Raw genomic sequence first — 144179 nt, forward strand, 5'->3', positions numbered from 1 at the left:
TCAGAATGCTCTGTAAATTGGGGGAGAACCTGTCGCGGGTGTTGTTCCCATGTGCCTGCTGCCCTGATTCTTCTAGGTGGTCGAGGTTGTGGGTTTGGAAGGACCAGTTTGACCGCTCTTGGACCAAGTTCCAATCCCCTCCCACTATCAGCCTGTGCGAATCCAAGACAGGAATGGCCCCAAGCATCTTCCGCAGAAACCCTGCATCATCCCAGTTAGGGCGATACACTCTTGCCAATGCCACCGCCTTGCCCTCCAATGCCCCTGTTACCATCTGACCCCCTGGTCCACCACCTCCTTCTGGAACCTCACCCTCTTACCAAGCAACACTGCTCCCCCCCCCCCCCTCCCCCACACACACACACAGTTTGCTGTTGAACGCTGAGTGCAAAACATGCCTTATCCAGCCCTTCCTGAGCCTCACCTGGTCTTGAGGAGTTTTATTAAAATTTGTATAGGTCGGAGCCACTGGGCGAGGATCCGGGAATGAGGGAGTTCCTGGACGGATTGGAGTATCTGAGGCTGGAGGAGGAAGATAGGGCCACACTGGAGAGGTCGGTAGGGGAACAGGAGGTAAAGGAGGCAATTGGGAGGATGCAATCGGGGAAGGTGGCAGGGCCAGAAGGGTTCCCAGTGGAATATTACAAGAAATTTAAAGACAAATTGGCATCACTGATGGTGGGGACGTTCGAGGAGGTGATAGGTAAGGGGGTGCGACCACAAACATTGGGGCAGGCTTTGATTTCCCTGCTGTTAAAGAAAGATAAGGAACCAACAAGAGTGAGGGGGCCTATATCACTACTAAATGTAGATGTCGAACAGTGTTCTTCGCATCTACCAGGACCTAAGCCAGGAGGTGGCTCGGCAGCGAGCAGCCTTTAAACAAGTCAAGGAGGTATTGTTCAAGAAGCATGTGAAGTTTGGTCTGCTGTTCCTGGTCCGTCTTTGGGTTACGCATCAGGGCCAACACCACTACTTCTCCGAGCCCGAAGAAGCGATGGACTTTGCGAGGGATCACGGGCTGGTCCCGAAAAAAGGACCCACGGACGCAAGCTAGGGTCCGAGAATTACCATTTGAAGGGATGCCTACTGTGCCTGGACTGCTGCTGACTGTTTACTGCTTTAAAGGTGCCATGCGGTGTATTTTTTGTGGGCATTTTTTGCCTGGGGGGGATTCCCCCTCGTTTTTGTTGTTTTTTTCTCTCTTTTTTTGTTCTTTCTGCTGTGGTGGGTACCTTTTGTTGGGCTCTCTGAGTGTGCTGGAGCCGGCATTGTAACAATAGGGTGGCCGGTCAGCAATGGGGATTAAAGATGTTGGTTGGGGGCTTTTGTTTCTTTTATTTTTATTTATTTTTTTAATGTTTTAATTCTCCATTTTCACATTTTCCTCCAAAATTCCCACCCCACCCACAAACAGTAAACGGTAACAAATACAAAGTCAATCCCCTTAACAATAACAACGATCCCATCCTCCCACCACCCCAAACAACGGCACACCTGTCAATATATACATCCAATAAAACAAACCCTCCCACGGCGGAAACAAAAAAAAGAAAGGAGAAAAAGAAAGGGGTCCGGGACCGCCCATGGTCACCCTAGAGTCCACTCCCCCTCCCCCCATCCCCGCCCCTGGTCACCCTAGAATCCACCCCCCCCCCCACCCTCCCCCCGCCCACTGCCTCTTGTAAAACTCCTTCCCCCAACCTCGGTTCCTTCCCCCCAACTTTCCACTCTGGCTAGACCACTCGGTCCCTGTTCTGCCAGGCTACGATGGCCGCAGCCCCTCCCTCCACCTCACTCCCGTTCACTGGCCTGTTTAAACCGGCCAGCGCGGAGGCTCCCGCCCGGGTCCCTTTCCTTCTTGCCCGGCCCAAAGAAAGCCCAGAAATCCCTTATTAGCACGCACACCCCGCATACCCACCTACACCCCAAAGAGCCCTCGCTTCGAGTGCAAATCCCATCACTTCCCTTGTCCAAATATATACACCATTGGCTCCTTTAGCCCATACACCCGGACGCAGTGAAACAAAAAAAGAAGAGACAAAAAAGAAGAAAATACAGTCCTGAGGTTACATCGGCACATGGCCATTTCTCAATTTCTCAGTTCTGCCACAGTCCTTCTGCCTTCGCAAACTCCTCCGCTGCTTCCGCCGTTCCAAAATAAAGTCCTTGATCTCATAAGTCGGCATCCCCGACCGATGAGCCCGAACCAGTTCATATCGGGAGGGATCCTCCCCCTACCCCAATAGTTTCACCAGCATAGTGGCAAAATACTCCGTCGGCCTCGGCCCTTCAACTCCTTCGGGTAGCCCCACAATCCTCAAATTCTGTCGCCTGGACCTGTTTTCCAGACCTTCCAATTTTCCTTGCAGATCCTTGTTCACCTCCATCGCCTTCCGCATCTCCTTCCCCATCGAGGTAAGTTGATCACCGTGCTGCGCCACCGTCTCCTCCACTACCTTCAGCACTTCCCCTTGCGCCCACACCTCCGCCACTGCACTCACCACCGCCGTCGTCGCCGGGGAAATCGCCTCTTCCACCAGCACATTCAAAACCTCCCTCATCTCCTTCCTCATCGCCTCCAGGTGTTGTAAACTGCCTTTCGAATTCTGCAGCCATTACCTTAGTTATTTCTTCTGTCTTCAGCAATGCGGCCTGCCCTGGTGCTCCAGCCTCCTTTATCCCTGGTGACCCCGTGGTGACCTCTCCACTCCCCTCAGCTGTTCTTTTACCGGCCGTTTTCTTGCTGATCCTGGACATCTTCTTCTACTGTGCCTCCTCCGTGCCTCCTCCCTGCCTTTGACGCCTCTGTGGACCCTGGGATCGGGCTTAAAGCCCCGAAAATGCCATTCCCGATCGGGAGCCCTCCGTTGCGCGGCCGCCTCCCGCCCGCTGTTTCTTTTATGTCTATGGTTTTTATGTTTGTTTTGGTTGGTGACGTACGGGTACTGGGTTATTGCGGTGTTATTTTATTAATGCTCAGAAAGGGACGTGGGTAACACTTTTCTGTGTACACGGCTGGAACTGTATTGTACCTGGAGCAGCCTCGCGGTGCTGTTTGATGTTTACATCTTGTTTGATCTTCCCATTTTAGTGAGATTGCTCCAGTGGGTCGGAGTGGGGGATGGTGTGCTGGGGAGTGGGGAGATGAGGTCAGGGAAACAATGGGAGTGGGACAAGTGGCCCCCAGAGCAATGAGTCACCGGGCTAGTAGATTGGCTAGTCAAGGGAGTCAGTTGGGGGGGGGGAGAGAGAATACAGCCAATGGATGGCAGGGGTGGGGTGACCGGGGGATGTTGCTCAGTGGGGGAGGGGGGGGGTGCTATTCTGCTGACGTGGGGGGGGGATCTGAAATAGGTAATGGAAAGGAGGTCGGGGGTGGAGGCGGCCAAGAGGCGAGCCAAAATTGGTGCGGCGCACGGGCCGGGGGCGGGCCCAAGAAAGGTTATGGCTGACCGGCGTGGGGGGGGGGGGGGTTGTGACCCCCAACCAGGCTGATCACCTGGAATGTCAGGGGACTGAATGGGCCGGTTAAAAAGGCACGTGTGTTCGCGCACTGCGGGCTCTGAAGGCGGACGTAATTATGTTCCAGGAGACACATTTGAAAGTGTCTGACCAGACTAGGCTAAGGAACGGCTGGATTAGCCAGGTCTTCCACTCGGACTTGGATTCTAAGTCCAGGGGGGTAGCAATTATGATCAATAAGCGGGTTCAATTTGAGGCGGAAGGCGTAGTCGCAGACAGCGGGGGCAGATTCCTTATGGTAAGGGGCAAACTGGAGGGAGAAGAATGGTGCTGGTGAACATATATGCTCCGAACTGGGACGACGTTGACTTTATCAAAAGAAGATCCCGGACCTAGACTCACGTAGGTTGATAATGGGGGGGACGGGGGGGGGGGGGGGGGGACTTTAATACGGTCCTTGACCCGGGGCTGGACCAGTTGTGTCCCAGAACGGGTAGACTCCCAGCAATGGCAAGGGAGCTGAAAGGGTTCATGGAGCAAATGGGGGCAGTGGACCCCTGGAGAGCCAGACAGCCGACGGGAAGGGGCTACTCGTTTTACCCACATGTTCATAAAGTATATTCTAGGATTGATTTTTTCATCTTGAGCAGGGACTGCATAGGGGAGGTAAAGAAAACGGAATATTCGGCAATCACTATCCCGGACCATGCCCCGCACTGCGTGGACCTGCAGGTCGGGGGGGGGGGGGGGGGGGGGGGGGGGGGGATTACAAACGCCCGCAATGGAGGTTAGACGTAGGATTGTTGTCGGAGGAGGGGATATGTGAGAGACTTCGGAAGCGTATGCAAAACTACTTGCAGGTGAATGATACGGGGAAGGTTTCAGCAGCGACCCTGTGGGAGGCGCTGAAGGCAGTAGTGAGGGGGGAGCTGATCTCAATTCAGGCTCACAGGGTCAGGGCAGACAGAGCAGAAATGGACAGATTGGTTAGGGAAATGTATCGGATAGACGAGAAGCATGCAGGGTCCCCGGGGGAGGACCTACTCAGGGAGAGGCGGAGATTACAGGCGGAACTGGGGGTGCTATCCACAAGTAGGGCCGTGGAACAGCTTAGGACAGCGAGGGGAGTGGTGTATGAGCACGGGGAGAAGGCCAGCAGATTGCTAGCGCAGCAACTCAGGAAGAGGGAGGCGGCCAGTGAAATAAGTAGAGTGATTGATGGGGAGGGGAGCAGAGTGGAGGACCCGGCAGGATTGAATAAGGTATTCTGGGACTTCTATCGTAAGCTGTATACTTCGGAGCCCCCGGAAGAGCCGGAGGAGATGAAAAGGTTCCTGGACGGGCTAACATTCCCAAAAGTAGGCGGGGGACTAGTGGACGGGCTGGGGGCCCCGATTAGAGTGGAGGAGGTATTGGGGGGCCTAAAGGCCATGCAGTTGGGGAAAGCCCCGGGGTCGGATGGATACTCAGTAGAGTTTTACAAGAAGTTCTCGGAGTTAGTGGGACCGGTCTTGTCGAGGGTTTTTAATAAGGCAAGGGACAGAGGGACCCTGCCGCCGACGATGTCGCAAGCCACCACCTCGCTGATATTGAAGCGGGACAAGGACCCGGAATCCTGCGGGTCATACAGGCCAATCTCCCTGATCAATGTGGATGCCAAGCTCCTGGCAAAGGTCCTGGCGATTAGAATTGAGGACTGCGTACCGGAGGTGATTGGGGACGACCAGACAGGGTTTGTGAAAGGCAGGCAGCTGACAGCTAACTTGAGAAGATTGCTTAATGTGATCATGATGCCCCCGATGGGCAAGGAGGTGGCAATGGACGCTGAGAAGGTCTTCGACCGGATGGAGTGGGTCTATTTGTGGGAGGTGCTGGGACGGTTTGGGTTCGGGGAGGGACTGGTTAATTGGGTCAGTTTATTGTACCAGGCCCCAAAAGCTAGCGTTAGGATGAACAGGGTAATGTCAGATTATTTCAGACTACATCGCGGGACCAGACAGGGATGCCCACTCGCCCCGTTGCTGTTCGCGCTGGCCATAGAGCCGTTGGTGATTGCGTTGAGAGCTGCAAAGGGGTGGAAGGGAATGATTAGGGGGATGTGGGACATAGGGTCTCTCTCTATGCGGACGACCTGCTCCTGTACGTGTCGGACCTACTGGCCGGGATGGAAAATATACTGGAAACACTGAGGAAGTTCGGCCGATTTTCAGGGTACAAATTAAATATGGCCAAGAATGAAATGTTTGTGGTGCAGGCAAGTGGCCAGGAGAATAGATTGAAGGAGCTGTCATTTAGGCTGGTTGAGGAATGTTTCCGATACTTGGGGATACAGGTGGCATGAGACTGGGGCAGGTTGCACAAGTTAAATTTGACCAGGGTGGTGGAACAAATGAAGAGGGAGTTTCGGAGATGGGATGCACTCCCGCTGTCACTGGCGGGGATGGTACAGACTGTAAAGATGACAATCCTCCCTAGATTCCTGTTCATCTTCCAGTGCCTCCTGATCTTTATCCCAGTCCTTCTTCAAAAGGACTGGCAAAATCATCATGAGCTTTGACTGGGCGGTAAAATCCCCGTGGGTGAAGAAGGCGATGCTTGAAAGGAGCCGCAGCGAGGGAGGGCTGGCACTGCCGAGCCTGATCAACTACTACTGGGCGGCTAACATAGCCATGAAAAGGAAGTGGATGGTGGGTACGGGGTCTATCTGGGAGCGGGTGGAGGCGGCTTCATGCAGGGGCACCAGTTTGGCAGCCCTGTTCACGGCTCCTCTACTGCTGTCGCCGGCCAGGTATTCCACCAGCCCGGTAGTGGGGGCGGCCCTGCGGATATGGGGCCAGTGGAGGAGACATGTAGGGGAGGTGGGTGCATCTGTCTGGGCTCCAATATGTGATAACCATCGATTTGCCCCCCGGAACATGGATGGAGGGTTTCGAGCATGGCGGCGGGCGGGGATGAGGAGGGTGGGCGATATGTTCCAGGAGGGGATCTTTGTGAGTTTGAGGGGCTTGGAGGAGAAATTTTGGCTGGTAAGGGGAAATGACTTTAGGTACTTACAGATGCAGGACTTTGTCCACAGACAAATGGGACATCCTTCCCACGCCTCCCGCTAATAGGGATCTGTTGCACGTTTTACTTGAGTGTTACGCATTTTATTGGAGTGTATTAACACACCTCCGTTTAAAGGCCGTGTGCTTAACACTACTACGGCTCTGTGTATGTAATTCTGCTCAGGAGTCGCCAGGTGCCGTAGTTAGACACCTCACAAGTATATTAAGGTCAGGTTCAAAGTAATAAATCTGTACACCGATTAGTAAGTTCAAACGATTGATATTTATTATAACAAATATAATAAATACACATGCATACGCTAAAGAGACGAAGTTACTTCTAAACTAAACGACTAAAATACTTATCTAGACAGGAACAGGCAAGGTCAGGGAGCGAGGCCTTCGTCCCGTTCTTGGTCTGCAACTCTCAGGTACTTAAAGTTGTCAGGGTCTAGCAAAGTCTGGATCCCGTAGCGATCGTCATAGTGGCACTTACAGTTCGATGGCTGATGGCTCAACGGCTGGTGATGGAACTGGAGTCAGGATGCGATGTATCAGCAAAGCGATGAAAACAGCAGAGAGCCGGAGCCAAAAACAGACCGAACCATGTGCGGGGTCTACTTTTATAGGTCCCCCAAAGTCCGTGCCCCTTCAGGGCGGTCCTGTGACCTGCCATGTATCGATTGGGCCTTTTCCCAATCGATATCTTCCAAACCCCCCAATCTGAGGGTCGCTTCTCGATGGGTGGGGCGGTACCAATGGTTCTTTGTGTTGGATACAGTGGTGCCGTTCTGTCTGGGCATCTACTCAAAAGTATCCATTCATACTTAAATGTTTCTATTGTGTGGGGTCTGGATCTGGATCACCTCATTACTATGTAGATCTTGTTGCCATTTACACCTTTGGCTGGGACTCTGCACCTGGCCACAAACTGGTTTCTGTGCGTGCAGAATGCTAATTAGTCTTCTGCAAACTGCTTGTCCTTGCTAAGACTGGTTTTTCCCTGCAGCATTAGCAGTTCTCCATTTTGTAGCCCAGTGTCCATCTTAGGTGGCTACAGATCCAAGACAGAATAGTCTCTAGAGGAGAAGGAGGAGAGGGTAGAGTCTCGGATATTTACAAGGTGCTCATGAAGGGGGAAGAGTCCCAGACGGAGGAACTGAAACTCAAATGGGAGGAGGAGCTTGGTGGGGAGATGGAGGACGGGCTGTGATAGGAAGCCCTGAGTAGGGTAAACTCAACCACAACATGTGCCAGGCTCGGCCTGATTCAATTTAAGGTCGTTCACTGGGCCCACGTGACAGTAGCTCGGATGAGCAAATTCTTTGGGGTAGGGGACAAGTGCGCTAGATGTGTGGGAGGACCAGCGAACCACGTTCACATGTTTTGGGCATGTCCTAAGCTTAGGGGGTACTGGGAGTGATTTGCGGGGATCATGTCCCGGGTGCTAAAAACAAGGGTGGTGATGAGTCCAGGGGTGGCGATTTTCGGGGTTTCAGAAGAGCCGGGAGTCCAGAGATAGAAAGAGTCCGACATTCTGGCCTTTGCTTCCCTAATAGCCTGGCGGCGAATACTGCTGGCACGGAGGGACTCAAAACCCCCAAAGACCGAACTATGGCTTTCGGACATGTCAAGTTTTCTGGGTATGGAAAAAATTAAGTTCGCCTTGAGGGGATCTGTACTGGGGTTCGCTCGGAGGTGGCAACCATTCATCAACTTCTTCACGGGAGAGTGAACGCCCGGGGGGGGGGGGGGGGGGGGGGGGGAGGGGGGGGAGCAGGAAGAGGGGAGCGGGGGGTGATTAGAGTAGAGTAGGAGGGATAAATAGGCGTGTAGTGCCTATGGGAGAGGAGCGGGCATGTGCAGTATTATTGATTGAAGTGTTGGTTTTACGTTGATGTTTGCACATTTTTGGTTTTTTTATTATCTGTAACTGTTTAAATACCTCAAAAAATTGTTTATTGAAAAAAAAGAATAGGGTACTAGATGGTGTTTCTTGAGAGGTTTAGGATTGGGCAGTGATTTACGGAATGAGTACGGCTGCTTTCTAAGCAACCTACGCTGAGTATCCGCATAATAACATGAGTTTGGGGTTTGCTCTGCACCAGGAGACCAGGCAGGGATGCCCTATGTCCCCTCTGCTATTTGCACTAGCAATAGAGCCTTTGGCCGTGGCTTTAAGGAGCTCGGGACTGTGGAAGGGAATAGTGGGGGTGTGATGTAAGGGTATCTTTGTACGCGGACGATATATATATCTGAGCTGCGTATGTCGGTGGGGAATATAATGGGACTTCTCCAAAGATTTGCGTCTTTCTCAGGATATAAATTGAACTTGGAGAAGAGTGAATATTTTGTGGTGTCCTGGTCAGGGATGGGAGGGCTGCCATTTTGTAGGGCAGCAACCTACTTCAGGTACTTGAAGGAGCAGGTTGTGCGGGATTGGCGGAGGGGGGGAGATGCTCCGTAGGAACAATTTTACTAGTTTGGTGGACAGGGTGAAAGCAGACTTGGCAGGCAGTGGGGTTGGGTTTCCCAAATTTATTATGTTATTATTGGGTGGCGAACGCGGAAAAGGTGAGGATTTGGGTCGGAAGGGGGGGCGGGGCAGTCCCGGTAGGTTAGGATGGAGGAGGGCCTGTGTAGGTGGTCGGGATTGAGGGCTCTGGCAACAGAGCCGCTCCCGATGGCCCCGTGTATATATTCAGAGATCCCCAGGGTGGTGGCAACACTGAAGCTTTGGAGGCTGTTGAGGCAGCACTTTAAGCTGGGGGCTGGGTCAGGGAAGATGACGATTGTGGGATTCACATGTTTGAGCTGGGGAGGCTGGATGGTAGGTTTTGGAGATGGGAGGAGAGGGTGATCAGGGTATTAAAAGGCCTTTCCTGGGTGGATATTTTGCGCGGTTGGAAGAGTTGGGAGAGAAATATGGACTGGGGCAAGAGGAAGGGTTTAGGTACCTGCAGGTCTGAGATTTTGCTGGGAAGGAGGTTCCAAGCTTCCCAATAGTGGTGACCCCGTCATTGTTGGAAGAGGTATTCACGGCAGAGGGAATGGAGAAGGGGATGCTGTCGGAGATTTATGGGATGATTTTGGAGGAGGACACAGTATCCTTGGCGGGGATTAAATCCAAATGGGAAGAAGAGCTGGGTGAGGTTATGGAAGATGGTTTGTGGTGTGAAGTTCTCCGGAGAGTGAACGCTTCAACCTAATGCGCAAGATTGGGGCTGATGCAGCTGAAGGTTGTGTATAAGGCGCACCTCGTGGGGGTGAGGATGAGCCGATTCTTTGAGGGAGTGGAGAATGTATGTGAACGTTGTGAGTGGAGCCCCGCAGACCATGTACATATGGTTTGGTCCTGTCCGCAGCTGGAGAGGTATTGGAGGTTTTCAGTATCATCTCAGAGGTACTACATCTGAATTGGAACCAGGTCCCCCAGAAGCCATTTCCGGGGTGTCGGACCGGCCCGAGCTATAGGTGGTTGCGGAGGCAGATGTTTTAGCCTTCGCCTCGCTGATTGCCTGGAGGAGGGTCCTGTTGGGGTGGAGGTCAGTTTCTCCACCCTGTGCCTCGGCTTGGCGGGGGGGGACCTACTGGAATTTCTGACTCTCGAGAAGGTGAAATTTGAGCTGAGGGGGATGAAGGAAGGGTTCTACAATTCATGGGGACTGTTTATTGTGCACTTTTGAGAACTGGTTGCCATTGAACATTAGGGGGAGGGAAAGGTGGGGTGGTTGGGGTTATTGTTGGATTGTTGCACTGCTTACTGATTGACTTAACTTTTACCTGCATTCCACGAGTGGATGCATTGGTATGTATTTTGAGGGAGGGTTATTTCTGGGGATTGTTATTGTTTTTGGGTTTCTTTTCTTGTTTATTTGATGAAAATGTGGAGAATACAAGGATTTTAAAAAGAAAATTTCTTCATGTGCTGCAAATGGTGGAACCTTAAAAAGGGAGAATGTACGTGGAGGTAATGGAGCAATATGCCAACACTAAAAGCAGTTAATGTGAAAATAGCAAATTCCATTGATATGGAATAGAAAGAACATTGAAGGTGCTGTATAAATATCACAACTACATTCATTTATTTTTCTTCCAAGCCCAGGGCACTGTTGCCTAAGGTAGGATTTCAATTGGTCGACATCAGTTCACTCAGCAAAGATCAGAGATTGAGTAAGTGGCCTTTTGATCTGCATTAGGTCTCAACTAATTTCCACTTCTGTGCTCGCACTGCAAACATGTCAGCAGTTTCTGCTGTGAAATTGGTATTTGTTTTTGTCAATCGAAGGTTTGCTGAGCACAAATGTAAGATGGAACTACAGCAGAGCTTTGTATATAAGGTTGGAAGTTACATCAGCAGCTGTTCACTTCGTGTTGCACTGTGAAGTGAATGTGCATATTCCAGACTTTGACAATGTCACAGTCTGACCATTGGGACTCCATGACCAGTACACAAGCCAACTTCACTTTGCTCAGAGGTGAAGTACAGGGAACTGTCATAAAACAATCGAGTTCCAGGGCAGCATGGCGGCACAGTGGTTAGCACTACTGCCTCACGGCGCCAAGGGCCTGGGTTACTGTCCATGTGGAGTTTGCACATTCTCCCCGTGTCTGCGTGGGTCCCCCACAACCCAAAGATGTACAGGGTAGGTGGATTGGCCATGCTAAATTGCCCCCTAACTGGCAAGAAAAAATTGGGGCAGGATTCTCTGTCCCACCACACCCATTTTCGGGTGTGGCGTGCCCTGCCCACGGCGGGATTCTTTGTCACGGCAGCCGCCCTATGGGGTTTCCCATTATGGGCTCCCCAGGCCATTGGGAAATTCATCGGCATGAGTGCACTGCCGGCAAAAAGGAGGATCCCGCCGAGGAGAATCCAGTCCATGGGCAGTTTACAATTATATTAAAAAACAATTGAGCTCTGATAAAAGGTCATCGACTTGAAACTTTAACTTTGTTTCCCTCTTTACAAATGCTGCCTGATATTTTCCAGCATTTCCAACAACAGGAGTATTTTGCTTTCGATTTCATTTTTTAGCGTTTTGGTTTTCACTTGCGTTTCTGGGCAAGAAATGTTGTGATGCTGAGATTCCAGTGCAATAGAGTGACACTAGGACTATTAACACAGAGTTTAGAGAAAGGGGCAAGGAGGACAGCGGCAGATGAAGACTATAAGGGGAAAAGAAGATGAGGGGATTTTGAGGCTATGGATAAAAATGTACTTAAGTGTAAGGTATTGTGAAGAAATTAATCCAACCAAGAAACAATGGATGAAAAGAAACCTAGGGAGAGTCAACTAGCAGGGTTGCTTTGGAGTTAGTGAAGGTGTTACCAAAACAACTGCTTCTAGTTGGAATAATACGAGCGGCACACCCATGTGACCTCATGTATTCAATCACCCTTTGGACATATCTTCTGTATTGCCGTCATTATTACGACTGGTTTGAGAAGATGGTTTAAAGTGTCATCTATCTAAGTAGCTATTAATGAGTTCCAGTTGAGTTTGGACAGTGAGGGAAGCATGAGATCATGCTGGATGAACACAGAGCAGCAGTGGCAGCAAAGTCCAGGTTTTAGTGCTCTTTGTTCTGACTTATTTCCGTGCTGTGTCTGGTCACAGTTTCACTGCACCGTCACATTGTTCTGTATCGAAAGTGAATCTGCAGCTGATCCCCGACACTCAGATTGAGATTTGAAGGCTTTGATGATGCGGGTGTATTTCCTGACATCTTTGAATCACAGGATGGGCGATTCCAGTCAGATATTTATTATTGTACCTATTCACTGTTTTATAGCTGTGATAACTGTGGTTTCCTGCACAACCTGATTTTCAGAAGGTATGATCTAAGGAGGTACAATCAATGGCAGCTCCATCCTCCCACGCTTTCTAAAAACCCTATGAGACATTCCTTCCTTGAACAGTTAATGTTGAGGAAATCAAAGTTAAAGACATGTTTTTAATAAAATATGAACAACAATTAGAGGACAATAAGCTATAAGCAATTAGAATTAAGCTCTGTTTTTGTCTGGCTGTATCTCTGTCTGTCTCTATATATTTTTCTCTGTTGCTGACATCCTCTGAAAGACCTCAGGAGGTCTCCACCATCATCGATGGCAGTTTTCAGACACTACTATTCACTGCATGTGATATCAAAAAAGAGCTAAAGGTATTGGATGTGGCAAAGGCTATGGGCTGACAACATGCTGACTGTAGTATTGTAGATTTGCTACAATTAGCCGTGCTCTTAACTGAGCTGTTCAAATGCAGCTCTAACACAAGCATTGTATTTAAATTGTATTCTTTTGTAACCATTTCACATGGGCAGCACAATTGCTTCATACGTCCAGGGTCCCAGGTTTGATTCCTGGCTTGGCTCACTGTGTGGAGTCTGCACTTCTCCCTGTGTGTGTGTGGGTTTTGGATTGGATTGCATTGGATTTGTTTATTGTCACGTGTACCAAGGTACAGTGAAAAGTATTTTTCTGCGAGCAGCTCAACAGATCATTAAGTACATGAAATTAAAAGGAAATTAAAAAAAACACATAATAGGGCAACAGAAGGTACACAATGTAACTACATAACACCGGCATCGGATAAGCATACAGGGGTGTAGTGTTATTAAGTCAGTCCATAAGAGGGTAATTTAGGAGTCTGGTAACAGCGGGAAAGAAGCAGTTTTTGAGTCTGTTCGTGCGTGTTCTCAGACTTCTGTTATCTCCTGCCCGATGGAAGAAGTTGGAAGAGTGAGTAGGCCGGGTGGGAGGGGTCTTTGATTATGCTGCCCGCTTTCCCCAGGCAGCGGGAGGTGTAGATGGAGTCAATGGATGGGAGACAGGTTTGTGTGATGGACTGTGCGGTGTTCACGACTCTCTGAAGTTTCTTGCGGTCCTGGGCCAAGCAGTTGCCATACCAGGCTGTGATGCAGCCAGATAAGATGCTTTCTATGGTGCATCTGTAAAAGTTGGTAAGAGTTAATGCGGACATGCCGAATTTCCTTAGTTTCCTGAGAAAGTATAAGTGCCATTGTGCTTTCTTGGTGGTAGCGTCGATTGGTGGTAGGGTGGACCAGGACAGATTTTTGAGATGTGCACCCCTAGGAATTTGAAACTGCTAACCATCTCCACCTCGGCCCTGTTGATGCTGACAGGGGTGTGTACAGTACTTTGCTTCCTGAAGTCAATGACCAGCTCTTTAGTTTTGCTGGAACTGAGGGAGAGATTGTTGTCACTGCACCACTACACTAGGTTCTCTATCTCCCTCCTGTATTCTGACTCGTTGTTATTCGACCTACCCTGCACATCTTTTTGGGTTGTGGGAGTGAGACCCACTCAGACATGGGGAGAATATGCAAACTCCACATGGACAGTGATCCGGAGCAGAGATCGAACCCGGGTCCTCGGCGCTGTGAGGCAGCAGTGTTATACACTGTGCCACCATGCTTTTCTCTCTGATTTTGGCCTCTTATCTTATATCCAGGTTAATATGTTACCCCCTACACTGTGAACTTTTATTTCCCGCAGTAACCTTTTTTGTGGCACCTTATCAAATATTTTCTGGAATCCAAGTACAGTACATCCACAGGCTCCCCTCTACCCACAGTACATGTTACTCCTTCAAAGAACTCTAATAAATTGGTTAAACATGATTTCTCTTTAACAAGACCATGCTGACTCTTCCTGATTACCTTAAGATTTTCTATTCATCTGCGGCCCTTGTCCTTCTACAGGTAGAGGTTACAGGGTTGGAAGATGCACTTGAAGGAGCCCTAGCAGGGAATTTTGTCAATGGTACATACGGCTGCCACTGTGGACCAGTGGTGGAGGGAGTGAATGGCTAAGATGGTGATTAAGCAGACTGCTTTTTCTTTGTTGGTATCAAGAGTGTTGTTGAAACTGCATTCATCCAGGCAATTGAAGAGTATTCCATCACACTCCTGACTTGTGCCTTGTCGCTAGCAGATGGGCTGTGAGGAGCCAGAAGGTGAGTTATTTGCTGCAGAATTCCTGCTCCTGTTACCACAATATTTATGTGCTGGGTCCAATTAAGTTTCTGATCCCTACAATGTTGATGTTGGAGGATACAGTGACGGTAATGCCATTGAATGTCAGGAATAGGTGGTTAGATTCTCTCGTTGGCGCATATGTGGTGTGAATAATACTTGTCACTTCTCAACCCAAGCTTGAACCTTGTCCAAATCTTCCTGCATTGGGCTCAGACTGCTTCGGTGCGTGAAGAGTTTTGAATGGCAATGAACACTGTCCAATCATCAGTGATGAGGTCAGCGGCTGAGTGGTTTTGGTGGAACTCAAACTGAGCATCAATTATTTAAACATAGACAAAAGAGCTCAATGCCAGAGGGGGGGGGGGGGGGGGGGGGGTGAGAGTGATTGCCCTTGACATCAAGGCAGCATTTTCAACGAGTATGGTATCAAGGAGCCCTAGATAAACTAGAGTCAATGGGAATCAGGAGGAAAACTCTCCGCTGGTTGGAGTCATATTTGGCACAAAGGAAGATGATTGTGGTGGTTGGTGGTCAATCATTTCAGCTCCAGGACATCACTACAGGTGTTCCTTAGGGTAATGTCCTCGGCCCAACCATCTTCATAAACCTCACAATGCAGAAAGAGGTACTTTGGCCTGTCGGATCTGCATCGACCCTTGGAAAGAGCACCCCACTTAAAACCACACATCCACCCTATCCTCGTAACCCAGTAACCCCACCTAACCTTATAGACACCAAAGGGCAACCTAACATGGACAATCCACCTAACCTGCAAATCTTTAGACTTTGGAGGAAACCCGCACAGACCGGGCAGGAAGTGCAAACTTCACACAGTCACCCCAGGCCCTATTTGAACCCGGCTCCCTGGAGCTGTAAGGCAGCAATGCTAACCACTCCGCCACCATGCCGTTTCATCAATGATTCAACAGCTTCATCAATTACCTCCTTTCCATCATAAGACCAGAATTGAGGGGCTGAATACTCCGCCTTTGGGATTCTCCGTTTTGCCGTCAGCCCGGGGGTTTCCCGACGGCTTGGGGCTGCCCCACAATGGGAACCCCCATTGACCAGCCAGAGAATCCCGACAGCGTGTCGCACCAGAAATCTGGTGCGGCGGGAAGGAGAATCCCATCGGGAATGTTTGCGGATGACTGCACAATGTTCAGCACCATTCGCGACTCAGATAATAAAGCAGTCCATGTCTGTCGGGATGGGCAATAAATGCTGGCCTAACCAGCGACGCCCGCATCCAGAATGAGCGGTAAATGTGATGCCCTCTGCCTTTATAACGTACGTATTCTAACTGGTGATTGGCTGCAGTGTTTGTTCATGTTGATTGGTCCTAGTGTATGTCCATCAGTATGTGTCTGCACCATGATATACTGGTGTGTATTATGACATCCCCCCCTTTTAAAAAAATGTTGATGTGAATGTGTGACAGTAAATAGTGTGGGTGTGTGAAGAATGTGCCTAACTAAGTGTGAGGTGCGAAGACATATGTACAAAACTATATACAGGAAAACGAAGCTATATAGAGGGAAGGTGCCTGGTGCTGATCATTAATATGCAGTAACTTGAACAAGAACTATGCTATTTACAAACCACCGGAAAACAATTTTAACAGGGAAGAAAACATTTCAGAGAGTCCACATATTTGCAAAGTTCATAAATTCAGTCTCTGAGGTGGGCGACGAACTCTGGTTGACCGCCTCAAGGGTAGGCCAATGACCGCCAGATCAGGAGCTGGGTGGGCTGCAGCACAGTCAGGGGGAGGCAGAGTGACCGGAAGCTCTGCACAGTCTATGGCAGGGTCAGCAGGGGAGCGACCCGGAGGATCCCGTGACGACTGTGGAACAAGGCGAAGGGAACGCCGATTGCGGCGCCGAATGGATCCGTCCAGTAACCGGACCAGCAGGCGCAGACCAGCCACCATCCGGAAGATGAATGCGAACCTTGTCGTTTGGCCAGATGTCGGGGAGATCAGCAGCACATGAGTCGTGTGTTGCTTTTTGCTGCATCCGAGACGTCTGCATCCTGTGAAGCACGGGAACATGATCAAGATTCGGGGTGTGAATCGACGGCACCGTCGTCCTCAGGGTGTGGTTCATCTGCAACTGTGCAGGTGACAGCCCAGTGGAGAGCGGGGCGGAGCGATAGGCTAACAAAGCAAGATGGAATTCAGAGCCGGCATCAGCAGCCTTGCAGAGCACCCTCTTGACTATATGAACCCCCTTTTCCACCTTGCCGTTTGACTGAGGGTACAGGGGACTGGACGTGATGTGTGCAAAGTTGTATTGCCGGGCGAAGCTGGCCCATTCCTGGCTCGTGAAACAGGGGCCATTGTCCGACATCACTGTGAGTGGAATGCCATGCCAGGCGAACGTCTCCTTGCATGCCCGAATGACAGCAGAAGAGGTGAGGTCGTGCAACCTGATGATCTCCAGGTAGTTGGAGAAATAGTCAATGATGAGGACGTAGTCCCTGCCCAATGCGTGGAACAGGTCGATGCCCACCTTGGTCCAGGGTGATGTGACCAACTCATGGGGCATCAGGGTCGCCCGTGGTTGGGCAGGTTGAAAACGCTGGCAGGTGGGGCAGTTGAGTACCGCATTGGCGATGTCATCGTTAATGCCCGGCCAATAGACAGCTTCCCTGGCCCTGCGGCGACATTTTTCAACACCTAGATGGCCTTCGTGCAGCTGCTCTAGGACCAGCTGGCGCATGCTGTGCGGGATCACGATGCGGTCTAATTTTAGGAGAACCCCGTCAACAACCGCCAGATCATCACGAACATTGTAAAATTGTGGGCATTACCCTTGAGCACCCGTCTGTCATTAAGCGCATTACACGCTGCAGAAGGGGGTCAGCCGCTGTCTCGCGGCGAATTTGTACCAGGTGTGCATCCGATGCTGGCAAGTGGGAGGCTGCGAACTGAACTTGAGCGTCGGCTTGGCAAACGAAGCCTTCGTGATCGCATGGAGTGGTGACCGACCTAGAGAGGGCATCGGCAACGACAAGGTCTTTGCCAGGGGTGTAAACGAGTTGGAAGTCATACCTCCGTAGTTTGAGTAGGATGCATTGGAGGCGAGGCGTCATATCGTTCAAGTCCTTTTGTATTATGTTGACGAGTGGACGATGGTCGGTTTCAACAGTGAACTGCGGAAGTCCATATCCGTAGTCGTGGAACTTCACGATGCCGGTCAGACTGACTGCCATCAGTAGAGATTTTAGTCTCTTTGTTCGGGTCAAAAAAAGCCAGCACTGGGGCCATGTTAAGCTTGGCCTTCAGTTCCCTCCACTCGAGTTCGTGGGCAGGGAGCCACTGGAAGTCCGTTGTTTTGCGAACGAGGTTTCTGAGGGCCGTGGTGTGCGAGGCGAGATTCGGAATGAACGTCCCGAGGAAATTCACCATGCCCCGGAACCAGAGGACCGCTTTCTTGTCCTCGGGCGTTTTCATGGATGTGATCGCCACAATCTTGTCCCGATCCGGATGCACCCCTAAGTGGGAGATGTGATCACCCAGGAACTTAATGTCCGACTGGCCGAAGGAGCATTTGGCCCTATTGAGGCGGAGGCCATGTTCGTGAATGCGCTTGAAGACGTGCTTGAGGCTGCTGATGTGTTCCTGCGGGGTGGTGGACCAGATAATAATGTCGTCGACGTATACCCAGACGCCGTCGATTCCCTCCATCATCTGTTCCATTATTCGATGGAAAACTTCGGACGCTGAGATGATGCCGAATGGCATTCGGTTGTAGCAGTATCTGCCAAAGGGTGTGTTGAATGTGCACAGCTTTCTGCTCGATTCATCCAGCTGGATTTGCCAGAAGCCCTTTGAGGCGTCGAGTTTTGTGAAGAGTTTGGCGTGGGCCATCTCGCACGTGAGTTCCTCACGTTTTGGAATTGGGTAGTGCTCCCGCATGATGTTCCGATTAAGATCCTTATGATCTATGCAGATCCTTAGCTCGTCGGACGGTTTCTTCACGCAGACCATGGAGCTTACCCAGTCGGTCAGTTCCGTGACTCTGGATATAACCCCTTGGTCCTGGAGCTGTTGCTTGAGGCGGTCCTTAAGGGGCGCTGGGACTCTGCGAGGTGCGTGCACCACGGGCGTGGAGTTGGGCTTGAGTAGAATCTTTTTTTTTTTTAAATAATTTTTATTGAAGAGATTTTTTACATGAAAATACTTACCCCCCCTAACCATAGACTATTACACAATATTCCCTCTTAACAGATATCCCCCCCCGCCCCGACCCCCCGCGCGCGCTGTCCCTCCCCCCCCTCCCCCCCCCCAAAAAAACAAACAAAGCAACAATTAACATCAAACATGAACTGCGAACAAATTTGTCCGCATTACAACCTTAAATAACCCACCACCCCCGTTGTTGCCACCCCCCCCCTCCCCCCCCCCCCCCCCCCCCCCGGGTTGCTGCTGCTGCGACCTCTGCACCCTATCTTTGAGCCAAAAAGTCGAGGAAAGGCTGCCACCGCCTGAAGAACCCTTGTACCGACCCTCTCAGGGCGAATTTGACCCTTTCCAACTGGATAAAGCTTGCCATGTCATTAATCCAAGTTTCCACGCTTGGAGGCCTCGCGTCCTTCCACTGTATCAGTATCCTTCTTCGTGCAACTAGGGACGCAAAGGCCAGTATTCCGGCCTCTCTCGCCTCCTGTACCCCCGGCTCCACCCCAACCCCAAAGATCGCTAGTCCCCATCCTGGTTTGACCCTGGATCCCACCACCCTCGACACCGTCCTTGCCACCCCCTTCCAGAACTCCTCCAGTGCCGGACATGCCCAAAACATATGGACATGGTGGCTTGAGTAGAATCTTGTATGTATATGGGAGCGTTCCCATGCCCTCGAAGGCGCCGTGGTATTGCTGGATGATGGAGTCGAGTTGCGCCCTGAAGTCTGTGTCAGAAGATGCAGACACGTCGCTGGGAGAGAGAGAGTGAACCCTCTGCACTAAGTTGAGCAGCTTGCATGCCTGCGCACCAAGCAAGGAGGCTTTTGAGGCAGCAACGATTTCAAAAGAGAGAACAGCTGTGTGAGCACGATGTGTCGCCTCGAGTTGGCAGGATCCACTGGCAATGATGGCATTCCCATTGTAGTCAAGCAGTTGGCATGCAGATGGCAGGATGGTAGGCTGGACACAGAGTTTGCCAAGATCAGACGACGCAATGAGATTGGCGGAGGCACCAGTGTCCAGGCGGAACCTCACAGGGGACCGGTTGATCGTAAGGGCAGACCACTCATCATCCGGATCGATGCTGTGAATTTGAATGGGTTTAGTGCGGCGCTTAGGAGACATCCTGTTCGTGGTTATGATGCCAACTTGGAAGGGGGCTTGCAGGTCATCGCTGGCAAAGTTGGAAGAGAGGTCTGGAACAGGTTCGTTGATAGCAGGCTGAATGGCCCGGACATCTCTGCGGGGCTGGCTGGATCTCCTAAAAGTAACACGCAGGGCGGACCTGCATCGAGCAGCATAGTGGCCACGTTTGCCACACTGCAGACAGCATCGGGTCTTCGCGGGACATTGCCGCTTTGAGTGGGCAGAGCCACAGTGGCCGCACGCCGTTGCTTCGGCACGTTCGTTGCGCCACCTCCAGCGAGGTGCGCGCCTCCGCAGAACGGTCCTCGACATCACCACATTCGTTGCGTGCCAGCGCGGGAGCCCGCGAAAAGCGTGCAAAATGGCCTCCATCGTCCAGACCCAGGCCCTGGAGAGACTTTATAATTTGGACCCATTCTGCCTCGTGGGGAGCTTGGCCCGCCGTTTCAGCGGCCTGGATGCGGGAGTATCACGTGGAGGCATGTTCATGGAACATGCAGGTCTCTATGGCAGTGGACAAGGTGAGCTGTTTGACTTTAAGTAGCTGTTGGCGCAGGGGCTCAGATTGAACACCAAAAACTATCTGGTCACGGGTCATGGAGTCAGAGGTGGACCCGTAGTTGCAGGACTGCGCAAGGACACGGAGGTGGGTGATAAAGGACTGGAAAGGTTCGCCCTTACCCTGTAGGCGCTGCTGAAATACATATCGTTCGAAGCTCTCATTTACCTCGACCTCGCAGTGGCTGTCGAACGTTAGGAGGACCGTTTTGAACTTTGATTTATCCTCCCCGACAGCGAAGGTGAGCGAGTTAAAGACGTGGAGGGCATGGTCCCCGGCTGTGGAGAGGAAGAGAGCAATCTTCCGTGCGTCCAAGGCAGCTTCCAGGTCCATGGCCTCGAGGTACAGCTGGAAGCGCTGTTTAAAAATCTTCCAATTGGAGCCCAAGTTCCCGGTAATGCGGAGGGGCGGCGGCAGGCGAACACTGTCCATGTTGCAGGATGGCTAAAGACTGGCAGAAGGCTGATCACTGGTAGGTAGGTCTCAGAAGTACTAACATCCCTCAACTACTGGTACCATGAAGTGTTGGACAATGTAGACTTGCGAAGCTAACATATGCCACCAACACTGGATAAGGTTCAACTCTATTTTATTAACGACTTATTAAATAATAGACATACAAGAACTGTGGGTTTAAACGATGCTCGTTTAACTAGAGACCTGTGCCTGTCCTAACCAGTTGAATCTCTCAACACGTGGTGTGAGTCTGTACTAAACTTCATGAGCTCTTGTGCTTCTGAGAGGCAGCATCCAGAATGAGCGGGAAACGTGATGCCCTCTGTCTTTATCGTGCGTGTGTTCTAACTGGTGATTGGCTGCAGTGTTTGTGCATATTGATTGGTCCTAGTGTATGTCCATCAGTATGTGTCTGCACCATGATATAGTGTATATTATGACACTAAGGTACAGTGAAAAGTATTTTTCTGCAAGCAGCTCAACAGATCATTAAGTACATGAAAAAGGAAATAAAAGAAAATATTATTATTCTTAATAAATATTATTATTATTTTCTTCTGTTGGCAAGACATATCTGACCAATTTGCCACATTGTTGCGTAGATCATAAAATCATAGAATTTACAGTGCAGAAGGAGGCCATTCGGCCGATCGAGTCTGCACCGGCTCTTGGAAAGAGCACCCTACCCAAGCCCACACCTCCACCGTATCCCCATAACCCAGTAACCCCACCCAACACTAAGGGCAATTTTGGACACTAAGGGAAATTTAGCATGGCCAATCCACCTGATTTGCACATATTTGGACTGTGGGAGGAAACCGGAGCACTCGGAGGAAACCCAGCCAAGCTCATATCAAAGCTCCAAAACCTAGGACTTGGCTCCTCACTCTGCAACTGGTGCCTACAGGTGCAGGCGGAGGAGTTGGTATATTTGCAGGAGCAGGAAATGGTACCGACCATGCGTGCCACCCAGGCCATCATCGCACGGGTGGCATTCGCAGTGGAGACCTTGGGCGTGAAGGTTTGGCTATGGTCAGGATGTCGTTGACCTGGGATAATCTGTGTGGGCGGTGGCCGAGGTTAAGGACAGGGCTGCCCTGTCAGTGGACATTGCAGCGGCACACCACAGCATGGCCCAGTCACAGCAGGTCATGGCTGAGAGCGTCAGCGGCATTGCCCAGGCGCTGCCTGACGTGGCACAAACCCAGAAGGTGGTGGCACAGTCACAGCATGATGTGGCGCTGTCCCAGAGGGAGATGGACCACTTCCTGTGCTCCAAGGCTGCGGGCATCGAGACACTGATTGGGGTGGCGTGGGCCTCCAGGACTGGCAGCGCCAGGTGGCGGGAGAGCCTCAGGGGTTAGCTCCGCTTGCATGCCCATCCCGTGGAGTTACCCAGGGGCCATTGGGCACCCCGAGGAAGGAGGAGGTTATAGGGCCCGTGCCAGTGCCTGCCGAAATGGAGATACCGGAAGAGCACAGCGCCTTGGATTCCCTCCCTCCTGTCCCTGTCACATCTGGTGGGCAGCCGCAGAGGGAGCACAGGGGGCGGGGCGGTATGTGTGGACATTGGCCCAGGGACCCCGGTTCTGCCAGCACTCACTGCTCTGGTGTCGTCCCCCCCCCAATGGGTTCAGGGACTGTGTGATGGAATGACCAGCTCGCATGCGGGGGTCACCCAGGTGGATAGTGTGGTGCTACCTTGGGCAGGAGTCAGATGATGAATGATACGGAGCACCAGAGCTCGTCGCAAAGTGGGTCGTCATCATCCTCCATGCCATGGGCCTGATCCGTTGTTACTGCCAACTCAGGGATCACGGAGGGGCTTCAAGGAGGGTGGTTGTACAGGGTGGGTGGTCTGGGGGTGGGGAGGTATGCCTGTGACAATGGCAGGGCCCTAGTTGGTGAACCTGCGGGTGATTAGAACGTCCAGTGCGCACTGTCCCAGGCACATACGTTATGCAGCCTCCTGTGTCCCATTTCCTGCCCAACCTCGCCCTCACAGAGGTCAGTAACCGTCAAGTGTGCCAGGGTGAAGGCATCATGCACACTGCCTGAGTATCGGTGCAGACGTGCATGATCATAGAATTTACAGTACAGAAGGAGGCCATTCGGCCCATCGAGTCTGCACCGGCTCTTGGAAAGAGCACCCTACCCAGGTCCACATCTCCACCCTATCCCAATAACCCACCCAACACTAAGGGCAATTTTGGACACTAAGGGCAATTTAGCATGGCCAATCCACCTAACCTGCACATCTTTGGGCTGTGGGAGGAAACCGGAGCACCCAGAGGAAACCCACGCACACACGGGGAGAATGTGCAGACTTCACACAGACAGTGACCCAAGCCGGGAATCGAACCTGGGACCCTGGAGCTGTGAAGCATTTGTGCTAACCACTATGCCACCGTGCTGCTCCAAATGTGCAGCTCATGGTCACATCAGCTGAACGTTCATCGGGTCGAAGCCCTTTCAGCTTGTGAAGATCAGCCTGTGCTCTTAGGGTGACAGGTACCCCATCGATCACCCCCTGGACCTGCGGCATCTTGGCGATGACAGCGAACCCTGCTGTCCTGGCATCCAGATGGTCTCTCGGTCCACATTGAATTTGATGAATTGTGCCGATTGGGCATATAGGACTATGTGACAGCGCAAATGCACCTGTGCACCGAATTCTGAGACACCACGGACAGGTCCCCATTTGGCACCTGGAAAGATCCCATTGCGTAAAGGTTCAATGTGACCATCACCTTGATAGCTATCAGGAGCTTGTGACCTCCCCCATTCCTCTGTGGTACCAGGTGTGGCACATATTTTGCACTGATGACATGCCCAGTCCGGCAGGACCTCGAATGATAGACGCTGCCGGTATACACGAGGCCTCATGGGGTCCCTTCTTCCCACCTGCTCCTCCTCAGTCTGCTGGACGGCCGGCTCTCCATCCACCGACTGGCTCCTGCTCCTCTGGGGCAGCCTCTGCTGCTGCAGGGTACCCCTCGAGCGGCTCCAGCTCATCGAGCCTCAGTGCATCCCCCAGGCTGCGGTGACTAGGCTGAAGGCCACCATTCCTGGTTGAATTCCGAAGCCATTGTCTATAGGCGGTGACAGTCAGACATGTTAGCATGGTGCATGCCCATGTGCCCAACCAGGTCCACCGGCTACACGGTCGGTGCCAGGCAACATGGAGGCCTCCTTTAACCCACATTCGCTGCTCCTGCAGGGCTACTGTGGGTGCTGCCCTTGGGTGAGCCGCGTGCTGCCCCACTGGTGGGTGGCGGCTGGTTGGGTGGGGTAGGGGCTGGGGTGTGGTGACATCCATATGGCCAGTAATGGCATGGTCGCACAGTCGTTATCATTGCTGCTTCATAGTGCCAGAGTCCCAGGTTCAATTCCCGTTTGGGTCACTGTCTGTGCGGAGTCTGCATGTTCTCCCGGTGTCTGCGTGGGTTTCCTCCAGGTGCTCCGGTTTCTTCCACACAAGTCCCGAAAGACGTGCTGTTAGATGAATTGGACATTCTGAATTCTCCCTCAGTGTACCCGAACAGGCGCCGGAGTGTGGCGACTAGAGGGTTTTCACAGTAATTTCATTGCAGTGTTAATGTAAGCCTACTTAATAATAATAATCTTTATTGTCACAAGTAGGCTACAAAACAATAAAGTACATTTTTGGGAAAAGAACTATGAACAAACATTTCAACCAGTTTTATTCTCTAAGAATATGATTGATTTCTGAATCTGCTCTAAAAGCATTGACATTAAAACAACCCACACCATAAGCAGGGCCAACTCCACCTCCGCCTGTGCAAGGCTAAGCCTCATGCAGCTAAAAGTGGTGCACAGAGCACAGCGGACAAGAACACGAATGAGTATGGGAACCACCAGGGGCACAGAAAGCAGACAGGAACGATGGGGGAGGAGGGCAACAGGAGAGGGGAAAGAGACTCGAGGAAACGCCAGGAGGAAACCCAGAGAAAGACCGACAGGGGGACCAGAGGGTCCCTCACAAAGTTATAAGAGCAAAACATACGACAAAACAAATCATCTATGGTGAAGGAAAGGGCCTAGGATAGGACCCGGAGACAGCAAAGGGGAGGAGGGACCGAAAAGGGACAATGTGTAAATTCTAAATATTTAATTTGATTTATTGTCACATCTATTAGTTATGCAGTGAAAAGTATTGTTTCTTACATGCTATACAGACAACGCATACCGTACATAGGGAAAGATGGAGACTGCAGAATGTAATGCTACAGTCACAGCTAAGGTGGCGAGAAAAGATCAGCTGAAAAAGAGGAACATGGGGTGGGATTCACCCCTACCTGGCGTAGCGGGGGGGGGGGGGGGGGGGGGGGGGGGTGTCCCGGCGCCGAGGCGTAAACATTTCCGGCGTCGGGCCGTCCCAAAGGTGAGGAAACCGCCGCACCTTCAGAAGCTAGGCTGGCCCCAGAGTGGTTGCGCCGCGCCAGCTGGCGGGGAAGGGGCTTGGCGCCACGCCAACCGGCGCCGAAGGGCCTCTGCTGGCCGGCGCAAGTTGGTGCATGCGCGGTAGCGCCAGTGTGTGTATGCGTCATCCCAGCGCATGCGCAGGTGGGGCTCATCTCTGCGCCAGCCATCGCGGAGGACCACAGTGACCGACGCAGAACAATAGACAATAGAGTGCCCCCACGGCACAGGCCCGCCCGCGGATCGGTGGGCCCCGATCGCGGGCCAGGCCACAATAGGGGCACCCCCTGTGGCCAGATCTCCCTGCGCCCCCCCCCCCCCCCCCTCCGAGGACCCCGGAGGCCGCTCGCACAGCCAGGTCCCGCCAGCAAATACAAATACCTGGTGTAATATATGCCGGCGGGTCTGGCCGAAAACAGACGGCCACTCAGCTCAATGTGGGCCGGAGAATCGCCAGTTGGGGGGGGGGGGGGGGGGGTGCGGCGGCGCTGCCGGCGGCCACCGACCAGTGCAGCGCGATTCCCGCCCCCGCCAAATCCCCGGCGCCGGCGAATTCGGCAGCTGGTAGGGACGGGATTCACGGCCCCCCCCCCCCCGGTGATTCTCCGACCCGGCGGGGGCGTCGGAGAATCCCACCCATTGTTAAATAGTTTAAAAGAGTTAGAATGAAGGTTTAGAAGCATAGCACAAGAGTAAAAGATATAATTAGAGGGTTTGCTGGGCACAGCTTGCAAAAGGTTGCCTTGCTCCGGCGCCATCTTGGAATTTTAAAAATATAAATAATAACCATTTTTAAAATAAATAATTACCGTTTCATCCATCTCTTGCACAGTGTAAAAATGTAAACTTCAATAAAATATTTATTTAAAACACCCACACCATGATTAATAGAATTGAAATAATGTGTTTATTAAAAAGCAGGAACATTTAAAAAAATTGTCAACAACACAGGGCTTTTCAACATTCAGATGAAAGTGAGAATACTGCATCTGCTGGATTCAATAATTGTAAATTTGTTTAAAAGCGTTTGGATTGAGCGACTTTCACTGAAGAGAATAATATGGGGTTGAGGTCTTCAGCAGAAGATAGCAATGCAAACAGAGACAATGGCAGACCTTGCATCATGAGCGGCCCCACACAGGCAAATATCTGGCAGTGACTGCCCTCTGCTGCCTAGATCTGGTATTGACAACAAACCATTTTACTTCCCCACCGCTCTGTGTCCTCAAGTAAATATTGATTATACACTCTCATTGCAGATTGCATGTTATACAGAACCTTGGTCTGACCTCATCTGCATTTAGTTTTGTATACTGTACCTTAGGGAGGATGTACTGGTCTTAGCTGTTCCCTTTAGTTGCAGCATCAGTTGCGAGAGGACACAAGCTCAAGGTGAGGGGCAGGAGGTTTAAGGGGGATTTGAGGGAAAACGTTTTTACTTAGAGGGTGGTGACAGTCTGGAATGCATTGCCTGGGAGGGTGGTAGAGGCAGGCTGCCCCACATTCTTTATAAAGTGCCTGGATGAGCACTTAGCACGTCATTGCATTCATCATTATGGGCCAAGTGCTGGCAAATTGGATTAGGTAGCCAGGTCATGTGTCGGTGCAGACTCGATGGGCCGAAGGGCCTCTTCTGCACTGTATTATTCTGTGATTCTGACTTTTGAATATAATTATCAGCTGACCATCCATGACCCTCTGAGGTAGAGAATTCCAAAGATTCAGAGTTCTCGGAGTAAAGAAATTCCTCATCTCAGTTGACTCTTTATCCTGAAACGTCGCCCCACAGTTCTCTCCTCCCCAGCCAGACGGATTAGTCCCTCAGCATCTACTCTGTCGAATCCTATCAGAATTTTGTGCATTTCGTTCTTCTAGACTCCGAGAGTGTAGGTTCAATCTCTCCTCAGAGGAGAGTTTTCTCCCCCCCCCCCCCCCCCCCCCCCCCACCAAGGAATCGATCGAAAGTTTGAAATTTGGACATTTTCTGCATCTTTCTGCATTGAATGGTGACAGGCTGGGATAAGCTGTACAATGAGCAAGATGTCCCAAATGGTGGAATGGAAAGTTGAAAGCCAACAAGGGAAATCAAATAAAACATCCTGTATCGGAAAAAAAAACAAGAGACCAATAAAAGGACAAGTCCCAGGAAAAAAGCTCTGCCTTGATAGTTCTAAAGCTAATACCTCCTGTGAGGAGGTAACTCATACCTGAGGGGCAAGGTAAACAGCCAAGGATAGACCTTTGCCCTCGAATTTGGATTGACTTTGGGACAAAGAAGGTTACCAAATAGTAGGCTTTCTCAACCGGTTGTATACAGCAGCAGGTTTGATTGTCTGCCAGTGATAAATGCGACAGTAAATTGCACACTTTAAGAATGTTCTGACCCCGTTTTAGACTTGGTGTCGGTATACATTAACCCTCAAGCAAAACAAATAAAAACAAATTACTGCGGATGCTGGAATCTGAACCAAAACCAGAAAATACTGGACAATTTCAGCAGGCCTGATAGTAAATGTGGAGAGAGACGGGAGCTAACATTATGAATCTGGGTGACTCTTTATCAAAACTCTGACTGCTTTAACAAAGAGTCATCCAGACTCGAAACGCGAGCTCCCATTCTCCCCACAGTTGCTATCGGACTTGCTGAGATTGTTCAATAATTTCTGTTTTTGTTGCACTAATTATTGTAGTACGATTATAATTAGGATGCAAAGCAACTGCCACATGTCTCCTGAGGCACCAAATATAATTTTCAGCTTATTCGGTCATGTATGACCTCTTTCCTCCGTCACACAATGCCCCTTCACCCCAGCGAAAGCTTGAAAAAAATAATTCTCCAAAAAGCGTTGCACGTTGTAGCATGCAAGTCACAGATCTGCAAGCTAATTTTGATCTGAAGGCTAATTTTGATCTGAAAGCACTCTCTGTAATCCTGTTGCTGGGCTGCGAGGTCAGAGGTTGAGATTCACTTCTGGGAAGTGATGTGTTACATGCCAGGGAACAGGTAAAATTTCTTCATCAGCGTTCCTCTCTCCTTCACAGGTAGCTGTTTGGTAAAACTCTGGAATAACCGTTGGACCTGTAAGGACAGACATCGCACAGTTTGTCACCGAGATTTATAGTAACTGTTCCCAGCGGTGCTGACCAACCTCTGGATGGGTTTCCCTACTGCTCAGCAGGGCACCATAATATAGTCCCCATTTCAAACACTTTCCTAATCCGAACAGGAATATCGATGCCCTTTTTCCGTGATCCCCCACCTTTTATTATCTTATTCTACATTGTTCACGCTTCTCCATTCTTACCTTCACACCCCCTTATGCCTCATACTTCCACCACTCCATGCACTTCCCCTATTGTTTGCTATAATTCTAATGTTGCTGTTGAAATGCTTGTGTAAAACTAAGCGTGGATGGGAAGTGAAGCTGAAGCCACATTTCTCAGTGACCGTGAGACAGATCAGACCAACGAAGGACCCCGTAGGGTGTTCCGTCTGGGTGTGCCAGACATGATACGCATGAGAAAACTTCAATTTAAAAAAAAAAGTAATTTAGTTAGTCATTTTCCTAATGTCATAACATAAGTCATTATGGTCATGGGATGTCAGAGATGAATTGTGTGGATTACAGCGATACTGAAGTTGTCACTCGCTCCAAAAATGCTTTGGAAGAGATAAAATTCCTTATAACACACATAATAAACAGGCAGTATTGCAGTCGGGGCAGTCTGGCTCGAAGAAAGGGTGTGGAGTTCTTGAATAAAAAGGGGGGGGGGATGTTGTGTTTCAATAATAAGACCATAAGATATAGGAGCAGCATTAGGACATTCGGCCCATCGAGTCTGCTCCGCCATTCGATCATGGCTGATATGTTTCTCATCCCCATTCTCCTGCCTTCTCCCCATAAACCCTCATCCCCTTATTAATCAAAAACCTATCTATCTCTGTCTTAAAGACACTCAGCACCTTGGCCTGCACAGCCTTCCACGGCAATGAGTTACACAGATTCGTCATCCTCATTGCAGTTTTAAAGGATCGTCCCTTCAGTCTGAAGTTGTCCCCTTAGCTTCTAGTCTCTCCTACTAGTGGAAACATTTTCTCCACTCTATCTAGGGTTCTCAGTATTCTGTAGGTTTCAATGAGATTCCCCCTCATCCTTCTAAACGCCTTTGAGTACAGACCCAGAGTCCTCAACCGTCCCTCATACGACAAGCTGTTCATTCCCGGGTTCATTCAAGGACAGCACATCCTTCCTTACACACGGGGCCCAAAACGGCTCAAAATATTCCAAATGGGGTCTGACCAGAGCCTGATACAGCTTCAAAAGTGCATCCCTGCTCTTGTATTCTTGCCGTCTCAAAATGAATGGTAACATTGCATTTACCTTCCTAACTGCCAACTGAGCCTGCATGTTAACCTGAAGAGAATCCTGATCTTGGACTCCCAAGTCCCTTTATGCTTCAGATTTCCGAAGCCTTTCCCCATTTTTGAATTAGTCTATGCCTCAAAGTGCATAACCTCATACTTTTCAACATGTTATTCCATCTGCCACTTCTTTGCCCACTGTCCAAGTCCTTCTGCAGCCCCCCTGCTTCCTCAACACTACCCAACCCTCTACATATCTTTGTATGATCTGCAAACACCGCAACAATGCCCTCAGTTCCTTCTACCAGATCGTTAATGTATATAGTGAATAGTTGTGGTCCCAACACTGACTCCTGCGGAACACCACTCGTCTCTGGCTGCCAACCTGACAAAGACCCCTTTATCCCCACTCTCTGCCTTCTGCCAGTCAGCCAATCCTCTATCCATGCCAGTACCTTGCCCCTAACTCCATGAGCTCTCATCTTATTTAGCAGCCTCCTGCATGGCACCTTCTGGAAATCCAAATAGATCACGTCCCACTGGCTCTCCTTTGTCTAACCTCCTCGTTACCTCCTCAAAGAATCCTAACAAATTTTGCAGGCATGACCTCCCCTTTACAAAGCCATGCTGACTCAGCCCTATTTTACCATGCGTTTCCAAGTACTCCGCAATCTCAGCCTCAATAATGGACAATAGAGACTTCCAGTGACGGCTCCCACCCGAGGCTGATTTTTCGGACCTTTTCCCCATTTGTAGGGTGGATGTTTTGTGGAAAAAAGGTGCAGAGGTGATTGGAGAAAAGTTTAACTCCACTGGTGGGGCTGGTGGATGGATCCACCATGGTTGAGAAGAAGGGAGCAGTTGGAACAAGAGAATCTTCAGCGACGCAGGTCAAGATGGTGGAGGGTAAAAGGTCTGCCCAGCCTGCCTGATGGTCGACGGAGAACCTGGTGAACCTCTCAAATGAGAAGTTGAGCCGACAGAGGAGGGAGACCCAGGAGGACCTAGCCAAGGCAGTGGAACCATTAAATTGACCACATGGAACAGAGGCTGGAGTCCCCGGACCAGGTTTTAGGAAAGTGGAGGAGGCGGTGGGGACGCACGAGAAGCAGTTTGCCTCGTTGGTGGCTGAAGTGGGTCTTATGCGAGAGACCCAGAAGTGGTTAAAGGAGAAGGTGGAGGACCTGGAGAATCGCTCCCAAAGACAGAATTGTGGGGATGCCTGAAGGCATCAAGGAAGTAGGCGCTGGTCCGTACGTATCCAAGATGCTGGAGAATTTGATGGGGCCCCTGGAAGTCGACTGAGCGCACAGGGCGCTGATGAGGAAACTACAGGCGGGTGAACTGCCAAGGGACATGGTGGTGCGTCTTCACAGGTTCCTGGACAGGTCAAGCCCTTTGATGTTGTTTCTTGGGCTGGCATGGTAGCACAGTGGTTAGCACTGCTGCTTCACAGCACCAGGGGCCTGTGTTCAATTCTGGCCTTGGGTAACTGTTTGTATGGAGTTTGTACATTCTCCCCCATGTCTGCGTGGTGCTGGGAAGGATACATACATACATAGAAGGTAGGAGCAGGAGGAGGCCTTTTGGCCCTTCGAGCCTGCTCCGACATTCATCACGATCATGGCTGATCATCCAACTCAATAGCCTAATCCTACTTTCTCCCCGTAGCCTTTGACCCCATTCTCCCCAACTGCTATATCCAGCCGCCTCTTGAATATATTCAAAGTTTTAGCATCAACTACTTCCTGTGGTAATGAATTCCACAGACTCACCACTTTTTGTGTGAAGAAATGTCTCCTTATCTCTGTCTGAAATGGTTTACCCTGAATCCTCAGGCTGTGACCCCATGTCCTGGACACACCCATCATTGCTAACATTTTCCCTGCATTTACCCTGTCTATTCCTGTTAGAATATTTATTACTCTCTATGAGATCCCCCCCCCACCCCGTTCTTCTGAACTCCAGCGAGAACAATCCCAACCTAGTCAATTTCTCCTCATATGTCAGTCCCGCCATCCCTGGAATCAGTCTGGTAAAACTTCGCTGCACTCCCTCGATCCCGGACCAGGACTCGTACCAGTTGATTATGGGGGCGGACTTTAACACGGTCATTGATCCAGGGTCGGACTGGTCCAGCCCGAGGTCGGGGAGGGTGTCGACGGTGACGAAGGAGTTAAAGGGGTTCATGGAGCGCATGGTGGATGTGGACCCGTGGAGGTTTGGGAGACCAATGGTGGAGGAGTTTTCGTACTTCTCCCATATGAACTGTTGGATTGATTTTGTTGTGGTGGGCAAGATGTTATTGGCGGTGGTGGTCAACTCGGGGTACTCAGCGATCATGGTTTCGAACCACACGCCGCATTGGGTGTACTTGCAAGTGAATCGGGGTGGGGGGGGCAATTCTTGGATGGGTTGTACAACCCCAATGTGGAGGGGGACCTGGTGCAGGGATTGGGAGCACCCATTGGACTGGTGGAAGTGATGGAGGGTATGGGTGCAGGCAGGGAAGGCCCCGAGCACAGGTGGCTTCCCTGTAGAATTTCATAGAACGTTTTTGGGAGACCTGGGGCCCCTGCTGGTGAGGACACTTAATGAGGCGAGGGAGAAGGGGGATCTCCTCCCTCGATTATCACAGGCCACGATATCTTTAATTTTGAAGAAGGATAAGGACCCGGAGCAGTGTGGGTCCTACTGCCGGATGTCACTGCTGAACGTAGACGTCAAGTCATTGGCAAAGATCTTGGCCTTGCGCTTTGAAGACTGGCTGCCTGGGGTGGTAGGGGTGACCAGACGGGGTTTGTAAAGGGGAGAGATGGAGCCCAGGGTCTCGCTATATGCGGACGATCTGTTGCTTTCCACATCGGACTCATTGGAAAGTACTGGAGGGATCATGGACATTTTGGTGGCATTCGGCCAGTTCTCTGGGTGCAAGTTAACCATGGGGGAAAGTGAGGCCTTTCCGATCCAGGCGAGGGGGCAGGTTAGGAGAGGTGGTTGGGCGATCTGCCGTTTAAGGTAGTGCAGGCGAGTTACAGGTATCTGGGAATCCAGGTAGCGCGGGGATGGGAGCAGCTACATAAATCATAAATTGAATCTGGTGCGGTTGGTGGAGCTGATGAAGGGGAAACTTTAAGAGATGGGACATGCTCCCGCTGTCGTTGGCGGGGCAGGTGCTGTCCATGAAGATGACGGTACCCCCAAAGTTTCTATTTGTGTTCCAGAACATTCCGATTTTTATTCCAAAGGCCTACTTTAGGAAGATTACTGAATTGACCTTGGGGTTAGATGGAGTGGGAAACGTCCCACAGGTGAGGAAGGTGCTGCTGGAGCGGGCCGGCCTTGCCTAATTTGATGAACTACTACTGGGCAGAGAATATACCCAAGGTCAGGAAGTGGGTAGTGGGGAAAAGGTCAGCGTGGGAGCAGATAGAGGCAGCCTCTTATAAGGACACTAGTTTAGGGACTTTATTGATGGCGCCTCTGCTGTTCTCGCCAGCCAGGCACTCCACAGGTCCGGTAGTGGTGGCGGCCCTGAGGGTATAGGGGCGGTAGCACCCGAGACTGGAAGGTGCCTCGGTTTGGGTTCGGATTTGTGGGAATCAGAGGTTTATTCCGGGGCTGCTGGATGTGGGTTTCCGGGGACGGCAGCAGGCAGGGATTGAGCAGTTTGGAGATCTATTCGTGGGTGGCAGCATCCCGGGCTTGGAGGGGCTGGTAGAGGAGTATGAGCTGTTCAGCGTGAATGGGTTCTGGCACTTACTGGTGCGGAACTATGTGAGGAAACCAGTGCCCTTCTTTTCTGACCTCCCACCTCCGGGGTTGCAGGACAAGGTGGTGTCGAAAATAAGGGTTGGTGAGGGCAGGGTGTCCGTGATTTATAAGGAATTAATAGACTGGGAGGGCGCCCTGATAAGAGAAATTAAGCGGAAGCGGGAGGAAGAGCTGAGGAGGGTGTTGGAGGCTGGGTTATGGGAGGAGGCTCTGAGGGTGAATGTATCCTCTTTGTACACTAGGCATATCCTCATTCAATTTAAAGTTGTCCACAGGACGCATGTGACGGTGGCCAGAATGAGTAGGTTTTTTGAGGGGGTGGAGGATAGGTGTTGGTGGTGCGCAGAGGGGGGGTTGGGGGGGGGGGGGGGGGGGGCGAACCATGTGTCATGTTTTGGGACTGACCAGAGCTGGAGGGAATCTGGGGGGGGGGTTTTGCTGATGTGACGTCTGAGGTGCTGAGGGTGCCGGTGGTTCCGAGTCCAGAAGTGGCTATTTTTGGAGTGTCGGAAGACCCGGGAGTCAAGGGGGCGAGAGAGGCTGACGTTTTTGCTTTTGCCTCTCTGGTAGCCTGGAGACAGATCCTGTTGGAATGGAGGGACTCGGGGCCACCAAAACTGGGGGGGGGAGAGTTGAGTGACCTTGCGGAATTCCTTAGGTTGAAAAAAATTAAATCACCTTTTGAGGATTTGCCTGGAGATGGAAACCATTTAACGACTTCTTCAAGGATAGTTAAGAATTCAACATGGGGAGGGGGCGTACTTTGGGATTAAAAAAGGAGGTAGAGTCGGTGGAGGGTAACGGCAGGGAGGAAGGGTTGTGGTGGTGTTAGTTATTTATTTGTTATGTGATTTCTTGTTTGTTCTCATTTTGGTTGTGTTTGATGTATATAAATGCCTTAATAAAAACATTAAAAATAAATAAATAATGGACTATAAAATCTTACCAATGACCAAAGTCAGGCTAATCAGCCTATAATTTACCGTCTTCTGCCTCCCTCCCTTCTTAAACAGGGGTATTACATCAGCCACTTTGCAGTCCCCTGGGACCATCCCTGCCTCCAGTGATTCCTGAAAGATCACCACCAATATCTCCACAATCTCCTCAGCTATCTCCATCAGAACTCTGGGGTGTAGTCTATCTGGTCCGGGTTATCTATCCACCTTCAGACCTTTCAGCTTCCCCAGCAACTTCTCCGTAGTGATGGCCACTACACTCACCTCTGTCCCCCCGACTCTCAAGTTCTGTAAGCCACTGGAGTCTTCCACCGTGAAGACTGATGCAAAGTACCTATTTGGTTTCTCTGCCATTTCTTTGTTCCCCATTACTACTCTCCAGCCTCATTTTCCAGTGGTCCAATGTCCATTCTGGTCTCTCTCTTACCTTTTATATATCGAAAAACACTCTTGCAATCTTTTATATTACTAGCTAGCTTACACTCGTATCATCTTCTTCCCCCATTATGGCTTTTTTAGTTTCCCTCTGCTTGTTTTCAAAGGCTTCACAAATCTGACTTCCCACTAATCCTCACCACATTGTTTGCTTTTTTTTAATGCTGTCCTTGAGTTCCCTCGTCAGCCACAGTCACCTCATCTTCTCCTTAGAATGTTTCCTCCTCCTTGGGATGAATTTCTGTTGTGTCTCCTGAAAATCCCCCCAAAACTCCTGCCATTACTGTTCCACTGTTTTCCCTGCTAGACTCCCCTTCCAATCAACTCTAGATAGCTCATCCTTCATGTCTTTGTAGTTACCTTTACTCAACTGTAATACTATTACATCTGATTTCACTTTCTCCCTCTTAAACTTCAGGCTAAATTCTATCACATTGTGGTCACTGCCCCCCAAAGGGTTCCTTCACTTTAAGTTCTCTAATCAAGTCTGCACATCACCAACTCCAGAATTGTTTGTTCCCTAGTGGGCTCTACCACAAGCTGCGCCAAAAAAAAATCTTGTAGACATTCCACAAATTCCTTTTCTTGGGATCCACGGCTAACCTGATTTTCCCAGTCCACCTGCATATTGAAGTCCCCCATGATTAGTGTAATATTGCCTTCAGATATGCTTTTTCTATCTCCTGCTTTATTTTCTGCCCCACATCCTGACTACTGCTTGGGGGCCTGTACATAACTCCCATCAGTTCTAATAATGCAGCCTGTGGGACCATTCCTGCCGGCAGTCAGGAAACGTCTTGATTTCCTGTATAGCCACAGCACCCAGGGTCACAGTTATCCATCTGTAGAACATAAAGATAACCCCCTCGTTAAACACTAACTTGTATTACCACCTAAAACACGTGGGGCTGGACCATGCTATAGCTGCTGATACGGCCTGGAGAATTGTCGGGTCCGTGGCCGCTCTTGGGCCCAGCCCATTGGAATAGTTCCCCCCTTCGGCCGGCTCACGCACCCCGGACCGTCCCACCACAGTAACCCAATCCCAAATATGTCCACCCCTGCCAGCGAATCGGCCCACCCCCGACTGTGGTGCCGTTGGACTGAGTCCGCAGTCGCCAGGCCGAGTTCCCGACGGGTGAGACCACACGTGTCCCACGCTGTCGGGAAATAAGTCGGTCTGGGGCGGAGCATCAGGGAGCGGGCCGTGGGGTATGCCGCTTTTTAGGGGGCGGAGCATCACGAAAGCGGTGCCACCCCTGATTTCGGCATCATCGGGGATTCTTCACCCTGTCGCCGAACACGATTTCGGCATCGGGGAATCGGAGAATACAGCCGGTGATGTCTCACTATAAATCACACCATATCATCAGCTAACTCAGGCATTAATATTCCAGTGTTGGACTCTGGAGGGATCAGGTTTGAATATTGGACTCTGGATACAGTGTGGTGTAAAGATAATTTTTTTAATGGTCTCTTTTTCTGTTATTCAATATTGGTTGGGTAGGGAGTGGTAGTTGAAGGTTCACGTATTTTGTTTTCCTCCCCAAACGGTGGTTGTGAGATGGGGTGAGGAAAGCTGAGACGAGTCCAATCATATCCCGCGTATGAAGGGAAACACTTATAAAACCTTCTGGCAAATTATTAGACAACAGCACTGGAGGAATTCATGAAGCAGGTATCTTGCCCATGCTCCAAGTACGAGGTTTGTCGATGGCAAAGCGGACCACTTCCCATTCCCCAGTAATCCCTTCAATCACTGTCTTGCTTCCTTACCTTGAAGAAAAGCTCCTCAATATCATCTTTACATGCGTTCTGCCTCATTACCTCGACTAACTTCTGGATGAATATGCTTCCGTTTTGAATGTGTCTGAGGGACACACTTTCTGCAAAATGAAAAGAATAATGTTAGTGGAAGATTCCTGTCACCCATAAGAGACCCCGGAATTATGCCACTTTCTATCTGTTGTTCAGATTCCTGGCGAACACGGCAATCTTGCAGATTTAAAAATCACTGCCTGTTGCTTTGACAAGTACATTTACCACGCCTGGTGCACGGTACAGTACTCCAAATCCGGCTGTCAGGAAACTGGAACTGTCCGAAAATTGAACATTTTTTTCTCAGTACAAAGAATACGGTAAACAGAAGAAAAAATGATTAATTGCAAACTTGAAATCATTGTAACCAGTGAACTTTTGGCACCCTCACTCTGAAGCCTCTAAACACAGGGATTAAATAGCAGGGACTCGCCTCACTGAGAACATACCACTGGTTAATACAGGCATCCAGGATGGATTGCCAAGCTCAGAAGCAAAAGATGGAACAACCTTAGGCCAACTCAGAAACTTGAAATAACATGCTTATCAGCCGGCTTTCATCTGATCCAGTGTGTAATCCAAAATTTGGGAAAATCCAAAATCAGGCACGGTCTCAGTGCCAAGCATGCCGGATTTCAGACACCGGACGTGTGTTGCTAAATAAGCCAGGGTCCCAGGATCAATTCCCGGCTTGGGTCACTGTCTGTGCAGAGTCTGCACGTTCTCCCCATGTCTGCGTGCGTTTCCCCCGGGTGCTCCGGTTTCCTCCCACAGTCCAAAGATATGCAGGTTAGGTAGATTGGCCATGCTAAATTGTCCCTTAGGTTAGGTGCGGTTATGGGGATCGGGTGGAGGTGTGGGGTTAAATGGGGTGCTCTTTAAAAGAGCTGGTGCATACTCGATGGACTGAGTGGCCTCCTTTTGCACTGTAAATTCTATGTTTCTGATCTCTAAAAAGAATTAAACAACACTCACAGACTATCAACTTATCATTGCAATTAAACTAAACAGCTCAGCCCATAAAATGATTTTTATATAGCATCGCCTCATAGCATATCAGCCAATTAAATGCTCTTTAAAGTGTTGTTATGTAGGAAGCGTAGCAGCTAATTTACACATAGCAAGATCCCACAAACAGCAATGAGATAAATTACCAATTAAGTAGTTTGGTGATGTTCAAATAGTGCCGTGAGAGAATAGCACCTCGGATTAACATGTATTCCAAAAGGCAGAATCCCAACAGTACAGCACTCCCGTAGTACTGTGCTTACAATATCAGCAGATATTCCGTGCTCATGTCCAAATCATTAGGGGCGGCATGGTGCCACAGTCGTTAGCACTGCTGCCTCACGGTGCCAGCGACCCGGGTTCAATTCTGGCCGAAGGTCACTGTCTCTGTCGAGTTTGCATGTTCTCCCCGCGACTGCGTGGGTTTCCGCCGGATGCTCCGGTTTCCTCCCACAGCCTAAAGATGTGCAGGTTAGGTGGATTGACCATAATAAATTGTCCCTTGGTGTCCAGGGATGTGCAGGTTAGGTTATGGGGTTACTGGAATAAGGTGGGGTGTACAGGGGAGTGGATATGGGTAGAGTGCTCGTTCAAAGGCCGGTGGAGACTCAATGGGCCAAATGGCCTCCTTCTGCACTATAGGGATTATATGATCTGTCAGTGACATAAGCGAAATACTGCAGATGCTGGAATCTGAATAAAGGATGCTAGAAAAACTCAGCAGGTCTGGCAACGTCTATTAGGAGAGAAAGCAGATTTAACGTTTTGAGTCCTTTAACTCATCAGAACTGAAGGGGGGGGGGGGGGGGGAATGTGTTAGAACTCTAAGAGATTGCAACAAAAAGTAGCAACTTTAAGAATAAAAGTCAGTTAGTCTGGTTTTGCTTCATGCTCTCATCCAAACCTTTAAAGATTTAGCGATTTTACTTCTAATTTCCATCCATTCTCACCATTACACGGTCCACCTTCAACACTTCACTTCCCTTCCTCAATCTCTCTGTCTCCATTTCCGGTGATAGACTGATCAGCAATATTCATTACAAACCCATGGCTACATCGACTACAGCTCCTCACACTCTGCCTCCTGTAAGGATTACACCCCATTCTCCCAGTTTCTCTGCCTCCATCGCATTTGTTCTGATGTCACCTTTGAAAATAGTCCTTCTGACATGACGGCCTTTTTCCACAACTGAGATTTTCTCCCACTTGCGGTTAACAAGGGAACTCAACAGAATTCGACCTGTTTCCCTCAACTCTGCCCTTCCTCCCAGAACCACGATGGTGGTCCCCCTCGTTCTCAGATTCCATCCCACTAGCCTCCACATTCAAAGGATCATCCACCGCCATTTCCAGCACGATGCTACCACAAAACGCATCTTCCCCCCACCCCACCCCATCAGGATTCTGCAGGGATCACTCCCTCCGTGACATCCTGGTCCACTCCTCCATCAGTCTCAACTCCACATCCCTTCCCACAGATCCTTCCCTTGCAATCACAGAAGGGGTAACATCTGTCCCTTTACCTACTTTCCCCTCACAATTCACAGCCCAAAAATACTCCTTTCAAGTTAAGCAGCGTTTCGTTTGCATTTCCTTCAATTTGGTTTATTGTATTCACTGCTCCCAATGCGGTCTCCTCTACATTATGTAGACGAACACCTTCACTCAGTCCGCAAGCATGACCCCAACCTTCCTGTTGCTTGCCATTTTAACTCAGCACCATGCTCTGAGGCCACATGACCATCTATGGCCTGCTGCAACGCTCCAGTGAAGCCCGGTGCAAGTTGGAGGAGCAGCATCGCAACTTTCGATTGGGCACATTGCAGCCCTCGGGACTCAATGTTGTGTTCGGTAACTTTAGATTATGACCGTTCTCCTCCAATTTAAACTCTTTTAAAAATCCCATCACTGTATTCCCTTCCCCTCCCACACCGTGCCATCTGTTTTTTTGTTCTTCAAGTTGCTACGTTTTGTTGCAATCTCTTCCAGCTCTTATACATTCTCCTTCCCTTCAGTTCTGATGAAGAGTCAAAGGACTCGAACATTAACTCTGTTTTCTCTCCTGATCAATGTTGCCAGATCATCTGACAGTGAAGTTGGTTGAGAAAGAAATATTGGCTGGGGAGAGCCCACTTATTCTTCTTCAAAAGACTGCCATGCAACATTTTAAATTGACTTGAGAGGGTAAGCATCATGCCCTCGCCACGGGCCTATTATGATATGGGTCTTCTCCCTTCCCTTTCTCTCTGAGTAACACACCCATTTCAATCTTGAACACAGTTTCTGTAAATCGAGGCTCATCACGAATAAATATGAGCAAATCTCAGCCCTTGCAATAAACCAACCTCTCAGATCACTGTCATTTCTCTTGGAAAATTGCTGTTGCTCTCTGATTTATCCCTGATTATTGGGACAACGGCAACTTGTATTTATTTGGCACCTTTAATGTAATAAAATGACCAAACATATTTAACTGGTGTATTATATACAAAACATGGGAGGCACAGGGTCAGGGTCCCAGGTTCGATTCCCAGCGAGGGTCACTGTGCGGAGTCTGCACGTTCTCCCCGTGTCTGCGTGGGTTTCCTCCCCGTGCTGCGGTTCCTCCCACAAGCCCTGAAAAATATGGGGCTGGATTCTCCGCAGCCCCGTGCCAAAATCGCGTTTGGCACGGGGGCAGAGAATCGACTTGCATGCCCGAATTGGGCTCGACACCGCTCCCGCGATTCTCCGGGGAAATCGCACGCCCACGAATCACGCTGGGGGCCACTGCAAGAGGCCCACCCTACGATACTCTGATCCAGACCGGCCAAGTTCCCGACGGCGTAATTCTAACCACGTCTGGCCGGTCGGGACTCAGTCCGCGGCCACACAGCTGGGAGGCGGGGATGGGGTCCATCACCCGGGGGGGACTTATGGGCGGCCGGGGCAGCGATCGGGCGGCTCAGATGAAGTGGAGCGGAGCCGAATGGGGGAACCTTCTTTCTTGCTGATGGTCTGCGGTCCGAGTCCGCCACGGCAATCGGCGCGGCCACTGGAGGCCGCTGCCGTGCGCATGCGCGGACTCGGAACCGGAAGTGCGGGGGCCTGTATCCGCAGCCAAAGCTGCGTGAAGCTCCCCGGGTCCCTGCTAGCCCCCTGCAGGTCGGTGAATTGCTGTATATTTTTTTCAGGAAAGTCTGGAGTAAAGCGCCAGTGTTTTTACGCCGGCGTGGGGACAGCGCCCCATTTTTGGAGAATCCAGTCCAAGCTGTTCAGTAATTTGGAAATACTGAATTCTTCCTCTGTGTACCTGAACAGGTGGCAGGGGACTTTTCACAGTAACTTCATTGCAGTGTTAATGTAAGCCTACTTGTGATAATAAAGATTATTTTAAAAAATGGCACCAAGACACATAAGGAGGTATTAGGTTAGATGACCAAAGGTGAAAGAGATGAGTTTTACAGGGTGTTTTAAAAGAAGAAAGTGAAGTAGAAGGATGGAGAGGGAATTCCTGAGCTTAAAGTTTTGGCAGCTGAAGGCACCAGTAACACAGGAAGTAACATCAGCGATGCTTGAAAGGCCAGAGTTAGAGGAATGCAGATATCTTGGTGAGAGGTGGACTGGAGGAGATTCCAGGGATAGAGAGGTTTGAGGCCATAAAGGGATTTGGGAACACGGGTGACGATCTTAAAATCAGGGTCATGCTTAATAGGGAGCCAATGTAGGTCAGCAGGCACAGGGGTGATGGATAAATGGGACCTGTTGTGAGTTAAGACATGGGCAGGAGGATTTTGGATGACATGAAGTTTATGTAGGGTAAAAGATGGAAAGTCAGCCAGGAGTGCACTGGAAAAGTCAAGTTTGGAGGAAACAAAGACAGGATGTGGGTTTCAGCAGCAGATAAGCTGAGACAAGGGCAGTCAGGAGATGTTACAAAAGTGGAGACAGGAGGTCTTAGTGGTTGTATGGGGTATGTGGTTGGAAATCTATTGTGACATCAAGATTACAAACAGCTTGTTTCAGTTGCCAGGAAGAAGCGGAAGGGTAGTGAGTAAAGCATGCTGCAAAGACTTAAGACAACAGCTTTGGTCTTCCCAATGTATGGTTGGAGGAAATTTCTGCTCAGCCAGTGCTGAACATTGGTCGAGCACTCTGACAATTTGGACACAGTGGAGGGGTTGAGAGAGCTGGTAGTGAAGTAGAGCTGTGTATCATCAGAGTACACGTTTAAAACGGCACTATATTTTAACAACCGCACCATGTTCGACTACTCTCGGAAATTAACTGTCAGCCGTGTTATTGAAAAGCATAACCTGTTCATGATGGTTAGGTTCAGTTACCTGGGGTGCTGGAGCAGAAACAGATGAAGTCGCTTTCTTTGTGAACTGGGTAAAAGGGACCCTCCTCTTCATAGTCAGCGGAGGGTTCAGGAGCTCCAGAATCACTGACATAGGCATGGCCGAGGTTTGCTGAAAAAGAACCATATACATTAGTCATGGATGTTAACCCACTTCAATTGAACACCCAAATTCTGACTGACTATTATTCAATAACATCAAATCAGTCGCAGCCCACATGTAATAATTTTATTGACTGACTACCCTTCCTGGTTTCTGTTTGATTGATGTACCTTTGAATATAAAAGGTGGTGCGGAATATTTGCAAAGGAAGCAATAGTTTTGAATTTGTGATTAACAGCAATGAAATTCTAATTGACAGTCAATGCAAAACAGACTGTGTCTGAAATGAAAAGCATTTGTGGCTTTGAGGTCAGTACTGATTGTTATCGGTCACGGAAAATAATTAAGTACCAGGAATTCAAACTTATCTCTGGACAGCATGACAATCTGAAATTCATGCAGCCAATCACTTCCAACTGAAATATTCTGAGGACATGAAATTTTTCAACAAAAATCTAATACCACATTTAATGCAGATTTGGGGAGGCAGTCGTGTAGTTGTATTTTCACCGGATTAGTAATCCGGAGACCCAGGGTAATTCTCTGGGTCCAGGGTTCAAATCACACCATGACATTTGATGAAATTTGAATTCAATAAAAAACTTGGAATTAAAAGTTTAACGATGACCATGAAACCATTGCCCAATTGTTGTAAAAAAAAAACATCAAGTTCACAAATATCCTTTAGGGAAGGAAATCTGCCGTCCTCACCTGGTCTGGCCTACATGTGACTCCAGATCCACAGCAATGTGATTAACTCTTAATAGCCCTCTGAAATGGCCGAGCAAGCCACCCAGTTCAAGGGCAATTGGCAGTGACACCCACACCCCAAGAAAGAATAAAAAATAAATACAGGGGGTGGGATTGTCCGTCCTGCCGCAGCAGTTTTCTACTGCGGCGTGCCCCCGCCAAGCGGGATTCTCCGTCCCGCCAGGCGACCAATGGGGTTTCCCATTGTGGGCAGCCCCACGCCGTTGGGAAATCCCTGGGCATCGGTGTGCTGCCAGTGTAACAGAAAATTCCGACAGCGGAGAATCCAGCCCAGGAGCTGATTGTCTGCATTGTATCCTGAGTTTATTCTGCAGAGTATACATGTGTGGAGGAAGGATATATGCAAAGAAGGTCAATCTTTGGCCCTCTGTTCAGGCATTAAAGATCCTCCAAAATGGTGTCTTGAGCTGAAGTGCTCATAACAAAATTGAAGCAATGGTAGGAATGGCTGCCTGGCGGCTCATTTGAAGGGCGATTGGCAGTTAAAATATTTGCCCTCGCTCATTAAGGTTCCCTTGTGAGTAACTAGTTGTCTCGGAGTAGAAGATGTTCTTGTGGATTTCTAGCGCACCTTAAAGATTTTCACCATCTCATGTTCACTTGCTACTGGCATTGCGAAGTGAGCCTCTGAAACACTTTAGGAGGCTTTCTGGGACTATTTTTCAAAACCTCACCAACATTCTAGCAATATTTTAACCCAGAGCTAGATGGGAAACTGGCTGGGAGACCTTTAGTCTGGACGAGGAATGAGAAGGAAGACACAAGGGTAGGAAGAACAGCACTTGCTGCATGAGTGGAATAGAGGCATGAAGAGCATGAGGCGGCATTTTTCCCCCTGGGGTACAAGCCATTCCTCCTTCTCTGGATCTCCTCCACCAGGACCTCCAGTACTCCAACCAAGAATTTGTGTGCCCCCTCCGTTCAAACCTGAGTCATCCTGCACACAGAACATAGAACAGTACAGCACAGAACAGGCCCTTCGGCCCTCGATGTTGTGCCGAGCAATGATCACCCTACTCAAACCCACGTATCCACCCTATACCCGTAACCCAAACAGCCCCCCCCTTAACCTTACTTTTTAGGACATTACGGGCAATTTAGCATGGCCAATCCACCTAACCCGCACATCTTTGGACTGTGGGAGGAAACCGGAGCACCCGGAGGAAACCCACGCACACACGGGGAGGACGTGCAGACTCCGCACAGACAGTGACCCAGCCGGGAACCGAACCTGGGACCCTGGAGCTGTGAAGCATTTACGCTAACCACCATGCTACCGTGCTGCCACATGTTTCTGATATAAACCAGAGCACTCAGCACTCCACACCTTCAGTAGCAGTGAGCGAGAAACACACATATATACGGCTCCTAATTTAATTTTTGTGTCTGATCAATATTTGAATGCTAAACCTGGTTCAGTAACTGGAGACACGTTCAAATTATGCTAATTAGCAATTAGGACCAAAGTTGAGTGCTAAATCCAACATTTCAAACAGGCTAATCTTATTTACACTGCACGTACTTAGTACCTATATTCAACCTCTGATCAAATTAACCTTCCTGGTCTTTAAATCCCTATATTGCACCAGAACTGCTGTTCTCTATAATCATGTAGGCCCGTTATTTTCTGCTTCTAAATATGATTCTTGGGCTGGATTCTTCGGTTCCCCCAGCCATATGTTCCCCGGCGGTACGCCGTTCGTTGGTGGAGGGATTCGCTACTCCGGCTGCTTGTCAATGGCATTTCCCACCGAATCCACCCCACGCAGCCGGGAAACATGCTGGCAGGGGAGCACCGCTGTCAGGAGCAGAGAATCCTAACAGCTGTAGAATTTTGACCTTTATATATACATAGGCTATTCTCTAATATACACAAGAGCCCTTATATGAATATCACTTACTGTAATGAGGGAATGCCGTATTGGTTTGTAAGTTTAATGCGGCAAAGGAGCATACGAATTAGGAGCAGAGGGAGGCAACTCAGCCCCTCAAGCCTGCTCCTCCATTCAGTAAGATCATTGCTGATTCCTGCCTACCCCGATCACCTTTCAACCACGAATCAAGAAACTTAAAACATTAACCTTCCCACCCAGCACTTCCCTGTTACCTGAAGAATTGTCTGTTTTGTCACTGCAGGATTGGTTATTGCCTGCATTTCTTAATTGGATTACCTACATATTAATTTTTAGATGAAATTTACACTGTAATTCAGCCTTCAGTTTGCAAAATAACCATGATATGAAAATAAAATTATATTACTGTCTAACATACCCAGGACCTGGGCCGGGATTCTCCCCTACCCAGCGGGGCGGGGAGTCCCGGCGTGTTGGAGTGGCATGAACCACTCCGGCGTCGGGCCGCCCCAAAGGTGCAGACATCTCCGCACCTTTAGAGGCTAAGCCCTCACATTGAGGGGCTAGGCCCGCCCCGGAGTGGTTCCCACTCCGCCGGCTGGCATGAACGGCCTTTGGCGCCACGCCAGCTGGGGCCGAAAGGACTTCGCCGGCCGTCGTAAGTCCGTGCATGCGCCGAAGCGTCAGCGGCTGTTAACGTCATACCGCCGCATGCGCAGGGGAGGGGGTCTCTTCCGTGTCCGCCATGGTGAAGACCATGGCGAAGGCGGAAGAAAAAGAGTGCTCCCACGGCACAGGCCCTCCCGCCGATCGGTGGGCCCCGATCGCGGGCCAAACCACCGTGGGGGCACCCCCCCAGGATCAGATCGCCCCGCGCCCGCCCGCGCCGCCGGTCAGGTAGGTAGTTTAATCCACGCCGGCAGGAGAGGCCTGTCAGCGGCGGGACTTCGGCCCATTGCGGGCCGGAGAATCACCGTGGAGGGCTCGCCGACCGGCGTGGCATGATTGCCCACCCCCACCGGATCTCGGGGGCGGAAAATTCGGGACACGGCGGGGGCGAGATTGACGCCGGCCCCGGGCGATTCTCTGACACTAAAAATGGATCCAATTTATATTATATGGATAGAAGTCTCTCTATAAAAGAGAGAATCAGGGCGGGATTCTCCGACCCGGCCGGGGGGGGGGGGTTTGTCGGAGAATCCCACCCTTATTCTCTCTTTTACAGAGAGACTTCTATCCATATAATATAAATATGATCTATTTTTATATTATACTCGGGTTTCTGTTCTCAATAGCATACATCATAGCTTTTTCACTACGCTATTTAAACAATTCTCTATTATGTACACCATCCCTATTATTCCCTTTAATTCGCACAGTGTAGTTGCAGATTGTAAAATATTTTACAGGGACACACTTCCGCGACAGGCCTGGATGATGACAACTTTGGGTTTTCCTCTCAGTCCTTTGCAGTTCTTGTTATTCAAAATGTCAAAGACATTGTCGATGTGAAAAGTATCTTCCTTGCTTTCAGTGTGAAGTTTGCCACAGATTTTATCTCGGAGTCCATGGGACATGAGAACAACAAAGGTGCTGTCAGACTCTATGTGTTCCTCTCGATTTGCAAATGCCACCACTGCTTGCTTCATTCCCTGAAACACATTTCATGGTATATTAATATGATTGAACAGAATTTTTGCATCCTCAATTTGACTGGACCCTATTTATAATAAAAGTACATTAATAAATTCAAATTAATGATGTTAACTCCAACTTCTGAGAACTCATTCAATTCAGAAATATGACTATTACAGTGTGCTAACTGTAACGTATACTCCTGCGCTATATGGAACTCTGTCAGAACATTTGGCAGATGAAGTGCAGGAATAATTTAGTTCTATATTTTATGTCAAAAGTGAGTCTATTGTATGTGTCATATTGTTCTGTATCTGGGCAACCGGATTTTATGTGGTGCAGTTTTTCATAATTGGAAAGTTAATGCCTATTCCAGTCTACACTACTGCATCTTCAATGTTTATGTAGCAAAGATTTATGCAGTGTGTCTTGAGTACTTAGTTACATAAAGTGGGACAATTATCAGATGTTCCCCAAAGTGCTGTCTATGCTAATTTGGTTCTTGATTTAACGTAGTGATGGAAGATACAGTTATTTGTTCTCAATTTAGCAATCATATGTATTGAACTCAACCCTACAACCCAAAAGATGTGAAGGCTAGGTGGATTTGCCACACTAAATTGGCCCTTAATTGGAAAAAATTAATTGGGTATTCTAAATTTATAAAAAGAACTGAAATGGCTTTTTCTGGTCTACAGGATTCCCCCACTCAGAGACGAAAATAAAGGATATTTCAGAAGGCAGTCAGGCCAAATACAGAGGGAGATTTATTGTGAACACTGAGTTGAAAGAACAGTTCAAACGTTAAACTTTACCTCTGCTGTTAAATTATTGTGCTTTTCCACTTTGTATCCTAAGTCATTCAGTAATTTCTGCATTTGCTCTTCATCTACCTCTGCACCTTTCCTCTTCATTTCAGGTTTCTCAAACTCAATGTTATTAATCAGCAAAGCCAGACGTTTTCTGCTCTGTTTTGGCATAGTCTCATATACCTAGAAAAAAAAAGTTTTAGCTGTGATTTTGTCCATTAGTAATATTGAATTATTCAAAGACCATTTGAATGCTTGCTACACCACAATTAAGTACCCCAATCCAAAACTGAACCAATTTAATCTTAAATCTCAAAGGTCTAAGTAATTCAACCACAGATCCCGGATATTGAACCATTCAGTCACATAAACCAAACATTTAACCATTCCAGTCACATATGCCAAGCAATGAACCAATCAAGACACACATCCCTGACACCTAGCCAATCAAGACACACATCTCTGACAACTAACCAACTCATCCAGTTTGTTTCTAGTACTAATCGTTCTGCCCCAATTTCTGCACGTAATAAAGTATTCTTTCTTTGTTTTACATAGTGTAGTATATAGATTACATGGGTGTGTGGGTTATGTGCCTGTCAGGTATTTAATGATTGGTTTTGTCCAGAAAGATTAAAATCCATGTAGCAAGGGCAGCACGGTGGCGCAGTGGGTTGCATTGCTGCCTTACGTCGCCGAGGTCCCAGGTTCGATCCTGGTCCTGGGTCACTGTCCATCTGGAGTTTGCACATTCTCCCTGTGTTTGCGTGGGTTTTGCCCCCACAACCCAAAGATGTGCAGGGTCGGTGGATTGGCCACACTAAATTGCCCCTTAATTGGGAAAAATAAATTGGGTAAGCTGAGGAGCCAATTCTCAAATTGTGAGAGCTTTAGTAATCAACGGCAGCACATTTAGAACATAAAAACTAGGAGCAGGAGTAGGCCATCTGGCCCTTCGAGTCTGCTCCACCATTCAATGAGATCATGGCTGATCTTTTGTAGACTCATCTCCACTTTCTCGCCCGAACACCATAACCCTTTATTCCTTTATTCTTCAAAAACCTATCTACCTTTATCTTGAAAATATTTAATGAAGGAGCCTCAACTGCTTCAGTGGGAAGGGAATACCAGATTCCCAACCCTTTGGGTGAAGAAGTTCCTCCTAAGCTCAGTCCAAAATCTAAATCCCCTTATTTTGAGGCTATGCCCCCTAGTTCTGCTTTCACCCGCCAGTGGAAACAACCTGCCCACCATCTATCCTATCTATTCCCTTCATAATTTTACATGTTTCGACAAGATCCCCCTCATCCTTCTAAATTCCAACGAGTACAGTCCCAGTCCAGTCAACCTCTCCTCGTAATCCAACCCCCTCAACTCTGGAATTAACCTAGTGAATCTTCTCTGCACACCCTCCAGTGCCAGTACGTCCTTTCTCAGGTAAGGTAACCAAAACTGAACACAATACTCCAGGTGTGGCCTGACTAACACCTTATACAGTTGCAGCATAACCTCCCTAGTCTTAAACTCCATCCCTCTAGCAATGAAGGACAAAGCTCCATTCACCTTCTTAATCACCTGTTGCACCTGTAAACCAACGTTTTGCGACTCATGCACTAGGACACCCAGGTCCCTCTGCACAGCAGCATGTTTCACTATTTTATCATTTAACTAATAATCCTGTTTGCTGTTATTCCTACCAAAATGGATAACCACACATTTGTCAACATTGTATTTCATCTCCAGACCCTAGTCCATTCACTTAACCTATCCAAATCCCTCTGCAGACTTCCAGTATCCTCTGCACTTTTTGCTTTACCACTCATCTTAGTGTCACCTGCAAACTTGGACACGTTGCACTTGGTCCCCAACTCCAAATCATCTATGTAAATTGTGGACAATTGTGGGTCCAACACTGATCCCTAAGGGACACCACTAGCTACTGATTGCCAACTAGAGAAACACCCATTAATCCCCAGTCTTTGCTTTCTATTAATTAACCAATCCTCTATCCATGCTACTACTTTACCCTTGAAAAGGGGCTGTTTAGCACAGGGCTAAGTCACTGGCTTTGAAAGCACACCAAGCAGGTCAGCAACACGGTTCGATTCCCGTAACAACCTCCCCGAACAGGCGCCGGAATGTGGCGACTAGGGGCTTTTCACAGTAACTTCATTGAAGCCTACTTGTGACAATAAGCGATTTTCATTTCATTTCATTAATGCCATGCATCATTATCTTATGCAGCAACCTTTTGTGTCACCTTGTCAGCTTTCTGGATATCCAGATATACCACATCCATTGACTCCCCGTTGTCTACCGCACTGGTAATGTCCTCATAAAATTCCACTAAATTAGTTAGGCACGACCTGTCCTTTCCAAACCCATGCTGTGTCTTCCAATGGGACCATTTCCATCCAGATGCCTCACTATTTCTTCCTTGATGATATATTCCAGCATCTTCCCTACAACCAAAGTTAGCTAACTGGCTATAATTATCCGCTTTCTGCCTACCTCCTTTTTTAAACAGTGGTAAAACGCTTGCTAATTTCCAATCCACCGGGACCACCCCAGAGTCAAGTGCATTTTGGTAAATTATCAAGAGTGCATTTGCAATTTCCCTAGCCATCTCATTTAGTATCCTGGAATACATTCTATCAGGGCTAGGAGACTTGTCTACCTTTAGCCCCATTAGCTTGCCCATCACTACCTCCTTTAGTGAGAACAATCGCCTCAAGGTCCTCACCTGTCATAGCCTCATTTCCATCAGTCACTGGCATGTTATTTGTGTCTTCCACTGTGAAGACCGACCCAAAAAACCTGTTCAGTTCCTCAACCATTTCCTCATCTCCCATTATTAAATCTCCCTTCTCAATATTTACCTTAGCCACTCTTTTTTGTTTTATATATTTGTAGAAACTTTTATTATCTGTTTTTATATTCTGAGCAAGTTTACTCTCATAGTCTATCTTACTCTTCTTTACAGCTTTTTCAGTAGCTTTCTGTTGCCCCCTAAAGATTTCCCAGTCCTCTAGTCTCCCACTGATCTTTGCTACTTTGTATGCTTTTTCCTTCAATTTGAAACTTATTTCCTTAGATATCCACGGTCGATTTTCCCTCTTTCTACCGTCCTTCCTTTTTGTTGGTACTGTATAAACTTTTGCTGAGCACTGTGAAAAATCACTTGGAAGGTTCTCCACTGTTCCTCAACTGTTTCACCATAAAGTCTTTGTTCCCAGTTTACCTTAGCCAGCTCTTCTCCCATCCCATTGTAATCTCCTTTGTTTAAGCACAAAACACTAGTGTTTGATTTTACCTTCTCACCCTTCACCATATTGTGGATTGCTCCTTCCAAGGGGATCCCTAACTATGAGACACAGGACCAGATCTAGGATCGCTTGTTCCCTTGTAGGAAACTATTGCGGATACATTCTATGAACTCCTCCTCAAGGCTGCCTTGACCGACCTGGTTAAACCAATCGACATGTAGATTAAAATCCCCCATGATAACCGCTGTACCATTTCTACATGCATAATTTAAGTGTATCTCACTCTCTGCAACATTACGCTCGCTCAGGATGTCAGTACAGTACCTCACCCGTCTTCTGGGATATCGTATCATAGTCCTGCTGTGTACATAGAGTTAACCACTCATCAGGCATGGGTATTCCTGGTGCTGGTGGAGTGCAAGTGGTTGGGACTGATCCAACATCTGTAGAGCACAGAAATGGAACAAGAGATTCTTTGTTACTGCAGTTTCCTCACAGGTAGTACACGTACACTCAGACTTGTTCAGTGATTGTTTCAAATGGAATATATAAATATCAGTACTACATTTGCCATTTCAACAGATTTTGTATTACGAAATCCACTTATGGATATCATGGTAGGTGTGTAGTTTACAGATGTGGATCTTGTGGCTCAGTAAGTACAGTAGTGCCCTTGGTTGTGAGCCAGAAGCTCTGGGTTCAAGACCAGAACTTGCTGGCAATGGAAGGAATCTTCATGATTTGATAATCAACCTCCTATTCTTCCAACATGCCCATGGCAGACAGTAAAAGCGGTCGAGATTCCTGGACAGCCATGCTTGATGTGGAGTGATTTGTCTCAAGCTTTAACTACTTGTTGCTCTCTAACCAGAGAGAGAGATGCCTACTGGTTACTCATGGATTAAGGCTAATCACAAAAAATTGCACTATGCCTCACTCACAGTTGCTTAACTTATACAACTGAAGACAGCACGGTAGCATGGTGGTTAGCATAAATGCTTCACAGCTCCAGGGTCCCAGGTTCAGTTCCCGGCTGGGTCACTGTCTGTGCGGAGTCTGCACGTCCTCCCCGTGTGTGCGTGGGTTTCCTCCGGGTGCTCCGGTTTCCTCCCACAATCCAAAGATGTGCGGGTTAGGTGGATTGGCCATGCTAAATTGCCCGTAGTGTCCTAAAAAGTAAGGTTAAAGGGGGGGGGGGGTTTGTTGGGTTACGGGTATAGGGTGGATACGTGGGTTTGAGTAGGGTGATCATTGCTCGGCACATCATCGAGGGCCGAAGGGCCTGTTCTGTGCTGTACTGTTCTATGTTCTAAGAGGGGCAGCACGGTGGCGCAGTAGTTAGCATTGTTGCCTCACGCCGCCGAGGTCCTATGTTTGATCCCAGCTCTGGATCACAGTCCGCGTGGAGTTTGCACATTCTCCCCGTGTTTGAATGGGTTTTGAACCCAAAGATGTGCAGGGTAGGAGGATTGGCCACGCTAAATTGCCCCTTAATTGGAAAAAATGAATTAAGTACTCTAAATTTATTTAAAAAAAACTTAAACAACTAATACCTACAGGTCTTTATCTTAGTTTAAAAAAAATAAATTCAGAGTACCCAATTCTTTTTTTTCCAATTAAGGGGTAATTTAGCGTGGCCAATCCACCTAACCTGCACATCTTTGGGCTGTGGGGGTGAGACCCACACAAACAAGGGGAGAATGTGCAAACTCCACATGAACAGTGACTCGGTGCCGGGATCGAACCCAGGTTTGCAGTGCCATGAGGCAGCAATGCTAACCACTGCACCACCCTTTCCTATTAATATTGTGAATACTTTAGCCAGATTACCCCTTAACCTTTTAAATTCTAGCGAAAACAGATATAATTTGAGTAATCTCTCCTTGTAACTCAACCCCTGTAATCCAGGTATCATTTTTGTAAACCTATGCTGGACTCCCTTGAAGGCCAAAATGTCCTTCCTAAGGTGTGGTCCCCAGCTCCGCTCACAGTGACTACAAGTGGGGGTCTAACCAGGGTTTTGTAAAGATGCAGCATAACTCCAGTGTCTTTATACTCCACTGCGCCACAATGCTGCCCAGGTCTTTATCTTAATAATGGTCATAAACCAATGCAAATACACGCAATGCTTGGAAGGAGAAAATTCGGCCTCGTCTACAGGTTTATAACTGGGTGCAGCAGTAGTACTTTGGATGGAACTTGCTTTCATAAGGACTTTGAGTGGAGTGAAAAAACAATCTTGCCTTGGAAGAGACAAGCAACTGCAGTGGGAAAACACCAGTTGAGATCAACACCTCAAAAGGACATTGGGAAATTGATTGTTGGTGATAACAACTGCCAGATGGGTCATGATTTAGCAGTCACCAGTGGCTGCATGGGTCACGGTCTAGGAGTGACATGAGAACTGGATGAGTCAAGACCAGTCAATGAGCTGGATAGGTCATGGCTTGGGAGTGACCGGCTACTGGAAGGTCATGTACTGGGAGTGACCGGCTAGTTACGGGACGGGTCAAGGACTGCAAGTGAAGGGCTTCTGGATGGGTCATTAAGTGGGAATGACCGCTGGCTATTGAACGGGTTAAGGATTGTGAGTGAATGGCTACTGGATGTCAAGCACTGGGAGTGGCTGGCTACTGGACGGCTAAAAGACTTGGAATGATTGGTTTGTGAATCAGTCAAGGACTAGGAGTGATTGGCTACTGAATGGGTCAAGGATTGGGAGTGACTGGCTACTTGACAGTTCAAGGAATTGAGTGACCAGCTACTTTTTGCATCAAGGACTGGCAGTGGCTGGCTACTGGATCAGTCAAGGACTGGGAGTGGCTGGCTACTGGATTGGTCAAGGACTCGGAGTGGCTGGCTCCTGGACAGTTCAAGGACTTGAGTGACCAGCTACTGGATGCTTCAAGGACTGGCAGTGGCTGGCTACTAGATCGGTCAAGGACTGGGAGTGGCTGGCTACTGGATCAGTCAAGGACTGGCAGTGGCTGGCTGCTGGATCGGTCAAGGATTGGGAGCGGCTGGCTACTGGATCGGTGGGGAGTGGCTGGCTACTGGATCGGTCAATGACTGGGAGTGACTGGCTGCTGAATCGGTCAAGGACTGGGAGTGGTTGGTTACTGGACGGGATGAAGGATTGGGTGTAGCCACCTACTGATGGGTCAAGGACATGAAGTGACTGACTACTTGATGGGTCAAGGACTAGGAGTGTCTGGCACTGGACATGTCGAGGAATGGGAGTGATTGACTACTGAACAGGTCAATGAATGGAAGTGACTCGCTACTGGATGGATCAAGGACTGGGAGTGATTGGCTGCTGGATGGGTCAAGGATTGAAGTGACTGGCTACTGGATCGGACAAGGACTGGGAGTGGCTGGCTACTGGATCGGACAAGGACTGGGAGTGACTGGCTACTGGATCGGTCAAGGACTGGGAATGGCTGGCTACTGGTTCGGTCAAGGACTGGTTGTGGCTGGCTGCTGGTTGGGTCAAGGACTGGAGTGGCTGGCGACTGGATGGGTCAAGGACTGGGAGTGGCTGGCTACTAGATCGATCAAGGACTGGGTGTGGCTGGCTACTAGATGGGTCAAGGACTGGGAGCGGCTGGCTACTGGATCGGTCAAGGACTGGGAGTGGCTGGCTACTAGATGGGTCAAGGACTGGTAGTGGCTGGCTACTGGATTGGTCAAGGACTGGGAGTGGCTGGCTACTAGATGGGTCAAGGACTGGTAGTGGCTGGCTACTGGATTGGTCAAGGACTGGGAGTGACTGGCTATTGGATCTGTCAAGGACGGGAAGTGGCTGGCTGCTGGATTGGTCAAGAGCTGGGAGTGGTTGGCTACTGGACGGGATGAAGGACCGGGAGTGGTTGGCTACTGGACGGGATGAAGGACTGGGAGTAGCCACCTACTGATGGGTCAGGAACATGGAGTGACTGACTACTCGATGGATCAAGGACTAGGAGTGTCTGGCACTCGACATGTCAAGGAATGGGAGTGACTGACTACTAAACAGGTCAATGAATGGAAGTGACTCGCTACTGGATGGACCGAGGACTAGGAGTGATTGGCTGCTGGATGGGTCAAGGATTGAAGTGACTGGCTACTGGATGGGTTAAGTCTCGGAGTAATTGGCTTCTGGGCGGGTCAAGGACTGGCAGTGACTTGCTACTGAATAGGTAAAAGACTGGGAGTGATTGGTTGCTGAATCATTCAAGGTCTGGGAGTGACTGATTACTGGATGGCTCAAGGACTGGGAGTGATTGACTACTGAATGGCTCAAGGACTGGGAGTGACTGGCTACTGGACAGGTCAATGAACGGGAGTGATTGGCTATTGGACGGATGATGGTCTGGGAGTGATTGGCTATGGATGGGTCAATGAACGGGAGTGATTGGCTACTGGATGGGTGAAGATCTGGGACTGATTGGCTATTGGATGGGTCAAGGACTGGGAGTGATTGGCTGTTGAATTGGTCAAGGACTGGGAGTGGCAGGCTCTGGATCAGTCAAGGACTGGGAGTGGCTGGCTACTGAATCGGTCAAGGATGGTAAGTGGCTGGCTACTGGATCGGTGAAGGACTGGAGTGACTGGCTACTGGACAGGTCAAGGACTGGAAGTGACTGGCTGTTGAATTGGTCAAAGACTGGGAGTGACTGGCTACTGGATCTGTCAAGGACGGGAAGTGGCTGGCTACTGGATAGGTCAAAGACTGGCAGTGGCTGGCTACTGGACGGATGAAGGACTGGGAGTAGCCACCTACTGATGGGTCAAGGACATGAAGTGACTGACTACTCGATGGGTCAAGGAGTAGGAGTGTCTGGCTCTGGACATGTCAAGGAATGGGAGTGATTGACTACTGAACAGGGGCGGGATTCTCCCCTACCCGGCGTAGGGGAGTGGCGCCAACCAAAGGTGGGGAATTCTCCGCATCTTTGGGGGCTAGCCCCGCGCCGGAGCGGTTGGCACCAGACGACTGGCGCAAAAAACCGGCGCCCACGGCAGCGGGGCTGGCTGAAAAGCTTTCGCCAGTCGGCACATGCGCCGGCGGTGACGTCAGCGGCCAGCTGCCGCTGACGTCACCACCGGTGCATGCGCAATGTGGGTTTCTCTTCCGCTTCCGCCATGGCGGAGGCCGTGGCGGCCGCGGAGGAGAAAGAGTGCACCCAGGGCACTGGCCCGGAGTCTGAGCGGGGGGCCCCGATCGCGGGCCAGGCCAGCGTGGGGGCACCCCCTGGGGTCTGATCGCCCCCCCGCCCCCCCAGGACCCCGGGGCCCGCTCGCGTCGCCACCAGAGGTGGTTCAAACCTCGGCGGCGGGAGAGGCCCCCCAGCGGCGGTACTTCGGCCCATCCGGGCCAGAGAATCACCGCAGGGGACTCGCTGATCGGAGTGGCGAGATTCCCGCCACCGCCACTTCCCGGGCGGGATTTTCGGCGGCCCCAGGCGATTCTCCGAACCTGCTGGGCGTCGGAGAATTTTGCCCCAGGTCAGTGAATGGAAGTGACTCTCTACTGGATGGATCAAGGTCTGGGAGTGATTGGTTACTGGATGGATCACGGATAGGAGTGAGTGGCTACTGGATCGGACAAGGGCTGGGAGTGGCTGGCTACTAGATGCATCAATGTCTGGAAGTGACTGGCTACTGGATCGGTCAAGTACTGGAGTGGCTGGCTACTGGATCGGTCAAGGGCTGGAGTGACTGGCTATTGGATGGGTCAAGTACTGGAGTGGCTGGCTACTGGATCGGTCAAGGACTGGAGTGACTGGCTACTGGATGGGTCAAGTACTGGAGTGACTGGCTACTGGATCGGTCAAGGACTGGAAGTGACTGGCTACTGGATAGGTCAAGGACTGGGAGTGGCTGGCTACTGTATAGGTGAAGGACTGCGAGTGGCTGGCTACTGCATAGGTCAAGGACTGGCAGTTGCTGGCTACTGGATTGATGAAGGACTGGGAGTAGCCACCTACTGATGGGTCAACGACATGAAGTGACTGACTACTCGATGGGTCAAGGACTAGGAGTGTCTGGCTCTGGACATGTCAAGGAATGGGAGTGATTGACTACTGAACAGGTCAATGAATGGAAGTGAATCGCTACTAGATGGATGGAGGACTGGGAGTGATTGGTTACTGGATGGGTTAAGTCTCGGAGTAATTGGCTTCTGGACAGGTTAAGGACTGGCAGTGACGGGCTACTGAATGGTTAAAGGACTGGGAGTGATTGGTTTCTGAATCATTCAAGGTCTGGGAGTGCTGGTTACTGGATGGCTCAAGGACTGGGAGTGACTGGCTACTGGACAGGTCAATGAACGGGAGTGATTGGCTACTGGACGGGTGATGATCTGGAAGTTATTGACTATTGGATGGGTCAATGAACGGGAGTGATTGGTTGTTGGACGGGTGCAGGTCTATGAGCGATTGGCTATTGTATGGGTCAAGGACTAGGAGTGATTGGCTATTGGATGGGTCAAGGACTGGGAGTGATTGGCTACTGATAGGATTGGATGGGTCAAGGAGTATTGAGAGGTTCAAGGACTGAAATTGATTGACTATTGGATGGGTCAAGGGCAGGGAGTGATTGGCTACTGATAGGGTCAAGGACTGGAAGTGATTGGCTGTTGAATTGGTCAAGGACTGGGAGTGACTGCAAGCTGGACAGGTTGTGACCTGATGATTAAGTCCTCGCCTCCGAATAATCAAAGGCAGATGGATTGAGGATAGACTGCTGCCGACTAGCGGCTGCAGAATGCATAGTGGTCAGATTCTCCCTATTTAAATCAGGCAGGAATCCAGACAGTGCAGATTTATTCTCGTACTTTGTTAGTTGTATACAGTGGGTAGAAGTCCAGTAAAAAGAATGAAATACAAGTTAAATCAATTGATGACTTATATACGACTCGTGAGAACTGGGGTGATAATATTACAAGTTTTAAAATTTCCATTTCTAGGAGGAACTTACACTCAGTTTCTCTCCAAGTTTACTAGTTGTTCTCAATGGGTGTAACAATATCCAGACTCTTAAAAAAATGGAATAACTAATGACATTAAACTATCAGACCAGTCCCACGATTGGAGTGGTGGAGGATTGGAGTAATCACTAGAATTACTACACAGGGACAAATTAGCAAACATCCCTCCATTGCTGGCATTTTTCAAGCAGAGGGTGAGCACTTTGCCACATGAAACCATATCCTGCTGGCCTCCCTGCAGGTTCAGAGCTGGAGGACAAGTGGGTGGGGGGGTCTGAAGTGGGGGCTTCTGGTCCCACCTAGCTGCCCACCCCCTCCCCCAACCCTCCAAGGCCTCCTCCACCTTGGCTAGTCAGCGTCTGTTGCAGTACCAGCTAGCCACCGCTCCCAGTGGCACTGCTGGGACTGAATAGCTACTTGCCAGCCATGTTACTGGTCGGGAGATGTTGTACCTTAGGCGGGAAGAAGCCACAGTCTCCCTGAACTTCCATCCGGTGGAGGGGACCCACTAAATTCCAGCCAGTAACTCCGTTTCAGATACTCTCTGACCTATTTGCAGCATATCCTGTTTTTGTTTCAACCTGAAGTACTCAAACAGAACAGGGATATCTAACCGACGTAGTTATCAAGGAATTTCTAAAAATTATTTTCATGGGATGTAGATGACACTGGCAAGTTCAACCTTTGCCATTCTTCCTTACTTGCCTTCAAGAGGATGCTGGTGAACCATTTTGAACCTCTGCAGCTCACCTGATTCAACTTTTTTTTTAAGTGGCTTGGCACAACTGAGTGGCTTGCCAGGCCACTTGAGAGGGTATTCAAGTGTCAACAACATTGGGTCTGGGATCACATGTAAGCCAGACCAGGTAAGGACAGCGGATTTGACCAGTGGGGTTTTACAACAATTGACGAAGATTTCATCGTCACCATTATTGAGAATATCTTTCCATTGCAGATTTATTCATTAATTGAATTTAAATTCTGCTTGCTGGTGGGATTTGAACCCATGTCCCTGGAGCATTAACTTGGGCCTCTAAATTAATCACCCAGTGAGGATTACCACTTGACCACTAGCCCCCCCCCCCCCCCCCCCCCCCCCCCACCAACCGCGCACACACACATAGACAATGTTATAACAAAGGCACAAATCAAATGCAGAAGAAGATAATGCACCTGCTGAAGTCATGGAAGTTTGCTTTGGGACATTGGCTGATGCATCTGCTGGAAGGACAGAAATACTTTCAGTACAGAATGCACAAACTATCTACAGTACAGACTAAAGCATTGAACAAAGCATCCTGGCTGTTTTTAGACACAATGGACTTCCCAGATAAGGAGCTGACCCATGCATTTCGACCAACATTTTATATGGCTCCATGTGCGTGTGTCAGTATATAACCATCCTATAATCATTTTCCCAATGTGAACCAAGCCAGTCAATGTTAGTAACTATCCAAACAATGGGAATTATAATCAATCTTTATCCCATGCTTGCCTGAGGTGTACACATTTTCTTTTTGTAAATGGTAATCAGCCTGTGCATCCAGGCTTATTTTTCTCTCTGGGTTCCAAATAGAGTTGTTTACGGTACAGAAAGAGGCTATTTGGCCCATTGGGTACATGCTGGCTCCCCGTGGAACAATCCAGCCAGTCCCACTGCTCCATTCAGACCCTGTAACCCTGCAAATGTATTTACTTCAAATACCCATTATATTTCCTTTTCAAATCGTTGAGTGCTTCTGATTGCATCACCTTCAAGGGCAGTGGGTTCGGGTTATTAACATTCACTGTGCCAAAATGTTCTTCCTCTCTTTTTCCTGCATCTCTTACCCAAAATCTTAAATCTGTGTCCCCTAGTCCATGTACAATCAGATATTGGAAAGGGATTTTCTTTTTCTACAACATCTAAGCCTGTCATAATCTTGTACAACTCTTCAAACCTCCTCTCATTCTCCTTTCCTCGGTTAGAACAATCCTAACTGTTCCAACTTCTCAAGTCACATCTTTCCCAAAGTGTGGTGGCCAGAACGAGACACAACAGTATAGATTTTGATCTCAATGCTCTATCTGTGAAGTCCAAGATCCCATATGTTTTGCTAAGCACTTTCTCAATATGTCTTGCATTCAAGATTGATGCACATTCAGCCCCTGATCACTCTGTTCCTGCACTCTTTAGAATTAAGTCAAAATTGCCTCTCACAATCACTTTGGACGAAATTCATCACGTCACACTTCTCAAAGATGTGAGGAAATTCACGAAAGGACCATGTGGTTTGCCTTTTGGAAATGGCAAGAAGGACTTCATGTCCTTCCATATTTTGCATATGCCTCTGTTGAGTAATGCACAACTTGTATGTTCTCTCTGTGTAGTTGCACATGGCCTATCTATGCATTGTTTGACAAAAGCTTCAAAGCTGAAATAAAAACAAAAAATGCTGGAAATACTGAACAGTTTGGGGATAGGGTGAGCACACAGCCCCCTGGTTGGGGGATAGGGTGAGCACACAGCCCCCTGGCTGGGGGATAGGGTGAGCACACAGCCCCCCTGGTTTGGGGATAGGGTGAGCACACAGCACCCTGGTTTGGGATAGGGTAAGCACACAGCCCACTGGTTTGGGGATAGGGTGAGCACACAGCCCCCCTGGGTGGGGGATAGTGTGAGCACACAGCCCCCTGGTTTGGGGATAGGGTGAGCACACAGCCCCCTGGTTTGGGGATAGGGTAAGCACACAGCCCCCCTGGTTTGGTGATAGGGTAAGCTCACAGCCCCCTGGTTTGGGGATAGGGTGAGCACACAGCCCCCTTGTTTGGGGACAGGGTGAGCACACAGCCCCCTGGTTTGGGGATAGGGTAAGCACACAGCCCCCTGGTTTGGGGATAGGGTGAGCACACAGCCCACTGGTTTGGGGATAGGGTGAGCACACAGCCCCCTGGTTTGGGGATAGGGTGAGCACACAGCCCACTGGTTTGGGGATAGGGTGAGCACACAGCCCCCTGGTTTGGGGATAGGGTAAGCACACAGCCCCCTGGTTTGGGGATAGGGTGAGCACACAGCCCCCCTGGGTGGGGGATAGGGTAAGCACACAGCCCACTGGTTTGGGGATAGGGTGAGCACACAGCCCCCTGGTTTGGGGATAGGGTAAGTACACAGCCCCCTGGCTGGGGGGGTGGGTGAGCACACAGCCCCCTTGTTTGGGGACAAGGTGAGCACACAGCCCCCTGGTTTGGGGATAGGGTGAGCACACAGCCCCCTTGTTTGGGGACAGGGTGAGCACACAGCCCCCTTGTTTGGGGACAAGGTGAGCACACAGCCCCCTGGTTTGGGGATAGGGTAAGCACACAGCCCGCTGGTTTGGGGATAGGGTGAGCACACAGCCCCCTTGTTTGGGGACAGGGTGAGCTCACAGCCCCCTGGTTTGGGGACAGGGTGAGCACACAGCCCCCCTGGTTTGGGGACAGGGTGAGCACACAGCCCCCCTGATTTGGGGATAGGGTAAGCACACAGCCCGCTGGTTTGGGGATAGGGTGAGCACACAGCCCCCCTGGTTTGGGGATAGGGTGAGCACACAGCCCCCCTGGTTTGGTGATAATTATTGTGAGCACACAGCCCCCTCATTTGGGGATAATTATTGTGAGCGATCAGCCCCACTGTGGGTTGAATGCACTGTCCCACATTACATAATAACAACCTCTTCCTACGCTGAAGTCTTTGCTGTTACTTAGTCACTGCTCCCACATACATTATATGTTTTCTGTCACCTACTTTTTATCAGACAAAGGTCCAATTTTCTGCACAGCTCTTTGTCTGCTCCATTTAGACTCTCAATGAATTTTTCACTGGCTGTAGCTCCTTTTCTGGAAACAGTGTCGATGAGAACTCTGGCTTTGTTTTTGGTTGTTGCATTTGCTTGGAGTATTTCTTCAGATTCAGAGGTATTGATCACACCTGCCCCTTGCATTTCATCCACCAGATCAGCAATGACACCGCTGCTGAGTCCATTCAGTAATCCTGTTCTCAGGCGCTTCATTTTCTGGTCTGAATAAAAGACAATACATTTTTTTAGCTTTTTCCTGCTTGTAGATGACTTCAATCCATGTGGGATGGATACAGGTTTACAGTGTCATTGCTGGAATGTTACAAAACGCTTGCTTACCATATTGGATTAATGAACAGAGTATTTTTAAAAAAACTTGTATTCAGGACATTTTCCATTTTACAATATACACAACAATCTCTCAACTTTATACATAATTATCATAAGCAAACACCCCACCAACCTATCCCATATTTCCCTCTTTTCTGCAACCCCCCTTCCTATCCAACCTGCTCCCCCGGTCTCTCTAGGTGACTCTGGTACCTGCCACCCTAGCAGAATGGGCTGTCAGGGAGGCAAAGGCCAACACATCAGCCCTTTCCCCCTCCTGCAGCTCCAGTTTGTCCGATGCTCCAAAGATTACCACCCACAGGCACAGAGCGATCATTACCCCCAAAATCTCTGACATAATATCTTGAAAAAGGTAGCCCAAAACCTCTCTATTACAGGGCAGGATCAAAGCGATTCACCTCCTTGAACAATGCTCGCATCTGTCCTCCACCTCCGAAAATAACCCACTCATGTGTGTTTCAGTCATGTGCGCTCTGCACTATTTAAAACTGGATCAGGCTCTGTCTCACACACGAGGACGTAGAGTTTACCCTCTGTAGGGCCTCACTCCACATCCCCCCTCCAAATGTACTTTCCCTCCCTTGTGGTATTATCATAACTATCAGCAATACAAATGTTAATGTAGTGTTGAGAGTAGTGACTAGAGGGAACTGTAGATACAACTCTATAAGGCAGTGATGCTAGACCTTAGGGGAGGAGTGGATGCAGGAGATAGCGAGTGAAGGTCATAAGTGCAGATAGTGTGAGTACGGTTAGATCAGGGGTGGGCAAACTTTTCCGTGCAAGGGCCACATTCAGAAATTCACAATTTCAAAGGGCCGCATAGTATATTAAGTAAAATAATTACTTCACCCGGTTATGATTCTGGGCGCCTCATATAGAACAGTACAGCACAGAACAGGCCCTTCGGCCCTCGACGTTGTGCCGAGCAATGATCACCCTACTCAAGTCAACGTATCCACCCTATACCAGTAAGTAACCCAACAGCCCCCCCCCCCATTAACCTTAAAAAAAATTTTTTTTTTAAATAAAATTTAAAAAAATTTTTTTTTTTTTTTTTTTAATGACTTGGTGGGCCTCAGAAAGACCTTTGGCGGGCCGCATGCGGCCCGCGGGCCGTAGTTTGCCCACCCCTGGGTTAGATTATAGTTTATACCAGTCGTGAGATTAGCAGTAGATGAGTGTAATTAGATGTTATTGATCAATTCTGTATTCTTAAGGACTAAGTGTTGAATCCCAGTTTTAGTAGTGGAAATAAAATCACAACTTTGTTTAAGTAAAAGCTATACTGTGGTCTTTATGAACACTACGCCAACCATCCTGAAACAAGCAACACAAAGAACACCACATGATTCCAGGAATCTATTCCTCTTGTTATGTGCCAGGGTTCAGAGAACCCCAAAGTGCATCATGGAGTTCACCTGACCCACAACTTTTAATAGATCGTGGTATGGGGAGAACACAGCCCACTCTACAGGTGTGGTACAGCCGAAATGGAAAAGTATTTTTTAAAGTAAAACAATGTTTATTCTATGAACTCAAGTTAAACTTTTAAAACATACAGTGAACATCTTCGCAACCATCAATTCAAATACAATCCCCAAAGAATACAACACTAAGTAATCCTTAATAACTCCAAACAACATCCAGAAGACAAAAGAAACACCTTTTAACAGAAGCACATCGGGTTTATATTCACTACTGAAAACATTTATAATTCCAAATTCACCAAATGATCAAGAGATAGTCTTTTCATGGCAGAGAGATCAACAGTACATCTGCTTTGTCTGGCTTCAGCTCCAACACTGAAAACAAAACTAAAATACACCCTGCAGCAAACAGCCTAAAACGAAAGTAAAAAGCTGACAGACAGCCCAGCTCCACCCACACTCTGACATCACTGATAAATACCCATTTCCTTTAGGGTACATTTCTTAAACACCTATTTCTTAAAGGTACTCTCACATGACACTTGAAAGAAACAGAAATTAATACAGCAGGACATAAATAGGTTGGAGACTTGGGCAGAGAAATGGCAAATTGGGTTCAATGCAGACAAATGTGAGGTAATGCATTTTGGGAGGTCTAATGTAGAGGGGAAATATACCATAAATGGCAAAACTCTTAGGAATATAGAAAGTTAGAGGGATCTTGATGATTTGGAGTTGGGGACCAAGTACAATACATCCAAGTTTGCAGACAACACTAAGATGAGTGGTAAAGCAAAAAGTGCAGAGCACACGGGAAGTCTGCAGAGAGATTTGGATAGTTTAAGTGAATGGGCTAGGATCTGGCAAATGGAATACAATGTTGACAAATGTGAGGTTATCCATTTTAGTAGGAATAACAGCAAAAGGGACAATTATTTAAATGATAAACTATTAAAACATGCAGCTGTGCAGAGGGACCTGGATGTCCTACTGCATGAGTCGCAAAATGTTGGTATACAGGTGCAACAGGTGAGGATGTGAAGCAAGGGTTAATAGCTAGAAAGAGCCAGAATGAATGGGATGCATTAGTAGAAAATCACAAGTAGAGGAGTTTGTCATTGAGGCCATTGACGGAGAATGAACTTGCTGAGATAAGGGAGTTGATATTTGAAGTTGTGAGCCGACTCATGACTATAAGCCGAATAGCCTTGAGAAACAAGGAGCATGCCGGATGACAGGATATGAAATGTGGGAGCCGCTTGCAACTATAGCTAACACCTGCTAATTAAGCTAAGACTGCTACATACTCATGTGCCAATAGATAACCTCAAAGTCTGTAAAATCATGTACTGGAACTATTGCAATAACAAATTTATGCTTTGTAATGGGGGCAAGCTCAAGTGAATGTAAGGGACAGCCCCTAATAATACATATAAAAAAAGGATGTTTTGAGCAATACTTTGGCACTCTCCAAGGTGGTTCGCCGGAATACCTAGAGAGCGGCCCCGATCGTAATAAAGAATATTCTGAAGTACGAACGTGTTCGAGAGTACTTTCTTCCGGACTGAGAGACAAGTGAATTAGAGACGCATTCACATTTTGGTGGCAGCGGTGGGATTTCAAAGAGTCTCCGCTGAAACTGGCGGCATAAGCGACTGATTGAGTTCGGGAGCGAAGGAGGAATTGGGCCCCCACTGTGAGTAAAGTTTTTGCCACTTTGGTATTCCCCTCCGCTGTACCGTCCGCGATTCGGCCCCACTGCCAGTGCTCAGGGACGCTCCTACGAAATCCAGGCCAGTCCGGCGAACCCGTTTAAGGGAGGGAGTGTGGCCCCGACAGTTATAGCACAGGCACAGTCAGGGACTAGTGTCTTAAGGGAGGGAGTGTGGCCCCTACAGTTATAGCCACTGGCAGTCAGGGACTAGTGTCTTAAGGGAGGGAGTGTGGCCCCTACAGTTATAGCCACAGGCACAGTCAGGGACTAGTGCTTTAAGGGAGGGTGTATAGCCCCTACAGTTATAGCTACAGAAGAGGTTTCGGCATCATCATGATCCTTGCTTTTGTCTAAAAGTGCCCCCGCGATAAGAGGCTTTAGAAGGGTGCGCGATCAACCCTAAGGTAACAACATAACAAGGACATCATAACCTTGTAGTTAGATAGGCTTGTAGGCACGGATGAGCCTGCCTGAATTGGCCAACGGAGCAGGATAACTCCGTTTAAATTCATGATTGCATAAAATGGTCGAGGACCATTTCGCCAAATGAACGATAATCGCAAGGATCATTAACTGCCAATAGTGTTAGAGATGGGCAATACGTTAGATACAACCTTTGATAGTGAAAGCGCGCTTCAAACCTTGTGTGAACAATATCCGGAATATTCCAAGCAACTGAGACAATTGTCAGGAGAATTGCATAAAAATTTAGGAGAAGAAAAATGGCCACTGGGGGGAAAACGAATGCATTAAAATTGGGTATAAAATTGACAGAGAAAGGAATAGCTAAAACAGCCAAGGTCTTAAAAAAAAAAGGAATGCGCATAGGGGAAAAGAACCAAGTCATTAGGCTATCCGCCTTGAATCTGTATATTAATCCATGTGAGTTTAAGCTTAAGTGGGATAATGCGCTGTCAGGGACTGCGGAGTCCACAGATCTTATCTCCCAGAATTCTGACACAATAAACTGCTTTGTTACTGATACTGAGGCCTTCGTGTGAATATTTTCACCCCTAACATTGGAAGGATGTTGCTGAGCTGGACGCCGCTCGAGCCGGTGGACAAGGCGAGTAGTCAAACCTTTGACCGCCATAAATTAGTCACTCGGCAAGGCAAACGGACGGTGAGGTAACATCCAATAAATCTGGTATCAAGGCCAAATGAGTAAAAGAGTTAGTTAAAAATATTTTTGGTTTTTGAAGAGCAAAATACTCTGAAAAAAAACAATGATCAAAGATGGGTGTGATTTCTGTGGAACAGAGAAAAATGGTGAGATACACAGAAGTAAAGATAAGACAAATAAAGTTAGAAGCACAAATGACATAAATTAAACCTTCACACCATTTGGAGGACAGGCTGGTTTAAAGGAATTGAGCTCTAACTCCTTTCAGCATAGCAATAAAGCGGGTAAAGATCGCGGCAGTACAGATTGTGCAAACTGGCAAGTACATCACAAAACTGGCAACAATTACGGCTAATGGCCGTCCCGGAATGTCTCAAGGAGAGAAATAAAAATCAAATTAAGTGAAGTCCAAAAGATCAGAAAGGAGCTAAAACACTCAATTAGTTTTGTTCAGGGATATCTGAGGATGACTAATCCCTCCCTCCCAAAACGAAAAAATGGGGAGGAAAATCAATACAAGATTACGGTTAGAAACTTAACAATGGATACATGTCGAGAATAACTTCAGATCGTTTCAAGCCGTCCAGATAAATTCAGCAGTAATTCAACTCATTTGAAATAAAAGAAAAATAAACATCCAGTAATGTCGCTTTCCAAAAACCGGTTAAATAACGAACATTGAAAATTGAAAGAAAGGATGGATAATGTCCGAGGTCACGTAGTGGATGGAGATGGCATCGTGCCAAGTTCTCCACCACTTTCGATTCTGTACAAAAATTTTCCCATTTCAGCAAGCAGGTCATCTGCATAAAGACATATACGTCTCTAAAAAGAGCTAATGCCTCTAAAATTAATCAGTGGGAATTGACTTAAATGGAATGACAGATAAAGTTTTCGAAGGAGAATGAAAAATTTTGTTCAGTATTTTAATTGAGCTCCATTTTAGAGACAGAGAGAGGGACTGATAGAGGCAGCGAAAGTTCAGAGAGCGAAAGAGAGCGAGTCAGGGAGAGACAGAGACGGGGAGAGGTAGTTAGATAAATAGAAAGAGCGACAAGAGTTCCAGAGACAGACAGAGTTACGTAGAGAGACAGACAGAGAGAGAGTTTTAGGCATCTAAACTTTGTTCTGAACTATTCACTGTCTCTGTATTCGTGTTTCATTTTCAGACTTTGACTTCAGACGTTGACTTTTAAAAGTTTTGTTACGAGCTGTGATTATTTGAAGCTTCAAATTGTCTACGCATTGCCTTTATAGTTTGAGTACAATTTCCCATCAGCAGCTGGTGACCCAGTTACTCCAAGCTCTTATGCTCCCAGAAAAGGTAGCAGTGATAAAGTGTACTGCCCATACGAAAGGAAAAACTCCAGTAGATGAAGGAAATAGGCAGACAGACCACCAAGCAAAAGAAACCTCCCATTCAAAGGAAATGGTGGTGCCTAAAATGATGAGCCAAACTAAAAGCTCAAAAGGCAAGTCTCCCTCTGAAAAACCTATGCCGACCATTACTGACGTAATCCAGCTACAGGACACTCCTGCTAGCGATAAAAAGTTATGGGAAGTATTAGGATGTACATATGATAAAGAAAATAAGCTGTGGGTCACCCCAGCAGGGCAGACATGTATGCCCGATGCTTTGGCAGCCTGGGTGACCGAACGTGTACACTTTGCAGCTCATTGTGGTGCTCGCGCTACAGGTGATATATTGTTAAAAACCTGGTGCCATCCCAGACTGCAGGAGATAGCCCAACGAATTAGCAGTCACTGCTTGATATGTCAGCAGTATAACCCTGGGAAGGCTGTCCCCTGCGAGCAGGGTAAAGACACCATTGCCCGAGGGTCCCTTTGAGACCCTGCAACTGGACTACATTGAGTTGGAAAGATGCCAGTGTTATCAGCATGTATTAGTGATTGTTGATCTGTTTAGTAAATGGATAGAGGCCTATCCTACTGTAGATAATAAGGCTTCAACTGTAGTAAAAGTTCTTATGCGTGAAATTGTACCAAGATTTGGAATTCCCTATCGTTTAAGCTCTGATAATGGACCTCACTTTGTGGGACAGATCAATAAAGAATTCTGCACTCAACTGGGAATTAAACAGCAGTTACACTGCGCCTACAGACCCCAGGCAGCAGTGGAAAGAGCTAACCAGACTCTGAAAACCAAACTTGCTAAGCTACAAGCAGAGACCGGAGCCATCTGGCTCAAACTTTTACTTGTTGCACTTTTCCAGATCAGAACCACCCCTGCGGGAAAGACTCGATGGAGCCCCACTGAAATCTTGTATGGAAGACCCCTTCGTACCCCCTGGGACTGTCATACATCCCGAGACATTCAGTTCCACCACATGACTACAAAAATGGCTAATTATATAATAGCCCTCACTAAAGTCTTAAAGAGTCTCCACTTGCGAGTACGTGCCACGCAAGAGGAAGTGCCACCCTTAGCTAGCTCCGATATTGTACAACCGGGAGATCATGCAATCCGCAATTGGACACGGAAGGGGTTGGAACCACGTTGGGAAGGACCATTCCAAGTTCTCCTAACCACCCCCACAGCAGTCAAGTTGAAGGACGTAATGCATGGATCCACATGCACCATCGTAAACTTATAAAGTTTGCATGATCACTAACTCTCGTTTTAAAGTTCTAGGTACATGTGGCTGATCGTTCGACTACAGGATGAGGCTGCCTTTTGTCCTCGCGATCCTCGCTAGCACACTACTGTGTGCGACCGCTCGAGACCGGCAATGTAGACCCGGCGGACGAATTCTGCACCTTTGTCGTGAGGACACCTTTAGCTGTGCCAACAGCACCACAGATGAGACCTTGTGGATGGCGACCCCGGTAGATACCTGCACCACCATCATTCATCAAGGCGAGCAGAAGCCTTGGTTCCTGACTACCCGCGGATCACTGACCTGCGATCGCTACGCTTGCCGGTGGGACTACCGGTGTATGAGGAAAGGCAAGCCACGAGTTCCTGAATGTAAGACTATTCATACTCACCCGCCTACCAGGAGGAAGCGGGCAATGCACTATGTGACTGCTAACTCGTTTTTGTTCATGACCTACGGGGTAAAGAGACTCCGCCAGTCTTCCTCGGACGATTGGTCTAGCTCCTGGACCACCTATCTGTTTCATGGATTTATTATCTTTATTGTTGTTTGCATTTTGCTATGTATCATTGCAACCTGTGTTAAATGCTTTTGTAATCATTTAGGCGCCTCTGTGATGCCAATGATGCTGCAGCGGCTTTCCCAGTTAGACAAGCAGGACTTAGTAGATGCCGGAAATGTGTATGAGGACGTTGGACCAAAGGATGATTTCCCGGAGGAATTCCTCAGACTCTCAAGGATAAGCCCCTGAGGGCTGTGTGATCATGGAATGATCAAAGGGGGGAATGAGGATGTGAAGCAAGGGTTAATAGCTAGAAAGAGCCAGAATGAATGGGATACATTAGTGGAAAATCACAAGTAGAGGAGTTTGTTATTGAAGCCATTGAAGGAGAAGGAACATGCTGAGATAAGGGAGTTGATATTTGAAGTCGTGAGCCGACTCATGACAATATTCCAGGTGTGGTCTCACTAACACTTTATACAGTTGCAGCATCATCTCCCTCGTCTTGAGAAACAAGGAGCATGCTGGATGACAGGATATGAAATGTGGGAGCCGCTTGCAACTATAGCTAACACCTGCTAATTAAGCTAAGACTGCTACATGCTCATGTGCCAATAGATAACCTCAAAGTCTGTAAAATCATGTACTGGAACTATTGCAAATACAAATTTATGCTTTGTAATGGGGGCAAGCTCAAGTGAATGTAAGGGACAGCCCCCTAATAATACAGAAAAAAAAGGATGTTTTGAGCAATACTTTGGCACTCTCCAAGGTGGTTCTCCAGAATACCTAGAGAGCGGCCCCGATCGTAATAAAGAATATTCTGAAGTACGAACGTGTTCGAGAGTACTTTCTTCCGGACTGAGAGACAAGTGAATTAGAGACGCATTCACACAGCTGATTAAGAAGGCGAATGTCCTTCTTTTGTCCTTCATTGCTCGAGGGATGGAGTTTAAGACGAGGGAGATTATGCTGCAACTGTATAAAGTGTTAGTGAGAGCACACCTGGAATATTGTGTTTAGTTTTGGTCTCGTTACCTGAGAAAGGACATACTGGCACTGGAGGGTGTGCATAGGAGATTCACTAGGTTAATCCCAGAGTTGAGGGGGTTGGTTTACGAGAAGGATGCGGGGGGAGCTTATAGAAAAATATAAAATTATAAAGGGAATAGATATGATAGATGCGGGGAGGTTGTTTCCAATGGCAGGTGAAAGCAGAACTAGGGGGCATAGCCTCAAAATAAGGGGCAGTAGATACAGAACTGAACTTCGGAGGAACCTCTTCACCCAAAGGGTTGGGAATCTGTGGAATTCCCTGCCCACTGAAGCAGTTGAGGCTCCTTCATTAAATGTTTTCAAGATAAAGGTAACGTTTTTTGAAGAATAAAGGAATAAAGGGTTATGGTGTTCGAGCGGGAAGTGGAGCTGTGTCCACAAAAGAGCAGCCATGATCTCATTGAATGGTGGAGCAGGCTCGAAGGGCCAGATGGTCTACTCCTGCTCCTAGTTCTTATCTGGAAGTGCACGTCCACAGATCTTTGAAGGCTGCCACAGAAGTGGACAAGGTAGTCAAGAAAGCATACGAAACGCTTGCCTTCATAGAACGGGGCATCGAGTATAAAAACTGGGAAGTCATGCTGCTGTTGTATAGAACCTTGGTACTTGGTAAGGCCACACTTGGAATATTGCACAGAATTCTGGTCGCCACAGTACCAGAAGGATGTGGAAGCTTTGGAGAGGGTGCAGAGGAGGTTTAACAGGACGTTGCCTGATCTGGAGGGTGTCAGCTATGCGGAGAGGCCAAATAGACTCAAACGTTTTTATTAGAATGACGGAGGTTGAGGAGTAACCTGATAGAGGTCTACAAGATTATGAGGAGCATGGATAGAGTGGATGGTAGGCACTCTTTCCCAAGGTGGCATGGTCAGTCACCAGGAGGCACAGACATAAGGTCTGTGGGGCAAAGTTTAGAGGAGATGTGCGAGGCAGTATTTTTACATGGAGGGTGGTGAGTGCCTGGAATGCATTGCCAGGGGAGGTTGTGGAAGCAGATACATTAATGGCATGCAAAAGGCATCTTCACAAACACATGGATAGGATGGGTATAGAGGGATACGACACAAGGAAGTGCCGAGGGTTTTGGTCAAACTTATTATCATGACAGGCACAGGCTTGGAGGTCCGAAAGGCCTGATCCGGCGCTGTGTTGTTCTTTGTTCAAAGACACAGAAAGCTGACCCCCGAAATTACACCTCTGTCCTTTCACCTCCTGTCATTGCATCGGTAATGGCCCCAAACACCTTTTGGGTGTACTTCTCCCCAGCTATCTTAAATGGCACCTTTCTTCCTCATTCTGCACACAATTGACATTGAATTAAGAAGACTAGTTTACACTTGGTGGTTTTGACCCTGCTGGTCTGGTCTCAGTGTGGGCTGATTGTTCAGGCTGAATGGTAAAGGAGTCAGACCATGGTTTGTCCCGTCCACACAAGACGCAGCTGGAGGACGGCATCTCTGTTTTAAAAAAGAAATGCCGTGCAAAATCCCACAGGGTGTCCGGGAGGCAAATGTAAGTGGAATGAACGGCTGGCAATGGCCAAGTGGCCCTGAAATCAGGGTTCATGTTAACAACACCCAGTTAAAGAATCGGGAGCTGGGAATCAGCAGAACTACATGCGTGAAAGAGCGCGAGTCCCTCGCAGGGGACACACACGGATCTCCCGCCCGTCCACACGGTTACAGACATTTATTTACCTGCTGCCTCCATCCTCCTTTGTCAATCCCCTGTGACAATGAAAAAGAGCGCGCGGATCTGATGGTGTTCTGTTCGTCTTTTCCGGTGAAGCTAGCTTTCGGTTTTGTTCTGATTGGACCAGGAAGTTTGGATTTCGCGCGCGCCAGTTCCTCCGCAGTATTCCCGGCTGGAATACCGGACACCGGCTACTCGCGGGGAGAGTCCGGCGAGCTGCCTGGATGGGGTTGTTGTTGGGGCAGCTCTGCCTTACCCCCCCGGCGGCTTGCTGCCGAGCGGGAGGGAGGGAGGTAACCCACTGAGGTGCCCTGATTCCCTCCTTGAACCTGGTTGTCCTTTCAGTCACCGGAAAGTTTCCGTTTCTATTTACAAGGATGAGCTTTAATCTACCCCCCCCCCCCCCCCCAACTGTTGAATCCTTCAACGTTGCCCTCTTTTAAGTGGAAATCTTCCGAGTCTCCTTGTACAAAAATACAACACAAGCATTTCACCTTTCAATAAGTGTGTTCAATCGAGAAAGGAGGCTCTCCCGAAGCAGGGCAGATCGAAGGAACCGAAATCCTGGGAGTGGTGATCCGAACTGCTAAAAGCTGCACAAACATCGAGGCTATGAGCCATTAAACGTGGGAATAGAGGAGGGATAGAAACAGAAGGGTACCCCTTCGAGAATGCCATGATGGAGCTGAGAATGAGTGAGGAATCCCAAGGTTCAGCTTTGGAAATGTTAGTATTTCCAATTCATGTCAATGATTTTAATTCCTGAGAAGTGGATTTTAGGGGTGAGGAGGGCCCTATTGCTAGTCCATTTGCTGGTTCAAGAGACCTGGGGAGGCACTAAAGGGGCGGGTGGTGAGAGGGTGTCCTAGGGTCCCCAATAGCCACAGTGAACATCCCTCACCCCAACGGAGGTACTCTTTCTTTGCCCCCACATTTACCCTGAGTTGGAAAAGTAGCAAGCTGCTGACCACTTCCCTTCTACCTTCTCCCGCCCACCATATTATGGTGGTGGAAAATGGTCCATTGGCCTTTAATTGGCAATGGCGGAAGGCACTGAGCACTGCAAAGGCTATGTGGGCCCTGACAACATTCCAGCAATAATACCGAGGAATTGTGCTTCAGAACCAGTCATGCCACTAACCAAACTGTTCCAGTACTGCTGCAACACTGGCATCTACCCAGCAAAGCAGAAAATTGCCCAGATGTTTCCGGTCCATAAAGATCAGGACAAATTCGACCCGACCAATTAGTGCCCCATCAATCTACTCTCGATCATTGGCAAAACGATAGAACGAATTGTCGACAGTGCGATCAAGTGACACTTACTCTGCAATAATCTGCTTGCTTATGCCCAGTTTGGGTTCCATCAGGGCCACTCATCACCTGACCTCATTACAGCCTTGGTCCAAACATGGACAAAAGAGCTGAATTCCATGGTTGAGATGAAAGTGACTGCCCTTGACATCAAAGCAGCATTTTATGGAGCATGGCATCAAGGAGCCCTAACAAAACAAAATGAGAAAAGCGGGAAAACTCTTCACTGGCTGGAGTCATACTTCACACAAAAGAAGATAGTTGTGTTCTTTATTCATTCTTGGGATGTGGGAGTCACTGGCTAGGCCAGCATTTATTGTCCATTCCTAATCGCCCTTGTGAAGGTTGTGGTGAGCTGCCTCTTGAACCACTGCAGTCCATGTGATGTAGATAAACCCACAGTGCTATTAGTGAGGAAGATCCAGGATTTTGACCCGGTGACCGTGAAGGAACAGTGTTGTATTTCCAAGTCAGGATGGTGGGTGGCTTGGATGGGAACTTTCACGTGGTGGTGTTCCCTTGTGTCTGCTGTCCATGTCCTTCTAGATAGCAGTGGTCATGGCTTTGGAAGTTGCTTTTGAAGGAGCCTTGGCGAGTTTCTGCAGTGCACCTTATGCATCAGTGGTGGAGGGAGTGAATGTTGAAAGTGGTGGATGGGGTGCCAATCAAGCGGTTTGCTTTGTTCCGGATGTCCCCCTTAACCCCCACCTTCATATATGCCAGCATCCCAAGTCACTTAGCAGGCACTTTATAAAACAACGTATGACAGTGAATTATGTAAGGAGACATTAGGGTTAGATGACCTTGGTCAAAGAAATAGGTTTTATGGAGTGTCGTAAAAGGCAGAGAGTGAGGTAGAGAGGGAATTTCAGAACTTGGGTCTGGGCAACTGAAGGCACAGCCATGGTGTGGCAATTATGATTGCGAATGTATTAGAGACCAGAATTAGAGGAGCACACATATCACGCAAGTTGTGAGGCTGAAAGAGTGAGGCAAGATCATGGAGGAATTTGAAGACAAAGGTGAGAAATTTAAAATGTAATTTGTTTGACTGGGAGCCAGTGTATGTTGGCGAGCACATAGGTGACAGGGGTACAGAACTGCTTGTGAGTTAAGACATGGCAGCAGAATTTTGGATGACTTCCCATTTAGAAAGATAGAATGTCAGGCATGTGTTGGAATAGTCGAATCTGGAGGTAAGAAGTCATGGATGATGGTTTCAGCAGCAGATGAGCTGAGATGGGCAAAGTTGGGCCATGTTATGAATGAAATGAATGAATGAAATGAAAGTCGCTTATTGTCACAAGTAGGCTTCAAATGAAGTTACTGTGAAAAGCCCCTAGTCGCCACATTCCGGCGCCTGGTACAGGAATTGAACCATGCTGCTGGCCTGCTCTGGTCTGCTTTCAAAGTCAGCGATTTAGCCGTGTGCTAAACCAGCTCCAGTTACAGAGGTAGAAATAGGTGATCTCAGTGATTGCACAAATATCTGGTACTAGACTTCTTGCCATTACTCCATATGGTTTTCCTGTTTCTAGCATGGCTGTGAAAGCTACCTACACAATGCAAAGCTCCAACTGCTCTACATTCAGCTGAAACTAAACTCAAAAGGCCTTCCTACCGTAAAGGTACACCTGGTTGCTAAGCACCAGCTTGTTCTTTCTCTGGTGCTCTTGTTTATCTTTCATGTTGTGAGCTCTCTAAGCACAATACAGACATGTAAGCGTGCAAACACATTTAACATGAATCTAGGTAGGCAAATGCAATATTAGCATTCATGTTGAGAGGACTAGAATACAAGAGCAGGGATGTACTACTGAGGTGGTATAAGACTCTGGCCAGACACTATTTGAAGTATTGTGAGGAGTTTTGGGCCCTGTATCTAAGAAAGGATGTTCTGGCTTTGGAAAGGGTCCAGAGGAGGTCACAAGAATGATCCCTGGAATGAAGAGCTTGTCATATGAGATTCTGGGTCTGTACTCGTTGGAGTTGAGAAGAATGAGGGGGGATCTTATTGAAATTTACAGGATATTAAGAGGGCTAGATAGCGTGGACGTGGAGAGGATGTTTACATGAGTAGGAAAAACTAGAAACCGCTCAAACTGAAGGGATAATTCTTTAAACTGATATGAGGAGAGATTTCTTTAGCCGGAGGGTGGTGAATCTGCGGAACTCATTATGCAGAAGGCTGTGGAGGTCAAATCATTGAGTGTCTTTAAGACAAAGATAGGTTCTTGATTAATAAGGGGATAAGGGGGTATGGGGAGAAGGCAGGAAAATGGGGATGAGAAACATATCAGCCATGATTGACCGTCGGAGCAGACTCGATGGGCCGATGGCCTAATTCTGTTCCTATGTCAATGATCTTATGAGGTTTGAGCTCATCTCGGGATCAGATGTAACACAGAGGTTGCGAACAGACTGGCTAAATTACATACTGTTGCTGGGGAGAGCAATGGAGACGGTAGCTGAGAACTCAGTTTGGAATGGGGACTGAAAGCAATAGCTTCAGTTTTCCCAATATTTAATTGGAGGAAATTTCTGCACACCAATCGCTGTATGTTAGATAAGGCATCTGATATTTTAGCAACAGGAGAGGAATGGAGGGAAATGGTGCTGCAGAATGGTTGCTGAAATGTAATGCAATCAAATGCAAAGTATTACATATAGGAGGGAAAAAAGGCAACATAGACATGAATGTTGTTGAACAATTAGGGGTGAAGTTGAAAAAAGCCTGGAAGCTACAAATTCTCAACATATCCAGTTAATGCAGAGCAGCAAATAATAAAGCCAACAGAATATTTAAGATATTAGCCATCCCAAAACAATATCATTGGAAGTTGTGATTAAGCTGTGAAGCGATATGCTCAGGACCCATGTCGTGTATTATGTTCAATACACCAAAAAAAAACAAGAGATATGTTCAGATGCTGGAGAGACCACAGGAAAGAGTCTTTGGCTGATTCTTCGTGTCAGTGGTTTGTGAGGGCCAACTTCAGAAACTTGGGCTATTCAACCTGAGTGGAAGTGTTTGGTTGCACAAAATGCAGGAATTAAGATGAGTTATTTGACCTTCTTCATCCCATAATATTATGCGATGTTACAAATGAAGTGCCTATTTGTTTTCTCAATACTGAAAAATAAAATGACTCACAGAGGGGACTATTTAAACCAGGATGTAGGGTAGGAAGATATTTATGCGTAAAGAATACCAGAAAGATTTAGATGAAAGGGAAAATTACACTCATTGCTACACTAAAACAAGACGGAATCTAAGAGAATCATAGTGTGGTGAATGTAATATATAGATGTATATATGTTAATTCACACTGTCTTTGTAAGCGCAGTAGCACTATCCTACCACTAGAGTGAGCAGCGCCGGGAGCACTCAGGAACTTGTACTGGGCTCCACCCTTGGCTCCGCCCACGACTCCTCCCACTAGTGCAGCTGTATAAATACCCTTGTCCAGAGTCAGCCTGAGTTCACTACGAGTTCATCAACGGGTAACAGGCTGGCTCTGAAGTAAGTCGATTAAAGCCTCGATTCATATCAGAAACACGTGTCTGGTGAATTGATGGTTCCATCAATTTAATCGACTTAAGAACAGTAAAGTTCGATTATGGAATCGGCCCTCAAACCTGGACGCCTGGAACTCGACCCGCAGGATGCAGAGGCTAAAGAATCTTTTCCCACTGGATGCGGTGCTTCAAGGCCTACCTGGCAGAAGCGAGCACAGCCGAAACGACAGAGGATCAGAAGCTAAGTCTACTGCACGCCAGGGTGAGCCACAGAATCTCTACGCAACTAAACTTGGCCAGTTCATATACTGCGGCGCTAGCAGTTCTCGATAAAATTTATGTAAGGCACATTAATGAAGTTTACGCTCGCCATGTGTTCACGACTCGCCGCCAGCGGCCTACGGAATCACTCGCCAAATTCCTAAGGGAACTCAATAATTTGTCCAATGACTGTAATTACCAAGCGGTTACCGCGGCTGAACACAGGGAATTGATGGTACGCGATGTTTTTGTAGCGGGCCTCAGGTCTAACTATGTGCGCCAACGACTGCTGGAAAAGGGGACCCAGGACTTAGAAACGACTGTGGAAGCTGCTACCACGATGGAGGTCTCCTTCCGCAGCCTTAACTCGTTCCCCGCGGACCCCGTGACCCCATCATGGGCCCCCGACCAGTGACTCCCCCAGGCCTGTGCTACGCGGCCGCCCAGCCACCATGCTGCCCCAGCCAGCCACCATGCTGCCCCAGCCAGCCACTATGCTGTTCCAGCCAGCCACTACGCGCTCCAGCCTGCCATTTCTGCAGCCAGAACCAGCACCCGTGGCAGCACTGCCCGGCCTGCAACGCGACCTGCAGCAGCTGCGGGCGAAAAGGCCATTAGGCAAGAGTGTGCCTCGCTAAAAGGGCCCCAGCTTCCAACGCCCCAGCGACTCGCAGTAATCGCTCCCCGCACTCTCAGCCCCGCGGGGCCCGAAACACTGCGGCCTATGCCCCGACTCCGCCCCCTCCAGCCACGTGCGATCCATGGGGACCGCCATCTTGGAAAACCCACACCACGCGGCCGGCCACGTGCGACTCATGGGGGCCGCCATCTTGGACGCCATCTTCCTCGTCGCCCGCCACGTGCGATCCACGGGCCCGATCGGCATCTCCACGCTCGGACAATTCTGCGGAATTCGACTATGAACTCAGAGGGCAGTCATCACGGGGCCATTCCAGCACAGCTGATCGAGCCGCCGACTACCCACAACGTAGCGCAGAACTCAGAGGGCAGTCATCACGGGGCCATTCCAGCACAGCTGATCGAGCCGCCGTCTACCCACAACGTAGCGCAGAACTCAGAGGGCAGTCATCACGGGGCCACTCCAGCACAGCTGATCGAGCAGCCGACTACCCACAACGTAGCGCAGAACTCAGAGGGCAGTCATCACGGGGCCACTCCAGCACAGCTGATCGAGCAGCCGACTACCCGCAACTCAGGGCTGTCACCCTGGACCAATCACGACCAAAGAATCTACGAAACTAGATGGCAGAGATCCATATCAACGGGTACAAAACTCCATGCCTCTTCGACTCCGGGAGCACAGAGAGCTTCATACATCCAGACCTGGTAAGACGCTGTTTGCTCCCCGTTTTCCCCGCGCAGCAAACTATCTCGCTCGCTTCAGGCTCCCATTCGGTCCCAGATCCAGGGGCGCACCACCGCGACACTCACAATCCGAGGCGCTAGCTACTCGAAATTTAAACTCTACGTTTTGCCCAAACTCTTCGCGCCACTCTTATTAGACCTGGACTTCCAATGCAACCTCAAGAGCCTCACCCTCAGCTTCGGAGGGCCCCTGCCTCCACTCACTATCTGCAGCCTCGCTACGCTGCAAATCCCCCCCCTCCTCTCTTTGCCAATCTCACTAAGGACTGTAAACCCGTAGCCACTCGTAGGAGGCGGTATAGCCTGCAGGATAGGGTATTTGTCAGAGCAGAGGTCCGGAGGCTACTCAGTGAGGGGGTTATAGAGGCCAGCAATAGTCCCTGGAGAGCTCAGGTGGTGGTCGTTAAGACCGGGGAAAAATTCCGTATGGTGGTCGGCTACAGTCAGACCATCAATAGATTTGCGCTCCTCGACGCGTATCCCCTCCCCAGGTTTGCAGACATGGTAAACCAGATCGCCCAGTACCGCCTCTTTTCCATGGTGGATCTGAAGTCTGCATACCACCAGCTCCCAATCCGCCCGGAGGACCGCCACTACACGGCATTCGAGGCCGATGGCTGCCTCTTCCATTTCCTCCGGGTATCTTTCGGCGTCACCAATGGGGTCTCGGTGTTCCAACGAGAAATGGACCTAATGGTGGACCAGTACGGGCTGCGGGCCACGTTTCCATACTTGGACAATGTCACCATCTGTGGCTATGACCAGCAGGACCACGACGCCAACCTTCACCGTTTTCTCCAGACGGCACAGAAACTGAACCTCACGTACAACAAGGAGAAATACGTTTTCCGCACAACCAGACTAGCCATCCTCAGCTATGTCGTGGAAAACAGAGTCCTGGGCTCCGACCCGGACCGTATGCGCCCCCTCTTCGAACTCCCTCCCCCTCATTGTCCCAAGGCCATCAAACGCTGCTTGGGATTTTTTTCCTACTACGCCCAGTGGGTCACTCAATATGCGGACAAAGCCCGCCCACTCTTTAGGGCCACACCATTTCCCCTGTCAGCCGAGGCACGCCAGGCCTTCAACGGCATCAAGGAGGACATCGCCAAAGCGGCCATGCGGGCGGTGGATGAATCCACCCCATTTCAGGTCGAGAGCGACGCCTCAGAGGTAGCTCTTGCAGCCACGTTAAATCAGGCAGGGAGACCAGGTGCATTTTTCTCCCGTACCTCTCCGCTTCAGAACTCCGACACTCCTCAGTCGAGAAAGAAGCACAAGCAATTGTGGAGGCTATCTGTCACTGGAGGCACTACCGTGCAGGTAGGAGGTTCACCCTCATCACCGACCAAAGATCGGTTGCCTTCATGTTTGACAACTCGCAAAGGGGCAAAACTAAAAACGACAAAATTCTGAGGTGGAGGATCGAACTCTCCACCTACAATTACGATATCAAATATCGACCCGGGAAGCTCAACGAGCCTCCGGATGCCCTATCCCGCGGGACATGCGCCAGCGCGCAGATTGACCGATTGAAAGTCATCCACAATGACCTCTGCCACCCGGGGGTCACCCGGCTCGCCCACTACATCAGGGCCCGAAACCTGCCTTTCTCCAACGAGGAGGTAAAAGCGGTCACCAGGGACTGCCCGATCTGTGCGGAGTGCAAACCGCACTTCTATAGACCAGACAGGGCCCACCTGGTCAAGGCTTCTAGGCCCTTTGAACGCCTCGCGATCGATTTCAAAGGGCCACTCCCCTCAACTAACAAGAACGTTTACTTCGTAGACGAGTTCTCCCGTTTCCCATCCGCTATCCTGTGCCCCGACATGACCTTCCACACAGTCATTAGGGCCCTGCATAGCATCTTCACCCTTTTTGGTTTCCCCAGCTACGTACACAGCGACCGGGATTCGTCCTTCATGAGCGACGAGCTGCGTCAGTACCTGCTCGACAAGGGCATCGCCTCGAGCAGGTCTACCAGCTACAACCCCAGGGGGAACGGGCAGGTGGAAAGGGAGAACGCGATGGTCTGGAAGACCGTCCTACTGACCCTCCGGTCTAGAAAGCTCAAGTCTCCCAGTGGCAGGAAGTCCTCCCAGACGCGCTCCACGCTATTAGTTCCCTTTTGTGCATGGCGACCAACCAGACCCCTCACGAGAGGTTCGTCACTTTTTCCAGGGGCACTACCACGGGGTTCTCACTTCTGGCATGGCTGAGGACGCCGGGCCCCGTACTTCTGAGGAAACACGTCAGGGCGCACAAAACCGACCCCCTTGTTGAAAAGGTGCGCCTGCTCCACTCCAACCCCCAGTACGCATTCGTCGAGTTCCCTGACGGCCGTCAGGACACAGTATCCCTCCGGGATCTGGCACCCGCCGGATCCAGCGCCCCCTCTACCCACACAGAAGGACCTCTCACCCTACACCCCATGCTGCCGCCCCCCTTGCGCTCCCGAGCCCACGAGCTCGCTCCACCAGTTCCGCCCCCCCAAGCCGGCCAGTCCCAAGCGCCCCCAGTCCCCGGTCGAACCAGGAGAGCATGAAGCTTGGATACAACCCTCCCTGGAGTCCGCCATCGTACCCCAGCACATTACACCCATCCAGCCACCGCAAGAGGCTGCAACCCCGGTGCTCCGCAGATCACAGTGGACAATTTGACCACCGGACAGACTGACTTTATAGACCACCACCCCCGCCGGACTTGATTTTTTTGCAGGGGGTGAATGTGGTGACTCCTCCCCCTAGTGCAGCTGTATAAATACCCTTGTCCAGAGTCAGCCTGAGTTCACTACGAGTTCATCAACGGGTAACAGGCTGGCTCTGAAGTAAGTCAATTAAAGCCTAGATTCATATCGGAAACACGTGGCTGGTGAATTGATGGTTCCATCACATAGACAGGTCAAGGAAAAAGCAGCAAGGAAACAAAGGTAGTCCATAAATGAGGTAGAAGGGATTGAACGTTGGGAGATATGAAAAAAGGTGGAGGTCAGTAGCAAACATTGCTGACTTAGAAAGTTAGCTATTGGAGAATATGTGGACATCCTGGGTATAATGGAATTATGGTGGTGGAGTAGATAGGACATAAGAATGAAAGGTTAAAATTCTTACAGTAAGGTAAGCGAAAAAGGTAACTTGAGATATTTGTTGCCGTCTGTTTTGAAATATGTAAATATCTATAGTTAATTGTTAGTTAATAGTTTTTTCCTCATAAAATATCAAAAATTTATGCTTTAGTTTTCTCATTTTAGTCAAAACATATCACTGCTACCGTACAAATATTCATTGGGCCTGATAATGTTAGAATCTGTTGTAAAGAATTTGATAACTGGCCACTTAAAAAATATGATTGGGCTGTCAACATAGATTTATGAAAGGGAAATCATGTTTGATAGACATATTGGAACTTATTGAGGATGTTACACGTAGCATAAAGGAGAACCGGTGAACTTGGTGTATTTGGACTTTCAGAAGGCTTTTGATAAAGTCCTACACGGGAGGTTCGTAAGCAAAATTAAACACGGGATTGGGGAATGTACCAGTATGGACTGCGAATTGGTTCAACAGACAGAAAACAGAGAGTAGGAATAAGGGGCATTCTCAGGATTCTTGGGCAGGTTGTTACTTGTGCGGTTCCACAAGGATCAGTATTGGACCACAGTTGTACACAACCTACAACTGTTTAGGATGTGGAGACCGTATAATGGGCGGGATTCTCCGAAACCGGCGCGATGGCCGGACCGGCGCCAAAAACGGCACGGATAACTCCGTGGTCGGGCCCCCCCAAACGTCGCAAAGGTCTCCGGGCCCGAATGGGCGAGCAGCGGGGGTGACACATTCACGACGGCGTCACCCGCCGTGGACGCGCCACGTCACTAACGCCGCGTGGAGTCACAGTGCGAAAGACGCGCCCCCACCCCCCCCAGAAGACCCACTAAGATGGACGCCCGCCGCGCAGGTCCCCAAGGTTCCAGGAGCGCAACATCGAGGCACTCCTGGACCGCAGTACAGGAGAGGAGGGGGACCCTGTACCCTGGACATGGCTGCAGGGTCGCCCCACGCCTCAGCCGGCGCCTGTGGAGGGAGGTGGCAGAGGCCGTCAGCGCTGTGGCTGTGACACCAAGGACAGGCACCCAGTGCCACAAGAAGGTGAACGACCTCGTCAGGGCAGCCAGGGTGAGTACCAGCTCCCCCCCCCCCCCCACCCCGATGTGCAGCACACCCCCTGGTGCAACCAACCCTAACGCTAACCCAACCCTAACCCTAATGTGCTGCGCACCTCTGCCGATATACGCACAACCGCTGGCCTGCATGTATATCCCTGTCTAATACTGTTGCCCTTTACCCCTGCCACCCACCCGCCCGCCCCCCACAGGAGAAGCGTGCTCACAACAACAGGGAGCGTGCGAGGACTGGATGGGGCCTAGCGCTTGAGAGACCACTCACCCGTCCATGAGGAAAGGGCCCTGGAACTGGCAGGCAGACCTGTGGACCGGGAGGTTGCCGAGGCGAGGGTCGGGGGCCCACCAGCAAGTGAGCCACCCAGGCCCATCCCCATTCCCCCATATCCCCCTCTCCATATCCCCAATATCCCCCCTCCCCCAAATCCCCCTCACCCATTTTCCCCCTCCCCATATCCCCCTCCCAATATCCCCCCTCCCCCATATTCCCCCCTCCTCTATACCCCTTCCCGCCATATTCCCCCCTCCCCATATACCCCTTCCCCCATATCCCCCTCCTCATATCTCCCATATCCCCTCCTAATCCCCCTCCCCATATCCCCTTCTCCATATCCCCCTCCCCATGTCCCCCTCCCCCATATCCCATAATTCCCCCCTCACCCAGATCCACTCCCCCATAGCCCCCTCCCCATATCCCCCTCCCCAATTCCCCTCCCCCATATCCCCCTCCCCTATTCCCCCCCTCCCCATATCCCCCATATCCCCCTCCCCATATCCCCCCTCCCCATATCCCCCCTCCCCCATATCCCAGCTCCCCCATATCCCCCCTCCCTATCCCCCGTCCCCCATACCCCCTCCCCATATCCCCCACACCATACCCCCTCCCCATATCCCCCTGCCCCCATATCCTCCTTCCCCCATTCCCCTCCCCCATATTCCCCCATCCCCCATATACCCCTCCCCATATTCCCCCTCTCCCATATCCCCCTCCCTCATATTCCCCCATATCCCCCCTCCCCATATGCCCCCTCCCCCATTTCCCCCGATCACCGCCTGCGTGTCTAACCATGGCATGCTGTATTGTATCTTGCAGGATCAAACGTCGAGGCACCCGTCCCCGCGGATGCCGTCTGCCCGCAGGACGCCCCTGGGGCGCCCACGAGAGAGGGAACAGGGAGACGACGCCCCCGTCTCATGCGGCTGTGGCGACCCAGGCTGTGATACCCAGCGATGAGGGAGCAGCCACAGGCCCCCGTCACAGCCGAGCCAGACAGCCCTACTCAGGACAGCCCTACCCAGGACAGTCCTATCCAGGACACCACTACCCAGGACAGCGCTACCCAGGACAGCCCTACCCAGGACAGCCCTCTCCAGGACACCACTACCCAGGACAGCCCTACCCAGGACACCCCTACCCAGGACACCCCAATCCAGGACAGCCCTACCCAGGACACCCCTACCCAGGACACCCCTACCCAGGACACCCCTACCCAGGACAGCCCTACCCAGGACACCCCTACCCAGGACAGCCCTACCCAGGACAGCCCTATCCAGGACAGCCCTACCCAGGACAGCCCTACCCAGGACAGCCCTACCCAGGACAGCCCTACCCAGGACAGCCCTACCCAGGACAGCCCTATCCAGGACACCACTACCCAGGGACACCCCTACCCAGGACACGACACACATGACACCAAAATACAGAACACTGACACACAATGGACGGCTGGAGATGAGGCGCCACCCCAGAGTACCATGGACTCTGAGTCAGATGATGGTCACGACACAACACCACTGCTGTCTCCAACACCCTCCACCATCGCAGAGACACTCACCTCGGTTGGGCACTTCAGTGATGAGGAGTATGTACACTCACTGGTGCGCACAACACAGCCGTACCGGTACAGCAGGTGGAGGTAGGAGCAGCAGAGGGTGCCGGGAGGTCGGAGGGCATTCTGGCGCAAGTGAACGTCTGCCGCCCAGAGACGGGTCACAGGTTCCTGGAGTTACCACACTCACCCATAACCCGATGCAGCCATCAACCTGGGATGAAGGAAGAGGATGATGGCTGGCTTGCAGCAGACGCAGGTGGAGAAGTGCGCCCACATCCAGGAGCTGGGAGTGGTACCGGTCATGCGTGCCACCCAGGCCAAAACCGTACGGTGGCGTCCGCTGGTGGAGGCAATGGAGCGACGGTGTCAGACACTTGGAGCAGGATGTGAGGCCTGGGGCGTTCCATGAAAGCGGTGTGTGTGGCCCAGTACATGGCTTCCCTCTCACAGGAAGCCATGAGCCAGTGGCAAGGCGCTCAACGCCGTGGCCCAGTCTCAGCAGGCAATGGCCCAGTCTCTGCAGGGCATCGGCGCCATTGCCCAGGTGCTGGCCGGCATAGCACGGTCCACAGACAGGGATGGGCAACTCCCTGAGCTCCATGGCGCAAACCGGCAGACCCTTGTCGATACCAGCACGGGCCTCCAGGACTGGCAGCGCCAGGTGTCGGGGGGGCATCAGATGGCGGGTCTGTTCGCACCCCGACCCATGTAGAGGCCGGGGGCCATTGGACACCCCGAGGGAGGTGCTGGGGCCCGTCCCGGGTCCCCCTGTAGGGGAGGTCCTTGAACACTGCAGCCACCTCGGACTCCCTCCCTACTTCGGTCCCAGGTGCATCTGGTGGCAACGTGCAGGACAGGCTGGCAGCTCGCCATCCCAGTCGCACGAGCCTGGCCCATCTAGGCCAGGCCGCCCCAGAAATGGCCGCCAAAGGGATCCCGGGTCACAGGGCAGGAATCGCAGGAGTCCCACCTCCAGTTCTGCTGTACCATCTGGGGAACCACCTAGGCGTAGTCAAAGGACCCGTAAGGCCAAACAATTTGACACTGAGTAAGTTTGGCACGGGGTGCAGGGCACAGACGAGTTTTAGGGGCTAGGGAACGTGTATGGACTGTTTGTTATTAAAATCACTTTCACACCTACCGAAGCTTCCTTTGTGCTCTGTCCGAAGCATGCGGGGGTGTCATGTACGTGGAGCGCCAGTGTGTGTGTGAGGGGTGGTCGTACGTCGGCCACAGGTGGTGTGCCCCCCCCTCCCCCTGGGCCGCCCTCTCCATCCCCCCGGGCAGAAGGACGGGACCGTGCGCTGCAGTGTCACGGTCGCATGCAGGGATGGTCCGGTGGATGGTGGTACTGTGGCCATGGGTCAGACATGTCCACGATGTGGAGCCAGGAGCTCATCGCAGAGCGGGTTGTCATCATCTCCAGGCCTGCAATAGACTCGCTTCCACCGGCGACCGTGTGAGCCCGGCCCTCGAGCCGGCAGGTAGATCTGCAATGGAGGGGTGGTGTGCATGCGGGTGGGGTGGGTGTGGTTGTGGGTGGGGGGGGGTGGGGGTGTTGGTGCTGGGTGGGTGGGGGTGGGGTAAGGATGTTGGTGCTGGATGGGTGAGGAGGGGGTGAGGGCTGGTCGCATGTGGCCATGGTGTGCGGTATGTGGCCATACTCCGCCGATTCCCACGGCCCCCAGTCAGTGAACCGGGCGGCTATCAGCCTGTCCCGTGCCCGCTGTTCGTGGAATACGTCCCCTTCCTATTGGTGAACACGGCCCTGTTATCTGCAGGTGGCCGCACGGCGACGTGCATCCTATCGATCGTGCCCTGGACCATGGGAAAACTGGCCAAGGCAGAGAAGCCCACGACCCAGGCATCCTGGCTCACCTGATCCACAGGGAACCGGATGTAGCGGTCCGCAATGGCATAAAGGGGCGTCTGTCACTGTACTGATGCACCTGGTGTACCGATGTCTGCGAGATGCCGGACAGGTCCCCACTCGGCGCCTGGAATGACCCCAAGCATAAAAGTTCAGGGCCACCGTAACCTTGACGGACACGGGGAGATGGTGTCCTCCCCCAGTGCCACGCGGTGCCCTGTGTGCCAGCAGTGGCAGATGTGTGCCATGGTTCCCCGGCTCATCCGGAGACTCCTCCTGCATTCCCGGTCCGTGAGGTCCTGCTACGATGAACGGGGCTGCTACACACGGGGCCTCCTCCGGCGTATCCGTCGCCGTGGGGCCACGACGTCCTTCTCCCTCTCCTCGTGCACCTCCTCCTCTTTGTGCTCCCCCTGCTCCTCCTCCTCGTCCTGTCGGGCGGGTGGCCCTCAGCCTGGGCAGCTGCTGACTGCCCCTCTGCGGCATGCTCCTCTGCGGCAGTCTGCGCCGCCTCTCAGCAAGCTCCTCCTCCTCCAGGGCAACATGTACTGTGATGAATGGTATCGGTAACTGCTGTAACTGTACCTTGCCTTTAATACATTGGCCCTTTAAGACCGGGCTTGGAACCCTGGGGGACTCCGCCTCTGGCTCCGCCCCCAGGAAATGGTATATAAGGTGATGCTTACTGGGCAGCATGCTGTGACTACCACTTCTCGGCAGCTGTCCGGTTCTCTGGTAATTAAACCTTTGAATTACCAATCTTCTCTCCTGTTTCGTATTGAGGGTATACTCAATTTAATTACCAGACACATCAAGATGGACAGCGCTCTAAAGCCGGAGAAACTCAACCTATGCTCGGTCGCCGGAGGCCCCAGAAATTTTTAAATGTTGGCTCCGTTGTTTTGAGGCCTATCTAACTCCTCAGAGACTGAAGTCGACGGCCGCTCGCAAGCTGAGCGTACTACATACCCGGTGGGCCACCGACTCTCCTCCGTGGTCGGGAACGCTACGACATAACGAAACTGCGGTCGATATACTAAAGAAACGCTTCGTAAAGCCGATTAACGAGGTACAACGCCAGACATTTGCTCTCGACCTGCAGCCAGCGCTCCGGGGAAACTCTAGACGAATACGTGGAGAGGCTCACTGCCTGCGCGCGAGGAACTGCAATCATAAAGAAGTGACGGCAGAAGTCCACATGAACTTACATATTCGTGATGCCTTCGTGTCCGGTATCATGGCCTCGTACATCCGGCAGCGGCTCCTGGAAGACGGGGCAAAGGATCTCCAAGGCACGGTAACGCTCGCCTCTTCTCTAGAAACGGCCCACCGTAACCTCCGTACATACTCCGCGGATCTTGCGAACCCCTCTCGATCCCCTCCAGACCCGGCCACGCTACAGGCCTGCGCCGCGCGGTAATCCGCTCACTCCGGGGGTTCCCCATGCTATTCTGTGGGCAAGGCCAGCACCTACATCAGCGTTGCCTGGCTCGCTCCGCAATCTGCACGACTGTGGAAGAAGGGGCACTTCGCTAAAGTCTGCCTGGCTGGGCCCAAAGGCCGCAAACAAAAGCCTCACCAGGCCAGAAATCAAGCTCCCGGCCTCACATGCCCCGCAACGCGTGACACATGGCGGCCGGTCCCGCCTACATCCGACTCGTCATCGACCTCGTGCGAGTCATGGGCGGCCATCTTGGTGGGAGGCCATGTTCGAATCCCGACACGTGCGACCAACGGCGGCGGCCATTCTGTGACTCCAGCGGCTATTTTGTGAGTTCGACTTAACCGAGTACTCTGACTACCTGCAACTAGGAGCGATCACTATCGATCAATTGCGGCCAAAGCACCTGCGGAACTCAATGAGCGGGTACAAATCAACGGCCACGACACTCCCTGCCTATTCGACTCCGGGAGCACGGAGAGCTTATTCATCCAGACCAGTAAAGCGCTGCTCCTGCGCACCCACCCCCGCCTCCCAACTATCGCCCTCGTTCAGGGTCCCATTCGGTACAAATCACGGGGTTTTGTGTCGCGGACCTCGCGATTCAAGGCGCTGAATACACCCGTTTAAACTCTACATCCGCCCTCACCTCTGCGCCCCCCTGCTGCTCGGTCTGGACTTTCAGTGCAGCCACCGGAGCCTGACACTGAAGTTCGGCGGACCCCTGCCCCCACTCACGGTATGCAGCCTGGCGACACTCAAAGTTGCGCCACCACCACCTCTTCGCGAACCTCACTCCCGACTGTAAGCTCTTCGCCACTAGGAGTCGCGGACAGTGCCCAAGACCATGACTTTTATCAAGTCAGAGATTCAGCGGCTACTCATAGAGACCAGCAACAGCCCTTGGAGGGCTCAAGTATTGGTAGTCCGCTCCGGGGAAAAGCAACGAATGGTAGTGGATTACGCCAGACCATAAACCGCTTTACGCAACTCGATGCGTACCCACTTCCCCACATAGCGGAAATGGTGACTCAAATCGCCCAGTATCGGGTATTCTCCACGGTCGAACTAAAATCGGCCTATCATCAACTCCCTATCCGCCCAGAGGACCGGCCCCTACACTGCTTTCGAAGCAGCCGGTCGGCTGTTTCACTTTCTCAGGGTCCCTTTGTGTCACAAACGGAGTCTCCGTTTTCCAGAGGGCGATGGATCAAATGGTGGACCAGTACGGCTTACGGGCTATTTTCCCATACTTGGACAACGTTACCATCTGCGGCCATGACCAGCAGGATCACGACGCAAACCTGATGAAGTTACTCCAGACTGCCCGGGCCCTCAACCTCACATATAACAAAGAGAAATGCGTGTTCCACACAACCCGGCTAGCCATCCTCGGCTACATCATGGAAAACGGGGTCCTAGGCCCAGACCCCGACCGCATGCATCCCCTTAAGGAACCCCCCTTCCCCCGTAGCCTCAAGGCACTCAAACGGTGCTTGGGGCTTTTCTCCTATTACGCCCAGTGGGTCCCCAGATAAGCGGACAAAGCCCGACCACTCATTAAGACCACGGTTTTTCCCCTGACGGCTGAGGCCCAGTCGGCTTTCAACCATAGCAAGGCCGCCATGCACGCGTGGACAAAGCCATTTCCTTCCAGGTGAAAAGCGACGCATCAGACGTCCGCCCTGGCTGCTACCCTCAACCAGGCTGGCAGACCAGTAGCGTTCTTCTCCCGAACCCTCACCGCCTCGGAAATTCGACACTCTGCAGCCGAGAAGGAGGCACAAGCCATAGTGGAGGCCGTGCGGCACTGGAGGCACTACCTAGCCGGTAGGAGGTTCACCCTCGTCACCGACCAACGGTCGGTTGCCTTTCTGTTCGATAACGCACAACGGGGCAAAATAAAGAATGACAAAATTCTGAGGTGGAGGATAGAGCTATCCACCTATACGTACGATATTAAATATCGCCCGGGGAAGCTCAACGAGCCCCCGGATGCCCAGTCCCGCGGCACGTGCGCCAACGCGCAAAAAGACCGCCTGAAAGCCATCCACGATGACCTCTGCCACCCAGGAGTCACCCGGCTTGCCCATTTCATCAAGTCCCGCAACCTACCTTACTCCACAGAGGAGGTCAAGGCCAATGACTAAGGCATGTCAGATCTGTGGAGTGCAAACCGCACTTCTATCGACCAGACAGGGCTCACCTGATAAAGGCCTCTGGGCCCTTTGAGCGACTAAGTGTGGACTTCAAAGGGCCCCTCCATCCACCAACCGCAACATCTATTCCGCACCGTTATCGATGAGTTCTCCTGCTTCCCTTTTGCGGTCCCCTGCCACCGATATGACCTCGGCCTCCATGATCAAGGCACTGTGCAGCATCTTCACACTGTTTGGTTTCCCCGCTTATATCCACAGCGACCGGGGTACATCGTTCATGGAGCGATGAGCTGCGTCGATATCTGCTCAGCAAGGGCATCGCCTTGAGCAGAACGACGAGCTATAACCCGCGGGGAAACGGGCAGGTGGAGAGGGAGAGTGCGACAGTTTGGAAGGCCGTCCTTCTAGCCCTACGGTCAAGGAGTCCTCCCAATCGCCCGCTGGCAGGAGGTCCTACCCGGTGCCCTACATTCCATTAGGTCGCTCCTCTGTACGGCCACGAACGAGACCCTCACAATCGTTTGTTTGTCTTCCCCAGGAAGTCCACCTCTGGGGTCTTGCTTCCACGCTGGCTGACGACTCCGGGACCAGTCCTACTCTGGAGACACGTGAGGAGCCATAAAACAGATCCGATAGTTGAGAGGGTCCAATTTTTACACGCAAACCCTCAATACGCCTACGTCAAGCACCCCGACGGCAGGCAGGACACCATCTCCCTGCGAGACCTGGCACCCGCCGGCTTCCCCACCGACCCCCCCCCCTCCTACCGACGCTCCCCTCCCCGCACCAATTGCCGCCCCGACAGCCCCCCCCCCCCATAGCGCCCCCCTGCCCCCCAGCCGGCGCTGGCACCAATAACCCTAGTCACCCCGGATACCCCTCCTGCTCCAAAGCGGCAAAGGCTCAGTCAACCGTGCTCCCGGATATACCACCACCGGAGCGGAGAAGGTCAGCACGGACGGTCAAACACCCAAAAGACTGAACTTATAACTCCACTTTCACCCCGACGGACTATGTGTTTTTTTAAACAGGGGGTGAATGTGATGAATGGTATCGGTAACTGTTGTAACTGTACCTTGCCTTTAATACATTGGCCCTTTAAGACCGGGCTTGGAACCCTGGGGACTCCGCCTCTGGCTCCGCCCCCAGGAAACGGTATATAAGGTGGATGCTCACTGGGCAGCATGCTGTGACCACACTTCTCGGCAGCTGTCTGGTTCTCTGGTAATTAAAGCCTTTGAATTACCAATCTTCTCTCCTGTGTTGTAATTGAGGGTATCTCATGTACAATAGCGGCTGCTGCCACGGCGGTCAACATCGCTGGCTGATCAGAAAACATGACGGCCTGCGGGGGCCGGAGAACGACAACATGTCATCATTGCCTGTTTCCCCCCCCCCCCCCCCCCCCCCACGCAGCCAGGTGCCATGGCCTGCATGGGTGTGACTGTTGGAGGATGGCACCTGGCTAGGCGGACAACGTCCCTTGCCCTCTGCCCCCTCCCCGGCACTTACCCCCCCTCCCCGGCAACTCGCTCACTCCCCCCCTCCCCGGCACTCTCCCCCACTCCCCGGCACCCTCCCCCACTCCCCGGCACTCGCTCTCTCCCCCCTCCTCGGCACTCACTCTCTCCCCACCCCTCCCCGGCACTCTCCCCCACTCGCTTTCACCCCCCCCTCCCCGGCACTACGCTCTCCCCACCCCTCTCCGGCACCCTCCCTCGGCACTCTCCCCCCCCACCCTCCCCGGCACTCGCTCTCTCCCCCCCTCCCCGCACTCGCTCACATCCCCCCCTCCCCCCGGCACACTCCCCCCCCACCTCCCCGGCACCCCCCCCCCACCTCCCCGGCACATCGCTCTCACCCACCACTCCCCGGCACTCGCTCACTCCCCCCCTCCCCGGCACTCGCGCTCATCTCCCCCCCTCCCCGCACTCGCTCTCTCCCCCCCCTCCCCGGCACCCTCCCCCCCCCCCCCGGCACTCGCTCTCCCCCCCCCTCTCCGGCACCCTCCCCGGCACTCTTCCCACCACACCATCCCCCCCCCCCTCTCGCACCCTCCCCGCAACTCTTCCCCCCCACCCTCCCCGCACTCGCGCTCGCCCCCCCCCCCCCCCCCGCACTCGCTCTCTCCCCTCCCCCTCCCACGCACACTCCTCCCCCTCCCCGCACTCTCCCACCCCTCCCCGGCACTCGCTCTCGACCCCCTCCCCGGCACTCTTCCCCCCCTTCCCCGGCACCTCCTCCCCCCCCCCCCCCCCTCTTCCGCTCCTCCCTGGCACTCACACCCCTCCCTGGCACTCTCACCCCTCCCCGGCACTCGCTGCTACTCGCCCCCCCCTCCCCGGCACTCGCTCACGTCCCCCCCTCCCCGGCACACTCCCCCCCCCCCCCACCCTCCCCCCCCCCCCCCCCCCCCCCCCCCCACCCTCCCCGGCACTCGCATCTCTCCCCCCCCCCCGGCAATCGCGCACGATCCCCCCTCCCCGGCACTCGCGCTCTCCCCCCCCCTCCCCGGCACTCGCTCTCTCCCCCCCGCTCCCCGCACCCCCTCCCCGGCACCTCCGCTCTCCCCCCCCCCCCTCCTCCGGCACCCTCCCCGGCACTCTTCCCCCCCCCCTCCCCCCCCCCCCCCTCTCCGGCACCCTCCCCCCCCCCTCCCCGGCACTCGCGCTCTCCCCCCCCCCGGCACTCGCTCTCTCCCCCCTCCCCGGCACACTCCCCCCTCCCCGGCACTCTCCCCCCCCTCCCCGGCACTCGCTCTCACCCCCCTCCCCGGCACTCTTCCCCCCCTTCCCCGGCACTCTTCCCCCCCCCCCCCCCACTCTCCGCTCCTCCCTGGCACTCACCCCACTCCCTGGCACTCTCCCCCCTCCCCGGCACTCTTCCCCCCGCTCCCCGGCACTCACCCCACCTCCCCAGCACTCACCCTCTCCCCATCCCCGGCACTCACCCCCCCCCCTCCCCGGCTCTCACCCCCCTCTCCGGCACTCTCCCCCCTCCCCGGCACAATACTGGGTCCATAGCGACGCGCCGGCCCTCGCCATTCTCCGAGGCAGGCGGCGCGATTGACACGTCGCCGACTTTTCAGCGTTTGGAGACTCCGGGAGATGGCGGGAGCGGGATTCACGCCGGCCCCCGGTGATTCTCCGACCCGGCGGAGGGGTCAGAGAATCCAGCCCAGTATTTCCAAATTTGCTGATGACACAAATTTAGGTGGAAATGTAAGTTGTAAGGAGCATGCAAGGAGGCTTCAAGGAGATCTGGACAGGCTAATTGGGCAGTCAAGAAATGGTAGCTGGAATATAATGTAAATAAGTATGAAGTTATCCACTTTGATTGAACAAAACAGAAAGACAGAGTATTTCTTAAATGGTGAGAGATTGGGAAGTGTTGATACCCAAAGGGACCACCTGAGTGTCCTTGTTCATGAGTCCCTAAAAGCTCGCAAGCAGGTGCAACAAGCAATTAGCAAGGCAAATGATATGTTGGCCTTCATCGCAAGGGGATTTGAGTACAGGGATAAAGATGCTTTGCTGCCATTATATAGAGTCTTGGTGAGACTGCACCCTGAGTATTTTGTACAGTTTTAGTCCCCTTATCAAAGGATGTACTTGCCACAGAGGGAGTGCAATGGAGGTTCACCTACTAGTTCCTGGGGTTTGTCTTATAAAGAGAGACTGAGGAAACGGGGCCTGTAGTCTTGAAGAATGAAAAGTCATCTCATTGAAACTTTCAACTTTTTTACAGGGTGTGATGGGGTAGATATGGATAGGATGTTTCTGCTGGCTGGTGAGTCTAGACGCCTTGCTATTAAGATGCACAACAGTATTATATATTACTGTTTCAACATTTTCTATATTCAATTAGAAAGGAGTGCCTTCTGGCAGGGTGGCATTGGATCATTCTGAAACATATAGCCTGCTTTCTCATTTCAGTTCATATCGATAGCTACGTGAAACCCAAGTCCATGTTTTAAGTTGCTTAATTTGACATCATTCCACTTTAATGCTGCAAATATAACAAAGCTGTTACATGAACTTAGCATTGGGTTTCTGCTTTGGTGTGACCCAGTGGCACAATTTTGGAGCGTCTCTCCAGCTCCCTGACTCTCTCACGCTCCTGACTCTCCTGGTCCCCAATTCCACCCCACTCCCCAGTTTGACTCTTTCCTGTTCCGCAGCTCTGAAAATTAATAAATTGCTTCTTTACTCACTTAAAGGTCTATAGTGATTATTTTCACCGACAGTGGGGATAGGTTATGGGAGTTTAGGAGCAAAGACAAGTGGGTGTTCCTCAGCACACCCCTCCTTTCCTGATACTGGGTTCCTCAATCAGGCACTGAGTGCCTTTGAATGAGGGATAGCTCAAGTTTGCTTGTTGTGGACCCTTCATAGCATTACATCCCCCCACCACCACCACCATTGGGTTGATACCAGTGTGGCAGGATGAAACCTTTAAGTGGGCATTAATTGTCCACTTAAGAGCCTCAATAAGTAGCAGGTACTGTCCACAGGCCTTTGAAGTGGGAAGACAGCAGGGTCCACACTGCCACACTCTCACCTGATTAAATCTGCCCCCGCCACCAAACACGCCTTGGAGAGAGCATTAAATTTTATCCCCCTCTTCCACTTGCCGACTCTCTTGTGCTTGCTTCCCCTCTTGCTTATTACTTTCCTTCCCGCCCTTTCCACTCACAGCTTCAATTGCTCTCTGTCACTCCCTCTCGTCACATTTCTCCTGACCCTTCACTCACACTGGCAAGCGGGAGAGAAAAGCAGCGAGCAGGAGTCAGCAAACGGGAGAGACCCAGGTAGCATGAGAGTCAGTGAATGGGAGAGAGTCGAGGAGCAGGAGAATCAGGGAGTGAGAGGCTGCTGATTGTTGGAAAGTCAGGAGTGGGAGGGTCAAAAAGGCAGAGGAATGCAAGTTGAATGGAAGTTGAAGAAACATTTTCAAAATATTGTAAATTTATTTTATTTTCAAAGTTATTTTGTTTATGAATATAGGGTTTTGGGAATGTACAGTGTTTCAACTTATTGCTTTTTCTGATGAGAAATGTCCTTTAGAGCCAAACTACAACTTCTATTCTTGATTGCAATGGAAAAATCTGATTAATTTAAAGTTGCATTTCCAAGCAATGCAGTACAAATTAACTGAGGAATTACTGCACTCAAGATCCTGATGCTGGGGGCAGGTTGTGAAAGAAAATATTGTTGAAAATATTTTCTTGGCTGTGATTTGTTGCTATTTTGTAAATGGTGTTTAACACATTTACGTGTGAGGTACACTTAACATACACAAATGCCACACACAAGTGCGATGGACAGGTCTGCATATATGTTTTTCATTCACGTTTGCTCCTGCCAGATCTCTTTACATTTTTACATTGCAAGTTAACAACTCTGATGTTATTACTACTTATTAACTAAATTATTTGCTATTATCAAGGCAGATTGCAGGAGCGATTCCACCAACTTTTCCAGTGGGCATTAATTGTCCACTTAAGAGCCTCAATAAGTAGCAGGTACTGTCCACAGGCCTTTGAAGTGGGAAGACAGCAGGGTCCACACTTGCAAGCAGCATGTACTCATACAGCCTTCAAGTGTAGCTTTCCTGCTCAATGTGTAGAATTGCAGAGTTAACCCTACATGCACATTAATAGATCACTGCCATATTTCTACCCACATATATTGATCTCAGATTTCTAAAATGTGACCAGCTGGAGGGAGTTTTTCTTCTGTAGATTTGAAATTAAGGTCCCTTAAACAAATCATGCACACAACTCAAGATATGAGTGCCTTTAAAGATCACACTCAAATATAAATGAATTCTGCAATAAAAGTGATCAGTAAACAGAACTTAAACTATAAATGTAAACTGTATGACTAAGAAAATCAAATGGAGACATGTAGAAATCTTTATTTCCTCTTATTATTTCTTTTAGGTAGACACTGTATGGACAAATTACATTTTGAACATCTGACACAGTAATGGACCACAAATGCAGTAACTAACGCACATAGTCATCTATATCCCTGGCAAATTTCCCACGAGAATAATACTCATACTCTCTTTTCTCCCTTGCTTCATCTAATGCTTTTCTGGTTCTGTGCACTTGTCGCTTAGCTTTATTTCTCAAGTCCTCATAATCAATATCGGAATCTTCATCATCATCATCCTCATCATCCTCATCATAGTCCTCATCCTCATCAAGACTCCTCTTTACCTTCTCATAGTAACCACCAGCAGGAATTCTTCCATCAATAGACCTCTTTACCTTCTCATAATAGTCATCAATATCTTTTGTAGCTTTCACCTGGAATACTGGAAAACAAAACACTAATCTAAAAATAATATAAACAAAGCTTAAATGTATAATTTTTAAAAATTCCTTGAATGATTTCCTGTACACATGTTGCTTATTTCTCAAGATGCTTTAACAATATGTTTTAACTGAAGGCTTGCATTTTGTTGCAAATTAAATTCACTCAGTTTTCTAATTTCCCCTCTTTCTCTTCTAAAGATATATTTCCACATTATATATATTTTTTGCAAAATGTTTTTTAATTGGGTTTTTGAACACAGTATGTTTACAGTTATGTACACAGAATAAAATATATATAGTAGAAAAAAAAAATGAAGACTGGTATGATATTGAGCACTAGCTCAACAACTCTGTATAGGCACCTGCTTGTGTGTGTGTGTGTGTGTGGGGGGGGGGGGGGGGGGGGGGACTGGGGAGGTACATATACATTTGTGTGCCAGAGAAATAATTACATTAGCTATGCCCAATACAGAGAGGGCAATACGAGAATGGATCTGGTGTTGGTGTTGTTACTTGCTTCCACGTTATATTTTGATGTATGAGCTTGGATACTAAGTGTGGGCTGGCTATTAACTGGGAAACATCACAGCAAACACCAATCCTTTCATCATCCAACATTCATACTTTCTAACAAGCAATATTAGAATATGTATACAGCAATATTCCTCAAAGTGTTATCCAAATTTGTTAATACACTTTTGCTCCTTAAAGATACTGATTGACCTGTGTATTTTAACATTTGTTCTTGTTAGAGTTCAGTGTACTTGTTTAAAGATATATCCACCATGCGCATTTATCAAATGTAAATAATAAAAGGTCCTCCTGCCACATACAATCATGAATTGTGGTGAACAACTAAATGAATAAATGAAGGAAGGAGAAGGGAAGGAGGCTCCATGAATATCCTTGCTCTTAATGGTGGTGAAACCCAGCATTTGAGTGCTAAAGAGATTGAAGTATAAGCAACTATTTTCAGCCAGAATTGCCAAGTTGATGATCCTTCATGACAGGCTCCTGTCGTCTTCACCATTACAGATACCTGTCTCCAATAGGCTTGATTTATTCCAGGCTACATCAAGAAATAGCTGAATGAAGGGAATATGGGCCCTAACAATATCCCAACTGCCTACGTTCCAGTCTTTTTGTTCTCGTGCAGATAAAACACTGGAATCGAACAGACGGTGGAAAAAGCAGCCAGATATTTCCTGTCCAAGCAGGACAAATCCAATCAGGTCAACCCCACTACTACAAACCAAAGTGATGGAAAAATTGTCAACATCACAGCATCACTTACTCACCAGTAAGTTGCTCAATTATTCTCAATTTGGGTTCCACCAGACCTCATTACAGCCTTGGCCCAAATATGGATAGGAGCTGAATTTCAGGTGAGGCCTTTGGTATTCAGGCAGTATTCAACTAAGTGTGACACCAAGGAGCTCTAATAAAATTGAAGTAAATTGGTACTGGGGTAAACTGTCCAGTTGTGGTAATTGGAGGAATTAGATTGGCACAGGAATTAATGGTTAGCACTGTTGCTTCACAGCGGCAGGGTCCCAGGTTCGATTTACGGCTTGGGTCACTGCCTGTACGGAGTCTGCATGGTCTTTCTGTGTCTACGTGGGTTTCCTCCGGGTGCTCCGGTTTCCTCCCACAAGTCTTGAAAGATGTGCTGTTAGGTGAATTGGACATTCTGAATTCTCCCTCTGTGTACCCGAACAGGTGTCGGAGTGTGGCGACTAGGAGATTTTCACACTAACTTAATTGCAGTGTTAATGTGAGCCTACTGTTATTACTTATAGTAGTGTCCCTGGCACAACCATATTCAGTATGTTTCATCAATTTTTTTTATGGTCAGTGGTTTATTGGCAAATGCAGTGTTCAGCTCCATTTGCAGTTCCACGAGGCAACACCTTTCTATGTGTTGCAAGACCTAGACAACTTGGCATTACCATTTTGACTTGAAATATTAACTCTGTTTCTCTCCCAATAGATGCTGCAGACCTGCTGAGCTTTTCCAGCGTCCCCTGCTTTTGTGGCATTACCATTATCAAGTTCCCTTCAACATCCTGGGGCTCAAGATTGACCAGAAACTGAGCTACCGGAATGCCGTGACGAAGAGAGGATCAGAGGCTGGGTATTCTGTAGGGTATTCTCTTAACTCCCCAATTACCTCTCTACCAATTAAAAGGTAGCTTTATGGAATATTCTTCATTGTCTGGATGGATGCAACTCCATTGTGTTGGACAGAGTTACGTATGATCTCCTATTCCTGCACTGTGCAATATTCCAAAGATGATCTGATTATGGCACAACTAAATTTCAAGCTAAACCAAAAAACATCAGCTGGGCTTGAGATGTTGTTCGGCATAGGCACGAATCCTTCTAAGAAAGACCAAAGGAGTCTCCACATGAATAATAATTTATCTTTCTTCATCTGAGCATCCTTCACGGACCATCAAAGCAATAGTAGAAGAGAACAAAATTTAGCAGGAGGGAGGGAGGCCTCTGCTGCCAAACAGATGTCAAAAACACCTTCCCATATTCTGAACCCTGCCTGCCTGCTGAGTGCTCATTCACACCCATCACCTGCAAGTGTTGTGCCGAGCTGGGGGATAGAGGCATCTAGGACCTCCATGTCCTGGGGAAATGGGGCATGGGATTGGTGTTCGGCCCGCGTTGCGAGAGAAAGTGCCAGAAGCATCATATTGGTTGAGGTCAACGATTTTTAATAATTTACAAATGTCCTCAACTGCCCCAATTCCCCCGATGGTGCTGCCCCATTCTCCCCACACCTCCTTACTCTTTTCCCCCCCATGACACCCCCTCCCCCACCAAGTGCCCTCTGTGATCCTCAACCTGCTTTGCCTTCCATGCTCTACCACTGCGTCTGGGTATGTCTGCAGGATGTACATTTGAATGGAGGCAGCCTGCTGCCTACCACATCCCGTGACCTCTGAGACCCCTGGCAGGTGACCTCTGGGGCCGGAGGTCCCCAGCGCACTTACCGGTGGCACATGCCCCGTTGTGCCACACAGTTGTCTGTGGGGTGGGTCTCGGTGGAACGGGTAGCCGCCGTTGCCACTCCGTAGGGTGGCCCTGGGTTGGAACCCAGCTACACATCCTCTGGTCGGTGCCCAGAGAGCCTTGGGGTTCACCCCAGGACATAGGGCAGTTGGATCAAGCCCGGGCTGCCCCTGCATCATGTGGCTCTGCCAGCCCTGGTGGCTCCCCAATGTCTGCAGCACAGTGTCAACGCCTTTGGTGATGCTCCTCAGTGACTGGGACATGCTCTGCAGCACTACGGCAATGCCCACCTGAACCTGGACATGCCCCGCAGCACCCCATCAAGGTCTGCTGGTACTGGGTCACATCCCCCAGCGACACACTGCCGAGGCACTCAGCTGTCGCTGTCACGGCTGAGCCATGCCTTGATCACCTCCACCCATGCTGCTGACGTCATGCACAGGCTCTCCGCTGTGGTCGCTACCCTAGCAGTGTTGGCCTTGGTGCCATGCATTGCTGGCACCATTTCCTGTGCCCGTATCCTCTGGGACTCCTTCAATCGGATATGGATTTCTGGATGTTGCTGACATCCTCCTCTGAATCTCATGGCTGCACCCTAGCGCCTCCATCAGCTCCAGGTTAACCTGGTCCAAAGACTCAGCATCTGACTAGAACCCAGCTGGGTCCTGGGATACAGCAAACCTCCGACTGCTGTCTCGCGTGAGCGTTCCTTCCTCCACCTGATGTGTATCAGCAACTGTGTGGTACCACAATGTGCCCCAGAAACCTGTCCACTACCATGACCCACCAAGGTATGTGTCTCTGCACTAGCGGAGGGTGGGGATGACAGCTTGATGCATCGTCAGTGGCATAGCTCTCCTCCCAGGTTATCTCATGGTGGGGTGGGGGGACCACCCTGGAAGGCAGGCACCTTTAGATCCTGCGGGAGAAGGGAAATGAAATGAAAATCGCTTATTGTCACGAGTAGGCTTCAAATGAAGTTACTGTGAAAAGCCCCTAGTCGCCACATTCCGGCGTCTGTTCGGGGAGGCTGTTACGGGAATCGAAGCGTGCTGCTGGCCTGCTTGGTCTGCTTTCAAAGCCAGCGATTTAGCCCTGTGCTAAACAGCCCCTGTTATGTGGCAAGTGTGAGAGATGGGTCATTCTGTATGGCATTAATAACTCACGTGTGACAGGACATCCAGGTGGGGGCCGATGGACCCTCATCTCTGTGCCAACCTCTACATTGGTGACCGATCTGTCCTCGGCCACCCTTGTGACTTCCAGGGCCCGGTCCTGGAAGGGGGTAAGGACTCTGCTATCCGGCACCCCAACGCCCATTAGGGCTCTCTACTATCTGTTTTGGGCCAATGTATCTTGTGGGGACACAGAGGGGGCATTGTTAGCTGCACATGACGTTAATTGCTGGGGGGGGGGGGGGGGGGGGGGGGGGTGGCACGGTTGGGTTGGGTCAGGGAGGCGGGCCGTATGGGGAATGGCGGGGGGGGGGGGGCTGGGGAGTGCGTGACTGACACCGCTGGACATGGATGGGCCAGGACACGGAGCGGTGCCAGGCGCATTCACATCGGCGGGGGCGGGGGGGGGGTGTTGATCACACTGAGTGCCGATCCTCCTGGTCATGCTCCCCCCGAGCTGATGGCCACTGCCGCACCTCCCGGGCGCTGGCTGTCCTGTGGCTAATCATCCCAAGACCCTCGGGGGAACAAGGCAGCCCATCTGGCCTCGACCATGTCCAATTATCTGTTCAAGACGGCATCCCAAAATCATGGTGCTGGTCTTCTCAGAGGCATGACTGAGAACTGTGAGGTGTTGGCTGTACAGGAACGGTTTAAGTGATGCTCTCCCTTGTTAGAGGGGGGACTGGCATGCTCAGTCCTGGCGAATCAGCTGGCAGGACCATCATATGCGGCGTGAAGCCTATGGGGCTCGTTAAGTGGACCAATTAACGTTTTATAGCAGTGACGGCCTCTCTGGGCTGAGTGCCGGGAAGCCCGTGGCAGATCCCACTCGCTACCACATTTGAATCTCGGGCGCTGGGCCTTGACGCTTGCGTCAAAGCGGCGCGCCGGGAATGACCCGGCCGGCGGCGCCTAAGTGACGTCAGCCATGCATGCGCAGGTTAGCCGCGCATGCGCATGTTGGCCGCGCCAACCCGCGCATGTGCAGTTGCCGTCTTCCCCTCCGCTGCCCCGCAAGACATGGTGGCTTGATCTTGTGGGGCGGCGGAGGCAAAAGAGTGCGTCTTTTAGAGACGCCAGCCAGACGATCGGTGGGCATCTCCTGAGCACGCCCGTGGTGCTCGATCCTCCCTCCGCCCCTCACAGGCCCCACACACAGAGGTCGCGTGCTGTCCACACTGGCAGCTACCAGGTGTGGTTGGCGCCGGCGTGAACCGGTCGGATTCGGCAGGCCGCTCGGCCCATTTGGGCCGGAGAATCGCCGGTCGCCGTGAGAAACGGCGAGCGGCGATTCTCCAAGCGACCTGTCGGAAAACGCGACACGCCATTTTGGGGGATAGGAGAATCGCGGGGAATGCCAGGGCGGTGTGGCGTGATTCGCCCGGCCCTCCCGCGATTCTCCCACCCGGCATGGGGTGCGGAGAATCACACCCAAAATATCTAATACAATTAGTGAGAAATATTTTCCTATTCGGTAACAAACATGATACTAGTTTCTCTAGTTTCAGATGTAGAATCTGACTTCTGACTCCCTTAACTGCAAGAGCAGACTCACCTGTGGGGTAAATTGATATTGGTCTGTGCATGGCCTTAAAGTACAGCTAGTGTAATTAGATTATTGCAATTAATTTTGTCTTTTCTGACTAAACTTTGTGCAGCACACTGCAGGTCAAAGTAACAGAAAATTTCTATCAAAATTAAGTTACCAAGAAAACAAGAGGCCACATAGCATTCAAGCAGATGCTTGGATAACGAGATATTGTGAGCCCAAATAAAAAAAAAGGAAGCATTGTTAAGGCTAGGAGGCTGGGAATACATGAAAATGGAGAGAGAAATTTAAGGAGTCAGGAGGGCTGAAAGGGTCACAAAGTCATTGGCCAACAGGATTAAGGAAAATCCCAAGGCTTTTTATACTTATATAAAAAGCAAGAGGGTAGCCAAGGAGAGGGTTGGCCCACTCAAGGACAGGGGAGGGAATACGTATATGCATGGAGCAAGAGGAAATGGGCGCGGTATTAAATGAGTACTTTGCATCAGTATTCACCAAAAAGAAGGACTTGGTGGATGATGAGTCTGGGGAAGGGTGTATAGATAGTTTGGGTAACATTGAAATAAAAAAGGAGGAGATATTGGGGGTCTTGAAAAACCTTAAGGTAGTCAAGTCCCCAGAGCCTGATGGAATATACCCCAGAATACTGAGAGAAGCAAGGGAGGAAATTGCTGGGGCCTTAAGAGAAACTTTTGTATCCTCACTGGCTACAGGGGAGGTCCCAGAGGATTGGAGACTAGCCAATGTTGTTCCTGTGTTAATTACAGGCCAGTGAGCCTTTAGTCAGTGGTAGGGAAATTATTGGAGAGGATTCTTTGAAACACGATTTACTCCCACTTGGAAATAAGTGGACGTATTAACAAGAGGCATCGTGGTTTTGCGAAGGGGAGGTCATGTCTCACTAACTTGATCGAAGAAGTGAAAGATGATTGATGAGGGTAGGGCAGTGGATGTTGTCTACATGTACTTCAGAAAAGCCTTTGACAAGGTCCCTCATGGCAGAACAGAGGTGAGCTGGCAAGAGGGAGACAGAACTGGTTCGGTTATAGAAGACAGAGGGTAATAGTGGAAGGGTGTGTTTCTAATGGAGGGCTGTGACTAGTGGCTTTCCTCAGGGATCAGTGCTGGGACCTTTGCAGTTTGGAATATAAATTATTTGGACGAAAATGTAACTGGTTTGATTAGTAAGTTTGCAGACGACATAAAGGTAGGTGGAAGACGTGCTTTGAAAAAGAGTCATCGGACTCGAAACGTTACTCTTTTCTCTCCCCACACGGGAGCTGCCAGACCTGCTGAGATTTTCCAGCATTTTCTCTTTCGTTTCAGATTCCAGCATCCGCAGTAATTTGCTTTCATCCAAAGGTAGGTGGAATTGCGGATAGCGATGAGGACCGTCAGAGGATACAGCAGAATTTAGATCGGTTGGAGACTTGGGTAGAGAGATGGCAGATGGAGTTTAATCCGGGCAAATGTGAGGTAATACATTTTAGAAGGTTTAATACAGATGGGAAATGGCAGAACCCTTAAGAGTACTGATGGGCAGAGGGATCTGGATGTACAGGTCGCTGAAAGTGGCAACACAGGTGAAGAATGTAGTCAAGAAGGCATACAGCATGCTTGCCTTCATCGGCGGGGCACTGAGTTTAAAAATTGGCAAGTCATGTTGCAGCTTTGTAGAACCTTAGTTAGGCTGCACTTGGAATATAGTTCAATTCTGGTCGCCACACTACTGTGGAGACTTGGAGAGGGTACAGAAAAGATTTACCAGGATGTTGCCTGGTATGGATGGCTTTAGCTATGAGGAGAGGTTGGAGAAACTTGGTTTGTTCTCACTGAAATGATAGAGGTTGAGGGGGTGACCTGCTGGAAGTCAACAAGATAATGAGGGGCATGGACAGAGTTGATGTTCAGAAGCTATTTCCCAGGGTGGAAGAGTCAGTTACTAGGGGGCATAGTTTTAAGGTGCGAGGGGCAAGCTTTACACAGAGGGTTGTGGGAGCCTGGAACTCGGTGCCGGAGGAGGTAGTGGAGAAGATGCAATAGGGACTTTTAAGGGTTGTCTTGACAAATACATGAATAGGATGGGAATAGAAGGATATTGGATATGGTCCCTGGAAGGTTATGGGTTTTTAGCTCAGGTGGGCAGCATGGTCGTCGCTGGCTTAGAGGGTCGAAGAGCCTGTTCCTGTGATTTAATTTTCTTTGTTCTTTGTTCAAAGGCCAGGAATTGAATAAATAACTGAATATTCCATTCATTTCAAGGAACTGTAAGGTGGCTTAGAGCATCTGTTGCCATGTTGTCCAATCTGCCCAGTCAAGATAGCCAAAAGCCAGATAATGTGCCAATTGAATATTCACCTGCTAGAGATCCACTGCCCCTCTACCTCTTACTCGGTGCCTTGTTGCCGTCCCTCACTACTCTTCCAGCTTCCCTGACTGAGCTTCACACTTCCCTTAATGCATCCCAGCTTACTGACTCCAGCCTTCTATGCTTGCTTGATCCAGTCGCTACTTCCCCATTCAAGTCCATCATCATTAAAGATGCTTTGCGGAAATCATTATTTATAGTGAAGGAGAATGGTCATAAAAGCTAAAGGTAAAATAATGTGTACTAAACAACATTTCTCAGTGACCAGGTAAGCATTATTTTGTTTGTCCTAATGTAATAATTTAAAATAACTTCGAAGCATTATTTTGTTTGTCCTGATGTAATAATTTAAAATATCTGTTCTAAGTTTGGTGAGGCCAATTTGATTTCTGTTTGCTTGTATTCATTGTACAGTGGGAGATGACTGAAACTGCCTGAACCAGGAGCAGAATTCTGATTAAGTCTCTGCTTTTCTCTCCCCTGTGGGGAGAATTTGGCTGCTGCTTATGAGCATGTGTTTGTCATAGGCTCAGTGTTTGGAATGAGGGACCTGCATTGTTGGCCAACTGTATTCTTAATATTCTGGACTGAAGGCTACTTAAGTACTTTCAGCTCCACCCTTTGAAAGTACAACCAAATCACAGATAGTTAAAACAAGAATAATTTTTGGCTGCCTTTTAAAGGTTTGCTCCATTGCTATTTTGAAGCTTCAGAGCCCAATGCGAACAGCTGGATCACACATTGAAGAAACAGTTTAACAATTGTCATATCTACTTGCAAGAAAGACTGTTGCAAATTGTACAATGTTTGATCTTTTTGTAGCTATACTCTCTCCTTACTTCTTTTTACTAAGAATACAGATTGGTGTACCACATGAGTCTAGACCAGCATAGATTTACTGCAGAATGATCCTAATCAACATCTATGGGTGTCAGGATTGCTTCTCTTTAGGCAGACTGTATTTATTGTTGTATTTCCCATATCTGGCTGTACAAAGGCACACCAGGGTCCACAAATTTTTGAATTGTCATGATATCTTTGCTTGATTCATGCTTCAAGGATCCTGCCAAGATATAATGCTCTGCACTATTTTGAGCCAAGGCCTTTTATTTTGCTTTGATGACATGAATATAAACACAGGTGCTAGGTATTGATTATTGACAGTGAAGCCTTTCTTGCTTCAAAACTCTCATAGCCTGCTGCAACTTTTCTCATTCTCTGAAATGCTCAATACAGCAATGTACAGAAGAGATCTGGGTATTTGCAGGTTTAAAAAAAACAATTGCCTCTTCTGTATCATGTAAAGGCATCTTTTTTCTTTTGAGATTGCCAATTAATATAAATTTGTATTGAGTTTCAATGTGAAGAACCTGTGACTGAAAGAAAATATAACAGTGCTGATTTTAACTCTAACAGGAGGCATATATTCAGGGGCCAAAGCAAAGAAACAGTCCCCTACATTCAGGAAAGAGGTTGGGAGGAGAGTTAGAGGATATCATTCAGGGTGGGAATGGATAAAGGGTTTGGGGAGGCTCCTTGTTGGGCCAACCCCATTTTCTACAATAAACCATTCATTGTATACTGTAGGAATTCAATTTCTCTGGAACCAAAAAGAGCAAGTACTTTTCTACAGCTGCCCAATCATTCTGTTTGATCGTGGCTTTTGATTGCATTTTGATTGTTTATATGTGGGACATAAAAAGAAAATGATTGGTTCCACTGATGGAACTTTCATTCCAACACATCACCTACATTACTTGATGTAACTTAAATGCATGTTCTCCGCATTGCAGATTGAGATGGAAACCTGTTGTTATGATGTATTGCCAATAAAGTTACACCGCTAACGAGGACTGTAACAAAAATAGTAAACAAGAAAACTTTCACAATAAAACCCTAAATATGTAAAAGTGCAAAGGGTGAATACATCCTTACTTAGAGTACATTTTTGGCGCCAGATTTAAAACAAAACTGACAACACAGAATTATGAAATTCTTTGTAAGCGATTTTTGCCAGGTAAAGGGATATTCATTTACTTGCCTGGTAAAGGTGCTTTGTAGAGAATTGGGCTTCATTAATCCCATGTCACATTCTTTGTCGTAGATGGATGCCGGACCCTAGCCTGAGAAAGCAGGCAGTTAAGTTTGAGGATCTCACCAATTGGTTTCCCATAATCCCTTGTGGTTTGTCCATGCACCATCCTCGAACCTTTCTGCAGCATTTCAGTTAGTGATCTAGAAACCAGACAAAATAATCTAGGAAGGAAATATTAGGCCAACCAGAAGAAAGAATATTGCAGGGAAGGGTCGAGAGGGTGTATCAGGAATAGTGACAAGCAAAATTAAAAATGGTGTACTTTGGTGAGGAACTGTTTCTTTTTTAATGTTGGTGCTTCACTAATTCTGTAACATTCTTTTCAGTAGGCGATGGAAGAAACCAGTAAGGCTAAATAAATCAGTCTTGGGTGAAGGGCAAAGGAATTTCACAGCGGAGATGCAGGTGAATGAAATACACTATTTGAAGGGAAAGTACCTGCTTGGATGCTTCAGAACTCTTCAGTTTGAATGAAAACAAACATTCAGAACATCAAAACAATTGTTTGAAAAACAAACCACAAGCTTTGGTTGAAATTTAAATTCCAAGCTGTTTTGTAAGACCAGCACAAGATGGGTCTCAAAATATGAAAGAAACACACTCTCGTGAGATGCACAGGAAAGCCTTTTATTTAAAGGGCTGGAAATAAGGAATTTGATTAAAAGCACTTCATCTCAAAATTGGGGCAGAAATTGATTTAAGCTCTTTTGTGTGTCGAATGGATGAAGGGAATGATACCCGTGCCCAGACAAAGACTCAAAGAGTAACAGGGATGCTGCTCACACGATAAGCCAGCCAAATATCATCTGGTTTGGATACCATGCCAATCTAAAGTATCGATGTGGAAGCAGAAGAAACACTCCTGCACCTTGGGTAGAATAGTCCCAATATTAGAATTTACTCATCATTTGCTTCTGATCCTTCATTTGATAAATCTGTACTATATACTCGCTATCACTTTAATATCCTTTCTAGTTTAGCACCTCCAAATTACTCCAACATGCCACAATCTTTGTTTTGTACAGTTCTAACCTTACTCTTTGCTACTGAACTCTGTGCCTCCCGTTTATGAAATCCAAAATGCTATAAGCCTTTTTTTTTTTTTTATAAATGTTTTTATTCAGTTTTCGTATTTTATATTGAACAAATTACAAATTGTTAGGAGAGAGAAAAAAAACAAACAAAAACAAACACGCAAAAATTAACATACATATTTACAGGTAAGCATCTTCGTAGTAGTAACTGCGCCCCCCCCCCCCCTCCCCCCCCTCAACATGTTTATTTAGCTTGGTTTTGGGCCTTAGCTAGCCATCGAACCCCCGTAACGAACCTGTAGCCCCCCCCCCCCTCCCGCTACCTTCCCCCGACTATTCTTCCTCTTGTACATTGGCCACAAATAGGTCCCGGAACAGTTGCATGAATGGCTCCCACGTTCTGTGGAAGCCGTCGTCCGACCCTCGGATGGCAAATTTGATTTTCTCCATTTGGAGAGATTCCGAGAGGTCGGACAGCCAGTCCGCAGCTCTGGGCGGTGCTGCTGACCGCCAGCCAAACAGGATTCTACGGCGGGCGATCAGGGAGGCAAAGGCAAGGGCATCCGCCCTCCTCCCCAGGAATAGATCTGGCTGTTCTGAAACCCCGAAGACCGCCACTATCGGGCATGGCTCCACCCTCACTCCCACCACTTTGGACATTACCTCGAAGAAGGCTGTCCAGTACTCCACGAGTCTGGGGCAGGACCAGAACATGTGGGCGTGGTTGGCCGGGCCTCTTTGGCACCGTTCACATCTGTCTTCCACCTCCGGGAAGAACCTACTCATACGGGTTCTTGTTAAGTGGGCTCTATGTACCACTTTTAGTTGCGTCAGGCTGAGCCTTGCGCACGTGGAGGTGGAGTTGACCCTATGCAGTGCTTCGCTCCAGAGTCCCCACCCGATCTCCATCCCCAGGTCGTCCTCCCATTTCCTCCTTGTTGCGTCCAGTACGGTGTCGTCCCTATCTACCAGTCGGTCATACATGTCACTACAGTTCCCTTTCTCTAGGATACTTGCGTCCAGTAGGTCTTCCAGTAGTGTCTGTCGTGGCGGTTGTGGGTACGTCCTTGTCTCCTTTCGTAGGAAGTTTTTGAGCTGCAGGTACCGTAGCTCGTTCCCCCCAGCTAGCTGAAATTTCTCTGTCAGTTCGTCCAGTGTTGCGATCCTGTCGTCCGTGTATAGGTCCCTGACTGTCAGTGTCCCCCCGTCCTGCCTCCACCTTTTGAAGGTGGCGTCGGTCAGTGCTGGTTTGAACCTATGGTTGTTGCAGATGGGAGCCCTGTTCGACATTTTGGTCAGGCCAAGTTGCTGCCGCAGTTGGTTCCAGGATTGGAGGGTGGCTGTCACCACTGGGCTGCTGGAGTGTTTTTTGGGTGGGGATGGGAGTGCTGCCGTGGCGAGGGCCCGGAGGGAGGTTCCCATGCAGGAGGTCTCCTCCGCACGCACCCACTCAGCTTCTGGCTCCTGGATCCATCCCCTTACTCGCTCGGCTGTTGCTGCCCAGTGGTAGAATTGTAGATTCGGGAGGGCTAACCCTCCCCTGGTTTTTGTTTTTTGTAAGACCTTCTTTGGGATCCTAGCATTTTTACCCCCCCATACGAACGCCATGATGAGTTTGTCCAGCGCTTTGAAAAAGGCCTTGGGGATGTAGATCGGAATGGATCTAAACAGGAAGAGGAACCTGGGCAGTACGTTCATTTTGATCGTCTGAACTCTCCCCGCGAGGGAGAGCGGGAGTGTGTTCCATCTTTGCAGGTCCTTTTTAACTTCCTCCGTCAGGCTGGTGAGGTTCCATTTGTGGATCCCTTTCCAGTCATGGGCTATTTGGATCCCCAGGTAGCGGAATTTATGTCGGGCTTGTTTGAACGGCAGCCCCTTTAGTGCTGCCCCCCCCCCCCCCCTTGCGGGTGTAATGGGAAGATCTCACTTTTGCTCATGTTGAGTTTGTAGCCCGAGAAGGCTCCAAACTCTTTCAGGAGCGCGATGATTCCGTCCATGCTGCTTTGTGGGTCCGAGATATAGAGGAGCAGATCATCCGCATAGAGTGAGACTCTGTGCTCTCTACCTCCCCTTCGGATCCCCCTCCAATTTTTTGCTGCCCTGAGCGCGATTGCTAGCGGTTCGATTGCTAGTGCGAACAGCAGCGGGGACAGTGGGCATCCTTGTCTGGTGCCCCTGTGCAGCTGGAAGTATTGGGAGTTGGTATTGTTGGTCTGTACACTCGCCATGGGAGCGTTGTACAGGAGCTTTACCCAAGCTGTGAACCCTGTTCCAAGCCCGAACCGCTCCAGTACCTCTATGAGGTATATCCATTCGACTCTGTCGAAGGCCTTTTCTGCGTCCAGGGAGACGATCACCTCTTGTGTTCTCTCCCCGGAGGGGGTCATTATCACGTTCAGCAGGCGCCTGATGTTCGCGGTCAGCTGTCTACCTTTGACAAAGCCCGTCTGGTCCTCTGTGACCACCTCAGGTACACAGTCTTCTAGCCTTTTGGCTAGGATTTTGGCCAGTATTTTGGCGTCTGCATTCAGCAGAGATATGGGTCTGTATGACCCACATTCCGTTGGGTCTTTGTCTTTCTTAGGTATCAGCGAGATTGAGGCCTGTGCTAACGTGGGTGGCAACGTGCCCCTAGCTAGCGAGTCTGTGAACATCTCCCGCATGTGCGGGGCCAGCGCTGTCGCAAATTTTTTGTAGAAGTCCGCCGGGAATCCGTCCGGTCCCGGCGCCTTCCCCGCCTGCATGGAGCTAATGCTCTCCATGGTCTCTCCCAGTGCTAGTGGTGCTTCCAGATCCCGTTTTCTGCCCTCTCCCACAACTGGTATGTTCAGTCCGTCAAGAAACCGGTTCATCCCAGCCTTCCCCGTTGGGGGCTCTGAGGTGTACAGCTCTTGGTAGAAGGCCTTGAAGGTTTTGTTAATCTTCTCTGGTTCTGTTTCCAACGTGCCTCTGGTATCTCTGATTTGCGCAATTTCTCTGCTGGCTGCCTGCTTTCTCAGCTGGTGGGCCAACAGGCGGCTGGCTTTGTCTCCGTGTTCGTATAGGGCCCCGCGTGCCTGGCGGAGTTGGTGTACTGCTTTCCTGGTGGAGAGCAGGTCAAAGTTCCTTTGTAATTCTTTTCTCTCCGCCAGGAGTTCTACAGTCGGGGCCTCGGAGTATTTATGGTCTACCTCCAGTATGGAGTCGACCAGCTTCTGCCTAGCCACCCTTTCCTCCCTATCTCTTTGCGCTTTGTAGGCTATGATTTATAAGCCTTTTTTTTAATAGTTCTGCACTCAAATTTTCAAGGACTTGTGCATTAAAACCCTAGGATTTCTATTCATCCACATCCTTGTCAGATTACTTAATTGCTTGATCTTGAAATCTATATCCTATACATTACCCAAATTATTTACGACTATCAAAAAGATCGACCTGGTGGACCTTCTCGAAACTCCCTCCAATGTGCAAGATTCCAGCATCCGCAGTAATTTGCTTTAATCCAGTGCAAAATATATCTCTTCTTAAGCCAAAACTGTACACAATATAATCATATGAACAAGGAGGAGTAGGCCATTCAGCCCCTTAAGTCTGCTCTGCCATTTAATAAGATCATGGCTGATCTGATAGTAACCTCAAATTTGAATTGCGCCTACCCGAATAACCTCTTGTTCCAAGAATCTTGGAGTCAAATCCCGAATGGAATGTCTGACCCGCCCATCCCTTTTGCAGCCTCACCTGGTCCTTAATTTGCAAGTGTGTCTCCTGAAGAAACGCCACCTCCCCCTTCAAACTTTTCAAATGCGCAGACGCTAGAACGCTTTATCGGCCTATTCAACCCCTGTACATTCCAAGTCACTAACCTCACTGGGGGTTTCTGACCCCGCCCCCGTTTAATACTGCCATCCCAATCCATCACAAAACCATCTCTGCCCCATTGTCTTTTCTTGTCGGAGCCCACCCAAAATGGCCGCTCACTCCCTCTGTCCTACTTTCACCAAATAAACTATCCCCCCCCCTGCCTGTGTCACCAGAACACCCTACCCCCCCATTACTTTCTTTCACTAGCATGTTTACTAGCATGGCAACTCCCACCTGGAGATCAAAAGAAATCCCTTGCCCGTATCGCCCAAACTGCCCCTTCCCCCAACACTGCCCACCCACCTCCAACATCGGAGGAATCCCGTCCCCCCCAATAAATCCCCCCCCTCCCCCATTTAACAGGAGAGAGACACCCAGGAAACATTTCCCCCATCAACTCTGCTCTTTAATAAAGCCGTTTGACTCTTCAGATGACATAAAATAATGGTCCTTCACTTTAAAAGTCACCCCAAAGTTTGGCTGTGTACAGTACGCCAAACCAAACCTTATTTGGGAAGCCCACCGCCTTAGCTTGAAATTAGCCAGCCTGCCACTTGGGCACCAATGTCTTGGTATATTCGGATCTGCTGGCCGTCCCCAGAACAGTCTCTTTTCATCCTTGCACAGCTCAAGATCTGCTCCTTCACTTGGAATTGGTGCATTCTCACTATCACTGCCCTCAGTGGCTCCCCTGCTCTCGGCCTCTGCCTTAATGATTGATGTGCCCGATCCATCTTCGGGGCCTTCTCACAGACGCCTCATCCACCAGCTCCGTCAACATCTTGGACTGTGGCAGTGGTTCCCTCCACCACCTCTGGGAGGCCCACAATGTGTAGTTTCTGCCATCTGGACCGATTTTCCTAGTTGTCCACCTTTGTTTTCAGCTCTTTGCAGCCGCACCCAGCATCACCACCTCTGCCTCTAACTCCACAATTCGATCACTGTGGTCTGTGACCACCCTTTCCACCTCTGGGATCTTTGCACTGTGCAACTCCAGGTGCTTCTCCATCCAACCCATGGCACTGTGAAGAGGGGCAACAGCTCCCTTAATCGCCTTCGACCAATCCTCCTGCACCTCTAGCTGATGCTGCCAAAGTTCTGCTTTAATCAGCCCCACCAATTGCTCCACTGTCAATCAGGTGTATTATGACCAAACCCCATGTTCTTCCTTAACTGCGCAACCCTTCTAACACTGTCACCTTATTCAACTTTTTTTTAATAAACATTTTATTGAGGTTTTTTTGGTTTACAACAACGACAAAATAAACAATGTACATGAGTCTATAAACATAGTGCAAAAAGCCTGCTTCCTCCCTTACAGGTCCCACCTTTATTAACCCCCTACTAACTCCCCCCCCCCCTCTTCTGCTGACGATTAATTTTCCGCAAAGAAGTTGACAAATGGTTGCCACCTCCGGGCGAACCTTAACAGTGACCCATCAAGGCAAACTTAATTTTTTTCCAAACAGAGAAAGCTAGCCATGTCAGATAGCCAGGTCTTCGGGGGCTTTGTTTCCCTCCATGCTAATATACATCTCCGGGTTACCAGGGAAGCAAAGGCCAGAACGTCTGCCTCCTTCTCCTCCTGGATTCCCAGATCTTCCGACACCCTGAAAATCGCCACCTCCGGACTCGGTGCCACCCTTCTTTTTAACACCGTGGGCATGACATCTGCAAACCCCTGCCAGAATCCCGAGCTTTGAGCATGTCCAAACATGTGGACATGGTTCGCTGGTCCTCCCGCATACCTATCGTCTACCCCAAAGAACCTGCTCATCCGGGCCACTGTCATGTTAGCCCGGTGAACGACCTTAAACTGTATCAGGTTGAGCCAGGCGCATGTTGTGGACATATTGACTCTACTCAACGCATCCGCCCAGGGAAGTCCCGCCCTGCAGGTACCTGAATTTGTTTTCCCTCGCCAATCCAAATTTCTCCTCCAGCTCCCTCAAGCTAGGAAAGCTCCCCTCTATAAACATATCTCCCATCCTCTCAATTCCTTCCCTCTGCCATCTTTAAAACCCCCCCGTCCATCCTTCCCGGGGCAAACCAGTGATTATTACAAATTGGAGACCAGACCGATGCTCCCTCCGCTCCCACATGCTTCCTCCATTGCCCCCAGACTCTCAGGGCCATCACCACCACGGGGCTGGTGGAGTACTGTGCCAGCGGGAACGGCAGAGACGCCGTTATCAACGCCCCCAAACTGGTGCCCTTACATGAAGCCGCCTCCATACGCTCCCATGCTGACCCTCCCCCCACCACCCACTTCCTGATCATGGCTATATTCACCACCCAATAATAGTTACTAAGGTTTGGCAGCGCCAGCCCGCCCTCTCCCCGGCTCCGCTCAAGCATCCCCTTTTTTACTCGCGTGGTTTTGCCTGCCCATACAAAGCCAGTGATAACATTGTTAATCAGTTTAAAAAAGGACCGCGGAATAAAGATGGGGAGATACTGGAACACAAACAGCAATCTCGGAAGGACTGTCATCTTAACCGTCTAGACCCTCCCAGCGAATGACAACGGGAGCATGTCCCAATTTCGGTAATTGTCCTTCATTTGGTCTACTAATTGGGCCAGATTAAGTTTGTGCAACCGTTCCCATTCCCGTGCCACTTGGATGCCTAGATACCTAACACTGCCCCCTACCACTCGGCAGTTCCCCCAATCGCCTCTCCTGTCCCCTTGCCTGGATCGCAAACATCTTGCTTTTCCCTATATTTAATTTGTACCTCAAAAACCGGCCAAATTCCCCCAGAATCCTCATGATTTCTTCCATCCCCTTTACTGGGTCCCATACATACAGGAGCAGGTTGGCTGAGTAAAGCGAGATTCTGTGTTCCACTCCCCCCCCCCCCCCTGGACAAGCCCCCTTTGGCACTTAGTGCAATTGCCAACGGCTCCATAGCTAACGAGAACAACAGTGGGGAGAGGCGCATCCTTGTCTCATCCCCCGATGTAGCCTAAAATAGTCCGAAGTTGTCCTATTCATCCATACGTTCACCACAGGAGCCTGATACAGCAACCCCACCCAGTCAATAAAGCCCCGCCCAAATCCGAACCGTCCCAGTACCTCCCACAGATATTCCCATTTTACTCGATCAAAAGCCTTCTCTGCGTCCATTGCGATCACTACCTCCACCTCTCTACCTTCTGGGGGCATCATGATCACATTTAGCAACCTTCTTACATTGGCCACCAACTGCCTTCCCTTAACAAACCCCGTCTGGTCCTCCCCAATAACGTCCGGAACACAGTCTTCAAAATTTTGGCCTGCAATTTGGTGTCCACATTCAATAGGGATATCGGCCTGTAGGGCCCACACAGCTCCTGATCCTTGTCCAGCTTCAGGATCCGCGAGATCGTGGCCTGTAACATAGTCAGGGGAAGCACCTCTCTCTCCTTTGCCTCATGAAAATGAAAATCGCTTATTGTCACGAGTAGGCTTCAAATGAAGTTACTGTGAAAAGCCCCTAGGCGCCACATTCCAGCGCCTGTTCGGCGAGGCTGTTCCGGTAATTGAAACGTGCTGCTGGCCTGCTTTCAAAACCAGCGATTTAGCCCTGTGCTAAGCAGCCCCTTCTCATTGAATATCTTCATCAACAGTGGCCCCAATATCCCAAAGAACTTTGTATAGAAAACCACTGGGTACCCATCCGGCCCCGGGGCTTTATCCGAATGCTTAGTCTTTAGCCCCTCCACTATTTCTTCGATTCCGATTGGGGCCCCCAGCCCTTCTACCAGCTATCCGTCCACCTTCGGGAAATTCAGCCCCCCTAGGAAGTTCCTCATCCCGTCCAGCCTAGGTGGGGGTTCTGACCCATACAGCCTACTATAAAACTCCTTAAACGCCTTATTCACCCCCGCTGAGTCTCTTACCAGGTTTTCGTCTCCATCCTTTACTTTCCCTATCTCCCTGGCTGCCTCCCTCTTTCTAAGCTGCTGTGCAAGCATCCTGCGGGCCTTCTCTCCATGCTCATAAATCCACCCCCCCTCGCCTTTCTTAGCTGCTCTACCACCCTTCTTGTGGTTAACAAGCCGAACTCCGCCGTTCCCTTAAAAGCCCTGCCTCTGGGGTCTCCGCATACCTCCTGTCGACCTGTAGTATCTCCTTTACCAGTCGGTCCGTCTCTGCCCAGTCTACCTTCTCTCTGTGGGCCCGTATCGAGATCTGCTCCCCTCTAACCACCGCCTTCAATGCCTCCCAGACCGCCGCTGCCAAAATTTCCCCCATCTTATTCAACTTCTGTCGGGTGCAGTAGCCTGCCTACATTTTGTCATGATATGCAGACATGCACATAATGAGATACAGACAGGCAGCTAATGAACACAGAGAACAGGACATAACCAATCAGCAGACAGAACACTTGGGGGTGGTTTCCCACTATAAAAGGCACGAGACGCTCACACTCCGCCTCTTTCCACTGGGGGCATCTACAGAGTGAGTCAGGGTGTATATATCACATAACACCTACAGCACGTAGCTAAGAACTAGTCTGGTTCAGTCAGACAGAGTAATCACACTTAGGTTAGCAGAGAGTCGAACTCACAGAGAACTGTGCTAACTGTGTGACAGGTTCAATAAATCAGATTGAACTAACTTCAAGGTCTGGAGTATCTTTCAGCTAAAGCTGCATCCAGTTGCAGCCCGTGTTATCTCAGTGTGCTTAACACGACACATTTCACCTCGGAAGTGAATTCACTCCCCACCACTTATTCTACAAACGTTCCGACCAAAGACCCCATTAATTGAGCAGAAAGGACCAAAACTGAAACTTTCAAACAGGAGCTACTGGGTGTGATTAATCAGCACATGGTCGCCACCGGAAGACCACTTCCTAAGAATCTATCCACCTTTGCTTCCACTGTCTTTTCAGGAAGTCTTCCAAAGTCTCATGACCCTCAGAAATGTTTTTGCCTCCTCCATCTTAAATGTGCGACTCTTTATTTTTAAGCAATTCTCCCACAAGAGGAAACATCCTCTCCACCCTGTCAAGGCATTTTAGGATCTTATATGATTCATTCAAACTTCCTTGTACTCTTCTAAACTCAGGCATATACAAGCCTAACCTATCCACCCATTCCAGGTAATTTGGTAAAACTTATCTGAACTGTTTTCAATACATTTACATCTTTCCTCAAATAAGCTGACCAATACGGCACGCAGTACTCCAAATGTGGTCTCACTAGTGCCCATACAACTGAAAAATAACCCTCCCTATGTTGGTTGTGGCCTCACCAATTCCCTGTAAAATTGTGGAAAGAAAACATTGATGCCGCCCTTCAAGCCTTGGCATTGCCCAATCATCTAACTGAGGAACGAACCCCTGAATTCGGAAAACACAATTCTTCATGCTATCATTGTGCGGTGAACCTTTATCTAAAATCGACAAGGTGGATGTTTTAACCACTGAATTTCGTGGTCAGATTATTAGTGTCCGGGAGGAGCTACTGACTTCCATTTGGTTAATGCTGTTTGTGCTTCACATGGGGGATGTCTTGCCAGTCTTGAGCATTTCGCTGTCAGGTATTTGGACAGAATGGTGCAGCCTGAGAATAAAGTGGTCTTACTCTCATCTGTAGATGACAGCTTGACGGCTAAAACTGAAGAGCTTGAAGTAAGATTGAGGAGATCCAATTTTAGTACCTTTTGGTCGGGGAGAATTTATAGGGCTTTCTTCCTACTGAATTTGTGGTACAGTTACTGAAAGACAAGCTGGATTTGCTGGAGATGCCGTTGCTAGACAGAGTGCACCGCAACCTGCAGTCCAAGCTGAAAACCGGGCGGAGGCCTTTCATTATCAAATTCCATTACTATCACATCAATGAGGAGATTCTACAACTGGCTAGACAGAGGGGTACCTTGCTCTACAAAGGCAGCAGAATCTTATTTTTCTGGATTTCATTGTGACTGTAGTCAAGTACTGCCTTTGTGGAGATTAAGGATCTCTTACAATAATGTCCAGGAGCAAAGTTTATCCAGCTCTACCCCACCAGATTAAGGGTCACGGAGAGCAACAGCATTCAGAACATATTCCTTGATCCAGAGCCAGCGAAAGACTCTAGCGGCAATTTTCAGCCCACACTTCATTCAGTCTGGCAATCTTTTAATTATTATTTTGGCAACCTTTTTTCTCTACAAGTTGAATAATTTCATCTATTCCTCTATTTTTCTTCCTCTCTGTTTTCACCCCTTCTTCTTCTAACATTTTATTTGCCTGTATTGTACGATTTACCTTTTTGTAAAAACGAACAAGGTAGTATCCCTCCTTTCAGTAGTAGTGTTCTAACCCGCTGGGGCCTTTCCTGAATCTAGAGAATCTTGGAAGATTACAACCAATTGCAGCAGCCGCCACTTTTACGATTCATTCTCGGATTGCTAAACTAATAAGTTTTTTATTTTTTATTTTTCAGTAGTTGGGAAGTTAGTTCAGTGGGAATGGAGGCTAGGGCAGTTGAATGTTCCTCCTGCAGAATGTGGGAGGAAAGGGTCACCTCTCGTGTCCCTTCTGACTACATCTGCGGGAAGTGCACCCAACTCCAGCTCCTCGAGAGCCGCATTAGGGACCTGGAGCTGGAGCTGGATGAACTTCGGATCATTCGGGAGGCGGAGGAGGTTATTGAGAGGAGTTATAGGGAGGTAGTCACACCTCAGGTAAAAGAAGAAAGTAGATGGGTTACCGTCAGGGGAGGCAGAGGGAAACCGGCAGGCAGTGCAGGGATCCCCTGTGGTCGTTCCCCTCTATAACAAGTATACCGTTTTGGATACTGTTGAGGGGGACGACTTACCAGGGGTAAGCGATAGGGCGCAGGTCTCTGGCACAGAGTCTGTCCCTGTTGCTCAGAAGGGAAGGGAGAAGAGGAACAGAGCACTTGTCATTGGGGACTCCATAGTTAGAGGAACAGACAGGAGGTTCTGTGGGAACGAAAGAGACTCACGGTTGGTGTGTTGCTCCCAGGTGCAGGGTTCGTGATGTCTCTGATCGTGTTTTTGGGATCCTTAAGGGGGAGGGGGAGCAGCCCCAAGTCGTGGTCCACATAGGTACCAACGACATAGGTAGGAAGAGAGATGGGGATTTGAGACAGAAATTCAGGGAGCTAGGGTGGAAGCTGAGAGCTAGAACAAACAGAGTTGTTATCTCTGGGTTGTTACCCGTGCCACGTGCTAGCGAAGTAAGAAATAACGAGAGAGAGGAGTTGAACACGTGGCTACAGGGATGGTGCAGGAGGGAGGGTTTTGGTTTCCTGGATAATTGGGGCTCATTCTGGGGTAGGTGGGACCTCTACAAACAGGATGGTCTTCACCTGAACCAGAGGGGTACCAATATCCTGGGAGGGAGATTTGCTAGTGCTCTTCGGGGGGGTTTTAAACTAATTCAGCAGGGGGATGGGAACCTAAATTGTAGTCCCAGTGTACAGGATATTGAGAGTAGTGAGGTCAGGGATAGGGTTAAAAGTTCGAAAGAGGGCACCGGCAAGCAGGACGCTGGTTTGAAGTGTGTCTACTTCAACGCCAGGAGCATCCGGAATGAGGTGGGTGAGCTTGCAGCATGGGTTGGTACCTGGGATCTCGATGTTGTGGCGATTCGGAGGACATGGGTGGAGCAGGGACAGGAATGGTTGTTGCAGGTTCCAGGATTTAGATGTTTCTGTAAGAACAGAGAAGATGGTAAAGAGGGGGGGGTGTGGCATTGTTAATCAAGGAAAGTATTACGGCGGTTAGAACAGGACGCTTGAGGACTCGTCTACTGAGGCAGTATGGGCCGAGGTTAGGAACAGTAGAGGAGAGGTCACCCTGTTGGGAGTTGTCTATAGACCTCCGAATAGTCCCAGAGATGTAGAGGAAAGGATTGCAAAGATGATTCTTGACAGGAGCGAGAGTAACAGGGTAGTGTTATTGGGGACTTTAACGTTCCAAATATTGACTGGAAATACTATAGTTCGAGTACTATAGATGGGTCAGTTTTTGTGCAGTGTGTGCAGGAGGGTTTTCTGACACAGTATGTAGACAGGCCAACAAGGGGCGAGGCCACATTGGATTTGGTACTGGGTAATGAACCCGGCCAGGTGTTAGATTTAGATGTAGGTGAGCACTTGGTGATAGTGATCACAACTCGGTTATGTTTACTTTAGCAATGGGCAGGGATAGGTATATACCGCAAGGCAAGAATTATAGCTGGGGGAAAGGCAATTATGATGCTATTCGGCAAGATTTAGGAGGTATAGGATGGGGAAGGAAACTGCAGGGGATGGGTACAATCGAAATGTGGAGCTTTTTCAAGGAACAGCTACTGGTGTCCTTGATAAGTATGTACCAGTCAGGCAGGGAGGAAGTTGTCGAGCAAGGGAGCCGTGGTTTACTAAGGAAGTTGAAGCACTTGTCAAGAGGAAGAAGAAGGCTTATGTTAGGATGAGACATGAAGGCTCAGTTAGGGCACTTGAGAGTTACAAGTTAGCCAGGAAGGACCTAAAGGGAGAGTTAAGAAGAGCGAGGAGAGGCCACGAAAAGTCGATGGCGGATAGGATCAAGGAAAACCCTAAGGCTTTCTATAGGTATATCAGGAACAAAAGAATGACTCGAGTAAGATTAGGGCCAATCAAGGATAGTAGTGGAAAGTTGTGTGTGGAATCAGAGGAGATAGGGGAAGCATTAAATGGATATTTTTCGTCAGTGTTTACACTGGAGAAAGACAATGTTGTCGAGGAGAACACTCAGGTTCAGTCGACCAGGCTAGATGGAATTGAGGTTCAAAAGGAGGAGGTGTTAGCAATTTTAGAAAATGTCAAAATAGATAAGTCCCCTGGGCCAGATGGGATTTATCCTAGGATTCTCTGGGAAGCAGGGAGGAGATTGCTGAGCCTTTGTCCTTGATCTTTATGTCGTCTTTGTCGACAGGAATAGTGCCGGAAGACTGGAGGATAGCAAATGTTGTCCCCTTGTTCAAGAAGGGGAGTAGAGACAACCCTGGTAATTATAGACCTGTGAGCCTTACTTCGGTTGTGGGTAAAATGTTGGAAAAGGTTATAAGAGATAGGGTTTATAATCATCTTGAAAAGAACAAGTTGATAGCGATACTCAACACGGTTTTGTGAAGGGTAGGTCATGTCTCACAAACCTTATTGAGTTTTTTGAGAAGGTGACCAAACAGGTGGATCAGGGTAAAGCTGTTGATGTGGTGTATATGGATTTCAGTAAGGCGTTTGATAAGGTTCCCACGGTAGGCTATTGCAGAAAATAAGGAAGTATGGAATTGAAGGTGATTTAGCGGTTTTGGATCAGTAATTGGCTAGCTGAAAGAAGACAGAGGGTGGTGGTTGATGGCCAAATGTTCATCCTGGAGTTCAGTTACTAGTGGTGTACCGCAAGGATCTGTTTTGGGGCCACTGCTGTTTGTCATTTTTATAAATGACCTGGAAGAGGGTGTAGAAGGATGGGTTAGTAAATTTGCAGATGACACGAAGGTCGGTGGAGTTGTGGATAGTGCTGAAGGATGTTATAGGATACAGAGGGACATTGATAAGCTGCAGAGCTGGGCTGAGAGGTGGCAGATGGAGTTTAATGCGGAAAAGTGTGAGGTGTTCACTTTGGAAGGAGTAATAGGAATGCAGAGTACTGGGCTAATGGCAAGATTCTTGGGAGTGTAGATGAACAGAGAGATCTCGGCATCCAGGTACATAAATCCCTGAAAGTTGCCACCCAGGTTAATAGGGCTGTTAAGAAGGCATATGGTGTGCTAGCCTTTATAAGCAGGGGGATGAGTTTCGGAACCACAAGGTCATGCTGCAGCTGTACATAACTCTGGTGCGGCCACACCTGGAGTACTGCGTGCAGTTCTGGTCACCACATTATAGGAAGGATGTGGAAGCTTTGGAAAGGGTTCAGAGGAGATTTACTAGGATGTTGCCTGGTATGGAGGGAAGGTCTTACGAGGAAAGGCTCAGGGAATGATGGTTGTTTTCGTTAGAGAGGAGAAGGCTGAGAGGTGACTTAATAGAGACATATAAGATAGTCAGAGGGTTAGATAGGGTGGACAGTGAGAGTCTTTTTCTCGGATGGTGATGACCAACACGAGGGGACATAGCTTTAAATTGAGGGGTGAGAGATATAGGACAGATGTCAGAGGCAGTTTCTTTACTCAGAGAGTAGTAGGGGTGTGGAACGCCCTGCCTGCAATAGTAGTAGACTCGCCAACTTTAAGGGTATTTAAGTGGTCACTGGATAGACATATGGATGAATATGGAATAGTGTAGGTCAGATAGGCTTCAGATGGTTTCACAGGTCAGCGCAACATCGAGGGCCGAAGGGCCCATACTGCGCTGTAGTGTTCTATGTTCTATGGATGCAGGCCATCAAGTCCAAGGCATTTGTCAGCTTTATGTCCCATAAATTTGCCTTCTATTTTTTCTTTAGTAATAATGCTTATTTTAAGTTTCCCTCCCTTTTGTCCTTCATCTTCTCCTTTCTTTGGGATGCTTTTACTGTCTCCTACCATGAAGCCAAATACAAAATGTAAGCCTTCTTGTGACGATAAAGATTATTATTATTATTATTATTATTATTAATAAAATATTTGTCCCAAATCTCTGCCACATTCTTGCATTAAATTATTAATTTCCCAGTCTGATTATAGGGACTAACATTTACTTTAATACTATAATTTTATATACCGTATATACTCGCGTAACATGCAACTTTTGAGCACCTAATTTGAAGCCTAAATTTTGGGGGTCGCATGATATGCGAGGTACAAAAATCGCGGGTGTGTGAAATGCTGGCCAAGATAAGTCACATAGCATCCAGCTGGCCTTTACTAGCGTCGTTCAGCCACTTGCCATTTCCATTCATAAAAAACATGAATGGAAACGTCAAGTGGCTCTGAACATCTTCCCATCAGAATACTACTCTTCAGATTTTGACCACAGCATTCTGATGGGAAGGTGTTCAGCCACTTGACGTTTCCATTCATGTTTTTATGAATGGAAACGGCAAGTGGCTGAACAACGCGAGTAAAGCCAGCTGGAAAGCTGTTCGAATCGCGAACAGCTTTTCACAGCAGAATCAACTCTGCAGAAACACACACAATGATACCATTGGAAGTTTTTAGTTTCCAAAATTAATTTCCAAAAAGTCACTCGCATGATACATGAGGTATACCATAAATCATGTTTTGGGGACAAAAATTTAGGGGTCGCATGATACGCGAGATCGAAGGATACGCGAGTATACACGGTACACACAGAAGCTCTGCCTGTTTTTATACTTCTTGTATATTTTTTCTTTTTTTTAAGTCATTCTTTACTGGTGTCTTTTTTTCCAATCTTGTCTACTACTACTCATCTCCCACCATTGTATGCCTGTTATTTAAATTTGATACAACCTTAACTTTCCCAATTAGTCACGATGATCCACCCTTCTCATAGAGTTTCTTTCTCAATGAAATATTTATGAGAACTATGAAATATCTCTATGGATGTCTGCCACTTAATATCTACCATCTACATTGTCGCCTACTTTCCTGTCAACTTTAGTTAACTATGTCTCCATGACTTAGTAATTTCTTTTTATTGTAAGTCTAAGACACTAATCTTGGACCCAAGTTTCCTGCGACCCAAGTTTCTCACCTTCAAACTGAATGTGAAATTCCATCATCTTATGATCCCTCTTCCCCAGAGGATCCTTTACTGAGATCATTAATCCTGTCGCATTACACATTACCAGATCGAAAACAACCTGTTCCCTGGTTGATTCTACAATATACTGATCTAAGGAACTGTTCGGAATGTAATCTATTCAGTGGCTCATTGGTTCAACATCAAGAACTGGTTTAAATGATCAACTATCTAATAGATAATCTGAAAGCTGCTATGATGATTCCAAGTAACTTGGTGAGTTACTTTGGGGTGGGGGTCCCAAATGAGAAGGTCTCCTTCAACTATAGCACAGCTGTTCCTAAAGCTTGCCCATGTTGTATTCCTGAGGAAGTCAAAGTGTTTGGTATCTGAAAAAAAAAGTAGATGGAGTCATAGCAGCCAACCATGATCAGAAGTATGTTGATTCTGATGATACAGTTGAGGTTGTGCAAACTTCGAAACCAAGCTTGGAGTGAGAGAAAGAGCAAGTGAGAGAGACGGACAGGTATCACGGGTCGATCAATGGTCTTCAGTGATATCATAAAGCAGATGATGGTGAATTGGAATTGATGTTCCACCACTTTAGAATGGATGCCATTCGCAATTCCCAATTTTGCTTCACAGTAACTATCAATAAAGCTTTAAACCGTTGTCATAGGTATATTGAATTAAGTGCAACAGTTAAAACTTGGGAACATTTTATTAATCTAAGGAGTCGCCCCTTAGAGTCCTCAACATTGCCTCTGGATCTCATGAAGTCTCTCTCATGGCATCAGATAGAACATAGGAAAATAAACCTCCTGATGATTACCAATTGCTGCTCCCCCTCAGCTGATGAATCAGTATGCCTTCATGTTGTACACCAATTGGAAAAAGCACTGAGAGTGGCAAGGGTACCGAATGTATTCTGGGTTAGGGACTATCATGTCCATCACCAAGAGTGGATTGTTACTATCATGACTGACAGCTGGCCAAATCGTGAAAAACACAGCTGTTAGAATGGGTCTGCGGAAGTTTATGAGGGGAACCTAGAGGGAAAAACCTACTTGGCTTTATCTTCACCATCTTCCTGTATCTATCCATGACCATATTGGTGGGAGTGACCACCAGGCAGCCCTTATAGAGACAAAGTACCATCTTCACATTGAGGATACCATCCATCATGTTGTGTGGAACTACCACCATGCTAAACAAGATAGCTTTAGAACAGGTCTAGCAACTCAAAACTTACGATATCAGCAGCAGAACCACAATCTGTAACCTTGTGACCCTACATATCTCCCACTCTATTATAACCGTCAACCTGAGCAATCAACCCTGGTTCAATGAAGAGTGCAAGAGAGCATGCTAGGGGCAGCACCAGACATATCTCAAAATATTGTGTCAACCTTCTGAACTACAGGACAGGACTATTTGCTTGCCAAATAGCAGAAGCAGCATGCGATAGACAGAGCTGAGCAATTGCACAACCAGTGGATCAGACCAAGGCTCTGCAGTTCTGCCACAACTAGTCATGAATGATGGTGGACGATTAAACAACAAACAGGAGGAGGCTCAACAAATATCCCCATCTTCAATGATGGGGGAGTCTGTACATTAGTGCAAAAGACAAAGCTGAACACATCTTCAGCCAAAAGTGCCGAATGGATGATCCAGCTGAGCTTCATCCTTGGGCCCCACCTTCTCAAGGGTAATTAGGGCAGAGCAACAAATATAGCCTAGCCAGCGTCACCCACATCATGTGAAAGAATGAGAAAAATGTAGAAATCTGATACAAATAAATGCATACTTACGCTGTTACATTGTGAGGATTATATTTGGGTGTATACTTTATCTGAGACACTAATATTTAGGTTTTCCTTGAAGAATTGTAGTACAAGGAAAATTGAGTTGAAAGCATATCAAATGCAGAGGCTTCCTGGTTGTGGTGCTTGTTCGAAAGTGAGAGAAATAAAAAAAAAAGTAAACTTGCCAAGATCTATACAACACAGCATAACTGTTGCAGGACTTTCCTGATAAGATGTAACTAAAGGGCTCCACCTTTCAATGAATCAAAGTGTGGAGGGGTAGGGAAGGGAGTAAGAGAGAAGTGTGACATTTCTCTTCAGGAGACAAAGAGTGCCACAATAAAACATTATGGGACATGTATTTGTGATGTAATCAAGGTCTTCAACTGCCTTCTGTCTCTGGTGGGGTCCAGCATCCATCTACTGTAAAGAATAGGACAGGATTAGTGAGGCACCAATATGAATACCAAACAGAAATGGCAGTGGTGGTAGTGGTTTACAGGGTCTTTTGCTGAAATGTTACCATATGTACTTTTGCTGTTCATCTTCTTGAAAAAGGCTGAACAAAGCCAGAGGATTGAAACAGTATAACTTTGGTGCTAATTTGCTAAATAATTATTAACAATCTCGTAAGTAAATTATTCAAACATGAGATACAAATTAAAACACAGCTAGCGCAAACTGCCTATAACCATTGAGTAACATAAAACATTCACTTTGTAGTCCAGGTTGGCACTTAAGTCTGATTCAATTACTCATCTAGAGGGAGATGTAATGAGTTAATTTAGAAATAAACAAGAAATTTTAACAGTAATCCCCACAAATTATGAAAAAATAAGTTCACAAAAACATATGTGCTTTGCACTTCCCTTTACTAGTATCTGAGCAGTTATCACAGCAGTACCAAGATCCCAACCATTTGAATTCTCTACCTATCCAAGTGTTCTGTTGTTCTCCTGATTTCTCTTAGTCTATATTCCTCTTCACATCTCCTTCCCCCACACCTGCTGAGCCCAGGTTGCTACCAATTATTATCTCAAGACAATGGGGATTTGATTCTTCTATATCTGTCAGTCATTGTAGAATACTTTGAAAAGTGTGACAATAACTTTGCACGTATTCCTTTAATTCAGGAAAGGTTCTCTAGATGTGTAACTGGCAGCCTCACTGATTTCCACAGCATTAGAACGTTATACATTTTCAAAGGCCAAATTGTTTTTTATCCTTCAAATCAAATTGGATATATGTGGATAGTGAGACATAATTACTGTCTTCAATAAATGGGCTTGCAATTGTGCCATGTTTATGTCGCTGTTATTGTTATTATTATAAAATTGCAAATACCTTAATAAAAGAAAACGGGCTTGCTGTTTAATGCCTAATAATAGTACTAATGATACATTTAGTTTAGTCTGTTGAACCTATAAGAATAAATTACACTCGTCATTGAATTACTTTGGTCCAGATTCTCATATTGAATATAGTGTTTCAAAGGAATGAGAGTTAGTTTGAAATTGAACATTTAAATCAGAAAATAGAAAACTAAATTACATTTATTGATCAAAATCTCTATCTCAACTGCAATACCTGTTAACTTGAGTTTTAGAAGTCTGAGATATCTGCAGCTCATCATATAATGTAAACTGATTAAACATTACCACATTACTCACTGCAGAACTTTCCAAAATGTATCATGTATTACTTGCCCATGTGCTGTCTCTAACTAACTTTCAAATATTGTCTCAAAGGTTTGCAAATCTGTTAATTAAATAAAGAACATGCATCTGCACAGGAGCTTGACTACTAGTCCTCAACCAAACTAAAATTCAACCGGTTGTAGGTTGATATGTTGGTAATCAATTAAATTAAGAGAAATGGAGTGGAATATTTCTTGCTTCGGCATGGTGCATTCTTTAACTGAATTGGGTGCAATCAAATTGACCATAACCGTCCAAATTTTCCAACTGTTTTCTGAAAGGATGATGGAGTTATATGCAGCACTTACATGATACTTTCTTGCAGGGTGTCTTGGGAAACTTCAATAGCTGCTACAGTTTACTAATTAAAATAAAAGTCCATGTCCACAATGAGACAGGACATTTAACCCATTAACTACAACAGTAAATCATAATTAGCAACAGAAAACTTAACCCCTCCCTATAGTTCATGCCCTTTGCTGTGAAATATTGATAGAATTTTGTTAGGGTAAATAAAGATTATTTTAGCCTGTGCTTTACCTTAGTATTATACATTAACTTCCAAGCTTAGGTCACATAAGATTAACATTTTTGTACTTTTAAACCTATGTTTTAAGAGATAATATATTTCTGATTCACAAAATAAAGTTCTCCATCAGTTATAAAATGTTTACATAAAGTTAGTTTGTGCCTGTTTCCTACAGGTTATGTGTCTGAAACCAACAATTTTGGTCACATGGAAGGCCATAGTGGCATTGTAGCTAGTGGAAAATTATACCAGTTGTTTTTCAAAAATGGAGGTTCGTATTGCAGTTAGAATAATACATGCACAATAGTTCCAAAGCTGTTTAATTTATTTCCAGGTTTGAGATCAAGACAGAAACCATTTAACACATCCAAAATTAGATTCAATATATAGATGAAGGCAAAGGTGAGGGATATGGGAACAGGATGGGTAAACATGATTAGAACTGTTTGCTTGCACTGTGGAATAAACAGTGACTGAGTGACCTATTTGCATGCTGTTTATTTCTGTATTATACTGAACCTGTTCCATTTATACTTGTCATAGAAAATGCTGAATTTAGGACTCAAAATTTTAAAAAATGTCCCACTCTGCCTAGCACTAACTAATATCCTTAAAATTGATTGACCAATTCACCAAAAATGTATACTTAAAAGATAACTTTGTTTTCAAATGGACAATTTCATCCTGATGTATGAAGGCAAAATATCAATTCCAACTTTTAGTTACTGATGAGGTGGAAGAATGCGAGTAATTTCTTTCATATGAGATCTGCTTCCTAACTTCCCCTCATGCACTCAGCATCGACTGACTGTTCAGCGCAAGCAGTGTCTTGGACGTTGACAATATAAATGACAGCATAAATGATTGTGTAATCTTTCCCAAATATTGGAGGACCTGTTTATATTTCTTTACAAAAGGAATTTAAAGTTGAAATTGTGCAATTTAATTCTGATAAAATTAATATTTTGTCACTTTTGAAGATTTCTCCCCATGTGTTTATGTTAAGGAGTTGTAGAGAAAAAATATTGCACAATTAAAAGTACTTCCATACTTAATTGTAAAATTAGAATTGAACTCAAATTGGCCTACCTGCTATAAGCAACTGCATTGTGAATAGGAATTCACATGTTTCATCATCACTTTCAAGGTGGATAGAAAACTGTAGATATAAATGCACAGGTTGACAAGTGTTAATACTCAAGTTGCTTCCAAAACCAGATATTGTCATTTCTGCATTTATTGCTTCAAATACTCCCAGATACTGTGGATTCTGAATCCTTCTATGTCATTTTATACACACCATTACTATTGGAACAAAATTGCATGAGAACTGTATCTTTTCCTCATAGTGGCTTGTTACACATAAGTGCACATTTTTGTTGTTCACCAACAGAATTATCTGTACATCATGTTGAAATATTTCTGCACCCATATTTAGATCTTGTGCTCTGCAATGGAAACAATGTCAGTGTGGAGGAGTTGAATACAAGTTCCATTCATTCATCACTCGTGTTTGCTAACCTACACTGAATGCCAGTTTGGCAGTCTCAATTTTAAAATGCTCACAAATCCACCCATGGCCTTGCCTCTTCCCATCTCAGTAATGGTTAAACCCCTGACAGCTAGTTGAAGGATGGAACCAGAGTTAATCTTTACTCGGTTTAGATTGATTCAGAGTGAACATTACAGGTCTATACCTCCTAACTCAACCCTGATACCAGTGTCAGTAAGCGTCTTTGTGTTCAAGTAACTACCTGATCGATGCCTCCACCTACATAGTTAATCACAACTGATATACAATTAACAGTAACTGCGTCCAGCCCTACAATCATCTGAAAGACTTGCATTTTGTATAGCACCCTCAGAACTTCAGGAGCTCCCAAAGTGCTTTACAGCCAATGGCAACTTGCCAAGGCACTTTCAAGAGCTTCCAAACTGCACCTTTTGCCACCCACAATATAAGGGCATCAAGTCCCCTCCAAGTCACACACCATCCTGACATAGATATATATTGCTGTTCCTTCACTGATGTTGGATCAATCCTCCTGTCAATATTGTGGTTGTATCTACACCACATAGACAGCTGCAGTTCACAAAGGCAGCTCACCTCCTTAAGCGCAATTAGGGATGGGCAGTAATTACTGGCCTTGTCAGCGACGCTCACATATTAAGAACGATAAACAAAGGCTGTTTTCCTCCAATAAGCAAAATACTGCGGATGCTGGAAATCTGAAATAAAGCAGAAAATGCTGGATAAATTCAGCATGTTTTTATTCTGTTTTCCTTGAATGCTGGCCTTGTGATTTCCCACTTCCATCACCTTAATATTGACCGATATGCCTTCAACTGCCTAGATCCTAAGCTTTGGAATTTCTCCCTCGACCCCTATCCCTTCTGCTTCTTTAAGACCAATCTTTAAAACCTATCTCTTATGAATATTTTATTTTATACTTACATTAAAGTGCTATATTAATGCAACTTGCTGTTATACTGCTATGTTAAAGCCATAGCAGATTTTAGTTAACTGACGGCCCTCTTCCAGTTGGAATTGGCTCCTGCTAAGTTCGAGCAAACAGAATTGAATAATAGCAATGTACCTGAATGGTCATAATTATGTGAAATTATTTTTTCACTCAGTGTACTGGTTTCAGAATTCACATCCCCACAATCCAGTAATTGTAACCTATAAATTTCCCCCTACAAATTCAAATTTAGTAATAATTCAGGCTTTTAAATTAAAACAGAACTTGAATAACCTTACCCAACCAGCTGCACAGGGGACTCCTACTTGTTTTCACATCCACCCATTTGAAGCCTGGAAGAGGCAGGATGATGTCAAGATCCAACCCAAATAAATTTTAGGGAACTTAAATCTGGATTCACCAAAACATGCCTCTCCTTGCCTGTAAAACGTCCACCTAATGTATGTTCTCTTTCTAATTTAATTTGTTTTTTAATATAAAGCACAAAGTTATTTTTTTAAAGCAAAGCCTCATCAAACAAAACTAAAGGGAGGAGGGTTCTTGCCACATACCCTTGGACAGAATGAGTGGAAGTGAATAAGGGTCACGGGTGAGATAAATAGCAACAATAGCGGTTGGGGGCGGGTATATTAAGCAGGTTCTCCAAAGGTGGTGATGTAATGGTTTAATGATAGGAGGTAAAAAGGGAGAAGACACAATGGGAGCCACGACTGATTGGAGCGACGGATAAAAGAAGCTGCTGAGGGTCGCATTTCTCTTAAACCATCACCCTAACTGCAGCTGCAAAAATTGGTAGTTCCTTGTCTACATTACCGCATGCCACACACAAGTTCTCACTTGAAAGAAAACTGAGAGAAGACACGATGCAGAGACAGGAGTAGAGCTAACTGCGCAACAATGTGCAGACAACAGAAACATGTAGAGAAGGAGACCATATTCTCATTACCATGTCTAATGGCAGAAAAAATCAAATCGACCGACTAATTTAAAATTAATATTGTGACATAAAAATTGTGAAATTATTAAAATATATTTTAAAAAGTAAACTGCCAGTATAATTTTGGAGAGGACTATTCTCCACTGTATGTTCGGCGTTCGTTGTCTAGCAAGGAATCTACAGAACTGATGACATGTCAAAACCAGGATTTTTATTAAAGCACACATGGTAAGGTAACAATCAGATACAGAGCAAGTTATCGAGTTTCTTTAGGCTCCCTGGGAACTACCCCTATACACGGCTGCCCTCATGTACATCTGACAACCTTCTGAGGATCACCGGATCTGCCATGACTTTTTTCTGATGCCACCTGCTGGTGGGAGGTCACACTGCTGCATACATGGAATATTATCTATAGGCATATTACCACATCTACAAGCAGGCAGATATTTATCCTACTGCTTTGTTCTATCACAAGATGTTTGCTTTATTTCCCACTGATATTCTCTCCTCCCAACAATTGTGTTGATTGTTGCTCTGGACCAAATCTATGATATATACTCAAGTAAAAGTACATTTTGGGAGTTCTGGTGGTGGCCATGTGGCGAGCATCGCTCATGCAATGGCTCCCACCAAGGTATTTTGCTTTTGGCCCTTTTCTCCCAATTTATGGGTGATATTTTGGGGAGGGGGTATATGAGTAGTTTATTGGGATAAGGTACCCACACAAAAGTAATGATCAACAAATATAATACAAGGCAGCAAAGAAGCATCATCGGTCTCAGAAGTCCTTGTTAGAGAGAATGGCAAAGGCTCCTTCTGTGACTCTGGTCTCTCCGTGGACGTCTGAGATGCTGGCAAGCTTCTTGGCGGATGAATTCAAAAATCACTGGCAGGCAGTCTCCAAGTACTTTGATAAGGCATGGAATGGGCTCTAGCCCCCATCCGTGTAGCCTTGGCGCAGACAGATCAAAGGTAAAGGAGCAAAATGCGGTGATACAAAGGATGACACTCCGGACCAGAGTGACTGGATTGTTTCTATGGAGACGGAGATAACATTGATGGCTGCAAGGCATAAAGCCTTGAAGGCCAAAGGTGGATGATCTGGAAAACTCGAGGTGACAGCCTTTCATCTCCTTTTAAGGGAATTAGTCACAGTCAGTTGCTAGTGGGGGGTTTAAGCTTTGTTTGTTTATTGAGGGGGTGGGGGTAGTTGTGGGTGGGTGTATATTACAATGATGTTTGTCAAATGTTATTGTTTGATTTTACTTTGTTATAATCATAGAATCCCTACAATGTAGGAGGCCATTCGGCCCATCGGATCTGCATCAACCCTCTGAAAGAGCGTTTTACAGGGCCTACTCCCCTATCCCTGTAACTCCATCTCACCTGCACAACCCTGGACACTAAGGGGCAATTTAGCATAACCAATCCACCTAACCTGCACATCGTTGAACACTAAGGGGCAATTTAGCTTGACCAATCCACCTAACCTGCAAATCTTTCAATATTAAGGGACAATTTAGCTTGGCAAATTCACCCAATGTGCACATCTTTGAACTGAGTGAGGAAAATCCTGGAGGAAACACACGCAGTCACAGAGAGAAACTGCAAACTCCACACAGACAGTCGCACAAAGCTTGAATCAAACCTGGCGCTGAAGGGCAGCAGTACTAACGACTCTGCTGCCCTATAATGAAAAAACATTTCTGAACAAAAATATTTTTTTTAAAAGAAAAAAAATAAATTTTTTGTATAAGTCAACCCCATTACTTTTGGCCGAAAAACATTGGGTGCGATTTAACGGAAAAGTGTAATTTTGGGCGCAATTGGCAGGGTATTTCTCAACGGCCATGTTGGCAAGATCTCAGCCCATATTTAATGGCACTTAGCGCCGGAAATGAGCCCCCTTGAGCTTCTCACCATTACTGGCTGTCTCATGCCTCAGCGTCTCGCCACTCACTCCCAGTCAACACACAAGGAGGGCAACGGCAGACCTGCTCCTCGCTTTGTGGGTGCCAACCTCACAAGGCTTCTCAACGCCGTTGATGCAAGTCAGGACATTCTATTCCTCCAAGGTTGTTGGAGGACCAGCAGCAGGGTTACCAATATTGCCTGGGATTCAGAGGCAGAGTATGTCAGTGTAGGCAGCATGACCAGGGGGACCGCCTTGCAATGTCAGAAGAAGACCAACGACCTTCCATTTATTTAGCCACAGGATGTTGGCATGACTGGCAAAACCAACACATCAAACCACAACATTACATACCACTGCGAGTGCTTAGTACATTCACTAATGCCTAAAAAGTCTAATTACATTTTGTACTCCAGCACTGTTATACTCACCTCAGTAAGTATTTTAAAAATATATCATTGCTCCTTCACAAAAAAACCCTGAAATGATATTTGAGAATGTATATAAGACCATGACTCTCGAATGTGGTTGTTTAGAACAATATCACTATTGAACACAGATGTGAAAGTATTGGCTAAGTTGTTGGCGGGGAGAACGGAGGATTGTGTCCCAAAGGTGGTTGCAGAAGATCAACAGGCTTCGTGAAGGGCAGGCAGCTCGTGAATAATATAAGATGGCTGTTGAATGTGGTGATGAGTCCGTCGAGAGCTCTGGTACCAGAGGTGGTGGTGTCCATGGACGCGGAGAAAGCATTTGATCAGGTGGAGTGGCGGTACTTGATCAAAGTTTTGGGAAGGTTTGGGTTTGGGCCGAGGTTTGTGGCATGGATGCGGTTGCTCTATGCGGCGCCAAGAATGAGGATGAGGACAAATGATATGAGCTCACAAAGCTTTCACTTACACAGGGATATGAGGCAGGGGTGCCCGCTATCGCCACTGCTGTTTGCGCTGGCCATAGAGCCATTGGTGATGGCTCTCAGGCGCTCGGCAGAGTAGCAGGGGATAATGAGGAGACAGAGGAGCCCCTATGCCGATGGACCTCTTGCTGTATGTTTTGGATCTGTCGGAGAGTATGGGAGGGATTATAGGGCCTGTTGGGGAGGTATGGAGGGTTCTCGGGGTACAAGCTGAATGTAGGGAAAAGTGAGGTATTCCTGTGAATGAGCTGGCACAGTGGGGTAATTTAGGAGGGGGGATGCCATTTACGGTAGCGAGGGATAGGTTTAGGTACTTGGGGACTCAGGTAGCGAGGGAATGACGGGGCTCCATAAGTGGAACTTAACAAAGCAGGTGAAGGAGGCCAGGGAGGATCTTAAGAGGTGGGATAGACCTGCACTTAATGTTGGCGGGGAGGGTCCAAGTGATGAAATGAATATTCTGCCGAGGTTCTTGTTTATCTTTCAAGCTCTCCCCATCTTTATACCAAAGGCCTTTTTTCGGAAAGTGGACACAATCATCTCTGACTTTGTGTGGGCGGGGAAGGTGCTGAGGGTGGGAACGACCCTGCTACCGAGGCAGAGGCAGCAGGGAGAGTTGGCGTTGCTAAACTTGCTTCATTATTTTTGGGCTGTGAATGTGGACAAGGTGCGGCGGTGGTGGGAAGGAGAAGGGGTAGAGTGGATTAGGATGGAGGAGGAATCTTGTAAGGGGTCTAGTTTGAGGGTTATGGTGACAGCAGCATTGCCAATGGCTCCGAGCAGGTATTCAGGGAGCCCAGTGGTGCAGTCTACGGTGAAGAAATGGAATCAGCTGAGGAGGCATTTTTAGGGTGAAAGGGATGTTGGTGCAAACGCCGCTCTGCGAGAATCATGGGTTTGAGCCGGGGGGGGGGGGGGGGGGGGGGGATGAATAGTGTATACAGGAGATGGAGGGAAGTGGGGCTGGTCAAGGTGAGGGATTTGTATTTGGAGGAAGGGTTCGCCAGTCTGGAGGAGCTAAGGGAGAATGTAGAGCTGCTGAGGGGTAGTTCAGTATCTACAGGTTAGGGACTTTGCAAAAAGGTCTGGAAGGGGTTCCCTAGGTTGCTGGGATACACCCTGCTGGAGCGACTGCTGCTTCCGGATGGGAAGGGGGAGGGGATAGAATTGGGGATATATATAAGTGGCTGGGGAGCAGGGAAGCGAGCGGGGGTGGTGAAGATCAGGAGAAGTGGGAAGCGAAGTTGGGAATGGAGATCAATTGGGGAGCATGGAGTGAGGCACTGCGAAGGGTAAACGGGACCTCCTCTTGTGCAAGGATGAGCCTGATACAGTTTAGGTGGTGCACAGGGTGCATATGACTCGGGCGAGAATGAGTGGGTTCTTTCAGGGGTAGCAGATGAGTGTGGAGGGTGTGGGCAGGGCCAGCGAATCATGCACACATGTTTTGGGGTTATGAAAATTTGGGAAGATTCTGGGCAGGAGTGTTCGCAGTCTTAGCCAGGATAGTGGAGGAGGAGGAGGACCTGGACTCGTTTGTGGCGATATTTGTGGTTTCAGAGAAGCCGGAGGTCATGGGAGGAGGAAGGTTGATGTCTTGGCCTTCATTCACCTCTCTGACTGCACGGCGACAAATTTTGCCGGAGTGGCGGTCGGCATCGCCACCGGGGGTAGCGGCATGGTTGGGTGACCTGTACGACTTCCTGCGGTTAGAGAAGATAAAGTATGAGTTAAGAGCCTCAGAGGGGAGTTTGAGAAAGGTGGGGGATGTTTGTGACTGTGTTTGAGGAGCTGTCCGTCGCAGAAGGATGGGTGATGGGGGGGAGGGGGGGTGAAAAAAGGAGAAAAATCTGGTACAAACTGTATAGTTGATTGTTGGGAAGAATGTTCCCGGGGTGTTTATTTGCTGTAACCTACTTTGATACAAGTTGAATAAATGCATTAAAAAAGAAGACCATGACTCTCAAGTTTGAATGTACAGGCTGCTCCAGCTTCACTTCTGAAATACACATCTAGCCAATATTGATGTCCAGCCTTTGCATGCAATCTAGTGCACATTCCCTTTTTTGGCATAAAACACGCTTTCATTGTGTCCCATGGCTTCCTATTAACACCGTTAGTCAATTAATTAAAATGATAAAACTATATAAATTATATTCTTCTAACTTCATTATATTCTCAGTGAAATGTACTGGGAGATACAACAACATAATGAATGATCAGATAATAAGTTAGAAGAAAAATATATTTTACTGAATACTTTAACCATAATGTTTTTTCTAAATGACCTACCTTTGTGCTTATTGATAATAATTATCCTATTTTTTACTTTATGACTAGTGGTTAGAGACAGTTTGGAAGCACACCTCTGAGAAAAACTCTTCCTTTGTGAATCATGAAAGAGAACAATTGGTTGTGGGCTGCACTCTCTACTGTGTCATCATGAATAAGGACAGAAACACCTCATTCACGATGTCAGAGTAGGGGAAACTCCATCTAAAATCACTGTTTGTAAATCTGACTTCAACCCACATAAACAGAATATTACGTAAGCGATCTTTTGAAATACTTTGGATTATGCGTCAATCAGTAGAATATATTGCTCTATAAATTGTGGGGAATAAACTTATCACGCAGAGGAAAACTTCCTTACCCAGGTTGTAACTCCTGAGAATCTGAAAAATGCTTGCAAATGTATGGCATACGATATGGCAATATCACAGGTTCTTCAGGAAGAACAGTGATACGGCCATACATCTGGCAGACCCTCGAGCTGGATGCAGCATGCCTAATTTCAATACTTTCAATTTAGGCATTGTTTGTGACACTGAAGAAACAGTCAAGGTTAATTCTGATCTCCAGAGAAGCAACAAGGGCTTGATGTGATGCACGCGAAAGAGGCCATGATTCCAGCACAATTGGCTGTGGAAGAAATGTTGTTATTTTGAAGATGCAATTTGATGCAAATTTGAGGAATTTAATTGTAAAATGGATTTGGTTGAATAAATAGGTTATTACGACCAGTTGTTTGCTCACAGGTCAGAGGGATATATAATAACACAAATATTTGTTTTGAGTGAATTATTTTTTCATTTATTAGTCCACAGGTTGTTATCACTAGCACAAGCCTGCATTTATTGTCAAACCATAAATTGCCCTTATGTGGTGAGTTGCCTCACTAAGTGCAAGTTATGCTGTTGTTTGGTAAGGAGTTCCAGGATTGTGATGGGGAACGTGCATGATGGTATCCCCAAGCACCTGTTGCCCTTGTCATTCAATTTGGCAGAGGTCACTGGTTTATGAGGTTAAACAAACCGGGCGTGTTTGATGCAACACATCTTGTAGATGCTGTACAATGCAGTCAGTTTGTGCTGGTGGTAGGGGGAGTGATTAAGGTGGTGGATAGGGTGCCAAAGTGGACAGCATGTCATGGATGGTGTTGAGCTTGAACTCAGAAAGTATTCCATCATTCCTGTCACCACACATTCTTCGTATCTCTGACCTGCTTTTGTATTTACATGGCTGATTTACAGTTCAGTTTCTGGTCAATGGTAATGCCCAGGAGGTTGATAGTGGGGGATTCAGCAATTGTAAGCCTGCTGAATATCAAGGGGGATATGGTTAGAGTCTCTCTTGTTGAACATGGTCAATATCAGGCACTTAGGTGGTAAATAGCATTCACATCATACTTCAGCCCAAACCTGAATGCTATCTAGGTCTTGCTGCACACCTGGACATGGATTGTTTCAATATCTGAGGAGTCATTAATAATAACGAACACTGGGGAATCATCAGGGAACATCCCACTTCTGATTTATGATGGACAAAAAGTCATTGACAAAGCATTTGAAGATGGTGGCGTCTAGGACAATACAACTATATTTATGAAGTGCCTTCAATGCACTGAAACATCCCAAGTCACTTGGAATTTGAAGCTAGGTGGGAATTGTAGATGGTGGGAGGAGGTGCCTTTTATCCCTGGTAAGTGACTGGTAAGTAGTTTTCTCTTTTAATTTGTCTATTATTTATTTTTTCTTTCATTTCTTTTGGAATTGTAGTTGTATAAGTTAACTTACAGTTTAAGACATGGCAGGAGATCCCAGACCCGGGTCATGCGCCTCGTGTGCGATGTGGGAGCTCAGGACACGTACACTGTCCCTGACTCCTTCACGTGCAAGAAGTGTGTCCAGTTGTAGCTTCTGTTTAGACCGCTTGTCGGCTCTGGAGCTGCGGATGGACTCACTTTGGAGCATCCGCGATGCAGAGGACCTCATGGATAGCACGTTTAGTGAGTTGGTCACACCGCAGGTGAAAGTTACTGAGGGAGTAAGAGCAAGAGTCGGAAGGCAGTGCAGGTGTCCCTGCGGTCATCTCCCTGCAAAACAGATATACCACTTTGGTTACTGTTGAGGGAGATAGCGCACCAGGGGGAAAGCAGCAGCAGCCAGGTTCCTGGCACAGTGGCTGGCTCTGCTGCGCAGGAGAGCAGCGAATAAGAATGGCAGGGCTATAATGATAGGGGACTCAATCGTAAGGGAAATAGACAGGCGGTTCTGTGACACAATCGAGACTCCAGGATGGCATGTTGCCTCCCTGGTGCAAGGGTCAAGGATATCTCAGAGCAGCTGCAGGACATTTCTGGGAGGTGGTGGGGGGGGAGAGGAACAGCCAGCTGTCGTGGGGCATATAGGCACCAACATTATAGGTTAAAATGGATAAATTCAGGGAGTTAGGAGTTAACTAAAAGTAGGACCTCAAAGATAGTAATCTCAGGATTGCTACCAGCGCCACGAGCTAGTCAGAATAGGAATGTCAGGATAGACAGGATGAATGCATGGCTCGAGAGATGGTGCAAGAGGGAGGGATTCAAATTCCTGGGGCATTGGAACTGGTTCTGGAGGAGTTGGGACCAGTGCAAACCGGATGGTCTACACCTGCGCAGGACTGGAACCGATGTCCGAGGGGGCGTTTATACTAATGTGGCGAGGGATGGCATCCGATGTAGGAAGTCGGAGGGAAGTAAAACGGGGTGAGATAGCCTCAATTACAACTCGAGAGAGATGATTGGTAATACAAAGGCTTTAATTAGCAGAGAACCAGACAGCTACCAAGAAGTGTGCTCACTGCACACTGCCCACTGAGCATTGCCTTGTATATGGCTCCCTGGGGGGGGGGGTGGAGCCAGAGGCGGAGTCCCCCAGGGTATCAAACCCGGTCTTAAAGGGATCATTACGTTAAAGGTGCAGTAATCATTCATCACATTAACCCCGTTTTAAAAGAAAACAGAGTCCGTTGGGGATGAAGTGGAATTACATGTCTAGTTTTGGGTGGTCTGGCTGTCCTTGTTGACCTTCTCAGCTCCGGCGGTGGTGCGATGGACACGGGCATCTTCAGTGGGAGTATATCCGGGAGCACGATGGTCTGAGCCTTTGCCCGTGTTGGAGTAGGGGCGGTATCTGTGGTGACTGGTGCCGGCGGGGGGGGCGCTAGAGGGGGGACACTGTCAGTGTCAGCAGCCAGTGAGGGGAGGGGACCGTCCGTAGGGGGGGGCATCGGAGGGAGAGCCAGTGGGTGGCAGGTCTCGCAGGGAAACTGTGTCCTGCCTTTCGTCGAGGTGCTCGACGTACGTGTATTGGGGGTTCGCATGCAGCAGCTGGACCCTCTCACGTGCCTCTGGAGTAGAACTGGTCCCGGAGTCATCAGCCAACCTGGAAGCGAGACCCCAGAGGTGGACTTCTTGGGAAAGACAAACAAGCGATTGTGAGGGGTCTCGCTCGTGGCCGTGCAGAGGAGCGACCTAATGGAGTGTAGGGCATCGGGTAGGACCTCCTGCCAGCGGGTGGTTGGGAGACTTCTTGACCATAGGGCGAGAAGGACAGCCTTCCAAACTGTCGTGTTCTCCTCTCCACCTGCCCGTTTCCCCGCGGGTCGTTCTGCTCGAGGTGCTGCCCTTGTTGAGCAGATACGCTGCTCATTGCTACCTGAACGATGTACCCCGGTCGCTGTGGATAAAGGCGGGGAGAACCAAACAGGGTGAAGAGCTGTGCAGTGCCTTGATTACGGTGGCCGAGGTCATATCGGGGCAGGGGATAGCGAATGGGAAGCGGGAGAATTCGTCGATGACAGTGAGGAAATAGATGTTGCGGTTGGTGGACGGGAGGGGCCCTTTGAAGTCCAAGCTTAGTCGCTCAAATGGCCCAGAGGCTTTCACCAGGCGAGCCTTGTCTGGTCGTAGAAGTGCAGTTTGCACTCTCCACCGATCTGGCAAGCCCTGGTCATGGCCTTGACCTCCTCGGTGGAGTAGGTAGATTGCGGGACCTTGATGAAATGAGCAAGCCGGGTGACCCCTGGGTGATAGAGGTCATCGTGTGTGGTGGACCACTGTACACCTGTATTAGGGGATGTAAGGTAGGACCTGTACTACAGGTTCGCCGGTAGCCCTGCCAGCTGGCTACGCCCAGTAGGAGCTGTATAAATATGCGTGTCCTCCATTGATCTGCCATTTCGCCAGCTGCAGCAGGAGGCCCCACATCTGACTGCAATAAAGCCACAGTTATGCCCAACCTTAGTCTTTGTGCAATTGATCGTGCATCATCGTGGATGGCCCGCAGACGGTCTTTCTGCGCGTTGGCGCATGTGCCGTGGGACAGGGCATCTGGGGACTCATTGAGCTTCCCCGGACAATATGCGTAGATGGAGAGTTCGATCCTCCACCTTAAAATGTTATCATTTTTTATTTTGCCCCGTTGTGCGTTATCAAACATGAAGGCTACCGACCGTTGGTCGGTGACGAGGGCGAACCTCCTACCGGCTAGATAGTGCCTCCAGTGACGCAAGGCCTCCACAATGGCTTGTACCTCCTTCTCGACTGCAGAGTGACGAATTTCCGAGGCGGTGAGGGTTCGGGAGAAAAATGCTACTGGCTTGCCTGTCTGGTTGAGGGTAGCAGCCAGGACGATGTCTGATTGCATCGCTTTCTACATGGAAGAGGATGGTTTCATCCACCGCGTGCATGGCAGCCTTGATTATATCGGCCTTGATACGACTGAAGGAAGACCGAGCCTCAGCCGGCAGGGGAAAAACCATGGTCTTAACGACGTGGTCAGGCTTTGTCCGCATATCTGGGGACCCACTGGGTGTAATAGGAAAAGAGCCCCAAGCACCGTATGAGTGCCTTGAGGCTACAGGGAAGGGAAAGTTCCTTTAGGGGGCGCATGTGGTTTGGGTCTGGGCCTAGGATCCTGTTTTCCACGACGTAGCCGAGGAATGACTAGTCGGGTTGTGTGGAAAACACATTTCTCTTTGTTGTAGATCAGATTGAGGGCACGGGCGGTCTGTTGGAACTTATTCAGGTTTGCGTCATGGTCCAGCTGGTCATGGCCGCAGATGGTGACATTGTCCAAGTACGGGCAAGTAGCCCGTAAGCCGTACTGGTCCACCATTTGGTCCATGGTCCTTTGAAAACGGAGACCCCCTTTGTGACGCCAAAGGGACCCTGAGGAAGTGAAAAGCCGGCCGGCTGCTTCGAAGGCCTTGTTTATGGGCGGTCCTCCGGGCGGATAGGGACCTGATGGTAGGCGAATTTGAGGTCAACCGTGGAGAATACCTGGTACTGGGTCATCTGGTTAACCATTTCTGCTATGCGGGGAAGGAGGTACGCATCGAGTTGCGGTAAACGGTTTATGTTTTGACTATAGTCCACCACCATCCGTTTCTTTTCCCCAGACCGGACTACCAAAACTTGTGCTCTCCATGGGCTGTTGCTAACCTCTATGACCCCTTCTTTCAGCAACGGCTGAACCTCTGACTTGATAAAAGTCATATCTTGGGCACTGTACTACCGACTCCTGGTGGCAACGGGCTGACAGTCGGGGGTGAGGTTTGCGAAAGAAGGGAGGTGGCGCAACTTTAAGTGTTGCCAGGCTACATACCGTGAGTGGGGGCAGGGGTCTGCCGAACTTCAGTGTCAGGCTTCGGTGGCTATACTAAAAGTCCAGACCGAGCAGAGGTGAAGAGATATAAAGTTTGAAACGGGGTATTCAGCGCCCTGGATCACGAGGTTCGCGACACAATACCCCGTGATTTCGACCGGTGGGACCGGACGCGAGGGCGATAGTTTGGGAGATGGATAGGTGCGCAAGGAGCGGTGCCTTACCGTTTCTGGGTGAATAAAGCTCTCCGTGCTCTCGGAGTCGAAAAGGCAGGGGGTGTCGAGTCCGTTGATTTGGACCTGCATCATGGAGTTCCGTTGGTGCTTTGGCCGTGATTGATCGAGGGTGATCGCTCCCAGTTGCGGGTAGCCCGGCAGCCCGGAGTCACAAAATGGCCACCACCATCGGTTGCACGTTTCGGATTTTGAAGATGGCCGCCCCCATGACTCGCACGAAGCCGATGACGCGTCAGAAAGGGGTGTGTCTGGCCGGCGCACAGCCGCGTTGCGGGGCCTGTGAGCTCGATTTTTCAGCCCAATGAGACTTTTGTTTCTGGACCTTGGGCCCAGCTAGGCAGACCTTTGTGAAGTACCCCTTCTTTCTGCAGACGTTGCAGATAGCGGAGCAGGCTGGGCAACGCTGACGTGGGTGCTGGCCTTCCCCACAGAAATAGCACGGTGTGCCCCCGGTGTGAGCGGGTCACCACGCGGCGCAGGCCTGTAGCGTGGCAAGTCTGGAGGGGACCGAGAGGGGCTCGCAAGGTCCGCGGAGTACATGCGGAGATTATGGTGGGCCACTTCCAGAGAGGAGGCGAGCGTTACCGTGCCTTGCAGGTCTTTTGCTCCGTCTTCGAGGAGTCGCTACCTGATGTAAACAAAAAAGAGTGGCTAAGGTAAATATTGGTCCTTTAGAGGATAAGAAGGGAGTTTTAATAATGGGAAATGAGGAAATGGCTGAGGAACTGAACAGGTTTTTTGGGTCGGTCTTCACAGTGGAAGATACAAATAACATGCCAGCGACTGATAGAAATGAGGCTATGACAGGTGAGGACCTTGAGAGGATTGTTATCACTAAGGAGGTAGTGATGGGCAAGCTAATGGGGTTAAAGGTAGACAAGTCTCCTGGCCCTGATGGAATGCATCCCAGAGTGCTAAAAGAAATGGCTAGGGAAATTGCAGATGCACTAGTGATAATTTACCGAAATTCACTAGACTCTGGGGTGGTCCCGGTGGATTGGAAATTAGTAAACGTGACACCACTGTTTAAAAAAAGAGGTAGGCAGAAAGCAGGAAATTATAGGCCAGTGAGCTTAACTTTGGTAGTAGGGAAGATGCTGGAATCTATCATCAAGGAAGAAATAGCGAGGCATCTGGATAGAAATTGTTCCATGGGCAGACGCAGCATGGGTTCATAAAGGCAGGTCATGCCTAACTAATTTAGTGGAATTTTTTGAGGACATTACCAGTGCAGTAGATAACGGGGAGCCAATGGACGTGGTATATCTGAATTTCCAGAAAGCCTTTGACAAGGTGCTACACAAAAGGTTGCTGAAGATTAAAGATGCATGGCATTAAGGGTAAAGTAGTAACATGGATAGAGGATGGTTAATAATAGAAAGCAAATAGGGCAGCATGGTAGTTAGCATAAATGCTTCACAGCTCCAGGGTCCCAGGTTCGATTCCCGGCTGGGTCACTGTCTGTGTGGAGTCTGCACGTCCTCCCCGTGTGTGCGTGGGTTTCCTCGGGTGCTCCGGTTTCCTCCCACAGTCCAAAGATGTGCGGGTTAGGTGGATTGGCCATGCTAAATTGCCCGTAGTGTCCTAAAAAAGTAAGGTCAAGGGGGGGTTGTTGGGTTACGGGTATAGGGGGGATATGTGGGTTTGAGTAGGGTGATCATTGCTCGGCACAACATTGAGGGCCGAAGGGCCTGTTCTGTGCTGTACTGTTCTATGTTCTAGTGGGGATTAATGGGTGTTTCTCTGGTTGGCAATCAGTAGCTAGTGGTGTCCCTCAGGGATCCGTGTTGGGCCCACAATTGTACACAATTTACATAGATGATTTGGAGTTGGGGACCAAGGGCAATGTAGTTTGCAGATGACACTAAGATGAGTGGTAAAGCGAAAAGTACAGAGGATACTGGAAGTCTGCAGAGGGATTTGGATAGGTTAAGTGAATGGGCTAGGGTCTGGCAGATGGAATACAATGTTGACAAATGTGAGGTTATCCATTTTGGTAGGAATAACAGCAAACGGGATTATATTTAAACGATAAAATATTAAAGCATGCCGCTGTGCAGAAAGACTTGGGTGTGCTAGTGCATGAGTCACAGAAGGTTGGTTTACAGGTGCAACAGGTGATTAAGAAGACGAATGGAATTTTGTCCTTCATTGCTAGAGGGGTGGAGTTTAAGACTAGGGAGGTTATGTGCAATTGTACAAGGTGTTAGTGAGGCCACACCTGGAGTATTGTGTTCAGTTTTGGGCTCCTTACTTGAGAAAGGACGTACTGGCACTGGAGGGTGTGCAGAGGAGATTCACTCGGTTAATCCCAGAGCTGAAGGGGTTGGATTATGAGGAGAGGTTGAGTAGATTGGGACTGTACTCATTGGAATTTAGAAGGATGAGGGGGGATCTTATAGAAACATTTAAAATTATGAAGGGAATAGATAGGATAGATGCGGGCAGGTTGTTTCCACTGGTGGGTGAAAGCAGAACTAGGGGACATAGCCTCAAAATAAGGGGAAGTAGATTTAGGACTGAGTTTAGGAGGGTTGTGAATCTATGGAATTCCTTGCCCAGTGAAGCAGTTGAGGCTCCTTCATTACATGTTTTTAAGGTAAAGATAGATAGTTTTTTGAAGAATAAAGGGATTAAGGGTTATGGTGTTCGGGCCGGAAAGTGGAGCTGAGTCCACAAAAGATCAGTCATGATCTCATTTAATGGCGGAGCAGGCTCGAGGGGCCAGATGGCCTACTCCTGCTCCTAGTTCTTACGTTCTTATGTATGTGGATCGTATACCTGACACGAAAGCATCTCGGATGTGCAAGTTCATATGGACTTCTGCCGTCATCTCCTTGTGGTCGCAGTTCCTAGCAAGCGCGGTGAGTCTTTCCAGGTACTCGTCCAGCGTTTCCCTGGAGCGCTGTCAGCAGGTCGAGAACAAATGCCGGGCGTATACCTCGTTTCTTGGCTTAACGAAGCGCTTCTGCAGGATTTCGACCGCCGCCTTGTACGTGGTGGCCTTTTCGATCGTGGAGGAGAGTCTGTG

The 144179-nt window shown here is 48.8% G+C and overlaps 2 protein-coding genes across 5 annotated transcripts; both read right to left on the reverse strand.

Annotated features, from left to right (window-relative positions):
• Positions 1–26195: 26195 nt before the first annotated feature.
• On the reverse strand, positions 26196–71975 carry LOC119974749 (caspase-1-like). Of its 3 annotated transcripts, none has more exons than XM_038813945.1 (9): positions 71714–71975; positions 61171–61443; positions 58581–58625; positions 50762–50880; positions 47178–47354; positions 46145–46379; positions 41984–42112; positions 36612–36721; positions 26196–28386 (listed from the first exon to the last, which is right to left on the reverse strand). In XM_038813945.1, the coding sequence occupies exons 1-9, from the start codon at positions 71724–71726 to the stop codon at positions 28294–28296; spliced, it is 1194 nt and encodes a 397-aa protein (XP_038669873.1). In that variant the 5' UTR covers positions 71727–71975; the 3' UTR covers positions 26196–28293. The 3 variants fall into 3 exon arrangements, with proteins under 3 accessions (XP_038669873.1, XP_038669872.1, XP_038669875.1); XM_038813944.1 differs by having other exon boundaries at positions 58581–58628; positions 71714–71973; XM_038813947.1 differs by lacking the exon at positions 58581–58625.
• A 23599-nt stretch (positions 71976–95574) lies between these two features.
• LOC119974711 (cytochrome b-c1 complex subunit 6, mitochondrial-like) lies at positions 95575–127889 on the reverse strand. 2 transcript variants are annotated; one of them, XM_038813852.1, is made up of 2 exons: positions 127820–127883; positions 95575–95994 (listed from the first exon to the last, which is right to left on the reverse strand). In XM_038813852.1, the coding sequence occupies exons 1-2, from the start codon at positions 127836–127838 to the stop codon at positions 95681–95683; spliced, it is 333 nt and encodes a 110-aa protein (XP_038669780.1). In that variant the 5' UTR covers positions 127839–127883; the 3' UTR covers positions 95575–95680. The 2 variants fall into 2 exon arrangements, 1 of the variants encoding a protein (XP_038669780.1); XR_005462561.1 differs by lacking the exon at positions 95575–95994 and adding an exon at positions 106162–106349 and having other exon boundaries at positions 127820–127889.
• Between the last annotated feature and the right edge of the window lie 16290 nt (positions 127890–144179).

The sequence above is a fragment of the Scyliorhinus canicula genome, chromosome 12 (assembly GCF_902713615.1).
Source record: "Scyliorhinus canicula chromosome 12, sScyCan1.1, whole genome shotgun sequence".
Lineage (NCBI taxonomy): Eukaryota > Metazoa > Chordata > Chondrichthyes > Carcharhiniformes > Scyliorhinidae > Scyliorhinus > Scyliorhinus canicula.

Coding starts and splice junctions, on each gene's coding strand:
- LOC119974749 (XM_038813944.1), bottom strand. Junction 50,881..58,580: donor AACTTCCATGACTTCAGCAG/GTGCATTATCTT, acceptor TGTGCTCTACAG/ATGTTGGATCAGTCCCAACC. Junction 47,355..50,761: donor TATCCCAGAAGACGGGTGAG/GTACTGTACTGA, acceptor TTTTTTTTCTAG/GTATATGAGACTATGCCAAA.